Genomic DNA, 144,179 nt, shown 5'->3' on the forward strand with positions numbered 1-144,179 from the left:
ATGTGAGTCGATCGTTGAGTAGTTACCACCACGGTCTTGCGGTCGGCGCTGAAGCACCACTTGTCTTCGCGGCCATGATGAGTGTAGGGTTCGCTCACAATGAGGTCGTCGGTCTCGATCTTGATGGCGGTCTGCGCATCATTAGCTGCTCAATGGCCCAGCACACGTTCAACGTGCAGGAATTTGACCATTGGATTTATGCTATCGAAATAATTAAGACACTACGACACAGCTGATAACGTTCTTCATTTTGTTTGATATTTTATTGTAATTCAAAAAATAATAACCCGACTATATAACTACCCGAGTTACTAGACATATGAAATTTCACAAAATGTTAAAATTACCATTTTCCATACATGGTAAAATAGTCCACCAATTTTATCTTTTTTTGAGCTATTTATAGCCATGAGAAATTTTTTAAATTTTGTTAATTTTTTTCAGTTAGAGATTCATACAAGTTTTTCTTTTTATAGCTTATATTAAAAATATTAATTGAAGAATTCACATAAATTTTACTACCTAAAAAAATAAAATGTTTACTGTAACAGAACATTGACTTTTTATGATTGTTAGAACTTATAATTTGTATAATATTTGATGTTCAGCGGTAAATTATCAAAATTTCATTAACATAATTGTTATATTTCTAAAACGAATAACCGTGGACTCTTGAAATATTCACCAAATATTTATAATACAATTTATATATATTATAGTAAAATTGTCATACCATTTTAACTCTTATTGAGCTATTTAAGCTAAGACATAATGTTTCAAATTTTGTAAATTATTTTTCAGTTTGAAATTTATAAACGTTTTTATTTTCATAGCTAACATTATAAATTTTAATAGAAGGTTATTTATATCTATAGTCATTAGAATATTTTTTTCAATTTATGACAAATATATTATCTGTTATTAATTAATGCAAATACTAAAACGGGTACAAATTTATTTTTAATATTCCAAATCGTAGAACCAGACAGTTGAATACTTTTTATGTACCACTCCATTGTTCTAACTATGGACAAAATGCCCCTATAAAAATATTAAAGCAACTAGTTAATTATTTAAATGTCAATCAATTTTTCTGTACCTCAGTAAATAATTTTAATTTTTACCTAAATAGTAAATAGTCTTTTGGCCGCATAAATATTACATTGTATTTCATTATCTTATTATTAAGCTGAGTATTTCATTGTTAAATATAAATATATATAAATGTATTTTTTTTAATCCTTTTCTTTAGTGAATTCTTCCTGTTATAAATGTTTCACAACATCGCATATACTTAAACCAATACATTTACCAATTATTATACAACTAAATGTATTTTTTGTATTATATTTAAGATTAACAGTAACTGTAATAACTAATATTATTGTAAATTCTAGACGTATGTCTATAACTGTAATTGAAAATAACAGAAAAGATTATCAAAGTTAAAAACTTTATTTCGGATCCTTTCAAAATTACACCTGGCGTTCCGCGCGGTTCTTGTTTAGTTCCTTTGCTTTTCATATTATGTAGGTATTCATGTTTTACATTTTAAAGACTCTCAAAAGCTATTATTTGCTGATGATATGAAATTATATCGAGTAATTAAGTTGTTCTCAGATTCAGTGATCAAGTCATGAAATTACTTAAATCGCTTATCAATTTGGTGTAAAAAACCAAATCAATGCTAAATGTTAATAAATGTAAAGTAATGTAATTTTCTAGGTATCGTAAACGAATTATTCATAATTATTTACCTAATCGGGTGGTTGAAAATCTGGATTTAGGTATCACGTTTAGTTCTAATCTTACTTTCAATAAACATTAGGTATATGACTATGTCTATAAAATCGTCATCTATACTAGTACCTATTTATTAGTAGGACATGTAAGAATTTTACTAAAAACTTTACCATTAAAGGTCCCCAAATACTGCAGCAGTGGCGGTGGCGTTAAATTCTATTGTCTAGGTTTTACCGCCGTGGTGAGCGGAGAAATGTGTCCTGCATCGATTCACCGCTGCAGTGTGAGTGGACATTAAGACATTATATTTTTCACTGGTACGTTCTATTCTAGAATATAATTCAATTATCTGTTTGCCCTTTCTAAATACTCAATGACTTGAAGCTAAACAAAATCGCTTCCTTCGCTTTATATATCGTACAATTGCTGCAATATCTCGCGACAACGTCATACACCATAATATACGCCTATATTAAACATTTTAAATATGAATAGTTTCGCAATCAGGATAAATATAATTGATTTAAAGTTCCTAAATAAAGTGGTTAATGATTCCATTAATTCTAGTGAACTAATTAATTATTTACATTTCTATGTCCCAAAATGTCAAACTAGATCTAAAAATACTTTTTATACGCAATTACATAGAACTTATTATTTATTTAATGCTCCTATTATAGAATGATGAGGTTGTCTAATGCTACACAGGTAGATTTATTTAATTTTAACTCTATTGAGTCTTTTTATAATTATATTATTAATTATTATGTGTGAATTATGTATTAATATTACACCTTATATATGTTTAATAACTTTTATTATTATAATTAATTAATTATATGCTATTTTATATAATATCTATTAATCTCACTCTGTTTAAATGTTATGTTATCTGTATTTTTTCTTTTTATTTCTATCTGTTTAAATTAATTTGTAATTTTGTTTTTATGTTTCGATTTAAATCTGTCATTGGGCTTTGCCTGTTTGAAAAAATAAATTAATAAACAAACACTCAGGCGTCGATAGGCCTTTATTTATGTCTTACCTGAACTACTGCACCATAGACACACATATTATATTCCATTTCTGTATCCAGATAATTCTAATTACAGGCCAAATTCAGGTAAACTTAAAAGTAGGTAGGTACCTATTTTATTATTATAATTTTTGATACCTTTTTAAATACTTAGTAAATGATAATACCCACATCCGATTATAAACTATTTGAAAACTTGACTTGAAATAAGTTGTTAACACTTTCTTTGGTAATATTTATTTTTTTTTTAAGCCACACAAGGCTTTTTTATTATAAAGATTAATGAACTTTAACAATACATTTCAGAGGTGTACAAAAATATTTTAGTAAATATTATATACAAAACATGTTTGTAATAGTTTATAACCAATGCCGGGACCTCTCCACTGGGAGTGATAACCCAAACATGTTTTTGTATATTATATTTACTAAAATATTTATGTACACCTCTGAAATGTATTGTTAAAGATCATTGATCGTTATAATAAAAAAGTCTGCGTGTGGTTTAAAAAAAAAAATAAAAAATATTACCAATGAAAGTGAATACAGCTCGAGTATTTATTACTAATAATACAATTAAAATTAAACTAAAGTAAAAATATTTATTATTTTTTATAATAAATATTGGTGATGAATAGCTGGGGACAAAGCATTACTTGATCAATGTTTTAATAGTTAATTAAGTTAAATAGATGTTCATTGACATGAAAACGATATTGACAATATTATATGTCATTTTAAAGTTATATATATAGTTATTACTCATTAATAACTATTAACTACTTCCAAGGACCTAATTTATCTTCATTGCCAGTGCATATGTAGCAGAAAACCAGTGAGCTGTATTGGTTATCCGAGGAAGTAAATGGAACAGAAAATGTAAATGAGTATAGAGTAGGATACTCTAGAGCTTTGGAATGTTTGGGCGAAATATTAAAAACGTAGTCTTATCTATCAGTCAGATATAGGTATATATCAAGTAGAGAGGCTATTTAAATGGAATGAATAATTGTCGGCAACAATTGTGTATTCATAAATTATAATTCAAGCCCTCCAAAACATAAAAATGATCTAGAGGTTGACAGTATGACTATATTAAGTAGTAATGTTTACGTAATTTCCCAGTGATTAATTTTACCCTTAGTAGAAAGGTAGAACGGTAAAGAAGATAAACATTTAAAAATTGGTGAAAAGAAATATATTAAAAAAATCATTTTCCACAATTTACAAAGTCTCATCTTAATATTTAGTTAAAACTAGTTTTTAGTATAAGGAAACTCATTTTTAAAGTATAAATTATCATATAATAAATAGAATAAATGCAACTTATTATAGTTTAAATCAAAATGTTTTTGATAGAAAAAAATTAATCAAACGGATAAATTTAGTGAAAAAGATATGAATACTTTTTTCTAAATAATTTTTATGACATTGATTTACAATAAATCTTAATTAAAATTCAACTTCACTGTTATTTGTTTTTGAAATCTTTAATTTTTGTAGTCTTTGAATTGTCTCTTCAATACTAAATTTGCCATGAACATTGTTGTCTCTCGTACGAACATTAACAGTGATTGCAGTTTTTTCTTTATCTCCAACGACTGGAATATTAATAATTAATTAATTTAATTACTATGAAGTTAATTAATAAAGATACATACCAAGAATGAAGTTATATTGAGCCAATTGTGCATTGCGAATTTTTTTATTTAATGTATCACCGTGATAAACATCTACATCACACATAAATCCAGCCTCGTATATTTCTTTTTTGACCTATTTATAAGATTTAAATTACATTAATACAATAAATTATAAAGCCAGGAAACAATAAAACTTGCTTTTTCTGAATATTCGTCAAATTGAGGACCAACAGGTATTACAACAGCTTGTCTAGGTGACAACCAGAATGGCCATTTTCCAGCAAACGATTCAGTTAAAATAGCTATCATTCTTTCTACTGAACCAAATATAGCACGATGTATGATTACTGGGCGTTTCTTTTCTCCTGATTCACTACAGCAATATGTATGAATTGTAAAATAATCATTGGATAATTTATAAACTAATTGTTGGCATTTGCTAACATTGAGTTAAGATTTTAAATTAATTACCTGATAAAGTTTAAATCAAACTGAATTGGGAGCTGGAAATCAAGTTGTATGGTAGCACATTGATTTTGGCGTTTTTAAGCATCCGAAATAGTTATATCAATTTTTGGTCCGTAGAAAGCATCATCTCCTGGGTTTAATGTCCATGGTTCACCAAATGAATTTAAGCTATCAGCTAATTGCTATTAAATGTGTAAAGAAAAATTAGAAACACGTTAAAATAAAATAATTTATGCAAGTTAAATAAATTACTAAATACATTATATTATAAATTTTGAAATCTACTTTGTATAAATAAAATGTTAACATTTAACCTTTTCAGCATTTTTCCACATTTCCAACTCCCCTAAATACTTTTCAGGTCTTGTAGATCAACGAAGATGGAATGTAAATCCAAATACAGTATAAACATAACGTAAAAAGTCTAATGAACTCATCATTTCTTGACCAATCTAAATCAAATAATAATAAATTAATATATTTGAATATTCCATTTAATTTGATTTTGTCTGACTTGTTCAGTAGTACAAAATATGTGAGCATCGTCTTGCTGAAAACGTCGAACACGTGTTAATCCTGTTAAAGCCCCTGATAACTCATTATGATGAAGTACACCAGAGTCTGCCATTCTGAGTGGCATTTCTCTCCATGATCTATTGCGGTTATCAAACATTAAACTGTAAGCAATTTTGTATAATATTTTACATTTAAACAGCATATTTTTTGTTCTTCATAATCACAGCAAAATTGTACTTATAATTTAATTAATTAGATAAAAAAAATAATCTATTAATGTATTTACCAATGGCCAGGACAATTCATTTGTTTCTTTTTCAACATTAAATGAAAACATGTTTTCCTGGAAATAAAAGTAATTTTAATTAACATTTACAATTTACAATTATAAACTAAGCAAAATATGATATATGTTAAGTGTACCATTAAGTTCTCAATTCAAGTAAAAAGTTATTATTCAAATAAAACATTTTTTGAATATATAAAGACAAAGTTATAGTGAATATTTTATATAAGTTAATGACTTTTACTTATCTATGCACATAATATTATAAGAAATATGCCCAGATGCATAAAAAATCTTTAAACATTTTATGGACCGTTAGCCGTTTTAATGTCTTGCTAAACAAATTCGTTCTTTCAATATTTAAGAATCCTTTAAATCAGAGTCTGTCACCCGATATCAGATTGTTCAATTTTAAAGACTTTTAAAATATGTTCCCAGTAATTAGTTAGTTATTATTTATTGTTATTACTTATAACTGATTATAATTTTATCAAAAATAATAATTCACAAAAACAACCTTGTGAACTCAGCTGTATATTTTAAATAAATGTATATTGCAATGTAACATTGATTTAATAAGCCATTAGCTACTAATTTATTAGTTCTTTAATGAATGACTTTTATGCAACCGGGCATTATAAAAATAAAATTGAATGATTTATGGATTTATTAAATCCTTTTTTCTCCCTCAAAGAAAGACTGAAAAGAAACTAGGTCAACTTACTGCATAATGAGTCCAATGACCAGATGTTTGCTATAACTTAACATTGTAAATATTTGGCGATACTACTTCTTGGAATCCACGTTTTCTGTATTCACTTTTAATGAACTCAATTAAAGTATTATAAATATGCGCACCTTTTTTTGGTTGGAAAAAACAAGATCCTGGACTTAATTCATGGAAGAAAAATAGTTCTTGTTCCTAGTATATAATTATAAATACAATTAGTTTCTATTCACTTAATTTTATCACGACCATAATAATATTAGAGACTTTTCCAATTTTACGATGGTCTCTTCTTGAAATTTTTCCCATTCTTTCATTTGCATATTGTCCGAAAATGAAATACCATAGACTCGTTGCAATGTTTCAGCCGTGGAATTTCCTTCCCAATAAGTAGCCGAATTTGCAATAAAAATAAATCAGGCAAATGAAAAATATGTTATTTCTATAGTAATACAATAACCTAAAAATTAATAAAAAAAAATCATAATATTTACTTTGATAACTTTAAAAGCTTTGACTTTGCCTGTATGACGAATGTGTGGTCCCCTGCATAAATCAATTAATGGTCCACATCGGAAAACAGTAGTTGTTGGTGTTGTAACTTTTTCATTAAGGATTCTCAATTTATATTCATTGTACTAAATAACACCACAATAAAAATAAGTAAAACCGAAATTTTTTTTAATTACAGTGAATTATTTAATTTTCTTTGGTACGATTCAAGACAAACCATACCGATGGTAATTTTAAATATAATTGTTATAAGAATGTTATTTTATTTTATTATAGTATAAATATTATAATAATTATAAACTTTATAAATGCAAATTATAATATTTATGAAGGTTATAGCGCTTTATTTATTTTAATGAGTTTTCTGGGGTGAATTAAATAGCATATTTTTTTGGCTTCAATATTTAAATATAGATAAAATAAATTTTAATATCTAAATTAAGTTTGTACATTTTTACAACAATTAATATTAAACTGGAGTAAAAATATTAATTTTATTTGTAATTTTTTATAATGAACATTGGTGATGAATGGCTGGGGACAAAGCTCCATTAAGTTACTTTTTAGGAATATATATGGAGGGGCTTCAGCCCTCTCCTCAAGATTGTTGGGCTATAATTGAGCCACTAAGTAATATACATTATACATGCATACAAAGATATCCGCCGATAATGGTAGTATAGGTAAGTAAGCAATTTTTTTTAATTACTACTTACATTTGTGGTTTTTTAAAAATAATAAACTACTTTTAAATTGCAATTTGTATGGTTTATATTTTAATGGAATTACATACTAATTATAATAATTGATATGTGTAAAATGTTAAATATTACATCAGTCTTCACATTACTTGAAACTGATTACTTTACTATACTATAATGCAATTTTTTTTATATCCAATTAATATTTGATAAAACACATAATATTCCCTTCAATATTCCAATATATATAAAATACATTTTAATATCTAAATAAAGTTTGGTCATTTTTTTTAATTATATAAGTATACATTTATAAATGTATTGTTTACTATTTTATAAATTAATCTATAACATGACTTTTATCAAACAAATTTAAAAATGTTTGCGTAAGAACTTAAAAAATGTACTGAGATTTAATTATATATATATATTTTTAAGTTAATTTAATTCAACTATTTATTTTAAAAAAAAAATGTATAATTCTATAAATATAAGTATAATATATTCGTATTAAAAAACATATTTTGAATATTACCTTGAACATTTCCAGTAGATCTTCTTTACTAACTTCAAGCCGTTCAAACGGTTGTTTTTCTTTAACAATTTGTTTAACAAGATTTTCCAAAACAGGAAAATCGAAGTGTGATACCTAATAAACACGTGTAATTTATAAAATAAAAACATACTTATCATTCTTATGCTTAAAGGCCAGAGGCCTATATTATAAAATTAAATACATATTAATACATTGATTATTAATAATAAAAGATAATTACTCCTTTGTTCTCAATAAACATATCATAGTGAAATCCTCCTTCAATTGGTGGACCATAGCACAAACATCCACCATATATTCTTTCCATCGCCTCACCTAGCATGTGAGCAGATGAATGCCAAAATACTTTTTGAACCTCTTCGTTATCAATTTTAAGGAACTGCAATGTTGAATCTTTTTCCAATGGTCTATCCAAATCCCAAAGCTCTCCATTAACCTTAGAAATTACTGTATTATCGGCAAGTCCTTGACTGTATACATATTTTAAAATTAATTTATATATACAAAACACATATTCATATAAAAAATTATTGTTAATTCCAAACCTGATGCCTTTGGCTACATCATATGGCGTAGATTGCCAAGCCTTAGCGTTAATGGTTTTTCCATCAGGAAATGTTACAGTTATAGGTTCCAGTATCTTATTGGATAGTTCATTAATATATTGCTCCTTAAGTTTATCCCAATGCTTCAAACGATCCTAAAATAAATAAAAATATGATAAAATATGTATAATACATAATTGTATATAATTGTTTAAAAGTAACTATTTATATTTTTATTAAAAAAGATTTGGCCATTTGTAACTGAATTTTAGACCAGAATATTTATATAATTATGTAATTCTACACATTTTAATTTGAAAAAAAAATATTTTCCTACATATCTATTGAAAATAGAATTCAAATTTGTTATAAAAATGTGCATACCAGAAAGGTACTTGTTTGTTCTTGCCTCATCACCATGCCTTACACAATTTATTATCCCACCACTAGGACTTATGGTAATATTTCAGCAGTCTTTACTTAATTTAAAATCTAAAATCTCAATATTTGTTATGATATTTTACGTTTAAGTCCAGTATGTGATCTATTTATGGAAAAAAATCTAAATATCACTTATAAGTTATACTATATTAATCATGTTACTGTGTTAGTATGTTGTCGATATGTTGTTATATTGTATACTCCGGCCCACAAGAGTTCAACCGTAAAAACGTGTCTGTCGCTACTCATCGGTACCCTCCCATATAACAAACCATAACAATCAGAAGCCGGTCTGCAACGATCGACGACAGGCGTCGTTGACATTTGTGTATAGGAAGCGTCAACTATAACAACAATTATAAAATTTGCTACGTATTTTCTACGAGTTTTTTGAGGTAATTTTAATGTTATATATTGTTAAAACAGATAAAATGTGTGACATTTTAGGAACTTTATAAAACTTTCTTAATCTTTTAACTGTAATAATGAGATATCATTAAGATTATTAATTATGCTGCTACTTATTAATTGTAAACAATTTATTGTTATTATTTACTTTTATTTGAAAGTGTTGTAACGCTATATAGAATACATCAAACCACAACAGATGTTTAACCCAGTGCCCGGGCAATAACAAACCAGTACACTAGAAATAATTATCTGATTTGATTTTGGTACATTAATTGTACGAATTCATGTTCGTGTACAAAAATATTTTTATATGCTCTGCACGGACAGCTTACAATTCCTAACCTCGCCCTTTGTGCATTAGAAACAGTTCACTTTTTTAAATATTCAGTTACCAAAATTGTAATAAAACTTAATGTAAATAAATAAAAGAAGTCTTATAAGTCATAAACAGTAAAATATAGAAAATAGACATAAATTAAATTGACTATTCTAACCTCAATGTAGGATGGCCAAGTTTTCAATTCTGATACGTGCGACTGTTTTCCTTCCTTTTCCTTTTATGTCATTTTTTTCTTATTTGGTCTCTAAAAAAATAAAAACAATCTAGATATAGTTATTATTAGATACAATAATATTAGAATTATAGAATTAAAAGATAAATAATAGAATATACAAAATTGAAAAAAATAGTCTTAGACATTTCAATTTATTAATAAGTACTATAACTAAGCTAAGTTTACCTAATATAGTTACTTCTATATTAATAACTAATGAGCACATCAAAGTAAATTTAAATTTATTTGAATTTAAATACCTAATAAATTGTTTTTTTTTTTTAAAACACAAAAATAGTAAATTTTTTGCATTATGTCTGAGGGTATATTATTATAAATAGTTCTTGTTAGTTAAACTTATGATCAGTTTTTTATAAAACTTTATTTCATTACACATTACACTACAAGTTGCAGTAGATTACGGTTAGAATATGATTACAAACATATTTTAATATAATAATCCAAAAATTATTGTTTGATAAAAGTCAAAAAACAATTTTAATTGCATTAATTTACTGAAAAAAAATTTAAAAATAATAATACAATTTGCAAAATTGTAACAAATAAAAAAGCATTTTTTTTTAAATACATAGATTAAATTATGTATATAACTAATACAAAAATCTGATTATGTTGATATAAAAAGTACATTGTATAAATTAGTATTAAAACACAACCAATGTTACAACTAACATTTTTAAATTAGTGGTTAATTTTATCAAATTTAATAAGTCATGCATTCATTGAATAGTTATTTAACTATTAATACAAAGTACAGGGCCTGATTGATATGTATCTGCCCATCAATATTTTCACTTCTAAGCAGCTCATTTACATCTTCACTGGGCAAAAATTACATCTAAAATGGTTACGAGCTTATAGGTGGCCAAACTTATTTTAAATATGAATTTATTTTCACCTTCACTCACACCCGGCCCTGATAAAAGCATGTATATTATTTTGTTCTGTTAATGTCAACCATTAAATTCATTTTAGACTTTTTGCCAAGTAAATATCTTAAGTGACTTAAGAGAAATAAAGTTTTATGAAATGAACAATCATAAAACAAATACCTAACCTTTTTGTAAATTTCTCTATAGGTATTTATTCTCTACCTATTTCGTTATAAACATTGAAATACAATCTATTCACAATATCTCCGTTGTCGGAGTATTTTGAAATCAAATTTTTAAATGTGTAATTATAAACATACTTACATTTAAATTAAATTTAAAAAAACTTACCAGAACAAAATTAACCGAAAATGAGGTGTTTGATAACTAGAACGCTTTCGTGATCCGCTTACGTATTCTTATCATATTAAAACGTGATCGTCATGTTATCATTACTAGGTTCTAGTTCAGTCAATGATATAAGCAACGAAAAGTGCTTCTATGGATACGGTCGATTTCGTGTACGAAACGGTGAGAACATCATTCTGAAATCAAAAAACAAAATCACTAAATTTGAAAATATTTTGCCATCGATACGGTTACATAAATTGTTACCTATTAATAATTATTGTAGGTATTACAATTTACGATAATATGCCGGAAGTCTGTAACGTGTGTTCAATGTTAGTAATGACTAAGGAATAACGATACGAAAAACAAACCGACTCTTATGCCACCGTCTACCTCTGAACGTATTCCATTGTACTACCAAAGGGAAAAATATTGGAGTTGTACACCCGAAGATTAACATTAAACAATGCTTTTTTAAGTTTTTCTGGGATAAATTACAATAGGTATCTAAGGCATTATGTTTAGTATAAAAATGCTGGTCTCAATGTTCATTACAATAAACCTACTTAAAATTTACAAAAAATACATAGCTAAAAGGCTATAAAATTCATAAATTCTATGTTCTATATATTATATTAGAGTATTCTATATTTTTACAGCCACTTCAAGTCATTGATGAAAAATGATCTTGATTACTCGCAATCTAACAAGTTCTTTCCCGTTTAAGGCTACCCATATGTTTAAAAAATATCACAAAAAGAAACATGATAAATTATCAACCAAATTAACCGAGATAACCCGGGAGCACACAAAATTATAAAGGTTTTAAAGTACATTGTATAGGAACATATTTTATGACTGTAAATATTTTTTTAAATATATGAATTGATTTATAAATCATAAATAATTTTAATCACTTAACTTTTAATTTCTAAGAGGAGCGATAAATGTATTGATTATACAATGTGTGTATTTTTATTTTTTATTAATTTTTTTTAATTGTATGTCTGTCACCCCAGTTTGGGGCAGTAAAACTACATCGATTTTCTTCGATAGTATCTTGTTTGATGGGAAAGTGAATTTAGTTGGTGCATTTGGTCAAATTTTAAAATTCTCAATAGTTTTCATAAGTGCCGTGAACTTATGAAGTCTTTGATCTATGGAGTATATAATTCAGCAAATTGATCAGACTCATTATTCAAAGTTGTTAACACTTGATGATGTGTAGTGGAAACATGTTTTGGGGACCCATATTTTAGCTCATAGTAAATTTGTTTCATCCGTCAACCTATAGATATAGTTACAGATAAAATAATTAGATATAGTTACAATAATAAAACAAAAATAACTATAATCTGTTCAAGTTATGGATGTCGGTGGAGACTAGTTTTTGTCAGGCCACAGTCAGGCAACACCATAGAGTCAACTGTCTGTATACCGGCAATGTAGTATTGCCTCACGGAGAAGTATGGCGCCAGCTACGGTTTTTAACTTGTTCAAAGTATAGTGTGTATTAACTAACCGATATTGATTTTACCAAACTGCAAACATGCAAATATAAAATACTGTTTGAACTTTCTAGTATATATTATCAGTTGTATCGTTACTAGAGTACAAATACACATTACCAAGATTTTGCTGTAACTTTGTTAATATATACAGATTTATTTCCAAATAACATATTAAAAATATCACTCATCTGTGGTTTATTTGAAAAATATTCAACAATTGTAAGCTGAATACTGGGAGAACCATCATTATCATTATGTTAAAATAACTCCTAAGCAATTGTTTCCCCTGTATCAGCCAAATTATCTTTTATATTCATTTCTACGATATTTGTGTCATTTTGATATGCTTCGATAGCCGAAATCAAAATTTTGATGGTCGTTGATCTTTTTGACATGAATCTAAACAAAGGTGGAAATAATTGTAATAAAAATGGAAAGTATATTTTGAAAAAATGTAGTTTCAATCTCTTACCAATTGAATATAATGCTTAGGTATCAACTATTTTTTTTGTGAGCGTCAAGTATAAACTGTCGAAATAAATAGGTTTTATAAATTTCTATTATATGAGCATCAACTATTATTTTGATTGAAATCGTCAAATACTTGTCCAACATCTCATCTGTATCAAATATTCACAATGCAAATCATATCTATCAAGAAATTTTCTAAGAAATACAATACATATCAAATTAATTTATGAATTAATGAAAATTAATTAATACTTAATGACAGATTTGTCTTTGCCGTTATATTGATTCAAAAGATTGTTTATAGCTTAAGTATCACAATAATTTGGATCATGTCAAATATAGTAAACATGTTAGTTAAGTGGAAATTGTTCAAGCGACAAAAAGTGGAATATATTTATTGTCAATTTATCATAAGTACACTTGCTGATAAGAATGAATAGGAAGGAAATTATTATTTTGTTTCGTTTAATTTAATATTACATAACCATAATAAAGTTAAAAATGTATATAATTAATATTTGTTATAGGTAGTGTAAATAGTAATTATAATGAAATATATATTTACTCACAGATTTTATTCAGAATCGTATGTACTCTTTTTAGAAGGATACATCTTTGAAATATTTAAGACATTAAAGGTCCATGATTATTGTGCTGAATAATTAGTTCGAACATTTCAGTACTTTTTAAACCCATCTAATAAAGAAAATAACATAATAATATAAAACTGATAGTAAAATGTTAAAACTTTTGTTGTAGGTTATTACTTTTTTAACTTTCTTGATAATGAATATAAAAATGTAATGAAAAGAGTAAAATCTGACTTTTGTATGATTCAACGCATCAATCTATACTCAAATTGTTCCCGTTGATTCAATATTAGTCTGTGGACAAAGCAAGTTAATACATAAGCATACCTATAGATACATATATTTTACATTATTGTAATATACATAAATAATAGTTATTAAATAGTAGTAAACATTTAATGACAATATAAGTGTTATAAGATATAACTTTTTATTTAATATCTAATCTTAATGTGACAATTAAGTATTGGAACTTCAATAAACATTTTTTCTTTCCATTGTTGCACAAATACCACCAAACTAGTATTATAATTTAATAAAATGTACAGTTCTAGAATGAATGTAGTTGAATCAATCATAGGTAAAGTTAAATACTCTGAAAGATAAGTCTTATACTTAAAACACTTAGGGCCGTATTCATAGTCGATGCTTCAGAATAAGTATTGCTTAAGCTATTCTTAGAACTCAAATGAAATTCATAACAAAAATTTAGCTTTAGAAAAAAAAAGTATTACTTAAATTAAGTTTGGTCCAAACCTATCTTAGCATAACTTTTAGTTATTATCACAAAATTAGCTTAAGCAATACTTATGCTTAAGAATCGACAACTCTTATACTTTATGACTTTAATTTCACTTATAGTGTATAATTAAGTTTATAATTATTATCTATTCATATTTAAAAAAAAACTAATATAAGTAATATTATAACTAAAATAGGAACTTTATAACTTAACAAAAAATTACAAATTACTGAATATCAAGATAAAGGAAACGGGTATGTCAGCAACTTCTGTATTTTGTGTTAATAACTATAATGCAAGTAATAATACTAAATTGAGAAATTAACAAAAAAAAAACACTATTTTTAAATAGCAAATTTTTGTTATTTTTTGTTTTCTGCAGTAAAATTTATTGAAATTTGATTACCTATTTATTTTAATCATTATAATGAAAGTTAATACTTCTAATGCTACATTTTTTAATTTTATTTTCAATTTAGATAAGAGGCGTGTGTAATTATCTATAATTTTTTTATTTAATGAATACCTTGAAGTTTTTTGAACATTGGCCGAAACAAGACAAAAATTAACTAATGTCGATAGTGGCACTATAAGATTTTCATTTGAATGAAGTTTTATCCAGGAAATTGATTGATTTACAGAATCTTATTTTTCTGCATTTGGGTATTTATTTATATTTAAAAGAAAAAACATGCAATACTCTGTCCCACGAGAGAACATGCCGGTTCTGCACATCCCCTTGCGTCACCTTGCTGTCGAAACTGGTTCCCCTGTGACAGGTATGAAGCGTGAGGGGACTAGTTTTGGTCGGTGCGCGGCATGATCTCTCGTGGGACAGAGTATACATACCCAACAACATATTCTACACATTTAATTTCAATTTTCTTTATTTTCTATCTATAATAAATATTAAAATAAGTAGCAAATTACTTTGAAATTTTTGGGATATAGTATAAAACAAATCTTAGCCCTATTAATTATATTTACCTCCTTATCAAAGAAGTTCAATATGTTCATACCCACACTTTCAATAGTAGCTATGAGAAGAGCATGTTTTTCTTTCGTACTAAAATTTATGTCATTGTCACTGGAATCACTTTGTGCGTCAGACTATTCTAGTATTTAAACAGATTCTTCTTCTGTAAATAAGCTGTTCTCTAAACCTTAGACTTTATTTATATTAGCAGTGATAAAAGTCCTTTGATGTTAATGTTAATGTTTCTGCAACTACCAAAATTATAAATTAGCACAATAAAGGTTAGTACTTAATACGTATATATACTTTTATTTACAGTAGAATCCATATACAACGATTCCCAGCCATGTACTTGGGTGTTTTTAAATTTCACGTGTTGTATGTTTTTGTCATCCGAATATAACAATCTGATCTTGTAAGTCCCTTGAAAATTGTTATAAGCAGATTCTATTGTAGTTTAGTTATTGAGACGATTTTGATACTTATGCATATTTAAATTGTAATAGTTTTATATTTTTAAATGCACTCCACCAATTCTTTTAAGAAAAGTAAACATGTTTTCCACCTTGTCCTTGTTTGCATTTCCACTCATAATCTATTATACCTATGATCACTCTTATATTAAATGCAAAGTTTGCAAGTTTGTCTAATAACTAATTTTGTGACATATAATCCATATTTTGCTGAGTTCTTAACATATTGTTGTTGGGTGTTTTGCAATTCAAACCAGTCATTAAAAAGTTGGAATACTTCTGAAGCCTAAAAATGTCAAGAATGTAATAGTTAAATTAATTCATTAAAATATATTTATTGTACCTCAATCAGTAATATTATATTCCACAGACAGATATTGCCTTCGTCATACTATTTGAAAACATTTGGACAGCTCCTTCCACTACGATACGCCTTTTAGTCAGTTTAAATGATAATCTGAAGTTGTGGTTACCGTTTATCTTTAAATTGACGGTTGATATCAGTGTATTTTATTTTATTTGATCAGACGTCGGCTGTATTGATTATTATATATTATAACTTAACTAGTTGTTTTATTAATTTAATATATATTAAATGCTTACTTATCAAGAAAATTATGTGTAGCTAATTTGATAAGACGAGGAAAATCAACACATCCGCAAAAACACAATATTATAATATAATTTTTTGAAGTTTTTGGTTCTGGAAATCATGTGTGTTCCGTGGATTCGCTTACACCTTAACTCAATCACAGTATAAAGAGTAGTATCACTAGTAGTATTACTCTTTATATTGTGATCAAATGTTAGTTGGATTCATATCGTTGAAGACTGCTACTACATTACATCCAATTATCGTGTACATTTTCTTTGATAGGGGTACTTTTAAATAAATTTACAGAAATTGGAGAAAATATCCAAATTATAAAATACTGGCTGTTGCGTAAGTTCGAAGTCGCCGTGATTTCCATAGGGTTGCGAGCGCCACAGCCATGAGCCATTTTTGTATTGTCGTCGCGTATGAAATGTCGAATATCGTCCGACTTATCACTTATCAGCGATTACTTTCGATCTGCAGGCTGCGTTATTGCTGGCTGCGTAAGCTATTATGGAGACCGTCAAACTGCTCCTAGTTCCTTGTTTCCTACTCATACCGCCCGTCACGTATGGAACAATTGTCTCCGTCAGTTGGCCACGAGTTACGAATAATGGGATTACCTTTCTACCGACAGCACTTCCAGGTGTTGCAAATCTGTGCCCTATATTAAAACCCATGTTAAACTCAAAAAGTGACTATAAACCACTGTTATCATTATTATCATTTTCCGAATAACTGATACATTGCAATAATACACGAACATTGTTGTATTGATTGTACGTTTCATATAGGTATGTGATAATTTTGATTTTTAATATTTAATGTTCTTAACGATTCAATGATGTGTCGATTTTTTTGTAATATTGTTTTCTATATAAGTGAATATAATATTCAGTATACTGTAGTGATTGCCGTGAAGGACACGTTGAACACTAATACAATAATTATTTAAACGACGTAGCACGTTCGTTGTCGTCTTGAGTCGTGGTTGAGAAAGATAGGTAAATAATTAATAACACTTTTTAGACTTTTTTAAATATGACAATTACATAACACTTAATTATTACAAGTTTGAATTACAAAATAACTGTAAGCACTGTCGTAAGCTTGATAAACCTACGACGAGGGCTGACTATCTTCTAAGTAATAGTAGGTGCTCTACCCGTTTTTATGTGGGTTCTAACAATAACGTATTGGTGGCGTGATATCTATATTCTAATATTACTTCCCTAGTTATGTCAAATTGCATTATGATGGGACTAGGTAAAACAACTTGTTGTTTTCACCTCTGATCCACGCTTCCTGTTATTTAGGCCTATTTTACATTGCATATTACTACCTACATTACCCATTATAAATTATACTAAATATATAATTTATTCTACGTGATATTGTTTAATATCGTATTATAGCTGTGGGTATTAATACATCCCTAATATTGTTGAATTGCACTATTTTGTGACTCGGTAAAACAACTTGTTGTTTTCACCTTTGCTCTATGTTTCCTGTTATTTAGGATTATATTAATACCTACGCTTCTACTCATAAATTATACTTTGTATAATTTGTTATTTTACTTATTTTATTTAAAATAATATAATGGCTTTTGGGTTTACTACAATACTAAAATACTTAGTGAGTACCGAGTAACATATTTCTACTTTTGACTGTGTATTTTGTGAAACGATACTTAAATATTCCATTAGTGTAGACTGTAGGAGTATAATAGTTACATAGTGTTCATACGTTGAATACTAATTTACATGAATAGTAGGTACCAATATTTATAATTAAAAAAATGGCCACAAAGAAATATATAGTCAAATTGTTTGAGAAGGCAGGCGAAGTTGGTCCTGTGCCAAGTTTGCTGAAAATGCTTAAAGACAAGTTTCTTGATATGTATTGGGCAGCATTTTTTGCACCGTTTATGGATTCAACTATGTCTGTTATTGTTTCACAAACCACCATCCATTGTGTAACAGTCAACAATATGATTAAGTTTGCTGCTAATGGCTTATCTATATTATCTAAACACTCAATGAAGGATTTATATAAAAAAAAACAAACATATTCTACACATTTAATTTCAATTTTCTTTATTTTCTATCTATAATAAATATTACAGTAAGTAGCAAATTACTTTGAAATTTTGGGGATATAGTATAAAAAAAATCTTAGCCCTATTAATTATATTTATAATTTTAAATATATTTACCTCCTTATCAAAGAAGTTCAATATGTTCATACCCACACTTTCGATAGTAGCTATGAGAAGGGCATGTTTTTCATTTGTAGTAAAGTTTATATCATTGTCACTGGAATCACTTTGTGCGTCAGACTATTCTAGTATTCAAACAGATTCTTCTTCTGTAAATAAGCTGTTCTCTAAACCATAGACTTTATTTCTATTGGCAGTGATAAGTAAAGTCCTTTGATGTTAATGTTAATGTTTCTGCAACTACCAAAATTATAAATTAGCACAATATAGGTTAGTACTTAATACGTATATATACTTATATTTACAGTAGAATCCTCTTATTATGATGTAATATAACGATATTCCGTATACAACGATTCCCAACCATGTACTTGGGTGTTTTTAAATTTCACGTGTTGTATGTTTTTGTCATCCGGATATAACAATCTGATCTTATAATTCCCTTGAAAATTGTTATAAGCAGGCTCCACCAATTCTTTTAAGAAAACTAAGCAAGTTTTCAACCATGTCCTGGTTCGCATTTCCATTCATGACCTATGATACCTATGATCACTCTTATATTAAATGCAAAGTTTGCAAGTTTGTCTAATAAATAATTTTGTGACATTAAATATAATCCATATTTTGCTGAGTTCTTAAGATATTGTTGTTGGGTGTTTTGCAATTCAAACCAGTCATTGAAAAGTTGGAATACCTCTGAAGCCAAAAAATGTCAAGAATGTAATAGTTAAATTAATTCATTAAAATATTTTTATTGTACCTCAATCAGTAATATTATATTCCACAGACAGTTATTGCCTTCGTCATACTATTTGAAAACACTTGGACAGCTAATTGAACATTCATTCTGGACGCTCCTTCCACCACGATATGACTTTTAGTCAGTTTAAATGATAATCTAAAGTCGTGGTTACTGTTTATCTTTAAATTGACGGTTGACACCTGTGTATTTTATTTTATTTGATCGGATGTCGACTGTATTGATTATTATATATTATTACTTAACTAGTTGTTTTACAGTGTTTGGCAAGTTCCTTATTAAAAGGAATTTGTTCCATTCCTTGTTACTTAAAAAAAAAGAATTCTTTCTTTTGGAAAATGAACGAGTTCCTTTTTTAGTTCCAAATAAAATATTAATTCTTATTTAATCACTTATCTTTTTTTTTCATATGCATACTTCTTTAATTTTTAATTATAATATATATCTACAAGTATAGGCAGGTACATATTTTATGATTCTATTTTGAGATTTTCTTCAAAATTAAATTGTTGGCTAACGTATGCCGATTGTCTTAACGTTGATACTCGATAACGATCACTAATTAGCAATATACATTATACACATTAAAAAAAAAATCTTAATTTCAATTATTTACATAATTATCAGTGTAAATTATTGGAACTAGAAAGGAACAAACAATTTTGTTATTTTTCTTTGAAAAAAAAGAACTAGTTCATTTCCTCGTTCTTTTTTTATAAAAAGGAATTCGTTCATCGTGCCGTTCTTTAAAAAGGAATTTGTTCCAGGAATCCGTTCCTTCCAAACACTGTTGTTTTATTAATTAAATATATATTAAATGCTTACTTATCAAGAAAATGATCTAATTTGTTAAGACGAGGAAAATCAACACATCAGCAAAAACATAATATTATAATATATTTTTTTGAGTTTTTGGACGTGGAAATCATGGGTGTTTCGAGGTTTACACCATAACCCAATCACTAGTAGTATTACTCTTTATACTGTGACCCAATTTTAGTCGGATCCATATCGGTGATGACTGCTACTACATGATATACAATTATCGTGTATATTTTATTTGATGGGTGTACTTTTAAATAATTGTACAGAAATTGGAGAGCCTATCAAAATTATAAAATATTGGCCGTTGCGTAGGCTCGACGTCACTTCGATTTCCAAAGGCTCAAGGCGAGTGCTACAGCTATGATCCATTGTTGGATTGTCGTCGCGCACGAAATGTCGAATATCGTCCGACGTGTTGTCACTTATCAGCGACCATTTTTGATCTGCAGGTTGTGTTACGTCCATGATTTAAGATAGGAACACCACAGAACAACCTGAAAGAGCACTCAAAAATCTGTTCAATTTGTTGGAATATCAGTGTATTCATTTATATAACAAAAATGTAAAATTCTTTCTGTCTGGTCACACTGATTGCTAATGTTTTACTTGCATTTATAACTTACAAGTTTGTTAGGCGAAAGTTAATTGCCTTTGTTCGGAATAACGGTCTTACGAAAAACAAAGAATAATGGGATTACCTTTCTACCGTCAGCACTGATATTCCAACTGCTGTTGTAAATCTGTGCCCCACAAGAACCCATGTTAAACTCAACTTGCCCCCCATCTGGTTATTCTGTGGTAATACTAAGGCTCTACATATAATGGGAATGCTATGCCACCATTTTGAGACTCATTTATCAGTGACAAGATAAAGTGGGAAACATTCATATTCACACAACATTATTAGTCGCAAAATGGCGGCATAGCATACCTAGTATCAATAGTACCTTAGTAATACTAGTAAGTGATGATTGTAAATAATTTACATTGTTGTATCAATTGTACGTTTCAGTTATGTGATAATTTTTAATTTACTAATTCACTATTTAGTGTTGTTAACGATTCAATGATGTTTCAATTTTTATTGTAATTTTTTCTATATAAGTGAATATGCAGAATACTGAAATACTTAGTGAGTACCGAGTAACATATTTCTACTTTTGACTGTGTATTTTGTGAAACGATACTTAAATATTCCATTAGTGTAGACTGTAGGAGTATAATAGTTACATAGTGTTCATACGTTGAATACTAATTTACATGCATAGTAGGTACCAATATTTATAATTAAAAAAATGGCCACAAAGAAATATATTGTCAAATTGTTTGAGAAGGCAGGCGAAGTTGGTCCTGTGCCAAGTTTGCTGAAAATGCTTAAAGACAAGTTTCTTGATATGTATTGGGCAGAATTTTTTGCACCGTTCATGGATTCAACTATGTCTGTTATTGTTTCACAAACCACCATCCATTGTGTAACAGTCAACAATATGATTAAGTTTGCTGCTAATGGTTTATCTATATTATCTGAACACTCAACGAAGGACGGTCGTAGTGGTTTGTATTTGATATCTGAGTTTTTCCAATTGTGTCGTAAGTATGGAAATTCCAACGATAAAGCTATCAGATGGAGGTTTTGTCTACTTCTTAACCACTTGTTGAATCACATGGCTGAAGGAACAGTATTATCTGTAGAACTATGTGACGTTGCAACATTGTTATTGTTGGACCGCTTGCAAGACAAGAAACCAGACGTTCGAGTACAAGCTGTACATGCTCTAAATCTTTTGCAAACTCCAGACAATCCTAAAATATGTCCTATTGTTCAAAAATTTATGTTCCATATGACTTGTGATTCTAGCGCTGAAGTTAGAACAGTTATTGTTAAAAAAATTGCAATGTTGAACAATGTTATTGATGAAATGTTCAAGAACACATTATTTGATGTTAGTGATAATGTCAGAAGAGAAGCTTTCAATCGTTTCTTGGAATATCCATTTTTAAGGTTTTCATCCAAGCAAAGACAAACAATATTGGAAATAGGGTTTGAAGATAAAAATGAATCTATCAGATCATTAGTGAAAAAACGGTTTTTGGAGAGCTGGTTAGATGAGTGTAATAATGATTTTGTAGTGTTTTTGAACAATTTGGGAGTGGAAAATGAAATTGTTTGCGAAAAAGCTCTGAATATAATATTTGAGACCTATTATGATAGTCAGGTTTTGGATTTTATAAATGAATATTTAAATTCAGATTCACGAATGATTGCACTTGATAAGTTAAGTGTAGAAAAAATTTTTCTTTGGAAATGCGTTGCCAAATATTTAACTACCGAGAAAAAAATTGAATTAGCTCGCAATCAAGGACATGTTGAGGACTATTACATCGATGTCTTATTACCAGATTTGGTAAAGTTTTCTGATTATATACGCGATTATTATTTTAATTCTACAGATAGTAATGAATTTATACTGATACAGTTGTTGGATATGACTAATGTATTTGCAATAGACGATGTCGGGGCAAATAGTCTAAACAAACTTTGCATAGATTTATTATTGGACGATCAATTGTCTGTAAAGCCTATAAAATCTGTGGCAGTATTGTTTGGTTTGACTTTCAAAAATGGTAATGACCTTTTAAATTATGTTAAACAAATCTTAAATAAATTTCAAATGAGAACAATTGATATATACCATTTAGTTGATAAAGTTGGCACTCAAGAATTGTTGGAATATCAAGTTAAATCACTAACTGACAAAATGGAATATTTATTAAAAAATGAATCCTCAGATACAAAGAATACAGATACAATAGAAACACAAAAGTTAATATTTGAAAGGAAGAAATTAAAAAAACAGTATAAAAAAATAAATATATTGCCAGAAGAAAAGATATTAGTAGATATGGCTGTGAAAAATGTATTTAAGGTCTTTGAACTGGTTTTTCAAGTTCAACAATTACCAAAAGTTGGTATTGAACTTTCCCTATTAACAGATATTGTTCAGAATATTGTTGTTGGATACTTGGAATGTTCTAAGGTAAACATACGAATGGAAGCAATTCGCTCTCTTTCACCATTCTTATTGCTAAATAATGTTCCGGCAGCTCAAGTACACATGAATACTTTATGTAATGAAATAGGAAAACCTATGACTGATAAGCACTTGTTATTCAAAATAATGTTTGAATTGTTCCTACGTTATGATCTCAAAACTTTTAACATGAATGATGACTTGGACACAGATGAAGAATATGAAGAGGACTTTTGTGTTGAAAATATTTTACCATTACTAATTAACTGTATAAATTATGATGTCGATGATAGTAGTTTTATGTCAGTGGTTGTAAAAGGATTTTGCAACTTATTGATATTTAAAAAAGTTAAGTCCATCAGTTTACTATCTAAACTTTTGTTAATATGGTTTAAACGTTTATCACGAGCAACATTCAGTATATACAATCATTTGGTGAAATTCTTTACATCTTATGTGTTTTACATTGATTCAAGTAGTAGTGCATTGGCTATGTGCTATGTTCCAGTGTTAAAAGATATTGATGAAAACAATTTAACGGATAAGTTGGGTATTCAAATTGATGAAGTCAACTCAACTTTAATGAACCTCACTCGAGGACTCATGTACAAGAATGAAAATAAGGCTATTAACGCTCATGGTGAACTGGCATGTTACATACTTGATTATTTATTAGACGAAAACCAGCCCTATACAGCTATGTTAGTAGATACCCTGTACAAGTTAGAAATTGATTTTGACAACAATGACGAATTGTTAAACACAATTGGCCCAAAATTGTTGTGTGTTATCAAATATTTAAAACATTCGAATGACAAAAACTGTTCAAAATATTTAAAAAAAATTAAAAAAAAATTTGATCCAGCTCTACAGAAAAAGGAATCTTTTATGAAAATATTCAATGAAATGAAATTTGATGCCACTGAAAAGGAAGTTGTTGTCACTGAAAAGGAAATTGATTCCACGGAAATGGATAATGGGCAGACTCAAGGACCTGCGACCGTCAACGAAGAACCGGAAATGATGGAAGTTCATGAAGATTTGTTTACACAAGAGAATTTAATAATCTTGAGTAGTGATGATGAAGAAGACAGCAAAGAAGGATTTCAGAGTACAAAACTGGATGAAATGAAACGTTTGTCAGAAGTTTTCAAAAGAAGTTTCAACACAAAAACATATGAATTAACTTCAGATGATAGTGATTAATTTAATTAATTAATTATTTTATTTTTAAATATTAATTGTACAAATGTCTTAAAATTCTCGAGCCCATTTCGAAGGCATTACTAGCCATACAAAATAAAAATATATTAACAATTTAATGTCATTAATTTTGTTAGTTTCAATTTTAATTTTATAAAAATAGTTTGCTTATTAATTTATTAATTATTTTTAATTATTTATTAATTAATAATGTATTGATAATAGAAATAATACTTTTAAAATATAATCAGACTATTTGTTTAATTATCTATATGATGTATGAATTTCCTGTCCAACATTTTTTAACACAATATCTACCTTCATACATGTTTTGGCTCCTGGTAACCTTACAAGCCATTAATGTTTATAGATAATATTATTATACTTATAACTTTTAAGGATCTGCTTTGTCAGTTTTGTCAACTATCTTATTTGGCTGAGTTTGTACCATTCTGAATGAGCGTTTAATTGGTTATCAATAAGAACTAGAAGTAGCTGAATTTTAGTACCAAAGAGCAAACAATTGGCTAAAAAGTTTGAAAACCACTATTAGGAGCATTAGTAAGATATATAAAATCTGTAATGCCATGGTAATATATAGTAATTATAATATATAATATATATTATAAACTAACAAAAATAAAAATGGTATAACTAAGAAACAACATTTTCACCACATATAAAAGAGAACTTTGGCTGTGCAATATCGTTTTTATTTTGTTGATATCACTTATACGATATAAGTTCTTATTGTTTCAAAATCCATTGTTATTTGTGTTTTCAAACTTAAATAACTTTTTTTGAACTTAAAAAAGTAAAAACGATATTGCACATCCAGTTTTTCTTGTTTATTTGGTAACAATTTTGTTTCTTAGTTATGAGTTATGACTCTAGCGTTCTCGGTTCTTTCCAACGCAAAACAGTTTTTGCTAATTTGTACATTTGTAAGACGGAGAGACACATGCGGGTGCAACGTCCTCTTAATAATATTATATCCCAGACGCATATACCTACATCACAAAAAAACAATCTATCGGAATATTATTATTATTTTTTAATAAGTTGGAATAAAAATTATTACCGGGTGGCTATTTTTATCTTTTATTTGCTTATAATACAAATTATTATTATTAATGTTTTAATTTATAAGTCTATAACCTTAAAACGTTTAATATTCAGTATTGAATATTGATATTTGATCATTCCATTCTTTTATATTTCCTATGCGGCTGGCATCTGTAAAGTTTAACAATTTTTACTGTAAATAAGTTAATACTGTGCTTTCAATTAGTATATAACTTTTAATTAGTTTTTATACATGGTATTAAAGTATTTCTGCATTATTCAAACTACATCAAAAAATTAAATACTAACAAGACATCTCATTATGGGTTATATTGCTTGGCATCATGTCATTATAACTAGTGCTTGGTATCACATTATGGAGTATAGTGCTTGGCAAATATATGTGGCTCAATTCATATACTGAAGCTAATGCAGCTTAAAAACAATTAAACCTTAATTTTAATATCAACTGAAAAAAATTTAAATTAAATTAAATGTATCTAAATAAAATAACAAAAACAAAAAACTAATTTCATAAATAAGTAGTTCTTAATATTTTAGAAAAAAATATGTTGAACTAATACCTAATTTTAATTTCAAACTTAAAAATAACCTAAAATTAGTCTTTGGAAATTTAAAGTGTTTTGAATATGCATGAAGTAGTGTGTAGATCTAAGCGGTATATTCTACCGTTGACTAACATAACTCATCAATTAGTTAATATTCAAATAAGTAGTGTAGATGTAGGTATTATATTTGAATGCCATTTATATGCCAAATTTTGTGTTTATTTGTGGTTTGTCAACTTCTGAAAAATGCATAAATGGCATCAAAAAGTTGTAATTTTGTTTACATTTACCAGATATAATTTTAAAATAATTTTATGTCTTAGAGGTATAAATTATTATTTTATCAATAATAATACAATATATTAGATGATATAACAAATGGGAATAAAAAAATATTCCAAAATTTAATGTTGTATTAATTAACCGACTAAAAGTCCAACTCCCATTCTTAATTGATGTTTGGCAGGACAAAAGTTAGTACTCAATGTAAATGTAAATGGCATTAGGACATTAATAAAGGACTGAGCAATCATTTTTTCATTAGCCACAGTCTACTCATAGGAGCAACCAGTCAAACATCAAAATTCAGATTTGGATCTACATTTGTTGGTTCAAATCAAGTTGGGTCTGGAGATTTCAGTCCTCTTTTGTTAGACAGTGACATTGATCCCCGTGGAAATATTTCTACAAATGTTAATGTACAACCCTGGGATAATGTAAAAATCAAACTTCAAACTCAGGTAATAATTATAAAATTATAATCCATTGTTTAAAAAAAAAAATAGATGTATTTAAATAGCGTTGTTCATAATAGTTTCAAGAGTTCAAAACAAATGGAGTTCAAACAACTGTTGAATATAAAGCAGACAAATATACAGCTACTCTGTGCTTAGTCATTCCTGATTTCTTCAATTATACGGGAATTTATATATCTCAGTATTTATATGCTTTGAAAAACAAAACATCAGTGGGTGCTGAAGTCATTCACCAACGTAGTCCACAAATTCCAAATGAACATATAACAGTATTCAATGTCAGAGTTTAATGGGGTTGTAATTCTAGTATCATTTCAAAGCTAGTGAGCAACTTCAGTTTGGTGTAGATCTTGAAGATAGTCTTTTACAACGAGATATTAATGCAACTTTTGCATATCAAGCACAAATTCCTAAATCAGATATCAACATAAAAAGTATAAAAAAAATGCCTATTAAATTATATAATTTTTTTAATATAAATATTATGTTCTTTGGCTGGGTATAGATATTTTTATTTTCTAACCAAATTGGCGTAACACTTTGTTTATCACTATAGAAACGAAAAAAATTTAAATGTACCTACCTAATTTCCACTTTGTATATAATATTTATTGTAATTTACAATTAATGGCTACTTATTAATACATATTTATGATTCATACAATTTCTTCAATTTGGAGATTTTCAATTTAATAACATTATTAATCAACTGAATGGCAATAAAATATTTCAATTTTTTTGAGGTCGGTATCATAGTATATCTAAAAAAATATTCAATCATGTTAAACTAAATGCTAATAAATTGTAGGCAGGTTGACATTTTAACATCAGCTCAATATGGAGAAATTCTAACTGCAGTAATAGGTTTGAACTTTGCATAAATGTAAATATTGTTTAAAAATAATTAAAATTAATTCATATTAGTTTTCATCCATTGTATTACCATGTTTAAAATCATAAAAAAGTCATACCCCATTGTACCCCAGTGTGGGTGTAGAATGTAGCAAATTATTATTTTTGGTATAGTTATTTATTTGATTTAGAGAAAGTAAAGCTACAAGGTCCCATGTGGCAGTTTAATAATGAAAAAAATATTGAATAATTTTATCATCAAAGGGAATTGTTATTTATGTTTTCAAGCGTTGATTTTTAATAATTTTTTAACCTCTACATTAAATAGAATCTGTACTATTGGGTTTGAACATTTAGTTCCTCGTTCTACCTCCTGGGTTGTCCTACATAATATGTGAATATTTTAAAAGAGGTAAAACGTTAAAACATTATTTTATACATTAATTATAAATATCAAATGTATCCTATTAAATATTAATAATTGTAGAAAGATATCTATTTACCAATATATAACTTAACCTATGGTCAATGAGCTAAGATATTATCTATAAATAATTCAGCAAATGTCAAATTTAATACTATTTAGACAAAATATTTTAGTGATTTTTATTTACTTAACTTAAGAAGCTAAGCAACACTTAGTTTAATAATTACATTTTTACTTTTATTAGTGATTTGTTTTTTTATAATAAATAATCAGGCACATCCTAATTAAATAACACATTCCTATTTTTTTTAAAAAAATTGTTATATTTTAAATAGTATTAGTTTGGAATATATTTTGTAATAACAATTTGTGAAATATGTTATGAACATTGAACAGTGTATACTGTTTAATTTAAATATACCACTATATTCTTATTTTGAGTTTATTATTCTACACAAAACATAAAATTGACATTCATAATTCAAAAAAGGAAGAAAGACGAAAGTAGTAACTATTCTAGTGTATAGCGGATGTATGGTGTACCACATATTATGCGGTGTACCACATATTATGTTAAATTGTACATATTTGGAATCCATATAAAATATAACTTATTAAGAGGATGTCAGCGCACTATTTGTTTTCTCTCTCTCTGACCCACACGCAACATAGACAAAATTCATTTATGTAAAATCATTTTTTCTATTTTTTTAAGTAATTCAGCCATTACAAAAGAGATGGAGAATAACATTTTTGAGGAAATGTCTCATTGATTTCTCTAAATATTGACTCAAAACAATTTAAACATCATTTAAATGTCAATATTTTTTTGTTTATTTTGAAAGTCAAATATCAATAAAATATAATATTGATAAGTCATTCCATCAAAAATATTATTCTCTATCTTTTTTGTAATGTATAATTTTACCCTAAGATTACTTAAAACATAGAAAAAATTATTCCGTATTAATATGTTTTGTCTATGCTGCGCGTGGGTCTTGGAGAGAAAACAAATAGTGTGCTGACATCCTCTTAAGTTGGAAATAAGTATGAACTGCGCAGGTAGTTATTATTAAAATCAAAAAAAAATGTATTGTACTTTTACTAATTTTGAAAAATTTAACTATTACAGAATACAGATTATAATACTATATTGGTATTATATTGTTTACCAAAGAGTTAGGGAGGAACTAGAACTTTTATTTGATGTTGAAGCAATGAATCATCTAATTTATGAACAGATAATGAATATCATATTTTAGCGTCTGTTGTTAACACAAATGATAGTGTAGACTGTAGAGCATATTACTGAAGTACTGTAATTTGTGGGTGAATAGAAAAATTTTAGCTGTTATCTCTCTGGATCTAAAATATGCACAACACTTCCAAGTAGATTTAAATTTGGGTCTTACTAAGTACAATAGGATAACAATTTTTTATGATTATCTATGTACAAAAATTATTTATATAAAACATTTTAAGTGCAATTTTTATACCCACCTGCAGGTGTGGGTGAAAAGAAATCATTATTCCACTCCAGGGCCATAGCAAGAACCAGTAGCGCCCCTGGCAGGAAACCAAATTTGCGCCTCCCCCCTCATCCAATTTTTTTTTCAACTACCATGCTCATTATTTTTAATAAAACACTGTTGATTGTAGTACAAGTATATATTTATTTTATTATTTAAATATTTTTTTATTATTGTAAAAATTGCTTTATTATGTATTATTATTAAACAATAATAACAGACTAAAAAAAAATCTTTTTATTTAAAAAAAATAATTCAGGACCATCTATATCATTTTCATACTTAACCTTATGGCTTTTTGTGCATCGATCAAAAAAAGTTTTTTGTAGTTATCACACATCGTTTATGACAACCAATATAACAAAATTGTAATACATTTTTGGAGGTAAAATAATTTGTGTTCTTATCAATTTTTTTTTCAACAATTATTTTTGGATGTAAAATGTTATAAATTAATTTGATTCTTCAATACTTAACCTATTTATTACATCTACAACCAAGCCCGGATTAAGAGGGGCAGGGGTACCATGGCTCCCGGACCTCGATAGTTAGAATTTATTTAGGGACCTCTGATTTGTCCATTACTTTTTTCGTTATAGAATATAATATAATACTCCATAAATCACCTAAAAAAAATTGATGATTATTTAGATAGGAAAAAAGCTTGTAAATTATAATTTATAAATCAAGTGATACATTATTCATTATTTATTGCTATATACATAATATCTATATATTATATTTATTATAACAGGTACTTAATATTAAATAATATTCGCAACAAAATCAATTTAAAGAAAATTAGTTGGAATTATAATACCTATGATATAATGCTGAAAGCAATTACAACTATTGTTCTTGTGTGCCTACCTTTAAAATTATGATTGTATTGTTTTACCATAAAGATTTTTGCCTGCCGATTTTTTCCCAATTACCATCAAACATAAAACCAGAGAAGAATATATTTAAGTATATTATTAAAATAAATAGTGATAAAATTATTGTTAATTAAAGTACAAGTCTTGTAAATTATACCATAGAATATAGATCAATAGTTGAATAATATGTTAATAAAAATAGATTTATATTTAGTTAATTTATAATCATTTTTTTTTAGTGGTAGCTTATCCGTTGTACAAATTCAAACATATCTAAATTTCCATTTAAATACTTGGATATTATCTTCAACTATGGTTTTTTGTTTTTTATTCTTATAATTTTCTTTCTCGACGCTATTTATTTTTATGTATGATTGAAGTTGAATAATTTTTAAAACTTCATACAAAACAAAAATGTTTGGATGTGGTGAGTAAAAATATTTCCCAAATGCTGAGTGAAACGACTCACAGGCATTTGTCGTTCTTTTGCCTGATTTGTTACACGATGCCCAAAGATACGGTGGGAAAGTTGCATCTTTACCAATATATGTATCAACAAGGTAATCACAAAACGTATCAATTCGTTAGTCTATTGGTTTAATGCTCATAAAATCAACCGCGAAGCAACTGCCGACGTTTTCAGGTTTAAGTAGTGGTAGGCCGAATATCCACTTTAACCATTTTCCAATATCACTTGAATGATTTTTATATTCTGAAGATAAGCCTAAATTTTGGATTTTTCTCCACCATAATTGAGAGGGATGAAATCGGCAACCACGTAATATTATATTCGGCCAAACCGTAAGAACAGCCTTATGTATGCTTTGCTCAAAATTTACAATGCAAATTTTTGGTTGAAAATGTACAGACAATTTCGATTTATATACCTCAATTAAACTATTAAATGCTTATTCATAAATTTTAGTTTCTTTATTTGGCAAAAGAAAAAAAAACTAATGGAATATAATGACCGTTTTTAACTGTACGGATTGTGAATAATTGATAAAAATATTTGGGACGGTAAGAAAATGTCCCGTCCATAAATATTTTTTCTTGACTACAGAGAAATTTTAAATTAGCTATTGTTAAAAATGCCGTTATTTTGTTTTCAGAATCGTTTATTAATAAAAATTCTTCGTCTTTATTCGTAAGTGTTGGAATGCTAAGTAAAGCTTCTTGGGTTTCTCTCAAATTTGTGGGCAATGTTGGAGTATTTTTTCATCTAGCTCTATAGAAATTGTGTCTTATTTTTGAAATATCGTCGGAAGTAAGTTAAGTTAGTTTATTTTGTTTTTAATTTTATAATATTTCACTATTTCAGTCTATTTCATTTTCATGTCAAAAAATATGTATCGTACATTGTTTAAAGTTAAAAATGTATATCATTCGAATCCAACTTATATGGAAATACTGTATGAAGTATTAACACTATATCCTATAATTTAGTTTTGGGTTGGAAAAAAATTAAGTACGCCAGCGTTGTATAAACAAATTATTTTTTTTTTAACTTAATAAGAAGTTAACAAAAAGTGTGTATTAACTTTTAACTTAACTGAGTTAACCTATAGTTAAATTAACTTTTAACTTTCAACTTTTTGTTATTGGTGCATATTAACTTAACTTAACTACGTTAAAAAAATCATTAACTTGCTCAGTCTTGACTATTTCCATTATAAATTTAAGCACGAGCCACGACAACTAAACGAACGACTATACGAACGCGTGTACTGCACATTACTATGGATTTACCTATAACCTAACACGGTATTTGTCCACATTTTGTAATTTGTTTTATTTTCAAGTAATAAAATAATATAATTCAAACTTACCTATGATATAAATATACGATATAGATATATTAGATTAAAACACGTAAAAACTGATTTGTAGTTATAATAGAAAGAGTATTATAGACGTTTATATATATTTAAGAACTGATCAGCGTAATTGACGTACACCATTTATTACATTGGAATATCGATCGGCGCACTTGATGTATACCTTTTTCCTATCCTATAATGTTTCTTTCTTTACCTGCGATTTTCGGTGCAATTGATATATGCTCATGTTTGAACTGATTAAGTAGTGTTACCTACGGATGCCCACTAAAAAATCTGACCAAAACACACGTGTTTAAACTTATAGTACCTAACTTACAGTACAAACCACCCAATGGCCTAAGTTTCCGCGGGTTAATTAATAAAAAAAAAATTAAAAAAATATAGGTACTATTTTGTGTTGTGCCTTACATACATTTATATATGCGTACTATAGCAACGAGCGTATAATAACAAGGCGTTTTATCTTTTATTTATGTTTATAAAGATTAGTCGGCAGTCTCCGTTTAAGTGCCATACAAGTCTGAGGACCAATAATTGCATAATAAACAACAATTGTATCTGTTTTGAATACCTACCGAGATTATAACCATCCGACTATCCACCAGGAATAATGTTTCAGACGAAATTCCAAGAGCCGTTAATCAGCGTGTACTATAGCATCGGCAGCCGTCCGCTGGATAACTGGGCCGTTAATCAGGTGAGTATACTCAAACGGATCCGTCCGATAAAACCGATATACCTAACTCAAAATTGGAACGATTTAATATTTTAGTCCCATAATAATAGTTGTACAAAGATATAAAATATATGTCATGTTGGATCTATTATGTATAATAATAACTGTACCATGTTTACAAATTATAAATATTGATGGATTAATATCAGTTACTACGATTTTCTAATTGTTATAGCCGACATATTTTCCATTCCCTTAATAATCATTAATAAAATAAAATAAAATGTAACACGGCGCTATGCCTAGGCAAAATGGGTACTTAGATGCGTGTTCGGCCTATTTTATGTAGACAATTATAATTTGTATCTCCACGCTATACTCTTTCAGAAGTACAACATATCTCAAGAATTTGATAACATGATCATTATAAAATAAGTATATTTCAAAATTCCAAAATCAGAATTTGAATAACTGTGTTACATTGATGAAAAAAAGAGGTGAGCACTGCGTATGCTCTTTGAATCATCCTGTATAAATTATATAGATATATAATATGTTTAGGTACTCTTATCATATTGAAATTAATTCGATTCACATACAATTAACAGATTACCATCGTTATTATTAGGGTTTGGGACTAGTTTTACTAAAAATGATCAAAATATGCAGATAAAATATGCTTAACAATATGCAGGTACATTTTTATATAATTTTCGTAAAACTCATAAAACATATTAGAATTTAGGATATAAAAAACTAAAAAATAAGTAGATAGGTACATAAATGGTACCTAATAAAAATAATTTATAATTTATAATTTATTTAATCTGATAAAATATACTGATTAATATGGACACTATTGCATGTTTTCGGCATTTTGAAACTATCGTGAAATAAAACAAATATTTTTTTTAAACACTGGAAAATATATACTGACATCTTTTGGGTTAAAAAATAACGAATAACGTGATATGCCATTAACCTTGATAAACGGACACGTATCTACTGACTTTTATTAATTTGTACCTACAATCTAGTATCTAGATGCCAAATAGTTTTACCACAGTTTTGTCACAAAGGGATTCATAAAATCTTACCTACCTATACTTAATTATATAAATATATACTTAATAAATTATTATACAGGTAGTTATACAATTGTATATAGTTCATAATGCCAAGTAGGTACTGAGAAATACGATGTTCCCATGGTTAAAAAAGTTAAAAATCGTGTAAATCAAATAAACTAATACAATTTAACCTGGTTTAATAAAATATTAAGAACGCTTGTCGCACCTGTGTCTTTTCAGTTCAAAGAAGGAGAAATGCAACATGTCCAAGACGATCTGCTAAAGTCCAAGGTGCTCCAGTTACAGTCGCCAAACGTGAACGCATGTTGTATAACATGTCCGATGAACCCCAAAAGTTCGCTCAGTGTTCGGCTGCCGTTCGTCACGTTATTGGTGAAAAACCTCGAACGATTTTTTACGTTCGAAATTACGGTACATCAATATTTTGTGGGGAATAGCATCTCACACGAACATTTTACTAACAAAAATAAATAATATTCCACAACTAATATAAGATCTGTGTCCCTCATACAGATCAATAATTATTATAATATTATCTGAATACCCATAAAGTTTCCATTTATCAATCCTTTAAAAGGAAAAAATTATATTTAAAAAAAGCAAAATTAATTTAAAAACAATTCTAAACAACAAGCGCCAGTGTGAAAAAAATATTTAAAATTTAAAAATTGTTCAAAACGTATTGATTCTAAACTGTGAAATTGTATAATTAAAAAAAATACAACGTTTAACTGACAGAAATATACTTTTTCCTCTGTTTCATCCAACGGCCGTCCCCTCCACCATTGTTGTATGTGAATACAGATTTTGGACAGCGAAAACATTCGCCGGCGTGTGCGCGTGAGCAATTACCATACGATCAAAAAGCTGAGCACGTTCATAGTCACGATGCCGTTTTGCATGAATGAGGGTTGGAACCAACTGAACTTGAATTTGGCTGCGATCACAAGTGACTCTTTTAAGACGACTTACGTGGAGACGGTACGAGTCCAGGTTCACGCCAACTGTCGATTGAGGAGAATATACTTTAGTGACCAGCAGTACAAGGACGATCAGCTGCCGAACTCGTATAGGTTGCACGGGTCCAAGGATGTGCGAGAGAAACCGAAGAGCTTGCTGAGAAAAAATTCGGCGGTCGTCGACAAATATTCGGCGGGCGACAAATTGTAGAGAGCAGATCATAGAGTATAGATACGAATAAACGGCAGACTGATTGGAACACTTTTTTTCTGTGTAATATCTGCAATGATGGATGCATGCATTTCGTCGATATTATTGTAATGTTGCAAACCAACAAGCGTAATTTTATTAAAATATTATGATACTTTCATAATATCCTACAATGTAATATACGTAACGTGTAGGTACTGGTATACTTCACGAAAGACATATTTTAAATACAAAATATGTTGTTCTATAATCTTGAATGAGAAAGCGGGTACCTAGTTCTTAAGTTATAAGACTTTGTGTGCTGATGATAACAAGTTTATGTTAATAGGTTAGGTTACGTTGATATGGATGCTTAGACGACTTTGTCGTATACCTATTTCTCGATGGTGCACAAAATAATAGATAAAAATTCACACTGTTGAATAACTTTATTAAACATAAACAAACACACAAAATACGAGTCTCTATGGATCGCTTACAAACATACGGGCCTCGCTCGAAGACCCCCACACTGTTTTGCTACCACAGTGCTTACGTTCTTAAATATTATTTTACAAAATGCTGCCTCAGCTCATTTGCTTTTTTGGCCTATTATTACGAATATGAAAATGTCTACTATTATAAGATATTATTATTTAATTAGTTGGCACATACTACAATTTGAAAAAGTTATAAATTACTATTGATTTAACAATATAAATTATTTGTATAAATTATCCAAGTATAATAAATACTACCTACTACTAATATTACATAATATATTTTTTATGCTTATAAAACCATATTTAAGGATTATGAATAAATAAATAACTAGGTAATACTTAGTATAAACCAGTGGTATTCAAACTTTTTTATCCCACGGCTTCTTTGTGTGTTCACAATTTTTTTCTACAGCTCCAAAATTATTATGATAAAATTGAAACAATACCTACGGATTTTATATTAAAGCCAATATCGATGATAATTACAGTAGTAGATAGACTTAAGTATTAGAAATAAAACTTCAAATAGCCAAGTAATGTGTTTCATTATCGTTTCCATAAACGCTTTAATGATTATAAATAATATTTATATTAATATTTAAGTATACTTAACTTACATTAATTCTGGTTTCCGGTTCTTTGCGCGGCTCCCTTTACCAACTTTCGTGACGCCCATAGGAACCACGTCGCATAGAACCTACAGAATAGAATTTTAATTAAGATACATCAAAATGTTCAAGAAAATCATCCACTAAATAATTTGCAATAAATAAAAAGATTCTCAAGTGAAAAATAGAATATTATAACGTCACTGGACATTCCTAAAGTAGTAAAAAAAATATCAGATATTTAAAAACATTGTCTTTAAGTAGCTATATTTAAAAATTCTAAAAATCAGATATGATTAAATGTAATTACTATTAAAAGGGAAAATGGGGGTGGGCATACTTAAAAAAAACGGTAGCATAAGTGGTAGGTGTGCATGAATCGCTGCCATTTTATAAAATAGCACATAAATTCCACAACAACAATTTTTTTTTTGGAACGTCTGTATCTTGATTGGTTTTCCTGGTATTATGGCTCTCTTGTTAACCGTAGCAACTTCGACCCTTTGGGGATCCTCAGAAAAATGAGATTTAGAATCCTGTTTAAACCATCGCAAGAATAGTCACTGCTAATTGCTAGGCGAAACATCTTGCTGCCGATATCCTCATTCTCTAACAACTTCGGTATGCGAAAAAGAGAGTAAGAGAACAATTAATCAACCATATCATAATAGTATTATATAAAGAAGATCATATTAGAAGTAAGCACGCGTATTTGGATTCAAATAGACTAATTCTGTTGTCAGCTCAACATAGCATAAAATTGTCGTTTATACGTTATAAGTACACATATTATAATTAGTCATTTCTAAATTATGTCATTATATAAATTATCGTAGTTATTATGCGTCTAATAACATTATTAAAAAAAAAAAATTTAATATTCTTAAATGCAGTACCTAGTGTATAACTTTAGTGATTGGCAAATAAATTTACCATGGATGCAATTTATGAATTTTATTGTAAATTACAGCAATAATCAAAAATCCGGGTAAGTGGGTGTCGCTCTGCTGTACAGTGAGAGACTGTTTGTCAGCCTAGGATATTTTATATTATTTGTATATTTTTATTATTGATATGGTAGCCGGTGAGTTGGATTAATATTATTTCTATAATCATATTTAAATAATTTTGTATAATAATTTACATGAGAAATTTCTAGTACCTACGAAAAATATTTTTAAATTACAACAAAATAACTAAAATCTTTATTCTTGGTAACTTAATATGTACTTTCGTCCAAATTTTAACATTAAATAAATATAAAAATTTTGTGTTTTTATAATTGTATATTCTTTGATTACAGAATAACCTATTTATGTGGAAGCTTGTTTTAAATTTTCAATCCTTAGCCAAATTTAAATTTGATAAATGTTGTCGAAAACAAAACTTTAAAAAAAAACACACATCATTGTATGATCAATACATTCATCGCTCCACTTACAATCTAAAATTAAACTTCTTATGGGCCATGGCATACCTACATAGTATAATAAAAGGTAGAATCAAAGATAGCGTCAAAGATACCGTCCACTGTAACAATTATGTTTTTAAAATCTGTATATATCCTCACACAACTAATTGAAAAGCCTATATTGACATTTGAAAATACATATTCTGCAAGTGTTTTCTGTAGATCTGTAGACAATATAATATAATAGGTACCTGGTGGCTGGTGGCTGGTGGCTGGTACCTTCATCAACCCCATTCGTAACACCGAAATCCATTCGATTACGATACAGCCACCTATACTATTGAAAAATTTAATTTACCTACCTACTTTGTGTGTTTTATTGTTTGTAAAAACCCATTTAGGCAGTAGGCAGTAAAACCTATTAACTTAAGTTGAGCTCTGGTTGTTTAGATACATTTGAGATCCTTAATATGGTAATAAATGCAGTAATGGTTATGAGCGCTAATACATGTCCAATATACCACCACTTTGGGAGCGTTACCTACATTATTTGTCTAAAATATTAGTTAGGCAATACAATTGGCGAAAGATTGATAAACAAAATTTCAAAAAAAAATTCATATTGTGCGTTATTGACACATTATTTTGTGAGAGCACGTCACTATTTATTTTGCACTTTTGCACACTAATGACCTCTTACTGTCCATACAATTACCTACACGTCCCGAACGCAATTAAAAAATTACCAATATTAAGATGACGTTACACAGACATTAATTGTTGTCTCCGTCTTACAAGTGCGTCACATACCAAATTTTATGCTCAGCAAATCACGTTTAGCTACGTTAGTAAATGTTTAAAAATTAGAGTGAGACTGTTGGAACTTTCAGGCATATTTTTGGTATTGTACCATAATTTAGTATTGTATCAATATTAAATGTAAATAGGGCTCACGCCCGTAATGTATGTTAAAAATAAAATAAAAATAAAAATAAAATAAATAATCCCAGTATTGATATGTGGACACCAGTCGCAAAAATGTGTGTACATCGCAGTTGTGCTGGTGTAGGAATTTTAGACGGTATACTGTATGCTGTGGGTGCTAAAAATGGATCAAACATTCTGAGTAGTGTTGAAGCATACACACCAAGTACAGGAGTCTGAACTACTATTTCAGATATACATTTGCCTCGAAAAAATGCAGGTAACTTCTCGTAGATTAACTCTAAACTATTTTATGAAACATTTTTTTCTTTAATATATTGAATTCAATTTAAGTTTTCAATATAGGAGTCACATTAGATGGTTTATTGTATGCCGTCGGTGGAGCAAACTAAACTTCTATTTTGGATTCTGTAGAATGGTACAACCCATACACCAATACACCTAGACCATGGTCACAGGGACAATGACTAATAAACGGATTTTACCAGGAGTAGTAGCTATTAATAGGCCACAACATTATACAACTTATTAGCATTCATGAATTCTTTTTTTAGTACAATATATAAATTTGTTAATTTACTGTATTATTTTAACTTACACTATGATTAGCATATACGATACATGCATTTTTTTTTTTTTAATATTTATTGTATGTATTTTTTTTAAATTTTATAACTTTTGAATGTTTTGTTAAACGATTTTTGTATATATTTGTCAATATATTAACTATTTGCAGATAATTGTCTATCTAATAATGTATAATATGTTTAATTTTTATAGCTCAAGATAGGACATTTAAATTAAGATTTTTCATAAATAGTTAATAATGTAAGCCTAAACACAATTTTCTTTAAAAATATTCAAAGGTATTCAAATGGAGAATAACGATTTAAGTTATCTTGTGTTAATTTAAAGATAATATTGGTGGACACTTGGAATGATTAAAGTATATAATAAATTATACACACAATGCAATTTTCAAATGAAATGTCTTTGACAATATCGTCAATAATGATCAGAATCGTTTTTGTATACAATAATTTTATATTACTAAATTTAAATTAGATTAGTTAACACATTCACTGCAATGTCCCATTTATCAACTCACTACTGTACAGCAGAGTGGAACCCACTTGCCCACCTCTTTTCATTTAATTATGAATTTATAAATATACTATGAATAATATAGTACTATGTACTAGATAGTTCTAAAATAATTTTAAAATACATGTAGGTACTCAAAATTATTTAAATAGGTAGGTAGGTACAAACATTCCACTTATCATTAGATCATCTTTTATTGGATAAAAAATCCAATAACATAAAATATATTATAGGTGTACCTACTAACCCTATTTAATATTCATAATAGTTAAATGACTTGTATATACCAAATTAAGATAAATAATAAGTTTAATATATTATTGAGGTTCTAATAAGTATCTAAATAAAATAACAAAAACAAAAAACTAAATTCATAAATAAGTAGTTCTTAATATTTTAGAAAAAAATATGTTGAACTAATACCTAATTTTAATTTCAAACTTAAAAATAACCTAAAATTAGTCTTTGGAAATTTAAAGTGTTTTGAATATGCATGGAGTAGTGTGTAGATCTAAGCGGTATATTCTACCGTTGACTAACATAACTCATCAATTAGTTAATATTCAAATAAGTAGTGTAGATGTAGGTATTATATTTGAATGCCATTTATATGCCAAATTTTGTGTTTATTTGTGGTTTGTCAACTTCTGAAAAATGCATAAATGGCATCAAAAAGTTGTAATTTTGTTTACATTTACCAGATATAATTTTAAAATAATTTTATGTCTTAGAGGTATAAATTATTATTTTATCAATAATAATACAATATATTAGATGATATAACAAATGGGAATAAAAAAATATTCCAAAATTTAATGTTGTATTAATTAACCGACTAAAAGTCCAACTCCCATTCTTAATTGATGTTTGGCAGGACAAAAGTTAGTACTCAATGTAAATGTAAATGGCATTAGGTGTAACCGTTTTTCCAGTGTCGTGCTCACATTCCACTTTCTATCTATACTACCTAAAAACAAAAAAAAGGTAAACAATGAATACAAATTTCAATTTAGCATATTAAGTTGATTAACTATTATTATATTCACGTTATACCTAAAGTTTATAATAAAAATAAAGTTAATTATTAAGGTTACCAAAATAACAAATAACATTTGTCTAATTAATTCAGTAATAATAAAAAAGGTATTACATATTTCTTCACCTATATTTTCGTTTAATATATTATTTATTTTTGTCAAAGTATTAACTATAAATTTCACTTTTATAAAATTGGATTAGGTATATTTTAACATATAAAATATAATTTTTAGTTTTGATTTTTAATACTTTATAAAGTGAGTTATAAAAATGTCTAAAAAATTAATCTTTTAAAATATTCACATATTATGTAGGACAACCCAGGAGGTAGAATGAGGAACTAAATGTTCAAACCCAATAGTACAGATTCTATTTAATGTAGAGCTTAAAAAATTATTAAAAATCAATGCTTGAAAATATAAATAACAATTCCTTTTGATGATAAAATTATTCAATATTTTTTCATTATTAAACTGCCACATAAAGGGGGACCTTGTAGCTTTACTTTCTCTAAATCAAATAAATAACTATACCAATAATAATAATTTATGAAAACAACATAATTGAAACTCATGGTACGAGTCAAACGTATTTATTTACCAAGAAATATAATTGAAATTAAACAATTTTTTTATACATAAGAGATCACATATATTCAGAATTATACAAGAAAGACAATATGTCAAAAGTATGTTATCTGATAAATAGGATTATATCTAATTGTATGTGTAATTTCACTTAAATGCGAAAAAAAAAAATCAAAGACTGTTGTAAAAATGGACAAGAAACAGGAATCTAAAATACTATCCAATTCAAAAAAAATGTATGAATCATAAATATGTATTAATAAGTATCCATTAATTGCTTATTATAATATATATATAAAGTGAGAAATAGGTAAGTACATTTTACATTTTCTTCATTTCTGTAAATTCTGTTAGAAAATAAAAATATCTACATCCAGCCCAATAACATAATATTTATGTTAAAAATATTATATAATTTATTGTTTTTTTTTTATTTACCTTTAATTTTGATATCTGATTTAGGAATTTGTGTTTGATATGCAAAAGTTGCATTGATATCTCGTTGTAAAAAACTACCTTCAATATGTACACCAAACTGAAGTTGCTTACTAGCTTTGAAATGATAGCAACATTGCAACCATGTTACACTCATTGTAGTACTGATTGTGGTAGCATCGTTATCTAAAATAAAAATAAGTTTCAGTTGATGAATTTCTTGGTTTAGTTTACGAAAAGAAATTATTTTTATTATTTACATATATATCTTCCCAAGACATTAAATACTGTTATATGCCCGTTTGGAATTTGTGGACTACGTTGGTGAATGACTTCAGCACCTACTGATGTTTTGTTATTCAAAGCATATAAATACTGAGATATATAAATTCCCGTATAATTGAATAAATCTGGATTGACTAAGCGCAGGGTAGCTGTATACCTGTTTGTTTTATATTCAGCAGTTGTCTGAACTCCTTTTGTTTTGAAATCTTGAAACTATTGTGATCAACACAACATAAATATACATATATTTTTTAAAAAAATGGATTATAATTAGATAATTAATAACCTGAGTGTTAAGTTTGAGTTTTAGATTATCCCATGGTTGTACATTAACATTTGTAGAAATATTTCCACGGTGATCAAAGTCATCCCTCAAAAGATGACTGAAATTTCCAGACCCAACCTGATTGGTACCTCCAAATAAAGATCCAAATTTAACTGATATTTGACTGGTTGCTCCTATGAGTAGACTGTGGCTATCGAGAAAATGATTGCTCAGTCCTTTATTAATGACAAGTTGGATGCCCTCAAAGGTCATAGGAAATAGTTCTGCGACGAAAATAGATCAATTATTAAATAACAACTAAGAAAAATTCACAATAAATGACCCAAAACGAACCTTTACATTTATTGTGTATTTCACCTACCGATCCGGGGTTTTTGATGCGATTTTCGGAATTCAGCTTTTGCGGTGTTCTGGGTGTCGGAATTGGTGTCAAATTAGGTGGCATCGGTGGTAAATTGGATGAAGCTTGTACGTTACCCATAACGTTGTTGTTTTTACAAAGAATTCAATTTAAAATTGAGACCTAATTGTTTCCACGTCGTTTTAAAAAGTAATGAAATTTACCAACAGGCGACAGTTGTTGATAACTTGATAATCAAAATCGATCTACCAAGGTCACTGATACGGTTCGTGAAGGAGAAATTCTTAAGCAATAGTGGGAACGTGACACTTTTATTTTTTTTTTAGTTTTATATCTAGCGAGAGCACTGTAAATAAATTCAAGTTTCGTCTAAATTTATAATTTAACAAGATAACTATAATATAAATTATTTATTAATTTTTTTACTTTTCAACTGGTATAGCCATCCAGTCAATTTTCCAAAAACCCAATTATTATGGACATAAATGAATATACCCTTCCTGGTCACTATTATAATGAGACAATATCATACAGCATACGAAATATTTTACGAAAAATACAAACTATATACACATATTACACAAACAAATATATGAAATTTTTGTATGATATATAACATTAATCCGTGAATATAACATAATTATGAACAATTTGAAAAATGTGCAATTATAATTCCTAATAATTTAAATAACATGGAGGTACATAATATATTATATGAAGCCATATGATGTAATATTAACCAATACAATACACATAAACATGTATGCAATATTTATATAAAAAATGTATTAATTCTAAGCTAATCAATGGGCCGCCGTAATTCTATCGGAGTTTTAAACGCCGCCCGGTGTCGAACTGTCTACCGTAACCTTAATTATCTTAACGCCTAGATGGTTCTCAACCTTTTTTGGTTCACGGCACAATACTATACATCACAAGTTTTCGCAGCAGCCTCACGCAATTGACAACAACAACAGCTTTGGCAACAATGCGAGCAAGAAAAACAGCTTGCAGAAATTCAGGAGGATAGAACACTACGACTAAAAAATAATGAATTACCACTAATTGGATTTTGGATGCATGCAAACACAGAATATCCTATAATAGCAGAAGTAATCAACATTTTGTTACACTTTTCAACAACTTACTAATGCGAGTTAGGCTTTTCGGCACTAACAAATATAAAAAACATAAAACGGGAGAGGCTTCTTCAAGAAATGCGTGTGTGCTTGTCTTCAATTCGACCATGTATCGAACTTTTGTGTCTGAAACGACAAGCTCAAGTTTCTCACTAATAATTTAAAATATTTTCTCTTTATGATATAATATTCCTTTGCTTAAATAATTAAAATATAATTCTTGTGCTCGAGCTTTTACCGAGGTGAACGATACCAAGTCAACAACTAAGGCCACAGGGATTTACGCTCTCACAGGCGTGTGAAGGTAAGTTACGATTTTATTGTAGATGAAATATTGTATGTGTTTAAATATCGCATTAAATCTTAGATGGTATAAAGAGATTTTTTTTTATGAATTTCTAACAGAAAATAGTTTTTGTAAATGTTCGTGATTTTTACGAGTTCTGTCAAAATTCTAAATTCAGACGCTCATAAAAAATAATTGTGAATTTACGGTCAACTTTTTTTTTAATAACACTAACAAAACTGTATAAGAAACCTTGTGTTAAATTTTCAAGATTTTCTTCAAAGTAAAAATAATGCATCGACAATAATTTAAAAATATTGATTTTGCGTAAATGCATTTTGTCTAAATTGCGTGTGAGTAAGAGAGAGAAAACAAAAAGTGCGCTGACATCCTCTTAATTAAAAAGTCATATTTTATATGGATACCAAAAATGTATATTTCAGTTTAACATAATATGTGGTACACCATACATCTACTGTATACCAGAACAGTTACCACTTTCGTCTTTCTTCCTTTCTTGAATAACAAATGTCAATTTTATGTTTTGTGTAGGACAACGGCTTAAAACAAGAATATAGTGGTATATTTATATAAAAAAATATTTTAAGCTATGATACCAATATATATATAAATTTAAAAAATAATGCCTAAACAAACAACTTATTTAGATAAGTAAAAAAATTAATAATAATAAAAATAATTACAAAGGTACATTATATTATAAATTATATGTATTTTTCAGTGTGGCCTCATAATAAATTTAAATGAATTGAAGTTTTTTTACAGTTTGGACTACAGACAGAAAAGAAAAAAGAATTAAAAACATAATTTGGAAAAGATTTTGATACACTTATACAATTAAAAACAAATTAACTTATATTTTATTTATAATAAGTTAATTTACTTTATTGCTGGCAATTTGGAATTTATTTGAATTGCTTATTATTTTACTATTAGTATGGTCATAAAATAGAGTTGCATTACATTTTTGTCTCTTTTTTTCAAGCATTTAAAGTACTATATTTGAATTCTTTTTATATGCTATATTTTGTGTTTATTTGTTTGTTAACTTCCGTCAAATCCATAAATGGCATGAAAAAGTTGTAATTTTGATTACATCTATCAGATATTGTTTTAGAATAATTATATAATTTAGGTTTAATTTAATCAATAATAATACAATTAATTAAATCATTCATTGGAAATGAAAAAAGGTCCATAATTTAATGTTGTATAAATTAACCAAGTAAAAGTCCAAATCCCATTCTTAATTGATGTTTGACAGGAGAAAACATAGTACTCAATGTAAATGTAAATGGCATTGGGTGTAAACGTTTTTCCAGTGTCGTGCTTACATTCCACTTTCTATCTATACTACCTAAAAACAAAAAAAAGGTAAACAATGAATACAAATTTCAATTTAAATAATAGAAAGGAATTAACATATTTCTTCACCTATAAATATTTTCATTTAATATAATATTTATTTTTATCAAAGTATTAACTATAATTTTCCCTTTTATGAAATTGGATTAGGTATATTTTAACATATAAAATATAATTTTTAGTTTTGTTTTTTAATAAGTTATTAAGTGAGTTACAACATTTTATAAAAAAAATACATAATGCTTATTGCTTAGCTATTTTATAAACTATTATTTTTGCATTTAATATAATAAACAAGAGTAGACCATATATACTGTCCAGAGACAATATGCTATGGCCCAACAAAAGTTGGTTCTTCTGCATATCCCCACATGACTCCCTGCCACAGTGGAACCGCCCTCAACGGCTGGGAGTCAAGTTGGGGTGTACAGAGTCAGTATATTCTCTTGCTGAATAGAGTATAATGACTTTCTACCACTGCTTACAACCGCAAACACTAAGCTGGTTACAATAATAAAACAAAAACAGTTCAGTACCTATTGTCATTATGTGTAGAGTCCTGAATTATAAACATTTTCATATTTACACTGTGTGTATTCACGACTAGTATAGGTTTTGAATTCCGAGTGATTCAAATCAAACTGATTTCATTGACCAAATTGTATTTTGAATATTGTTTGAAGGGTTAAGGCAGAATTTTGTGAAAATAGTAAAAGTGGGAAGCTAGATAGTAACTACATTGTTCATATACCAACATAATATTATGATATAATACATTATTTACTAATAGAGGGTAATATTCTACCGGTGGCATCGAACTCAATTTTTCAATATTTTAATCTCATACTTTATAATTCTTCAAAAAAGTTATAATCAAGTCTTCAAAAAACAATTTTAAGTGTTTTTTTTATAAATTAAAGTATACCATTTTTGAAATAAAAAATCAAATTATTGACATTCATAGAAAAAAAAACTAAAAAAAATGAAACAGAAAATGTAATAAAAACAAATCAAGTTGTTTTAAAAATAATATCGTGTATTAAAAATACTAATATAAACAACCAGTGAAAATGTCATGTTTCTACAGTCATTTGTTTTAGAGTTACTACAAAAACAAAAATCGATTTTGTCGAACCATTCCCGTTCTTTCTTAGTTTCGATTTTGATTTTCCATGAGTTTTTAAAAACCATTAAGAATTTTAATCTCTCCAAGCACCAACTAGATTCAATTTCCCATCAAACAAAATACCTACTGTTGAAAAAAATCGAAGTAGTACTGCCCCAAACGGTGATGACAGACGCAACAATTTAAATTTAAAAACATCATTGAAAATCAATACATTCATCGCTCCACTTAGAATCTAAAAATTCGATATCAAACTACCTTTTAGATTCTGAGTGAATCGATAAATGTATTGATTTTACAATAATGTGTAATTTTTTTTTTATTTTTTGTATCCGTCATCATCTTTTAGGACAGTAAAAGTGCTTGGATTTTCTTCAACAGTAACTTTTCTGATACTAAAGTAAATTTAGTTGGTACTTTGGGGGGTCAAAAGTAAAAATTTCTCAGTAATTTTCAAACGCGACATGAAAAACAAAAGAAAAATTAAGGAAAAACGGGAATTTTTACGCAAAATCTGTTTTCGAGAAAATCGATTTTGGTTTTTGGTGCAACTCTAAAACTAATGACCGTAGGTACATAAAATCTTGACTGAATGTTTATATTAGCATTTTCTATAGACCATAACATTTTCCAAATATTTTGACTTATTTTGAGCTGTTTGCGGACATTTTCAGTTTTCATTTTTTTTAGTTTTTTTTCCTATTTAACACAAATTCTTGAAGTTTTAAAAACTCAGACTTTTTTCATTTCAATTACCATACTTACACGATTAAAAATCATCAAGATCAAGATCATCAAAATGTTGAATGCATTAAGCTTTCAAAGTATGTTAAATTTAAGTTAAATATTTAACTAACATAATATAAAAATATATATAATTAATCTATTTCACAATTATCAAGGATCAAATGATCATTGCTAAGAGACATACCCAATACATGCCTAAAGCAGCAACAACTTGTAAAGCTGAATTGATATACAATGATGAACAATCTGTGAACAAAATTATAGAATGTAAGTTGGAAGCAAACACAATTAGATATATGAACCATAACAATAAAATAATAATTTTGTTTTTAGAAATTCAAGGAATGGGAGATATTATTTCATCAACAATTGTTAGTTTATCAGAATTTAAAATCACAGTTGACTAAAATAAAGTTATCCAAACTCTTAAAAATGATGTAAGAATTTAAAATATTACAACAATAATTTTTTTTGAAAATCTCACATTCTATTACTAATTATTAATCTGATAGTTACCTTTATCATTTTACCTTTGAGCTTGTACTGATTCTTAACATTAAACAATATCAACTATGCTTTTTTTTTAACTTTTCTGGGATAAATTACTGTAGGTATCTAAGGCATTATGTTTGGTATAAAAATGCTGGTCTCGATGTTCATTACAATAAACCTACTTATAATTTACAAAAAATAGCTAAAAGACTATAAAATTCATAAATTCTATGTTCTATATATTATATTAGAGTATTCTATATTTGTGCAGCCACTTCAAGTCATTGATGAAAAATGATCTCGATAACTCGCAATCTAACGAGTTCTTTCCCGATTAAGGCTACCCATATTTTTAAAAATATCACAAAAATAAACATGATAAATTAATCAACCAAATTAACCGAGATAACCCGGGAGCACACAAAATTATAAAGGTTTTAAAGTACATTGTATAGGAACATATTTTATGACTGAAAATATTTTTTTAAATGTATAAATTGATGTATAAATCATAAATAATTTTACTCACGTAACTTTTAATTTCTAAGCGGAGCGATGAATGTATTGATTATACAATGTGTGTATTTTAATTTTTTATTAATTTTTTTAATTTTATGTCTGTCACCCCAGTTTGGGGCAGTATAACTGCTTCGATTTTCTTCAATAATATCTCGTTCGGTGGGAAAACGAATCTAGTTGGTGCATTTGGTCAAATTTTAAAATTCTCAATAGTTTTCGTAAGCGACGTGAAAAACAAAATAAAAATTAAGGAAAAACGGGAATTTTTACGAAAAATCTGTTTTTGAGAAAATCGATTTCGTTTTTGGTGTAACTTTAAAACAAATTAACGTATATTCATGAAATTTTCACTTGTTGTTTATATTAGCATTTTCTATACTCGATAAAATTTTCAAAATTTTGATTTGTTTTGAACTGTTTAGGGACATTATTAGTTTTTTTCCTATGAATATCAATTAAACTTTATTTGTTGAGTAAAAAAGCTTGAATATTTAAGAGTAGGCTCCAAATATATTGTTTCAAAGACAGATTAAAAATATATAATTTTGAATTTATAGTCACATTTTTTTTATAATCTTTTAACGTTCAAATATTGACAAAATACGTAAAAATCACGAAAATTAACAAATTATTTTGTGTTGAAAATGTATATAAATGTTTCTTTTTAAATCTAAGATTTGAAATTTAATACAAGATTTCTCATAAGTTTGTCTACCTTTATCACAAAAAAAATATCTACAAGCAAATCAAATTCAATTAGTATGAGCGTTTAAAGTTCATATTTTTACAGTATTGGATTTTCACTCGATTTCTCATGTAGCGATTTTGTAATTTTGTTGTAATTAAAAAACGATTTGGTTGATCCATTATTGTCTGGATAAACTATTGGCAGTGTGGTGTGGGAAGCAATGTCCAATAGTTTGTCGGTCTATAGGCTACAGTATTAAGAAAGAAACGACATTTTCATCGCATAAAAATAAGAAATTTAGCAGTAAAATATCGTATTGGAACTACAAAAAAAGTTATTGAAATTTGAAATGCACAAAAAATAATGGATTTTGAAACAATAATCAACTCTTAAGAGGATTCCATGTACCGACCGTTTTAAGGAGTTCAATATAGGCAATTATCTACGTGTGTGTGCATGCGAGTAGTATAAATGTGTGCCTAGTAAATGATTATTAGTATGAGTGACTGTGTTATTTACACAAGGAACCTATTCACATTGTTCACGGTAGGTATTGTTTGACATAAATTAGAAACAGATAGAAACATTATGTGAACTAAAGTATTATGATAACTATACGTCTATACCTAATATTATAAATTATAATATACGAATATTAGGCCGGCGCAAAGGCAGTGCGACCAATGCATCTGAACAGGGCCCCGCGGAAATAAAGCTCACTTCAGAAAAGCATTTTTGAATAAATATTATAATTTTGAAAAGATAACATTTTTTTAAACTACAGTTAAAATAATAGTTCTGTGACATCCGTACAGTAACAAGTACATGTACATAATAAGTTGTTTCGTTACTAGAGTACAAATACACATTACCAAGATTTTGCTGTAACTTTGTTAATATATACAGATTTATTTCCAAATAACATATTAAAAATATCACTCATCTGTGGTTTATTAGAAAAATATTCAACAATTGTAAGCTGAATACTTATAACTTAACTAGTTGTTTTACAGTGTTTGGCAAGTTCCTTATTAAAAGGAATTTGTTCCATTCCTTGTTACTTAAAAAAAAAGAATTCTTTCTTTTGGAAAATGAACGAGTTCCTTTTTTAGTTCCAAATAAAATATTAATTCTTATTTAATCACTTATCTTTTTTTTTCATATGCATACTTCTTTAATTTTTAATTATAATATATATCTACAAGTATAGGCAGGTACATATTTTATGATTCTATTTTGAGATTTTCTTCAAAATTAAATTGTTGGCTAACGTATGCCGATTGTCTTAACGTTGATACTCGATAACGATCACTAATTAGCAATATACATTATACACATTAAAAAAAAAATCTTAATTTCAATTATTTACATAATTATCAGTGTAAATTATTGGAACTAGAAAGGAACAAACAATTTTGTTATTTTTCTTTGAAAAAAAAGAACTAGTTCATTTCCTCGTTCTTTTTTTATAAAAAGGAATTCGTTCATCGTGCCGTTCTTTAAAAAGGAATTTGTTCCAGGAATCCGTTCCTTCCAAACACTGTTGTTTTATTAATTAAATATATATTAAATGTTTACTTATCAAGAAAATGATCTAATTTGTTAAGACGAGGAAAATCAACACATCAGCAAAAACATAATATTATAATATATTTTTTTGAGTTTTTGGACGTGGAAATCATGGGTGTTTCGAGGTTTACACCATAACCCAATCACTAGTAGTATTACTCTTTATACTGTGACCCAATTTTAGTCGGATCCATATCGGTGATGACTGCTACTACATGATATACAATTATCGTGTATATTTTATTTGATGGGTGTACTTTTAAATAATTGTACAGAAATTGGAGAGCCTATCAAAATTATAAAATATTGGCCGTTGCGTAGGCTCGACGTCACTTCGATTTCCAAAGGCTCAAGGCGAGTGCTACAGCTATGATCCATTGTTGGATTGTCGTCGCGCACGAAATGTCGAATATCGTCCGACGTGTTGTCACTTATCAGCGACCATTTTTGATCTGCAGGTTGTGTTACGTCCATGATTTAAGATAGGAACACCACAGAACAACCTGAAAGAGCACTCAAAAATCTGTTCAATTTGTTGGAATATCAGTGTATTCATTTATATAACAAAAATGTAAAATTCTTTCTGTCTGGTCACACTGATTGCTAATGTTTTACTTGCATTTATAACTTACAAGTTTGTTAGGCGAAAGTTAATTGCCTTTGTTCGGAATAACGGTCTTACGAAAAACAAAGAATAATGGGATTACCTTTCTACCGTCAGCACTGATATTCCAACTGCTGTTGTAAATCTGTGCCCCACAAGAACCCATGTTAAACTCAACTTGCCCCCCATCTGGTTATTCTGTGGTAATACTAAGGCTCTACATATAATGGGAATGCTATGCCACCATTTTGAGACTCATTTATCAGTGACAAGATAAAGTGGGAAACATTCATATTCACACAACATTATTAGTCGCAAAATGGCGGCATAGCATACCTAGTATCAATAGTACCTTAGTAATACTAGTAAGTGATGATTGTAAATAATTTACATTGTTGTATCAATTGTACGTTTCAGTTATGTGATAATTTTTAATTTACTAATTCACTATTTAGTGTTGTTAACGATTCAATGATGTTTCAATTTTTATTGTAATTTTTTCTATATAAGTGAATATGCAGAATACTGAAATACTTAGTGAGTACCGAGTAACATATTTCTACTTTTGACTGTGTATTTTGTGAAACGATACTTAAATATTCCATTAGTGTAGACTGTAGGAGTATAATAGTTACATAGTGTTCATACGTTGAATACTAATTTACATGCATAGTAGGTACCAATATTTATAATTAAAAAAATGGCCACAAAGAAATATATTGTCAAATTGTTTGAGAAGGCAGGCGAAGTTGGTCCTGTGCCAAGTTTGCTGAAAATGCTTAAAGACAAGTTTCTTGATATGTATTGGGCAGAATTTTTTGCACCGTTCATGGATTCAACTATGTCTGTTATTGTTTCACAAACCACCATCCATTGTGTAACAGTCAACAATATGATTAAGTTTGCTGCTAATGGTTTATCTATATTATCTGAACACTCAACGAAGGACGGTCGTAGTGGTTTGTATTTGATATCTGAGTTTTTCCAATTGTGTCGTAAGTATGGAAATTCCAACGATAAAGCTATCAGATGGAGGTTTTGTCTACTTCTTAACCACTTGTTGAATCACATGGCTGAAGGAACAGTATTATCTGTAGAACTATGTGACGTTGCAACATTGTTATTGTTGGACCGCTTGCAAGACAAGAAACCAGACGTTCGAGTACAAGCTGTACATGCTCTAAATCTTTTGCAAACTCCAGACAATCCTAAAATATGTCCTATTGTTCAAAAATTTATGTTCCATATGACTTGTGATTCTAGCGCTGAAGTTAGAACAGTTATTGTTAAAAAAATTGCAATGTTGAACAATGTTATTGATGAAATGTTCAAGAACACATTATTTGATGTTAGTGATAATGTCAGAAGAGAAGCTTTCAATCGTTTCTTGGAATATCCATTTTTAAGGTTTTCATCCAAGCAAAGACAAACAATATTGGAAATAGGGTTTGAAGATAAAAATGAATCTATCAGATCATTAGTGAAAAAACGGTTTTTGGAGAGCTGGTTAGATGAGTGTAATAATGATTTTGTAGTGTTTTTGAACAATTTGGGAGTGGAAAATGAAATTGTTTGCGAAAAAGCTCTGAATATAATATTTGAGACCTATTATGATAGTCAGGTTTTGGATTTTATAAATGAATATTTAAATTCAGATTCACGAATGATTGCACTTGATAAGTTAAGTGTAGAAAAAATTTTTCTTTGGAAATGCGTTGCCAAATATTTAACTACCGAGAAAAAAATTGAATTAGCTCGCAATCAAGGACATGTTGAGGACTATTACATCGATGTCTTATTACCAGATTTGGTAAAGTTTTCTGATTATATACGCGATTATTATTTTAATTCTACAGATAGTAATGAATTTATACTGATACAGTTGTTGGATATGACTAATGTATTTGCAATAGACGATGTCGGGGCAAATAGTCTAAACAAACTTTGCATAGATTTATTATTGGACGATCAATTGTCTGTAAAGCCTATAAAATCTGTGGCAGTATTGTTTGGTTTGACTTTCAAAAATGGTAATGACCTTTTAAATTATGTTAAACAAATCTTAAATAAATTTCAAATGAGAACAATTGATATATACCATTTAGTTGATAAAGTTGGCACTCAAGAATTGTTGGAATATCAAGTTAAATCACTAACTGACAAAATGGAATATTTATTAAAAAATGAATCCTCAGATACAAAGAATACAGATACAATAGAAACACAAAAGTTAATATTTGAAAGGAAGAAATTAAAAAAACAGTATAAAAAAATAAATATATTGCCAGAAGAAAAGATATTAGTAGATATGGCTGTGAAAAATGTATTTAAGGTCTTTGAACTGGTTTTTCAAGTTCAACAATTACCAAAAGTTGGTATTGAACTTTCCCTATTAACAGATATTGTTCAGAATATTGTTGTTGGATACTTGGAATGTTCTAAGGTAAACATACGAATGGAAGCAATTCGCTCTCTTTCACCATTCTTATTGCTAAATAATGTTCCGGCAGCTCAAGTACACATGAATACTTTATGTAATGAAATAGGAAAACCTATGACTGATAAGCACTTGTTATTCAAAATAATGTTTGAATTGTTCCTACGTTATGATCTCAAAACTTTTAACATGAATGATGACTTGGACACAGATGAAGAATATGAAGAGGACTTTTGTGTTGAAAATATTTTACCATTACTAATTAACTGTATAAATTATGATGTCGATGATAGTAGTTTTATGTCAGTGGTTGTAAAAGGATTTTGCAACTTATTGATATTTAAAAAAGTTAAGTCCATCAGTTTACTATCTAAACTTTTGTTAATATGGTTTAAACGTTTATCACGAGCAACATTCAGTATATACAATCATTTGGTGAAATTCTTTACATCTTATGTGTTTTACATTGATTCAAGTAGTAGTGCATTGGCTATGTGCTATGTTCCAGTGTTAAAAGATATTGATGAAAACAATTTAACGGATAAGTTGGGTATTCAAATTGATGAAGTCAACTCAACTTTAATGAACCTCACTCGAGGACTCATGTACAAGAATGAAAATAAGGCTATTAACGCTCATGGTGAACTGGCATGTTACATACTTGATTATTTATTAGACGAAAACCAGCCCTATACAGCTATGTTAGTAGATACCCTGTACAAGTTAGAAATTGATTTTGACAACAATGACGAATTGTTAAACACAATTGGCCCAAAATTGTTGTGTGTTATCAAATATTTAAAACATTCGAATGACAAAAACTGTTCAAAATATTTAAAAAAAATTAAAAAAAAATTTGATCCAGCTCTACAGAAAAAGGAATCTTTTATGAAAATATTCAATGAAATGAAATTTGATGCCACTGAAAAGGAAGTTGTTGTCACTGAAAAGGAAATTGATTCCACGGAAATGGATAATGGGCAGACTCAAGGACCTGCGACCGTCAACGAAGAACCGGAAATGATGGAAGTTCATGAAGATTTGTTTACACAAGAGAATTTAATAATCTTGAGTAGTGATGATGAAGAAGACAGCAAAGAAGGATTTCAGAGTACAAAACTGGATGAAATGAAACGTTTGTCAGAAGTTTTCAAAAGAAGTTTCAACACAAAAACATATGAATTAACTTCAGATGATAGTGATTAATTTAATTAATTAATTATTTTATTTTTAAATATTAATTGTACAAATGTCTTAAAATTCTCGAGCCCATTTCGAAGGCATTACTAGCCATACAAAATAAAAATATATTAACAATTTAATGTCATTAATTTTGTTAGTTTCAATTTTAATTTTATAAAAATAGTTTGCTTATTAATTTATTAATTATTTTTAATTATTTATTAATTAATAATGTATTGATAATAGAAATAATACTTTTAAAATATAATCAGACTATTTGTTTAATTATCTATATGATGTATGAATTTCCTGTCCAACATTTTTTAACACAATATCTACCTTCATACATGTTTTGGCTCCTGGTAACCTTACAAGCCATTAATGTTTATAGATAATATTATTATACTTATAACTTTTAAGGATCTGCTTTGTCAGTTTTGTCAACTATCTTATTTGGCTGAGTTTGTACCATGCTGAATGAGCGTTTAATTGGTTATCAATAAGAACTAGAAGTAGCTGAATTTTAGTACCAAAGAGCACACAATTGGCTAAAAAGTTTGAAAACCACTATTAGGAGCATTAGTAAGATATATAAAATCTGTAATGCCATGGTAATATATAGTAATTATAATATATAATATATATTATAAACTAACAAAAATAAAAATGGTATAACTAAGAAACAACATTTTCACCACATATAAAAGAGAACTTTGGCTGTGCAATATCGTTTTTATTTTGTTGATATCACTTATACGATATAAGTTCTTATTGTTTCAAAATCCATTGTTATTTGTGTTTTCAAACTTAAATAACTTTTTTTGAACTTAAAAAAGTAAAAACGATATTGCACAGCCAGTTTTTCTTGTTTATTTGGTAACAATTTTGTTTCTTAGTTATGAGTTATGACTCTAGCGTTCTCGGTTCTTTCCAATGCAAAACAGTTTTTGCTAATTTGTACATTTGTAAGACGGAGAGACACATGCGGGTGCAACGTCCTCTTAATAATATTATATCCCAGACGCATATACCTACATCACAAAAAAACAATCTATCGGAATATTATTATTATTTTTTAATAAGTTGGAATAAAAATTATTACCGGGTGGCTATTTTTATCTTTTATTTGCTTATAATACAAATTATTATTATTAATGTTTTAATTTATAAGTCTATAACCTTAAAACGTTTAATATTCAGTATTGAATATTGATATTTGATCATTCCATTCTTTTATATTTCCTATGCGGCTGGCATCTGTAAAGTTTAACAATTTTTACTGTAAATAAGTTAATACTGTGCTTTCAATTAGTATATAACTTTTAATTAGTTTTTATACATGGTATTAAAGTATTTCTGCATTATTCAAACTACATCAAAAAATTAAATACTAACAAGACATCTCATTATGGGTTATATTGCTTGGCATCATGTCATTATAACTAGTGCTTGGTATCACATTATGGAGTATAGTGCTTGGCAAATATATGTGGCTCAATTCATATACTGAAGCTAATGCAGCTTAAAAACAATTAAACCTTAATTTTAATATCAACTGAAAAAAATTTAAATTAAATTAAATGTATCTAAATAAAATAACAAAAACAAAAAACTAATTTCATAAATAAGTAGTTCTTAATATTTTAGAAAAAAATATGTTGAACTAATACCTAATTTTAATTTCAAACTTAAAAATAACCTAAAATTAGTCTTTGGAAATTTAAAGTGTTTTGAATATGCATGGAGTAGTGTGTAGATCTAAGCGGTATATTCTACCGTTGACTAACATAACTCATCAATTAGTTAATATTCAAATAAGTAGTGTAGATGTAGGTATTATATTTGAATGCCATTTATATGCCAAATTTTGTGTTTATTTGTGGTTTGTCAACTTCTGAAAAATGCATAAATGGCATCAAAAAGTTGTAATTTTGTTTACATTTACCAGATATAATTTTAAAATAATTTTATGTCTTAGAGGTATAAATTATTATTTTATCAATAATAATACAATATATTAGATGATATAACAAATGGGAATAAAAAAATATTCCAAAATTTAATGTTGTATTAATTAACCGACTAAAAGTCCAACTCCCATTCTTAATTGATGTTTGGCAGGACAAAAGTTAGTACTCAATGTAAATGTAAATGGCATTAGGTGTAACCGTTTTTCCAGTGTCGTGCTCACATTCCACTTTCTATCTATACTACCTAAAAACAAAAAAAAGGTAAACAATGAATACAAATTTCAATTTAGCATATTAAGTTGATTAACTATTATTATATTCACGTTATACCTAAAGTTTATAATAAAAATAAAGTTAATTATTAAGGTTACCAAAATAACAAATAACATTTGTCTAATTAATTCAGTAATAATAAAAAAGGTATTACATATTTCTTCACCTATATTTTCGTTTAATATATTATTTATTTTTGTCAAAGTATTAACTATAAATTTCACTTTTATAAAATTGGATTAGGTATATTTTAACATATAAAATATAATTTTTAGTTTTGATTTTTAATACTTTATAAAGTGAGTTATAAAAATGTCTAAAAAATTAATCTTTTAAAATATTCACATATTATGTAGGACAACCCAGGAGGTAGAATGAGGAACTAAATGTTCAAACCCAATAGTACAGATTCTATTTAATGTAGAGCTTAAAAAATTATTAAAAATCAATGCTTGAAAATATAAATAACAATTCCTTTTGATGATAAAATTATTCAATATTTTTTCATTATTAAACTGCCACATAAAGGGGGACCTTGTAGCTTTACTTTCTCTAAATCAAATAAATAACTATACCAATAATAATAATTTATGAAAACAACATAATTGAAACTCATGGTACGAGTCAAACGTATTTATTTACCAAGAAATATAATTGAAATTAAACAATTTTTTTATACATAAGAGATCACATATATTCAGAATTATACAAGAAAGACAATATGTCAAAAGTATGTTATCTGATAAATAGGATTATATCTAATTGTATGTGTAATTTCACTTAAATGCGAAAAAAAAAAATCAAAGACTGTTGTAAAAATGGACAAGAAACAGGAATCTAAAATACTATCCAATTCAAAAAAAATGTATGAATCATAAATATGTATTAATAAGTATCCATTAATTGCTTATTATAATATATATATAAAGTGAGAAATAGGTAAGTACATTTTACATTTTCTTCATTTCTGTAAATTCTGTTAGAAAATAAAAATATCTACATCCAGCCCAATAACATAATATTTATGTTAAAAATATTATATAATTTATTGTTTTTTTTTTATTTACCTTTAATTTTGATATCTGATTTAGGAATTTGTGTTTGATATGCAAAAGTTGCATTGATATCTCGTTGTAAAAAACTACCTTCAATATGTACACCAAACTGAAGTTGCTTACTAGCTTTGAAATGATAGCAACATTGCAACCATGTTACACTCATTGTAGTACTGATTGTGGTAGCATCGTTATCTAAAATAAAAATAAGTTTCAGTTGATGAATTTCTTGGTTTAGTTTACGAAAAGAAATTATTTTTATTATTTACATATATATCTTCCCAAGACATTAAATACTGTTATATGCCCGTTTGGAATTTGTGGACTACGTTGGTGAATGACTTCAGCACCTACTGATGTTTTGTTATTCAAAGCATATAAATACTGAGATATATAAATTCCCGTATAATTGAATAAATCTGGATTGACTAAGCGCAGGGTAGCTGTATACCTGTTTGTTTTATATTCAGCAGTTGTCTGAACTCCTTTTGTTTTGAAATCTTGAAACTATTGTGATCAACACAACATAAATATACATATATTTTTTAAAAAAATGGATTATAATTAGATAATTAATAACCTGAGTGTTAAGTTTGAGTTTTAGATTATCCCATGGTTGTACATTAACATTTGTAGAAATATTTCCACGGTGATCAAAGTCATCCCTCAAAAGATGACTGAAATTTCCAGACCCAACCTGATTGGTACCTCCAAATAAAGATCCAAATTTAACTGATATTTGACTGGTTGCTCCTATGAGTAGACTGTGGCTATCGAGAAAATGATTGCTCAGTCCTTTATTAATGACAAGTTGGATGCCCTCAAAGGTCATAGGAAATAGTTCTGCGACGAAAATAGATCAATTATTAAATAACAACTAAGAAAAATTCACAATAAATGACCCAAAACGAACCTTTACATTTATTGTGTATTTCACCTACCGATCCGGGGTTTTTGATGCGATTTTCGGAATTCAGCTTTTGCGGTGTTCTGGGTGTCGGAATTGGTGTCAAATTAGGTGGCATCGGTGGTAAATTGGATGAAGCTTGTACGTTACCCATAACGTTGTTGTTTTTACAAAGAATTCAATTTAAAATTGAGACCTAATTGTTTCCACGTCGTTTTAAAAAGTAATGAAATTTACCAACAGGCGACAGTTGTTGATAACTTGATAATCAAAATCGATCTACCAAGGTCACTGATACGGTTCGTGAAGGAGAAATTCTTAAGCAATAGTGGGAACGTGACACTTTTATTTTTTTTTTAGTTTTATATCTAGCGAGAGCACTGTAAATAAATTCAAGTTTCGTCTAAATTTATAATTTAACAAGATAACTATAATATAAATTATTTATTAATTTTTTTACTTTTCAACTGGTATAGCCATCCAGTCAATTTTCCAAAAACCCAATTATTATGGACATAAATGAATATACCCTTCCTGGTCACTATTATAATGAGACAATATCATACAGCATACGAAATATTTTACGAAAAATACAAACTATATACACATATTACACAAACAAATATATGAAATTTTTGTATGATATATAACATTAATCCGTGAATATAACATAATTATGAACAATTTGAAAAATGTGCAATTATAATTCCTAATAATTTAAATAACATGGAGGTACATAATATATTATATGAAGCCATATGATGTAATATTAACCAATACAATACACATAAACATGTATGCAATATTTATATAAAAAATGTATTAATTCTAAGCTAATCAATGGGCCGCCGTAATTCTATCGGAGTTTTAAACGCCGCCCGGTGTCGAACTGTCTACCGTAACCTTAATTATCTTAACGCCTAGATGGTTCTCAACCTTTTTTGGTTCACGGCACAATACTATACATCACAAGTTTTCGCAGCAGCCTCACGCAATTGACAACAACAACAGCTTTGGCAACAATGCGAGCAAGAAAAACAGCTTGCAGAAATTCAGGAGGATAGAACACTACGACTAAAAAATAATGAATTACCACTAATTGGATTTTGGATGCATGCAAACACAGAATATCCTATAATAGCAGAAGTAATCAACATTTTGTTACACTTTTCAACAACTTACTAATGCGAGTTAGGCTTTTCGGCACTAACAAATATAAAAAACATAAAACGGGAGAGGCTTCTTCAAGAAATGCGTGTGTGCTTGTCTTCAATTCGACCATGTATCGAACTTTTGTGTCTGAAACGACAAGCTCAAGTTTCTCACTAATAATTTAAAATATTTTCTCTTTATGATATAATATTCCTTTGCTTAAATAATTAAAATATAATTCTTGTGCTCGAGCTTTTACCGAGGTGAACGATACCAAGTCAACAACTAAGGCCACAGGGATTTACGCTCTCACAGGCGTGTGAAGGTAAGTTACGATTTTATTGTAGATGAAATATTGTATGTGTTTAAATATCGCATTAAATCTTAGATGGTATAAAGAGATTTTTTTTTATGAATTTCTAACAGAAAATAGTTTTTGTAAATGTTCGTGATTTTTACGAGTTCTGTCAAAATTCTAAATTCAGACGCTCATAAAAAATAATTGTGAATTTACGGTCAACTTTTTTTTTAATAACACTAACAAAACTGTATAAGAAACCTTGTGTTAAATTTTCAAGATTTTCTTCAAAGTAAAAATAATGCATCGACAATAATTTAAAAATATTGATTTTGCGTAAATGCATTTTGTCTAAATTGCGTGTGAGTAAGAGAGAGAAAACAAAAAGTGCGCTGACATCCTCTTAATTAAAAAGTCATATTTTATATGGATACCAAAAATGTATATTTCAGTTTAACATAATATGTGGTACACCATACATCTACTGTATACCAGAACAGTTACCACTTTCGTCTTTCTTCCTTTCTTGAATAACAAATGTCAATTTTATGTTTTGTGTAGGACAACGGCTTAAAACAAGAATATAGTGGTATATTTATATAAAAAAATATTTTAAGCTATGATACCAATATATATATAAATTTAAAAAATAATGCCTAAACAAACAACTTATTTAGATAAGTAAAAAAATTAATAATAATAAAAATAATTACAAAGGTACATTATATTATAAATTATATGTATTTTTCAGTGTGGCCTCATAATAAATTTAAATGAATTGAAGTTTTTTTACAGTTTGGACTACAGACAGAAAAGAAAAAAGAATTAAAAACATAATTTGGAAAAGATTTTGATACACTTATACAATTAAAAACAAATTAACTTATATTTTATTTATAATAAGTTAATTTACTTTATTGCTGGCAATTTGGAATTTATTTGAATTGCTTATTATTTTACTATTAGTATGGTCATAAAATAGAGTTGCATTACATTTTTGTCTCTTTTTTTCAAGCATTTAAAGTACTATATTTGAATTCTTTTTATATGCTATATTTTGTGTTTATTTGTTTGTTAACTTCCGTCAAATCCATAAATGGCATGAAAAAGTTGTAATTTTGATTACATCTATCAGATATTGTTTTAGAATAATTATATAATTTAGGTTTAATTTAATCAATAATAATACAATTAATTAAATCATTCATTGGAAATGAAAAAAGGTCCATAATTTAATGTTGTATAAATTAACCAAGTAAAAGTCCAAATCCCATTCTTAATTGATGTTTGACAGGAGAAAACATAGTACTCAATGTAAATGTAAATGGCATTGGGTGTAAACGTTTTTCCAGTGTCGTGCTTACATTCCACTTTCTATCTATACTACCTAAAAACAAAAAAAAGGTAAACAATGAATACAAATTTCAATTTAAATAATAGAAAGGAATTAACATATTTCTTCACCTATAAATATTTTCATTTAATATAATATTTATTTTTATCAAAGTATTAACTATAATTTTCCCTTTTATGAAATTGGATTAGGTATATTTTAACATATAAAATATAATTTTTAGTTTTGTTTTTTAATAAGTTATTAAGTGAGTTACAACAATTTATAAAAAAAATACATAATGCTTATTGCTTAGCTATTTTATAAACTATTATTTTTGCATTTAATATAATAAACAAGAGTAGACCATATATACTGTCCAGAGACAATATGCTATGGCCCAACAAAAGTTGGTTCTTCTGCATATCCCCACATGACTCCCTGCCACAGTGGAACCGCCCTCAACGGCTGGGAGTCAAGTTGGGGTGTACAGAGTCAGTATATTCTCTTGCTGAATAGAGTATAATGACTTTCTACCACTGCTTACAACCGCAAACACTAAGCTGGTTACAATATTTAAAGCATAATACATTTTATAACCTGCATCCAAGAATAAAAGAAGGCTAGTTCCAATCACAATAATGAACATGACTTTATAACAATTTTGAATAAAGAATGAGTGTCCTATATTTGAGTGTTATTTAATTAGAATATGGCTAATTATTTGTTATATAAAAAAAAATACTTATAAAATAAAAATTTTATTATTAAACTAAGTGTTACTTAGCCTTTTTAAGTTATGTAAATAAAAATCACTAAAATATATTGTTCAAATAGTATTAAATTTGACATTTGCTAAATCATTTATAGATAATAATATCTTAGCTCATAGGCCAAGGGTCATATAGGTTTGATATGTTAGGTCAATACATTTCTCTCTTCAATAATTAATATTTAATAGGATGAATTTGAAATTTATAATTAATAAGGTTTTTATCTCATGTAAAATATTTTAAAATATTTATATATTATGTAGGACAACCCAAGATGAAGAATGGGAAACTAAATGTTCAAACCTAATTGTACAGATTCCATTTAATATAGAGCTTCAAATTTACAAAAAATCAATGCTTGAAAACATAAATAACAATTCCTTTCAATGAAAAAATTAATCAGTTTTTTCTCCTTATTGAACTGCCACATGAAAAAGACTGTATAGCTTACATTCCCTAAATCAAATAAATAACTCAGCTTTTTCACTTAACTATAAAAAAAAAAACCAAAAATAATTATTTGCACCATTCTACACCAACACTGGGATACAATGGAGTATGAGTTTTTCATGATTTTAAACATGGTGATACAAATAAAACTAATATGAATTAATTTTAACTATTTTTAAACAATATTTTCAATAATGCAAGTTCAAACCTATTACTGCAGTTAGCATTTCTTCACATTGAGCTGATGTTAAAATGCCAACCTGCTTACCATTTACTAGTATTGAAATATAACATTTTTGACTATTCAATTGGATATGCTAAGATACCGATCTCATCAAAATTAAAATATTTTATTGACATTCAGCTTATGTTGGAATAAAGTTAAATGTTAATACATTGAAAATCTGAGTAAAAACAAGATAATTGAAACTCATGGTATGAGTATGATGTCTTTGTTTACCCCGAAATATAATTGAAAATAAAACAATGTTTTTTTATACAAAAACAAGCACAGTATTAAAAAAGAAGGACAATTAATCAAAAGTATATTTTCTGATAAATAGGATTGTACTTAATTGTATGTATAATTTAACTTAAATGCAAAAAAACAATCGAAGACTGTTGTAAAAATGGACAAAAAACAAGAATCTAAACATATTTTCATCATGGAAACGTTACCAATAGTAACATAGTCTTAAAAGAATAGCTTATCCGATACACATAAACAATACGCTAACTAATAATTTAAAACATGTCTGTATCCTGCTGTCTCCGTTCTAGCATAGGTTTTCTTATTGACTAGGTACAATAGAAAAACGGTGGGTAAGTGGATGTCGCTCTACTGTACAGTAGGTGACAAGTGGGTCACTGTAATGTATGGTGTTAAATTTGAATTCAATGATATAATATCATTTAATAAGAAAAACGATTCTGAGCGAATACAGTCGTTCAGCCTATGATATTACCAAGTATATTTGATGATATTATTGTGAATAAAGTAGTTTATATAAAACCTACTTACGTGGAGCCTTGTTTTAAATTTTCAATCATTAGCTATAAAAGTTGAACATTTTATAAATTTTTAACTACAAAATAATTATTAAATTTTGAATTTGATAAATTTTGTCAAAATTTGAACTTAAAATACTTATAAAAGAAATTTGTGCCTATGTATTTTAAATATTTTTCAACTGCCATTGTAACAATATATCAGGAGTCTTGCATTATATTTTCCCGCTTTTTTACCCAACAAATATTTTATTGATATTTATAGGATATAAAACTAAAAAAATTGAAAACTGACAACGTCCGTAAATAGTTCAAAAAGAGTCAAAATATTTTCAAAATTGTATGTTGTATAGAAAATGGAAATATAAACATTCAGTAAAATTCTCATGTAACTACAGTTATTCGTTTTTAAATAACAACAAAATATCAAATCGTTACATGAGAAATCGAGTGAATATCAAATGTTGTAAATATATGAATTTCAAACTCTCATAAAAATTAATTTTATTGATATTTATAGGAAAAAAAAAACTAAAAAAAATGAAAACTGAAAATGTCCGTAAACAGCTCAAAATATTTGGAAATTGTTATGGTGTATAGAAATTGCTAATATAAACATTCAGTAAAATTTCACGTACCCACGGTCATTTGTTTTAGAGTTGCACCAAAAACCAAAAACGATTTTTTCGAAAACATATTTTGCGTAAAAATTCCTGTTTTTACTTAAATTTTCTTTTGTTTTTCACTTTGTTTTTAAAAATTTACTGAGAAAATTTTACTTTTGACCCCAAAGTACCAACTAGATTTAGTTTCCTATCAGAAAAGTTACTTTTGAAGAAAATCCAAGCACTATTACTGTTCTAAACGGTGATGACAGACACAAAAAAAAAAAATTTAAAAATAAAACACACATCATTGTAAAATCAATACATTCATCGCTCTGCTCAGAATCTAAAAAACTACTCTAAAATACTATCTAATTTGAAGAAAATGTATGAACCTTAAATATGTATTAATAAGTAATATTAATTGTATATTATAATAAATATTATTTACAAAATGGAAATTAGGTAGGTACATTTTACATTTCATTTGTTTCTATAGTGATAAATAGGGTTCGGATTTGAAAGCAAATGCCTTTCTTTTAATAATCATAATAGAAAAATAATTTTTATACAAAAATGTTTTTCATTTAATTTACTAAGACGATGGATGTATTTTTTTTTTGCCTTTTTTACTTATAAATGCTTTATTTGTGTTTAATTTTCAGTTGATTTAATAATTTTATACACAGCTTATATATTATCAGTACAAATAGATAAGAGCTTGATATTTATCGATACCACTGAATACTCTATCTCTTACCGTCTTATAGAGTATTTGGTATGACCATAAAAGTACCCGTATTACCTATTTAAAGATTAAAATAAGTTCATAATGGGTAGATTCAAGATTGTTCATCAGTCCACATTCGTCGACCGCCATTGTCGATTAATAATTTTTAACTTCGGTGGATGTAAAAAGATCCTTTTCGATGTATAAAAATATTTTGAGCCCAAACCATCAGAGTTTTACTGAAAATAGCTTATCAAAGTACATGGTAGAGATTTTTTTTTTTAATACTAACTAGTTATTATATTTAATTTTGTAGTATATTTTTGAATTGATTATTTATATAAATTAAATGCCTTCTTTGCCTTTTTTTTACATTTTAAATGATTTTTTTATTGATTATATTGCCTTTGAATCCGAACCCAAGTGATAAACAAAGTGTTACGCAAATTCAGTATGAAAATAAAAATATCTGTGCCCAACCCAAGGACATAATATTTATATTAAAAAAATAATATAATATATCATTACTTTCTTGATTTTTAATCAAGTAAGTATGGTAATTGAAATGAAAAAAGTCTGAATTTTGAAAACTTTAAGAATTTGTGTTAAATAGGAAAATAATAAAATGTAACTCAGTAATTATGAGTAGGTGGGTAATTTAGCTAACTTCAATATAAAATATTAATGAGAGACACTTTATATCACACCCAAGCAGTATAACCACTTGAATTTATAAAAACTCGGCGTGGAATTTTTTAACTTTTATCCTAAACTATGATAACTAGAAAGATGGTTAATAACTCATTAAAAAAGTATTATCAAGTAGACACTAAATGTGGAATTATTTAATTTTTCACAGATAAAAAAAAGAGTTGTTTTTCGCTAGATTTTCATTTATTGTGGTTGATTTCCGAAACTGGAGAACGGATTATGTTGTTTGGGGTCTTGTTGGATTTACATTGGTTAGGAGAAGTGCAGTGAAGATTTTCAGAACTTTATCTCCAATCTTTAATTCACTACAAAACTGTAAAGCTGAAAAACATCAAACAACGCCCAATAAAATTTGTTTTAACTTTTTTTTTAATGTTCTGTAATGAGTTAACTATTAAAGATAAAGTTCTGAAAATCTTCATTGCAGTTCTCTTAACCAATGTGAATAAAACAAGACCCCAAACAATGAAATCCGCTCTCCAGTTTCGGAGATCTACCTCACTTAATGAAAATGAAAATGATTTTTTGTGAGGCTGTTCACACAGACATTTTTCTGGATTCAAATTGTTATACCGCTTGGGTGTGTTATCAGTTAATAAATTTCTAAAAATTAAAAATAAAGAAAGTTTACATGCCAATCCCTGACTTGGCAAGCGGTTTTTTTTTTATACCTTTTATGTTGATATCTGATTTAGGAATTTGTGCTTGATATGCAAAAGTTGCATTGATATCTCGTTGTAAAAGACTACCTTCAAGATCTACACCAAACTGAAGCTGCTCACTAGCTTTGAAATGATAGCAGCATTGCAACCCCATTAAACTCAATGTAGTACTGAATGTAGTAGCATCATCATCTAAAAAAAAAAAATAAGTTTAAGTTGATAAATTTCTTAATTTAAACTAATATTAATCTAGTTTGTGAAAATAAATTATTTTTATTATTTACATATATATCTTCCCAAGACATTGAATACTGTTATATGTTCATTTGGAATTTGTGGACTACGTTGGTGAATGACTTCAGCACCCACTGATGTTTTGTTATTCAAAGCATATAAATACTGAGATATATAAATCCCCGTATTATTGAATAAATCAGGATTGACTAAGCACAGGGTAGCTGTATATCTGTCTGCTTTATATTCAACAGTTGTTTGAACTCCATTTGTTTTGAACTCTTGAAACTATTGTGAACAACACTACCTAAATACATCTATTTTTTTTTTTAAACAATGGATTATAATTTTATAATTATTACCTGAGTTTGAAGTTTGATTTTTACATTATCCCAGGGTTGTACATTAAGATTTGTAGAAATATTTCCACGGGGATCAATGTCACCGTCTAACAAAAAAGGACTGAATCTCCAGACCCAACCTGATTGGAACCAACAAATGTAGATCCAAATTTGTAGTTTGATGTTTGACTGATTGCTCCTATGAGTAGACTGTGGCTAACAAAAAAATTATTGCTCAGTCCTTTAATAATGATAAGTCGGATGCCTTCAAAGGTCATAGGAAATAGCTCTGAAATGAAAATAAATTCATACAAAGAAAACTACACAATAAATGACACAAAACTAACCTTTGCATTTCTTGTGCAGTTCTTCAACTGATCCGGGGTTTTCTATGTGATTTTCGGGATGCAGCTTCTGCGGTGTCGTGGGTTTCGGAATTGGCGTCATATTAGGCGGCATCGGTGGTAAATTGGATGAAGCTTGTACGTTGCCCATAATGTTGTTGTTCAAAAGGAATTTAATTTAAAAATCAGATCTACTTGTAAATACTATAAATGATAATACGGGAAACTTATTGATAACATGGTTACAACCACGGTTATCTACTCAGGTTTGAACACTCCGTATATCGACCCATACAAAACAATTACCTCATTATTCGTGTACAGCGTTCGTGTATGTTCCCAGCGGTATTAACTGTGATAGTATGATTATACTGAATACCGATAACGTGCAACTTGCTGCCAAATTATAATCCAATACATCCTTAATCCCGAGTTCTTTAAACAATTTGTTATTTTTGTGTGTTCATTCGTTTCTGGGTACCGGGTTCTGGAGATTCATTAATCACAGTAATATTATTATAGTTGCTTAATAATACATCAACTGGGTATATTAAAATATATGTAAAGGTTTAAGGTACCTATTTACTATGGTTCTAAATATAATTTTACATTGTGATTTCTTAAATAGATAATAACTATTAACAATTACTTAGGCAGTGTTTAAAAAAAAGTATTTAAAATTCTATTCAGTTCATTTACCAAAAATGTGTTTGAATTACTACTTAATTATGTAGTATAGGTACTATATTATTTGTGTATTAAATGTAATAGTCTATTTAATTTAATTAATGTACCTATTAAGTACAATTGGTCATTGATCACCAATCAGAATAACCACAGTGATCAATATAAGTAGACAAAAACCTAAAATTTTAATTCTGTATTTAAGTACCTACTTATGTTGTTCTATATTATATTTAATATTTATATAACCAATATCAACAAACTCAAAATTATAATCTTAAATTATAAGATTTCTTATCTTTCTTAAGACTTGCTTCACTACTGTCAAATAATTAAATAATAATAATACAAATATAACATATCTTAAACTATGTACATATTATTTACTTTATTTACTTTACTATTTTTATAAAATATAGGTACAATTATTTGTTCTGCAGAATACATGTATTACAACATTTTAAAAATTAAACTTTTATTATTCCTATTATTTATTATAATTTTATAATTCAAAAACATAATACTTGTACATTTTATTAGTATAAATATTGTTTACATTGACTATAAAAAAAAATTAAAACAAATTTTATTGGGCGTTTTTTTATGTTTTTCAGCTTTACAGCTTTGTAATGAGTTAACTATTGAAGATTAAAGTTCTGAAAATCTTCACTGCAGTTCTCCTAACCAATATGAATCTAATAAGACCCCAAACAACAAAATCCGCTCTCCGGTTTCGGAGATCTATCTCACTAAATGAAAATGTAAATGATTCACACCGACATTTTTCTGGATTCAAATGGTTATACCGCTTGGGATATCAGTTTATAAATTTCCAAAAATTAAAAATCAAGAAAGTTTACATCACAATCCCTGACTTGGCAAGCGTTTTTATTTGAGTTCAGGGTTGTAATATAAATTATATTGAATCGATATTTTTTCAGATTATTTTATTTTATTGTCCTATAAATTATAATGGCGTTTGTCCCCAATGTGTTAATAATTATTTAATTTATTTGAATAAATAAGTACCTACTTAGGTACGTTATTCAGTAATCACCTGATACAGTAGTGGACGTTGGTACGTATAGCACGAAAAAAGACGAAAAAATGAATGACAAAATAACAAATAATACCATAATAGTATAATAGTATAATCATTGATTATAAAAACTAGTATTTAATTACTATTTATAATCAATGGTATCTATTATTAATAATGAAATGATTGAAATGTATAATTCTCTAAGCTGACAAACTGTAAACTAGATTAAAATATACTACATACGTTTACAATATTTTCGTTGTTGTATTTTCACTGCGGCCTGTGGGTATTTTTATTATTGTAATGACCAGATGAAATTTAAATAATTTCTGGATATCCCTGATAAATTTTAGATAAGTCTGGTCTGTGTGACGTCGAATCTAATTAAATGAATTTCAGTTTTGCCGTTTATATAAAAATACCATTTACTTTTATAATAATTAAAATAAATGATAACAACAATGTCCAATATATTAGAACTTTTTTTATAAAGTCGGGGAGTGTCTAGACATGGAGGACACCCCCTCCCCCCCAAAAAAAAATACGCCACTGATAATAATATAATAATAATATAATCTAAGAGTCATTATAAAAACTGTATTACAAGAATATAGCAGGAGGATCAGTAGTAGGCAACTACTGTCGTCTACACCGTTATTGTAGTAGTTGTTGATGTTGTCGTGGTAGGAGTATTATAAGGTAAGTACCTAAGACAAGTATGAAAGGTGATGGGTATATTGACAGAACATCGCGGGTATAAAGCGCACTATTGCATGGCGACAGTGGGTGTAACGATCTCAGGACCGGCACTTCCGGTCACGTCGGGCGTCGTCGAAGGCGTCCGCGGATGCTGTGGAGACGTGTTCTGTCTGGTAGTTGTGGGTGGCGGCGGAGGCTCGAAAGTCCTCATCCTGAGGAGCCGACGAAAAGGCACTGCCCGCAAACGAGCGCCGATCGGTTGGTGCTGTTGCCGACGTCGGTGCTGTAGTTGTTGTTGCCACTGGACGAGCCTCTGCAATAGGTCAGCTCGCTGCAGCATACGCGGTTAGGTTACTTAGTGGTGATAAAAGTAAATCATGGAATGCTGCGGAAAAAAAGGCAAGAGAAAATGTTTAACACTATTTAAAACTTCAAATTTATACAGACGCGATGGTCTGCAATTATTATACAACTAGCCAATATTGCATGGTATAAATAAACAATTATTATAGGTTAGGTATTCAAACGATCAGATAAGATGAAGAAGACCGTGAAAATGAGTTTTAATTTTCCGGTTGACCGTCAGTACGTGTACGATTGGAAAATAACGCGACGTCCACAGAGTTATAACAAAATATGCATGCACGGCGTGAACTACCATTTTAACCTCAGACCATCGTCCATCAGCGATGTACAATTTTTGAAATACATTTTTCAAGAAAGAATGCACGAGAAGATACGAACACGTATAAATCGAAGACACGGTATCACAATATTATACATATAACTGCAAAGTAGTCAATAAAATAAGTGTTTTAAAAATATCAAAAAAACCTTAAGAGGACGTTATACCCGTATGTGTTGTCTCCGTCTTACAAGTGCGTAACATAGCAAAATTTACGCTCAGCAGAACACGTGTAGCTCCATTAGTATAAAAATTAGAGCGAATTGACCTCTGATAAAATCTAAAGGTAAGATTATTATCTAGGCAACCTCGTGGTCTTTTTATTATATTTTAATTTAAACTCGAGTTATGAGTATTTTAAAATTGTAAATTTTTTATACATCTTAATATATAATATTAAAAAAACATACCGTTAAATTTTGAATGGAAAGCTTCACAGCTATTTGTTGTCTGTGTAATTGAACCTGAATACATTGCCCATTAAGAAGGAAGAAAGTCACAATCGAGGGTATATAGGTATGTGCTTAAAATATAATCTGTAAATGTTTCTACTTTTTTATTCTTTGGTAAAATTGATACTATATCATCGGTAAAACAGTTTTCTACATCTTCAGGTTTCAAAAAAGGGAGACCAAAAAATATTTTGCACAACTTTTAAAAGTTCCACCAACAAATATAGTGTCAACTTGACCTAAGAACTTCAAATTAGTTATTGTTGAAAAAACTAGTACTTATGTTATTTTCATAGTCAATTGAAACTTTTCATCTTGGTTACTTTTAATGTTTTCTTCTTTCCACGAATCATATAAATCTAATATATTATTTGACAGCATGGGAATTACAGGTGCTCGGGCGTGATGCATATTTTTGCGAATTAAAGTTAAAACATAACTGGTCAATGTCGACACGTCATTTGACAATTCCCTATGAATTAATTTATTGCTTAATTGTTGTCTGTTTAATATTTCTACAGAATCATTTTTATGGTTATGTTCACGTTCCAATATTTCATTTTTATCGTTAGCATATGACTTACATTTATTTGAAAACAATCAGATGAAATAAAGTTCATTAAAATGGTTTTTACCATAGCGTCTTTTTACGCTTTTAGGATAGGTGTGACCTTTTCCCCTAATGTATTAATTTTTGCAAAGATTCATAGAATACATTATTTTTTTTTTAAAGTACCTTTGGTCGACAATAATGAGCCACGCGTAGATTATATTCACATACGAACGATTATCGTTAAAAAATGTTAACATAAAAATTTTTGATATAGGTACTTTTAAAGTATACATTGTAGTCTTGTAAAGTATTTGAGTAAAAGTATTCAAATACTTTTTGAGTACTCGAATACGTATTTTAGGTAGGTATAGATACTTTTGAAAAAAGTACTAGGACAAAGCGTATTTCATTTAATACTTACCGAAAGTTTCTGTATATTTAATATCAAACATACTAATTTTTAAATATTTGTCCTTTTTAGTCTATGCTTTTAGGTACTGATTTAATAATTTTGATCGCGTAAAACAAAATAAAAAAAAAAATCAAGAATTCAGGATGATATATTTTTGATTTATTCTTAATTGAAAATCAAAATAGTTGTGTATAAAAACAGATTGGTATTTTATATTTACACCAAATTATACGATATAAAATGTTCTACACAGTTTTGAGTAAAAATAAGTTCAGTTGATTTTTAAGGTGAAAAAAATAATGAGTACCTTTTTTTATAAAGTATTTGTATTAATAATAATAATTACCTATATAATTTAATATCCATATAATTTAAAAATAAGTTACTTTTTAAAAGTAACTTTTACAAGACTGTACACAGTGGCCGATGTTGTAAGTTAAAAATCAAAACATTTTTATACAAAAACGGATCCTATCCGATGAAGAAAAAAATCAAAATCAAATTTATGCCGAAATATTGTGTAGTAATTAATATATTAATAATAATAATATTATAATGTTTGTAGGTGGGTTTACATATAACGATACAGATACCAAGGCGACTACACTTTCAAGCAGTGTTTAGAAAGACGTTCATGCGTTCACGTTCATATATTATAGTGAACGATACGTAAACAATACGTGAACGTCACTAGATTTTGCAAAAAGACGTTAAACATTAAACAGCTAGAGAAAATGTCATGTTACACAAAAAACCAAAATCAATTTTGTTAAGAACCGATTTTTCGTGAAAATTCCCGTTTTTCCTTAATATTTTTTTGTTTTTCACAGCGCTTTTGAAAACTATTTGGAAATTTTTATTTTTAACCCACCCAAAGTACCTACCAACTAGATTCACTTTCTTATTAGTTGAAGAAAGAATTTTTACTGTCCTAAAAAAAACATACATCGTAAAATTAATACATATTTGTTTTCAGAAAATTGCTGACTTGTACTTATAGTTGCCGACATTCGAGGGCTGTCAATCAATAAATAAATAACGTAATAAACTACGAATAACGCATTAAACTATGAGTGCAGTTTACAATTTTAAAATACTCATAACTCTTTAAAATTAAAATATAATAAAAAGCCCATAAGTACGTAATTGTATACGAAAAACGATTATGAGTGGAGACGTTGTGTCAGCCTAACATACTTGTAAGAATAATCAAAATTAATAGTTAAAAAAAAATTCACGACAATTAAAAATAGGTACAATTATGGCTATAATACCGTGACATTCCGTTGAACTTTTTTTATTGATTGAGGTACAAAAACTTGTGAACCTTCTATTAATATGTCTTATGTTAGCTATGAAAAGAAAACCTTTTATACATTTTTAACAGAAAAATAGTTAACACATTTTGAAAAAATTATCATTCCTATAAAGCAGGGTTGGCATGTATTAACATAAATGTATAATTTGTGTATTTTACTATGTATTATACGTATAATACATCTATATTTTATACGTCATCGATGTAAACTAATATAAAAATTTTTTTATTATAATTTTAAGTATGGGCAATTTTTTTAAGAAGCCAGAATAAATAGTTATTTTTTGTTTGTTAAAATGTTGATTTTTTGGTAATTTAATTTAACACCAAATCAGAATAAAAGCAATATCCAAAGATCAAATATTTTTTCTATTTTTTTATGTATAACATATACTTATGTCTAATATATATAATATTCTATATTCCATATGGCATATGCATCATTAATTACAAAGATTACAAGATTACAAAATAATCAAGGAAGATTAAATAATAGTAAATTATACTATTTAATTTGCTTAATTACCTACACAATTACTAATACAGTAATAACTATGGCTCGGATTTATTTGTAAATAGTAAATACAAACTTTCTATTACTAATAGTAAATAAAGTAAGAAACTAATAAGAAATAATTATTAATTAGTTATAACTAATTAGTGATTACAATATTACATAAACTGTCATAAGCAATACAAAATAAGTTATTGAATTCTAAAACGTTATCCAAATTACAGAAAAACAATTATTATTTATACTCTAGGTATGTATAAAAAATATTTAATAATAATTTAAATATTTTATGAAAGAAAAAATAGAAATACAATTTATATGTTTTATACTTTTATACATGTATAAAAATGTATTATACATATGTATAATAGATCATGGTGTATAAAACTTTTATACATAAATTCACCCAACCCTGCTATAAAGAGATCAAGAAGAGTCTAAATATTTTGAAAATGTTACCATGACATGGAATATGCTAAATATGTTATGAACATTTCAAGATTCTACGGTTAATCGTTTTACAAATACTACAATATATCAAAAATCGATAAATGGGCATTCAAGAAGTACTGCTAAACATCAAATATCATAAAAATTATAAGTTCAAACACTCAAAAAAATTAATGTTCTGTTTAAATGAACTTTTTTTTGTTCGTTATAGGTAGAAAAACTTTTATGAATTTTTAACTAAAAATAATTTACAAATTTTAAAAATGTCTTATGGCTATAAATAGGCCAACAAGTGTCAAAAATGTTTGAAAATATTACCATGTGTGGAAAAATGGAAAATGGTTATTTTAATGTATTTCGGAGACAATTTCAAGTGTGTACGGTTATTAATTTTTGAATTGCAAAAAAATTTTGACATCATCTATTAAAATTTGTCAATAGTATTTATTGTGTAGATAAAAACAACACTGCCACCTTAATTTCTATATCAGAATAATCAGAAATTTGTATTTATATATAATTTGTGACGTTATTGGCCCTGATTATTGAGAGTTAACTCAAATCAAAAACCTAACAAGAACCTGAACTCGAAGGTTAAAATCAATTTGACATAATTCAGAATTTTTTATTAGTTTAAGCTCATATAATAATAGTACAAATATTAAGTTAATAAATAATAAAATAATTAATTTGATACATATACATATATACAGAAATCTGGCAATAGCGAAGCATTTCTGTGTTGTAAAAGTCTATAAACATATTATTTATATCTTATTGTTGTTAACTTTTGAGTTAATACCGACTTCCCATAGAACAGGTTAGATTCATAGTATAAATAGACAATATCACTAATTTAACTTAAAATATGTTTAACGAAAATCATAGTTCCCTTGAATAATGTTTTTAAATTACAATAAAATAACTAAAATCGTTATTTTTTGCTCATATATTTAATTTTGTCCTAATATTAATTTCTGATGTCTAAAAAAATTGTGTTAATTTATTTTTAGACTCTAAATTGCTATAAGAACCAGATATTACAAACCATGTATTATATTTTCAAGCTTATGACTGTGAAATAATGTTTATTAATTGAAAATTTTAATGAATGTGCTTATACAAATATTTGGTAAAATAGTTTCTCAAACCACTATGGTTCTATTCACTTAAGAATTACAACAAATGTTTAGTAAAAACATGGTTGTTTTCCCATTTATTTAAAAAAATAAGTATGTATTGCAAGGGAATCTTGTACTACACAGCTAGATCAATTTTACTACCATAACTTTCCTTCTTTTTGCAATACCCACAATACTCCTCATTTTATAACGGTGTTGCTGACAATTGTACACATTCGTGGGTTAGGCTGACAACCTAACCTAACCTTCGTGTAAGGCACTGTTTAAAATAAGAGTTCTTTTATTATGCAATACATCATAAACAATAATTTTATACTTACAAATAAAACCATTATGAAGAATGATGTAATATACAACGTTCTTGCTGTCAAAATAATGTCAAAATTTATGCAACCCATTGAAAACATAAAAATATACTCAACAGAGTTTGGTAAAATATGAATTTTAAAAACAAATATTTAGTTCATAAATATTAAATACTTAAGAATCTATTCTAGAAACTTGAATAACCTATCAATATAATATTTTTTATTCCAAAAAGTAGGTATATTATCAGAAGATTAACTTTCAGTAGGTATTAAATTAATAAATTACATCTTAAAACAATAAAACAAATTAAAATTATAGTTATTAGTTACTGTGAACTTACTCGGGACTATAAATTTTATTGAAGCGGTTGAACAATGTTGAATTTTCTTCACTTGTATCCACACTGCGTTTAAAACTTTGAATAATCTCCACTCTGAGTACACCGTCTCTTGGCCAGTCCTAAACAACCGGCTGGCACTTGGGAGAAGTATGTATGTACATAAACCAAGATAAAAAAAGAAAAAAGAGCCTAAAATCAAAATATGCAAATTGTAAACATCGAACTTTAGTATAAAGCAAAAGTTTACCTGTAATAAAATACAATTTCTATAACCCTCCTCAGAAATCTTGGGATTATTCTTGCGTACTCCAAGGTGGCCCAGTTGAAGAGTATAGCGACCAGGCCTTCCCCTACAATTAACTCGTGGTTGTTGTTGTTATTATACATAGCATTTATTGCAGCAATATATTATCAGGTAGGCAATCTACCTACGGTAGATCGCGGACCACGTGCTGTTTGTACGTAAGTATATGATTTAACTCTAAAGTATCAAAGTTATAGCAAGTTTGTCGTATTCCACCTATAATGGATTAATAAAATATATTAATATAAAATCCTAACCTAACCTAACCGTGCTAAAATCAGATGAATAAAAAAAAATCAAATTTAACCATTTATAAATTATTCTATCTTCTTCCCAGAGGTATAATCTACACACACACATTCATTTATACATATATTGACAAAAAAATAATAATAAAAATCAACAAACATGCCCGATTAACCAATATTGCAACTAATATATTATACACTATTGTTATTTTAATCTACAACAATAAACTAAATTTTTATTTTATTATTTAATTTATTTTTTTCTGGAAAGATGGCGCCACTGTTGTATTTTCGACATCCAGATTTTCTACTTTTCCTAACATTTCCTTTCAAATAAATCTTCTTTGTGAAATACTCTTTCGTTAAAAAAAAAAATCAAGAAGATCTGATAAGTAGTTCCAGAGTTTAGCCTCTTGAGAGATTTCACATTTTTCATAATAGGTTTCTATGATTGATAAGATATTATGATTCCACACTTCTGTAATACACCGTGATTTAACAAATTTAAGAAGTTTAATTTAACTCAACTACTAACTATATATTAGTAACTATAGAAGCTGTTCGCTTTCGGTAACTATAAAATATTAAAATAAATGTAATTGTTCTACATAAAAAATAGTTGTCATCTATAAAACACAAAAATATCGTCAATAGTTTTTAAAAAATAAACGATAAGTTAAATCTCAGATCTAAACATAAAACATATAATTTATATTGTGTTAAAATATTTTAAAAATAAAGTAAGTACTGTTAAGTTTTTGCTGGCTTGTATAAATTCTACAAAGAATTTATTTTCTAGTATTCTGAGTTTCTCAATAAATAATAGTGTAATACTTCAAAGATTCTTACTTTCAAAGTCACGGATATTAGGGTAATTTCCAAAAAAACTTAAAAACTGGCTGTGAAATGGCTCCAAGTAATTATTAGTGTTTATTTCATGACCGAAGACACTAACTAAAGCTGGTCGGATTCAGACAAAATTGTTTTATGTATCTATTAATTAATTAGTAGCTTAAAATTTTTTTTAAATAATACTATAATTTTATATAGTAATTTTTCATTATTATGCTTTAAATTTAAAGTTAAGTAATTTATAAAAAAAAATAACTTGGTTAAAAGTTACTTAACTTTTTAATTTGTTAATGCCTATTTTTGTACACAACATGGAAAGCTATAATGATCCTCTTCTCAACAGTTTTAGTGTACTTTTGTGTAAAATTATGTAAATAGTGTACATTTATGGATGTGATAATAAATAAATAATATGAATTTTATGTGTTGAATAATGAATGAGTATCCCAAATTAAATTGCAAAAACTATTATTTTGTACAAAGTAATAAATAGTTATGTTGAAGAGGATGATACACCCACCAAAAATATAAACTAAACACACTCATTCTATACAAACATACAAATAATGATTTACTGTATTAACTGTAAAAAGATTTTTAGTAATTGGAAATAAAAAGTTATAATTATTTACTTGCAATACCTATAATAATTGTGATCAACTATGTGATTAATTACTAAAATTTGACCAATATCAACATAATATGTATAATTTGTCATTCGACATATCTTTATTTTAGCTCTTTTTTAATTTGTATGATATAATATTTAAATAGTGTTGAAAATATGAATTTGATGTAGAAGGTAAACTACACTATATAGTACGTGTTGTCATGTTGAACAGCGGAGATATTTTAAAGAATCATATATTACCTACCGTAAAAGTGAGTGAAAATTAATACGTTTACACCTTTCTGTTGTTATATCTCTAGATCTAAATTGTGCACTATGCTTTAAAGTACATAAAAATTTGAGTCTTACCAGGTACTACAAGATACCATTTTTAATGATTACCTTACTATAAAATTTTATTTTATACATTTTTTTAAGTGTGATGTTTCTATTCACCCGCACATGTGGGAGACAACCAATATCTGTGTAGCGTGCTCTCAATAAAACAAATGCATTCGACAAAACAAATTACCTAGAGATAAAAGTTGCTGGCGAGAAGAATTGTGTGCATTCCATGCGCACAAAGATGTTGTGGCTTCATCTGGAAACATGACATACTCCTCCGTATGATTAAACAATGCTTGTGTACGATGTACTTGTTCTCCTATTCAGAAAAATGGATTATTTATACAGTTTTAATAAAAACAAACACTAGTTTACCAGTTGTTCCACCTCCAGTATATGCAATCAGATATCTACTAGTGGATAACTCCCAAAGTTTCACTAAATACCTGGCACCTGGTTCATACCTAATACATCATAATAAGTAATACAAATAATTGAATAGACATTACACATAAGATAATTTTTATATACTTTATTGATGTAACAGGTCCAGTATGTTGATGACTAGGAACTGAACAAATGTAACATTGAACTGTATTTATATCATAAAACCTTATGATTGGGCTATTAGTGCCCATAACCATATAGTCTCCGTTGGGATGAAAACTTATATATACATGTTATAGGTTCGACATCCTGTAATGTTTATGTACGCGGTTAAAATAATTTGAGAAAAGTAAACTTGATTGTACATCTTACGTTAAGTGTCTTGAAGGCTTTCTTCACAGATGTTTTTGAATAATCAAAAAGTTTAACATGACAATCTCGAGAGCCCGGAGCTAAAATCGGCTTGTTAAGGTGGAACTCTAAGCATGTCACTTCTTCCAAATGTTCATACAAAGTCCAAATTACTGGATGACCCTGTCCTTCTAGATTATCAGTACTGCCAATATCATGTGCTTTAGCCAGCATTCTTTCAACATCCAAAATCTATAAATGTTATTTTAATAAGTTATTACATTTTATTTTATAAAATATAATTACTTTGATTGATGGATCACTGCTTCCTGTTGAGATTAACTGACCATCAGAACTAAATGCACTAGCCCTATAGGGTCCTTTGTGGGATGTTACATATACAGTTTCATACAGTGATGTTTCAGGAGCAGTACAAATAACATTAGTTTCAAATTCATGAATTAATGAAATCAAAAAAAGAATTTAATACACAAATATATGTGACAAATAAATCATTAAACATACCAATGCCTGGTCCAATTAACATTTGCTGAATTGAATTTAAGTTTAATGCTTGTTCAGATTCTTTTTGTCTATCGGTTTCATGTTGTAAACCTTTTGTCACTACACTCATGAGTCGATCCGATGGGGAACAAGGCGGATCAGCGTTTACTTGGTCAGCTAAGCTTGAAGCAATTGACCATCATAAAAAAGTTTACTAAACAAAATTGAAATGAGTTTAAATAACAATACTATGGCTTATATTTTCCGAAGATTTATACTTTACCTTATTATGTGCCTGTACAAATGATCTTTATTCTTAATACACATTTCAGGTTTGCAATTATTTATATCACTCATCTTAAATGTCTATTGAACTAAATCTCAAACAAAAATAATTAATAGATAGTAACACAATATACAATTATTATAAGAGTTATCTTTTATCATACTATTAAAAACACAACAATACCAAACGCACAATTCATCAACTCGAGTATACTGTACTTTAACTCTTTATTTAATTACTAATACAACATAATCTTTAACATAATATCACTAACTACAGGGTGGCGTGCTCATGACGACAACTGACTGTCTGCGCTTGTGTAACACTAGTTAATGCCTTACAAAGTAGGCCAGTCAACCTTGATACTTAATAATACTTTAGATCATTTATACAACACTGTAGACTGTTGTCTGTAGAAAATTATTGTTTTCTTTATAAATGTTTGGCGGAACGGATAACTTTGAAATTTGATAACACTATCAGTACCCACAGTACCACGTAGTAAGATTAACAGGACTGGAAACGAACCTTTATCATTTAATCAAGATCTGTTATGGAAAGTTAACGAGCGATCGTGGCGATAAAATTGAGTAACTAAAATTTAGTTACTGTATAATGTATATAGTAATAGAACAGTGTAAGAAGCTAGTGAAAAAGATTAAAACCTTCCCTAATAGCCAAAATATCCTCCCGGGAAGGTCTATATTATTACTCTATGGTCTATGGACGGTCTTTTGTGACCCACAGACCATCTACAGGAATCTCCTATTCCAGTCATAGACTGTACGGGAAGGTCTTAAGACGGTCCATAGACTTCCACATGTCCGAGTTCTGACCTTCCCAACGGGAATCAAACCGAACTCAACCCCCATACAGGTCATATTGGTACCTAAATGAGTTTTGTTTGGGTCGTGATAATACCTTAATTGCGCCTAAATAGGTTATACCGGTTCCAAAAATGGTCTTATTTGAGTACTATTTGGCTTCCTGAAACGGTCGACACACTTCCTAAATCCACTCAAAAAGCTACCTATTTGTGGTATTTTTAGTTCCTATGAGGGCAATGACACAAATAGGGGGGAGGCTTATACCACAATACTCCCAGAAACCCCTAAAAAATATTAATAGGTTAGCTATTTAAACTAAAAAAACACTTTGGGGAATTAAGGCCCCCTGAAAAAATTGCTGTTTTTGCCACTGCTTCAGTGTAAAAATATTTCCTATTTTAACCTGTAATTTAATATATATATTTTAATTTGAATCCATCATGTATTGTCAATTGTGTTTTGTTTTGATAGGTAATTAATATAGTTTCATAAAATACGAAAATTGGTACACAATATATTAGTTTTCAAATTTTCTTTTAAAAATCTTATAGGCATCTATTCTTACCACAAAAAGCTCACAACATTCCTCATCTCAATACATCATCTATCTATAACATGTATCATTAAGCATTGATATAAATAAATATTACATACATATAGATATTTATAAAATTAAATATATTTGTTAATGAATGTAATTGGACATAATTCCTTTTATGCAATTAAAAAAAAAAATAATGTAAAATATAAAATAAATAATACATCATACATAGATATTTATAAAATTGACCGTATTTATTTATGAATGTAATTGGACATAATTCTTTTTATGCAATTAAAAATAAAAATTAAATATTGTACTCATCATATTAATATTAAATAAAAAGTGTATAATATACAATGGCATATAAGATAAAACTGAAGGATTATATAATTATGTATTAACATGATTATTATTATGAACATCCCTTTGATAGCGCTCTTTAAAATATTTTAGGTATCCAGAAACCGCCTTGTTGATAGTTGAGACATTAGAATCCTTGACATTTTTTAGAATCACTCCTAAAACAAAAAAAAAAAAATTTATTTATTATGACACAATATATATAATATATTTTCAGATCGATATCACACTTTATTAATAATATAAAAATATTTTTTATTGAAATACGAATCTAACCTGTTATAACTTTGAAAACCATAGAGTTCTTAAGTGGTTCTTTCTCCTTTTTGTTCATTGGCCCTTTTCCAGTGAGAGAAATTTGCCTTCCAAGATTGTTTGTAAATATTGTGTCCATTATGGATTTTGTTACTTTACTAACACTATAACCACGAAACTCTTTTAATATTTTCATCTATGAAAAGTAGAAAAACTCAGTCATGGCAACAAAAAAATGGATATAAAATAAAAGTATTTTATACATACCAGCTGCTTACAAAACATTTTATCAATTGCTAATTTATTATTAATATCTTTTAAACAATCAAGATTGTCTATGGGAAAACCTTCCAAAATTGCATCATCACCATTAATAGTTTCATCATTTTCATTATAAAAATGGACTTTATGTAAGATATTTTTAAGCATTTCTTCTTGTCTACTTAAGTTCAACAAAATTTTATTCACTTTTATGCTTAACTCTGTAACAATATTTACTGTGTATTGTAAGCTTTGTTCTTTGTCTGAAAGAAAATTAACAAACTTCATAAATTGATAATTTTAAACTAGGTAATTAATATCAAAATTACAAACAATTAACAATGTATCTATACTCTATTCAAAATAAGACTGTGACCAGGCAGCCGAGTTGTGCGCACGGGCGTGGCTTTGTTCCGCGGCACCGCCCGACGCGTCACCATAGTGGGGGACAGCATATGGCCATATGTCTGACTGCCGCCCGACGAAAACTGATCGCTGCCTAGTCACAGTCTTATTTTGAGTAGAGTATAGACACGATACGACACAAAATTAATGTATGTATTATTGAATATTACCAATAGGTATAATGAATCATTTAGCAATTTACCTTTAGATTTCTGCTTAGCTGCTGATTGAGATGAAAATAGTTTCTTTTTAATAAAAATAGTTTTTGTTGGGTGTTTTGAAGTCAGTTGAAATTATGAATGGTGACAGTGGCATGCTCAGCATTTGATCTATTTGATAATAATGATTCTTAGAAAGTTTAAAATTATTTCAATATTTAAATTAAATCATAGTGTAAACATTATCCTTACTATGCAGAGGACTATTATCAAATTGTATGTTGTCAACATCTATCATTTTAGACTTTATAGGACTTTTGGTATCACCTGAAAATATAATTTAATCCATCAATTTATTAAACAATAAAAAGCTAATAATTGTATTATACTTTAAAGTATATTAAATTTCATAATTTTTCTAATTCAATAATAATGATCAATAGAAACTACAAAAATAATTTAATATAATATGAATTAAATTATAGAAACTATGAACACAATACTTACTATTCAGAGGACTATTATTAATACTTATTTTTTCAATATCCATTGTTTTAGACTTTATAGGAGATTTGTAAGCACCTAAAAATATATTTTAGTTCATCAATTAAACAATAAAAACAATATTTATACAAATTAGTTAACTGTATTATACTTTCAAGTATATCTAATTTCATAATTTTTCTAATTTAATAATAATAATGATCTTCAGAAACTTCAAAATTAATTTAATACTATATATACTATACTTACTATGCAGAGGACTATTATTAATACATATGTTGTCAGCATCTATCGTTTTAGACTAAATAAAAGATTTGGGAGAACCTAAAAATATATTTTAGTTCATCAATTATACAATAAAAACAATATTTATACAAATAAGTTAACTGAATGATACTTTCAAGTATTTCTAATTTCATAATTTTTCTAATTTAATAATAATATGTTATTTCATTTATACTTAATATTTATCTTTAAATATGATTGTTTTTGTACACTATATTTGTAATTTAGCCTGGCCCGTTTAAAATTATATAAATAAAAAATAAAAAATAAAAATAATGATCATCAGAAACTTCAAAATTAATTTAATACTATATATACTATACTCACTATGCAGAGGACTATTATTAATACATATTTTGTCCACATCTATCTTTTTAGTCTTTATAAGAGACATTTGGAAGCACCTAAAAAATTAAAAAATATATTTTGAATCATAATAAACTTAAATAATAGTTATAAAAACGAATCAATAATATTATACTTTTAGCCATATGATTATTTGTTTGATGATCACTGCCCATTGATTGTTTTAATGGTGACTTTTTTAATGCTGTAAAATATAATAATTATATAATTATTTTGTTAAAATGTTTAGGTAAATATTATTTACAAGATGGATCTGTGAAACGACCGATTTTAAAAACGTGTTTTCTCAATAATAGTTTAAAATAAGAATGCCCACTTAAATATCACTAGTTTAAAATCAATAGGCCATTTAGTAAACATGGAGCACTGGAGTGGTAAACGCTATGCTTTTTCAATAAAAAATTAACATGCTAAAATATAATAACTTAAATTTTCAAAATTAGAATATAAATTGCCAATAAGACAAAGCTACCTACCAAAGTTTAGTAGAAAACATGTGAGGAAAAATAAAAATAGATGGTCATTTTAAGGAAATACTCTCTAAAAAAAATGTCATGTACGTTATATGTAGGTACTTGATTCTAATATATTAATAATTGATTTTTATTCCGTTTTATATTTTAGGTACAACTACACTTTGAAAGTCGGCCGTTTCTGTGTCCCCACTTTGTACATATGTAATCAACTTAAGAAAATAATATTTTTATGAATTTCATTAAGAAAAGCACATATATTATGGATATCTATTTCATGAAGTTTAATCAATTATTGAGTATGAGTGCGGCATATGAATTACCTAAATATAGTAAATATTTATAATTACTAAAAATAAAAACATACTTTTTGATAATGTAAGATTTTTTATTTGAAGACGTCTTATAATTGGAGCTATCAAACATTGACCAAACTAGGACTGCATTATTTTTGTCGTGCTGAAAAAATTGATGATCATCATCTGAAGTATACATTAGTACATAACAATTTAGTTACAACCTATAATTTAGGTGTTTAGTTGGTGTCAGTATAGTCAGTACATATTAAGTTGTAAAGGCCAACATTCATTAGTCATTACATACATATTGAAATATATTACTTGCAAGTGATTTTGAAAATGGATGTTTCGGTAATGGGTAATTTGATAATGAATGGGAAATAGTTGTTTTTTTTTAAGTTGTTTGTTTAACATTTTTTACGGTAGAAATCCTTTTATGCTTAGCTCTTTTTGCAGCCAATATTCTTCTTTTGTTTTTAGATAACTTTTCATCATATTCTAAATTAAAATCTTCAGTTTCCGATAGTTCAATAGCAAGCTTTAATTTTTGTTTGGCTCAAATGAAATCATCTTGACAAGTAATAAGTTTAAAAATTATTAAATTTTCTTATAGTCTTAGATTATAGAACTATGAACTAAACTAGTGCCTGATGAAAACCAAATTTTAACAATTTTAAATGTATTACAAATTACAATTAGTTTTATACGGCACACTGTTGAAGATCATTTTATCATATGTTCTTGAGTTCATTTCTGTACAATTTGGAAAATAAGATAGGGACTTGTTGAATAGTATCCAATTCTTTAGGACAAGTTGTACTCCATCTTAAGCTCAGCATATTTTCTGTTAACATTAAAATATATGTTGATGATATCAATGTTTATTTAAAATATACAGGCACAAATATACAAATAATCTTAACAAATAAACTTTGAAAATATACAGTTATATACAGTAAATATTTTTTAAATTTAAAAATTTTTATTTTTATTTTATGTTTAATTGCTTAATAGCTAAAGATGAGGTCTTTCGTCTTGATCTATATGTAAAAGAGGGAAAACTGCAAAACGGTTATAATTTCCAAGCATTGGAATACAATAATATTTTAGATTAACACATTTTAATAACCACATATCCGTTTTATGTGATAATTTTGATACCTCTTAAATACCAATATGAGTTGATGAACATGGTAGAGTGTACAGAGCTCTTTTTTCTAAAAATTTTTTCCAATCACAACATGGTCTTTGTACTTTGTGTTGTAACAAATATTTTTCATAACAATAATTTCTCCACTGTCTAATCCACAACAATTATTAGCCTTATTTTAAATAACTATTTTCATACCATTAAGTTTAAATATTAAATATTGAGGGTCTACACATCATTCTAATAGTGGTCCAATTGTATGAACATTTAACACATATGACTGTTTCTCATTAAAATTATTATGTGAATCAGTTCCACAGTTAGTCTCTATTTCTTGAAGACGTCGTCTAATTTTCTGACGTGGTTTATCATATTTTTTTAACAGCAATTTTAATTTTTGCATATAATTTTCAAATGCAAATGTGCTAAATGTATCTAAGCAACCAAAATTTCTAACATAATCAATATGCAATAGGCCATGTATATTATGGGAAACATGATGTTCACCATAAATTACTTTTAAAATTGAAACAAAATGTTGTAATAACTCTTGTGAATAAACTAAATGGCATTCTTGAGAACATAATTTTTTAGAAACTAAAATTGATATACCAAAATGTAGCGAAAGAAAATTATTATTTACTTCGGGAGCTAAAATATTTTTAGATACAGCTGGTCCAATATACAATAATAATTGTCGAAATTCCGTCCCTTTCCATTGGTGATAATGCCATATACCTCTTGGTTTTCTTTGAAATTCAAATGGGAAATATGGCTTAGTTGTTTTTTCTATAAAATCAGACACTTTTTTTATTTCACTGAATGGAAGACAAGCTTTTAAATCATCAAAACACCATAAAATAATAAGTTTCTTCATATTTCCTAGTAACACTAAATGTAAATAATCTAATGAAATATTAGTAACTAGCCCAAGTTGTGGTATTTGTTCTAATATACTAGACCTCAAATGATATTCTTCATCAGATTTACAGATAAACTCTTCATCTGTTCACTTTCTACTTGGAATATCAGAAAAACAAATTCTTGTTTTAATATATTTGCCTACATCCCAACATTTGGTACAACTCGAGTAACCCGTATGTCCTTTAAATGTGAGTTAAATTGAAATGATATTATAGTATTTAAATCATTTCTATAAATAGTAAAATTATTTTCTTGATTTATGATTTCAAAATTATTTTCAGGGTTCAAAGATGCATTATCATCAATAGGCGGATTTATTATATTATGATTATCATTCGTTTCTATATTAGTATTAATAACATTAGGAAACAACATATTTCCTACATTTTTTATACACTTTTGAACTCTATGTCTCAACTGTCTCGTGGAAATATAATTTACTGGACGTAAATCCTTACATATAATAAAAACAAAAATATAAATAATGTTATTTAAAACGGTAACTTTTTATTATACAGTGAAACTTCCATTTAACGAAATTTTCTGTTTAACGAAATATTTTTAAGAACTATGACCTTCATTGTTAATTACACGTACTTTTATCTCCAAATAACGAATCTGATATTTCTATATAACGAAATAATTATTCGATGAAAACCAGTTTTTGTAAATGTTGTCACTATATATCAAATTGATAGTTTATGTCATAGTTCTAAAATTGTACATGAACAATGTACCCGATAAAGATAAGACACCGAAGGTAGGCAAACTGATTAATTTTACTGTAGTACACTTCAGTTCCAATATTGGTGCAAATGAGTATACATTCTTTCGTTTTCTCTTCGTCAAAAAATGTCAAAACGTAAATGTTTATCCATCGCCGATAAATTTGAAATTTTGATGTAAAACTTGACGATATAGAAACTTTTTACAAAAGAAGGACAATTTTCAAAAATAATAAGCAAACAAAACTTACTGATTATTTCTTTTAAATTATATTTAAGGTTAAAAATTAAATTAAACTGTAATATGATGTTTGATGTTGTTTTTACATACATACAATATACATAATAAAAAAATAATAAAAAAAAAGTTGAAAAAAATACGTAATTCTATTTAACGAATTCCTCTATACAACAAATTTTTTTTGCTGCTTTTTGGACTTTGTTATATGGAAGTTTCACTGTATATTTAGAGGAATTATTGAGTTAATTACCTATTTGTTTATTTTACAAATGAATTTTTCAATGAAAACCTAACCTATTAAATTTTAAACTATGAATAATAAATAGTAGCTAACAATTAAATGCTAGACTAATGTTATGATAATATGATCATCACAATATCTCTAGTGATATTGCATAGTGCATATACATATTAATGATTTGAGGTATACCGGTATGGTATCATATACCTACATGCCAGTTATACATGTTATTTTGTATGATTTTAATTTTGATTAATTTTGATTTAGGTACCTAGTTCAGACTTCCGTACTGTTAAAGAGGGCACTATATTCTGCATGTGTTCTCTCTATACATAACTTATGACAGAAAATGTTTTCAACAGAAATCAGAAACAATTTTGTGTTGTAAGTTTTAATAATACAATGGCTAATGGATTGACAATTTATTAAACTTAAAGTTAAGAATAATATCTGTGTTTTCATGTTTATTTGAATATTTTAATTTATGGGATATGACGTATATAAATATATAAATGTATAATAATATGAAAAATCACAAAATAAAAATTCTTATAGGAGGTATCTAGCTTCAAAATTAAAACATTGAAAAAAAATGAACATGCAAACACAGATCTTGTACTAACTTTTTGGCTTTTGATAATAATATATTTATTATATAGGTAGGTAGGTAAACAGTCACTATTTTTTTTTTATATAATAATACTAAAACAACAAAATTGCTTCTGCCATGCCTACCCAAATTTTTTACCTATATAGATAAGATAAGTATGTTGTACCAACGTATACATGGAGACAATTAGAAAACGTTATTGATAATAACTTAATTAATATATTCTACTAGCTTAATTATTGATATTTATTACTAGGTACCTATTGTATAAATAATAGGTAATAATGCATAGGTTACCTACCTACCTAATGATAAATCATATTATACATAAGTAGAAACATTTTAAATAAAAGCGATACCTAACATTATTATATTAAAACTAATATAATATTTACGGTAGGTCGTAAGTACTTGTACAAATTATTATAATTACCTGATATCATCAATATTTCGCTCCATTTCCCGCATATCTTCAGATTCCGAGCAAGACATGGTAGATGGCGGAACAGCAAACGCGTACTTTTTGTTGCCAGAACTTTTTGTCACATAACGGCACTATATAGAGCACAACGAGTGTACAAGAGACTTAAAGACAAATTGATATGAAATGACGACGAAGCCACGAAGGTATTGGATATATGGACGTCGGGCGTCTACGCGCACAGTGATATCTAAATCGAACGACAACGGACAAATACGAACATAATACAGTTGAACTTGGTGGAAGGTGACAAGGGCGCAGTGTTAAGCCCAGATAACAAAAATAATATCTAGATAAGATAAAGATAATTTCGTTAACAATTATCTAGATTTAGATTCAGATGATCATTTTTACTTTTATCTAGATAAAGATAAAGATACATATTTTTTTATCTAGATATCATAATAGATATTTTTATTTTTTGTTTAAAATGCTCAAAAAATAAATATATTGCTTAATTATTTTATACAAATTCTTTTAGTATTTTACTATTTTATGACCTTATTTTAATTGTTAAACAATGATTTATTTCTGTGTACCTACTTTTTTACTTCAACTCAAACTGAATATGGAAATACTGTAAGACTTATTAATTTTTTTCAATCATCACTAATTGGTTACTTATATTATATTTTTTAAGAAGTCAAAATTCCAAACGCTATACCTACAATTATTATCCTAATTTAATAAATAATTATTGCATGCAAGTATCATTATAGGACGACATCCACTTCAAAATAGAATTACATGTAATAAATTATAAGAAAACAATTGGCAAAAACATTCTTAAATGTATCCAAACATTGCAATATCAAAACAAACTTTTTAATTATCAATAAACTTCAATAACATTTTGGAATTGTAATATATAACTAGGTATATAAGTTTAGTATCTTAATTAAAACAAAATGCCATTAATATGATGTTTAAATATAATATTTATTATTAATCGATGATATAAAACTATAAATTATTACTATAATTTTATATAGGTAGTGTGGTAGTAATGATGAATAAGTAGGTAGGCATAATTGTAGGTCTATAGCTGGGTACCAGCTATAATTATTGTATTTATATACTCTTAAGTCGTAGGCGTATTATTTTTACAATTATAAAAAAGGTAGTATATTAAGTTTTGTTAATTTAATTTTTAATAGTGTTTAGTTAAAACTTTGAGGAATAAGTAACAATAAATAACAAAAATACATGGTAAAAAATTATTTTATACAGGTTGTACAGTAAAAATATTAGTCAATATTATTGGAAAATTAATTTGATATTAAAGAAATTATTCATTTTCCTGCGACCATCCATTTGTGTTTAAGAAGCCTCATCACTAATAGATTTTAAGGAACATTTTATAGGCAACATATTATTATGCATTCGGCCTTCGATCATGTCGTTACGTTACTTATAATTAATTATCGTTGGTGTGAGCATAGCCACATCTAGACCAACATTTTTGGACAAATCGTAAAGCATTTCCAGATATATTAAAAATAATTTCAATTATACTATATTTTAATATAGAGTCAAAGAGTAACAGATTAAGAAAATACTACTGGCACAACTATTTTATTGATTTTTCTGTCCAGTAGATTATATTTATTTAATATACTGCTAGTTCAGATTTAAGGGCGACACATCATGGTAGCCGTATCTATTCGGGTTTTCAAACACCAGAATGAAAATATTAAACAAACCTTTGCGTGTTAATAACCGTTTATTCAGGTTGATATTGGTTTGTATCAGATTTTAAGAAGTTCAGAAAAAATTTTATATTCTATACCTAGTTATTTTTAGTAGATATATATTTTTAAAACTTTAAATGCTTAGCCTCCACAAAAATAACCTATAAAAAATAGTAACTCGTTAAATTGTCACTGCAAATACTATAAATTATAATCATAGTGTTTGGTCACTATTAATAAAAAATAATGATTTTCTAATCCATTTGTGTTTAAGAAGCCTCATCACTAATAGATTTTAAGGAACATTTTATTGGCAACATATTATTATGCATTCAGCCTTCGATCATGTCGTTACGTTACTTACGTTTTAATTGTAAATAAAGATGAACGAAAAAATTGTGTAACGTTTTAATTGTAAATAACATAAAACAGAATTATTTTTAAATGCAAGCCTTGTATTATTCACAATAATATCATCAAATATATTTAGTAATATCATAGGCTGACTAACCGTCTTCAATCAAGATCGTTTTTCTTATACAACGATATTATATCATTAAATTCAAATTTAACATCATCCATTACATTGATACACTTGTAACCTAATTAACAGCACAGAGATAAACGCTTGCCCTCTTTTTTTGATATGTTTTTCAAATAAATATTTAATCGAAAACCTAAATCATTCAATATTGGTCGTATCGACTTGAAGCCTTTAAGATTCGACGCAGTGAAGCCGCGGGATCAAACTTATGATCTCAAAGAGTCGCTTATCAATCTTTTAAGCAATATATCTGGGGCCTTGTATTAAATTTTGGCACTCTTTGGCCCAACAAATTTTATTGATATTTAAAGAAAGAAAAACTTATTTAGAATTGTCCGTAAACAGCTCAAAACAAGTCAAAATAGTTTAAATATTTTGTGGAGTATAGCGAATGTTAATATAAATGTTCAATGAAAATTTCATGTATCTACGGTCATTTGTTTTAGAGTGACTCCATACACCAACATTTTGGTAATAACTCCCTTTTTACTTATTTAAGATTCTGAGTGAAACAATGAATGTATTGATTTTACAATGATGTGTGTTTTTTTTATTTTTGTGCCTGTCATCACGGTTTGGGCAGTAAAACTGCTTCAATAGTAGGTATCTTGTTTGATCGGAAAGTGAATAAAGTTGGTACATTAAGCTGGTCAAATTTTAAAATTCCCAATAGATTTCAAAAGCGCCGGGAAAAATAGCATAAAAATTAAGGAAAAACGGGTATTTTTACGCAAAATCGATTTTGGTTTTTGGTGTAACTCTAAAAAAAAAAGAACGTAAATACATGAAATATTCACTGAATTTTTATATTAGAATTTTCTAACACCATAACATTTTCCAAATATTTAGAGCTATTTACGGACATTTTCAGTTTCTATTTTTTTTAGTTTTAGATTCTGAGCGAAGCGATGAATGTATTGATTTTACAATGATGTGTGTTTTTTTTATTTTTGTGCCTGTCATCACGGTTTGGGCAGTAAAACTGCTTCAATAGTAGGTATCTTGTTTGATCGGAAAGTGAATAAAGTTGGTACATTAAGCTGGTCAAATTTTAAAATTCCCAATAGATTTCAAAAGCGCCGGGAAAAATAGCATAAAAATTAAGGAAAAACGGGTATTTTTACGCAAAATCGATTTTGGTTTTTGGTGTAACTCTAAAAAAAAAGAACGTAAATACATGAAATATTCACTGAATTTTTATATTAGAATTTTCTAACACCATAACATTTTCCAAATATTTAGAGCTATTTACGGACATTTTCAGTTTCTATTTTTTTTAGTTTTAGATTCTGAGCGAAGCGATGAATGTATTGATTTTACAATGATGTGTGTTTTTTTTTAATTTTTAATTTTTTTTTTTATTTTTGTGTCTGTCATCAGCTTTTAGGACAGTAAAAGTGCTTGGATTTTTCTTCAACAGTAACTTTTCTGATAGGAAAGTGAATCTAGTTGGTACTTTGGGGGTTTCCTTCAAAAGTAAAAATTTACAGTAGTTTTCAAAAGCGACGTGAAAAACAAAAGAAAAATTAAGGAAAAACGGGAATTCTTACGCAAAATCTGTTTTCGAGAAAATCGATTTTGGTTTTTGGTGTAACTCTAAAACAAACGACCGTAGGGACATGCAATTTTGACTGAATGTTTTTATTAGCATTTTCTATACACCATAAAATGTTGAAAATATTTTGACTCTTTTTGAGCTGTTTACGGACATTGTCAGTTTTCAATTTTTTTAGTTTTTTTTCTATAAATAGCCGTATCTATTCGGGTTTTCAAACACCAGAATAAAAATATTAAACAAACCTTTGCGTGTTAATAACCGTTTATTCAGGTTGATATTGGTTTGTATCAGATTTTAAGAAGTTCAGAAAAAATTTTATATTCTATACCTAGTCATTTTTAGTAGATATATTTTTTTAAAACTTTAAATGCTTAGCCTCCACAAAAATAACCTTTAAAAAACCCCATCTAAGGTTAAAAAAATTGATAACGTCTCATGCTTATAAATATCTTAAAAAGAGTCAAGATATTTTGAAAATCTTATGTAGGGAAAATGTTCATATAAACATTTGGTGGAACATATATACGGTTTTTCGTTTTTAAGTTACTACGAAGAAACAAAATTGATTTTGTCGCTAACTGGTTTTTGCGTAAAAATTTCCATTTTTCCTTAATTTTTTTTTTATTCACGATTTATTATTTAATATGATATTATTTATTTTGCCTACTGTCTAATATTTTCAAATATTTTCATAAACATAATAAATTATAGATGTTTATTTTTGATCAACTGAACTACTTGAATCAAATTCAAAAGCAATACAGTTAAAAAAAAAAATAGTAATAATATGTTTAGACTTTAGAAATAACAAAAGAATCAGTAATTAAATGTTTTTTTTACAAATGTATCTTTTTTATGTCGGAATGTTTAGCCATTATTATTAATTATTAATTATATTTTATTTTAAATTTTTATTGTTTTAAGTATTTCTGTGGATCGTGGATCAAACATAAACATTTATAATCTATTGTATTTACGAAAATAAAAAAATGTTTATATATTTTATATTATATTAAGAAAAAATAATTTCATATAAAATAATAAATAATATTGTATAATGAAATTCTATTTTATTAGTCAGTAATAAACTTTAAAAAAATGGGGGGGGGAATGTCCCACTAGACCGAAAACTGTCGGGGGAAAAAATGTCTGGAGGGGAAATGTCCAAATTACCAACTATATTAAATTCTCTACCTCGAAAAATTCTGAAGTAGAAAATCAAAGAATCTTTATTGCTCTAAAATGACTCACAACAAAAAAAAAAAACATTGAAAAATCAATATTATGTTCATTGGTCTAAAATATTTATTTAAAAATGAGCGCCAAAAATATGTTGACAACAAATGTTGTCTAATGTCCTTGTAGTTCGATATGATTGGTTGAGAATGTCAAATCAACGTTACCGTATGATGATTAGAAATCTCTATAAATTGAAATAATTACGTCGCATGTTTCCAACTTTTATTGTGTAAAAACAATAAAATACATCGTGCGTTGATGTAAGCCGCCAAGCCGGCGTAGGTATTTTCGCCCGACCTATTTATTTACGTATTATAAGGTGCAATAAAATAATGGCGAAAGACGATGAAAAGTTCTTTGACAAAGATGAAGTGGTCACGGTGTCTTCAAATACTGGTCTAGTATATTATGGTTTGGTTTCAACGACGAACAGATCGCGATCACTAACCGTGTTAAGAAAGACTTCATATAAGAATCATAATGAGATCAAAGTGATCTGGCATCCAAATGGTCCTGAAGAAAATATCTCCGATGATAAAGTATATTACCCATCTATCGACAGTTTAAATGTTTTGAAACTAGAGCTTTAATTGTTTTTTTTTTAATTTCCTAGGTTGTGTTAATGGATCGATCATTAATGCCTGGCGATGCAGTACGAAAATTTAGTGAAGGCAAGCCAAGTCAATTTGGATATTGTAAAAATATTGATATAAATGCCACAGTAAAAATACTTAACACCAACAAAATAATAGAAAATATCAATTTCCGAAACTTTACTCACACAAAAGTATGTACATAATTAATATTTTATATATTAGGCAGCTATATTTACAAATGATGGGCAACAATATCGATATTATATCGGGAATTATTGTAACAAGTTTTTTTCTTCAACTAGCCATGTAAAGCAAATTTTTGACTTTGCCCTTCACTAATATTTACACGTATAAATTAAAGTTCTTTTAATTTCAATATATTATTTTGCTTTAAGCGATAATGTTTTATTTTTATGCTAAAGCCGGGTTCTCATGGTTCATGTATTTGACAATTATATACGAATACGGAATACTTGAATTCATCAAATTACATTAATATTCAACTATACATTTCCACTATTTGTGTGGGAAATAATCGATGACTAAATAATGTGATACAGATATAAATCATAATAAAATCAGTTCTTGTGTTCCTTAAATTATCCAACTATCTCGTTTATCTGTTTTATTATTTTGTAGATCTTTCAGATATTTCCTATAGTAAGTTTATAATTTGTATTCTATCAGTGTAACGTCAAGTGTTATAAAGTGTGTATGATGCACATTTTATATACCTATTGTAGAAAATGGAAACGAAATTTTCTTTTTATTGATATTAAATGTTATTTTCATACATAATAACAGTTTTAGTTAATTTATAACTATACATTTTATAAGTATAATTTGTTGATTATTAAATTTTATTTATAGCCCTTTGCAATCAATTCCTTGGTTTTTTATGAATCATGGTTTGGTGAAGTTGATGATGTCAAAAGCAAAGTTACATTTGTTTCACAAGATGGATCTGTTTTTACATTAGAGGATCCATATAGAGGAGAATTTATAAATCTATCTACAAGTGATGTAAGTCAACTTTTATATTAATTTTTCTAGTATAGAAAAATACGAATACCTATTCTGAAAAAAAATATTTGTTTATACATTTCTTTTTTATTGTTTATCAATTATTAATCGTATTATTTATTACTAGGGCTCTGATTTTATAGCATACTATGCTTATTTTTTTATATATAAGATAGAAATCTAATCCTTAACCATACATTTGTTTCATGTCATTCTAATTCCAAATAAACCAATTTATTTTTGCTTTTTTCTATGTAAATACTGTTTTTGCTTTTCTATTGATTGTTATCAAATATTCCAGCTGTGGAATTTTACTATGATTATTATGCATTTATGCTATAGTAATAAAACAATTTTAATTAAATAAATAAGAAATGTTAACTCCCAGAATAAATGGTTATTGGATTATTATTGTTTTCATTGATAAAATCTAAAAAAATACATGGTAGTTAATTCTTATTTTAATTTAAAATAATATCTCGATTTTTTTTATTAAATTTTATACCTAGTTTAAGTTAATTGTTGGTCAAACTTTTATTGCCATTTTCCAAACAATTGTATGCTTTTTTTCTTATTAATTGTGCTTTAACTCCGAGCCCAATATATTACCATTTATAAAATAGCTCAAAAATTACTTTTAATTCTTATGTTTTAAAATTTTAGGGCTTTCCCATCGATGACGATGCATTTTATCATGGGCAAAAATTTAAAATGTATCTAAGTTACTTAAAAAATGCAAAATTTTTAACGATCAGTAACCTAATGAAATGTTTATTGCACGATTATAAGAAGAATTTCAGCTATAAATTTGGGTCCAAGGTAATTAAATAAAGTAATTATATAAATGAGTTTTGATGTTCTCATCATACTAAAATATATAACATACATATTTTTAGTTGGTCAAAGTTTATGTTCAAGATGTTATTGTATCATCAGTTGAAGTTGATTGGTACTTCCAAACATTAGGTAGAATAAAACCGCGTAAAGAATATTGGCCAGAGAGATTATTTACTGGTGATAATTTGAAAAAGTAAATACAAACAAAAAATTAATATTAATGTTATGGGTACTTGTTAAATACCAACATGATAAATACCAAGTTATTGTATATATACCCTTGTTATATGTCGGTTGACCTTAGCCTCATACTCGTAGAGTTAGAATATAGATTTGGTAATATTAAATTAACAAACACATTTTAATCAGTTATCAATAGGTTTTTAATTTTTATTAATTGAACATGTACTGTGGCGGCACATTCTCCATTCTCCACTATCCATCTTTCATTACTCACGTAACTTATATCTTAAAGGACCATAAAACACTCAATATTGACTTTTATATAAAAAATCACAAAAAATATGACTAGGTACTGTAATGGTACCAATAAAATTTTTTCCGTTAAATAGTTACGACGTCTTTAAAATCACGCATGACGCCATACGATCCTACTCATAGCGGCGATCCTTCCTATATAATAAGTGTTTATTTACAGTTTCGGGATTTTACTTTGTTTATTCTAATTTACGATAACTCTTTCATTTCGTAATACTATACTTGTTTTACAAATACTTTATTCCCAATTGTTTAATAACTATGACATCCGTACTTATGTTTATTAATACTTATTCTTAACACTCTATTCAAGTAAAGAAATACAGACGGCGACCGACTTGTGTTTGCAGGTGAGTGCCAATACTACAATACAGGGTAAATGATTGATTTGTTGGGTGTGATAAACTGGTGTTTCTTAACATGAACAGAGTGTAGTTTTCCGCAGTATGAGATATGCCTATCCATATCTAGGTACCGGCTGTTGTAGAAAATAATATTCTGTATGTACTTTATGAGGTTATGCTGGTTGATGATTATAAAATATAACTTATAATATTAATACGATTATTTATTATATTTGATGCATTGATTGAAAAAATATTAGCAATATCCTTGATGATTTTAGATGTTATTGTGATTACTATTGTTATCATTATCATACTTCATATTATTTTCATTTCTGACCATGTTATGTTTTGCATATTTTTTATTATTATTAAAATGTTAGCTTGAAAAAATGAATAGGTAATGATCAATATTTTGGATTTATTTTTTAGATCATTCATGCCCTTAACTTTTAGGCATTTATTTGGGAGCAGGCCAAGAGAATAACAACTAACCATCAAACACACACCCTAATTATATAATTACCACAAATATTGCGTTAAAAAATAAATAATCTAATATTTATTTACAATTGTGGATTTTAAAACATAAGTCACTGTTGTATAAATGCCATATTTTTTCCAAATAATGAGTCAACAAATTATTCCTATAATACATATAACACTTATTAACATATTTATCTATTACCCATGTCCAAAATGTTTGCACCTTAAATTAAGTTCTTAGAGTAATCAACCACTTAGCCTAACTACTCCATGTAAATACATTAAAAATATGTTTTACAACTTCTGAATTATTGTCTAGATAACCCATTAATACAATAGATAATATTTATTAAATTTGAAGTAGAATAATAAATTTCTATCATGACGAAAACTTCATCAACACTTGGCGCAGAGAGAAATGGTTTAATTCTAGTTAGTTTAGTTTTAAAAAGTTTGGTTCAGAATCATTTTGTTTTTGTAATAACTGTTAGTAATATCATTATTTTTTTGAATATTGTAATCAATAAAGTGAACTCAAAATTGTACAATGTATTTATATGTTACTTTCAAAAATTAATGTATATAACATGGTATTGCAATGTGGATATTATTATACATAAATGCAAATAAATAGTTTAATATTATTTATTTTATTATGGAATAGTTTTAACTGTTTTTGTATTTTTAGACTTAAAACTATTCATTTATTTGAGTCTTGTTCAACTCATGTGGGAGACATACATTGGTATACAATTAAAGATACAGATAATTTGATGACAATGAAACAGTGGCGATCTAAATGTACAGAAGCTTTTAATATTGAACCAGGTACAATACACGGTAAAACTAATAAAGATAAGAAACACAACAAACTTTTAGGTACCAAACAACCATCAAAGATTTTAGATCCTATTGAGTTGGATCCTATAAATATAGATAACTTATTATTAAGTATGTATATGTGGTATATTAAACGTATATACTGATAATGTTTATTTTTTATTTTAATGACAGTTTTTAGTTTACATTTAATAAGATATTCATAATATTTCTTAAGAGGCAAAAATTCAAGCAATTTCTGGTTATATGGAACCGTGGCCGTACAGAAAAATAATATCAAACCATTGGTGGTCTAACAAAGGGGAGAGGGGAGGATATATACCTCATGTTTTTTTTTTCAATTTTCAATAATAAAATGGTGCGTGTTATAACATCAGCTATCGTTAAAAATAATAATTAAATAAAGGGAAGTAGGTACAAACAATATTTTGATATTCTCATTACTTTGCCAAAATATTTTTTAAAGAAAAGTCAATTTAATTGAAGAAATCTCAATTGATGCAATTTTAAACTTTCATCTGTATTCTTTATCAATTTCTCTTCTTTCAAATAAAATTACTCTGTCAATTAAAATGTATAACTAAACAATGAATTATATTTTTTCTAAATCAACCTTATTATGTAATATAGAGTGAATTTCAGAAAAATTAATATGGTATTGAATATTGTTCTATAGGTACACAAAATGGATCTTGTAGAAACATTTCAGCTGTCCTAACACAAAAAAATGAAAGAATATTAAATAAAGAATGTAAATTTACATTACTATCCAAAAAACGTCGATTTAAACCATCTACAAGGACAACCGGTAAAATAATAAAAATATTGTAATTTTAAATTATATTTTTCTTAATAGTTATGTTTTTTATCAAGTATGCTTGTAAGGCTCCTAATATATTGTTTCAAAGACACATGAAAAATATTGAAAATCCGAATTCACAATTTTTTTTATAAGCATTTAAAGTTATATTGACAAAAATACATAAAATTCACGAAGATGTGCAAATTAATTTGAGTTAGAAATACATACAAAAATTTCTATTTAAATTTAAGATTTTAAAATGTAATACAAGATTTTTCATATTCTTATATACATATTACATATACTTATTAAGTTTACCAACCTTTATCAAAAATATCAAATGTCCTCAAGCAAATCAAATTAAATTTTTATGAGCGTTTGAAGTCATATTTTTACAAGATTGGATAAACACTCGATTTCTCATGTGTCGATTTTGTTTTCTTGTTCAAAAATGAATAACTGTAAATACATGAAAATTTCACTGCATTTTTATATCTTCATTTTATATACACTATCATATTTTGACTCTATTTGAGCTGTTTACGAACATTGTCAGTTATCCATTTTTTTAGTTTTTTTTTCTATATTTGTGAATACAATTTTATTTGTTGGGTAAAAAAGCGTGAAAATTTAATACAAGAATCTTGATATATTGTTACTACAGCAGTTGAAAAATATAAAAAAATACATAACATTTAAAGTTCGATTTTGACAAAATTTATCAAATTTAAAGATTTAATATTTATTTTGTAGTTAAAAATGTATAAAATGTTCAACTTTTATAGTTAATGATTGAAATTTTAAAACAAGGTTCCACGTAAATAGGTTATGGACAATTTACTTTATTCACAATAATTTCATCAATTATACTTGGTAATATCATAGGCTGACTGACAGTGTTCGCTGAGATTCGTTTTTCTTATACAACGATATTATACCATTGAATTCAAATTTAACACCATCCATTACAGAGACCCACTTGTAACCTACTGCACAGCAGTGCAACACTCACTTGTCCACTGTTTTTGTTTTTTAATTCTTGGGTTTTGGACAACTCTTAATATTGTCAAGTGGTTGAACAATTTTTTTTTCATGTTAACATTTCTATTTTTTCAGTTTAAAAATGTTAGAACGTTTATATGTTGGTGTGTTTAAAATTTAAACGGTGTTTAAAAAAAAATACTAGTTAGTTTCTGGGTTGTATTTTATGTAAGAAGAATAATAGTATACTGCCATACTGGATCTTTAAATATAATATGTATTATGTAATAGGTATGCAATTGGGTATGGAACCTAAAAGATACATCACTATTGAAAAATTCTTAAATATTATAAAATAGTCTTTGTATTTGAAGGTATGGTCTTTTAAGAACACATAAAATAAACAATCATTGTTTGAATAAATGGTAAAAATAAATTGACAATGTTAAAAAAAACTTTTCTGTGTAATCTATTATACAAATTTATTATATGTTATAATAATATACTAAACTATTTTGTAAAATTGAAATAAATTGCTAATATATTCTTTAGGCAATAGTTGTGTACATACATTAAAATCGAACAGACTAAAGAGGAACCGTTTGTGGATATCATTAATTAAAAAAAGTAAACAACTCAATATACCTAAAGTAAAAACCAAACCAAATTCCAAAGTTGTAGTTGAGATTTGCTACACAAAATCTATGGTAGATGTGATATGGCAGGTATGTATTTGAATACATTTGTATACTCTAAAATCTAAATAAGAATACACCATGGATTGACCAAATTCAGTTTTTGGTTTGCATGATCCTAACTTGGAGATTCCCAACTATAATTTATACCAAATCATTAGTGATTTATCACAAAAACACAGAATATAATGTAAAAGTGGGATTTTGCCTGGAGCACAATATAAGAAAAAAAAACTGCAGAACATTACTAAAGGTCATAAAGGAGAAATTGGGATCATTCAAAATGCTTGGTTTATTTAATATTTATATAATATAATATCCAGTATCTTTAAGTTTATATTAAAGCTATTTGTTTTATAGGATGGTACTAAAGAAATGGGAGTTTCTTCAACTAATCTCTACCCAGTACAAACTCTTGATGACCTTGAGTTTTTTCCTGGTGATTTTGTTACTGAAAAAAATCCTGCAACTGACGTTTATGGTGTTGTAGAATCTGTGAACCATGCAGAACGCACTGCTCTTATACAATGGTTTAAAGTTTATCCTTATAATCCATTATTGTATGAATTAACTATATTGTTAATATTTATTAAAACCATAACTGAATCTAATATAACTGATTTTTAGGCCAAATCCTATTGAAAAGACTTATTTTAGTGTATATGACTTACGTGCTCATCCGGATTTCCATTTTAAATCTGGTTGTCTCATTATGCATAAAAATTTTTATACAAACCCAGATTTAAATACCGTAACTGTTGGACAAGTATTAAGTACAGGGCCTGATGGCAGGGTAATTTTTTTATACAATTCATTAAATAATAAAATATTTATGTAAATATTGTTAACATTACTATTTGTGTACTGTTTTAATTGTTTAGATCTTAGTGATGTGGGTTAATGGTGAAAAAACCGAATGTTGGCCACATGAATTATTGTTTGTCAAACCAAACAGTGATGGCTTCGGTTTTTATGATGAAGAATATGACTTATCTGAAGATTCGATGTCTGAATGTTTTTTTATTACATCGGATACAGAACCAGTATACGAAGTAACCAAACCAAAATATAACCAAAGTATAACCAAACCTGAAGAAGCTGGAGGTTTGTACAGACTGTAAATCCCTACATTTTTATGTACTACATATAAATTAAAATTAAAAATTAAAATCTTAAAACATTTTTTTTTATTTTTCATGAAAAATTGCTAAGGTTGTGAATCAAAGAAGAAAATCACTTCTCAATGTACATTACATTTTTATTATATAACAGAATGTTCAAATCGTATATTTCCCACAGCCAATTATTTCCCATTAAAAATCTTAAATCAATTTTACTAAAATATAAAAATAATTTTATGAAAACAAATAGTTTAACTGCATTCAAATAAATTCAAGTTTTGAGTATACGGCATAATGGGTATGTTAAATTTCATAAAACCATTCACCGTTGTATACATAAAATATAAAATATAAGTTTAAGAGATCGAATATTTCTAAGGCTAATATTTGATTTTAATATTATTAATAATTTCTTAATCCGGTAATTTGAACTATTTTTTCTAAATATTTTCAACATTCCATTGTGTATAGAAAATTATAAAAATATAAACAATTGCAGTAAGTAGCCTTAAATTAGAATAAAATAGCCTTAAATGTAGGTATGTATTGCAGAGACAATATTCATGGGTGTTTGGTGTCCTATTAAGCATGTTTCACACGGTCATGTATTATACCTGCGCGTTTCAGTTTATATGCGCCACCCCAATGATGTTGCGTTCCCATTTAGTGGTGCTTATGAACTTAACCAATATTTACCGAATGTTGTGCATTTCGTACTGTTACATACGATGTCCGTCTATGTGAAAAGGGCCGTAGGCATTTTATGAAAGTTTATATATTAAAATCTGAAGTCAAAAAAATGAAATAATTTTTAATTTTATCTATTCTTTTTTACAGTTTTTGATGTGGTAGAAACACTTAAGGATAATTCACACAAATATATCAATTATAACGATAATTTAAATCCATCGTTACCAAAAGTTATTGCTAAAGACATCCATATACTTCAAAAAAGTTTACCCGCTGGAATTTGGGTGAAAACTTTTAAAAATCGTCTGGTAATTAATATTATATTACTTTTATGAATTTAAAATTAAATTAGTTTATTAATTTAGCAATATTAAAGTATTAATATTATTTGAATAATAGTTGGAAAAAGCTGACAAAATAATAATAATTTCTATATTTGTACCTTAATTATTTATTATTTTAGGATTTGTTTTCTATAATGATTAGAGGACCAGAAAAAACTCCATATGCTGGTGGTTTGTTTCTATTTGATGTCAAAATTCTACCCACATATCCAAGCCAACCTCCACTCTTTCATTATTATAGTTATTGTGACGACCGGTTGAATCCAAATCTACACGAAGATGGAAGAGTATGCCTTAGTCTTTTGGATTCTTGGTCTGGTCATGGTTTTGAATTATGGTCACCTGATAATTCAAATTTATTGCAGCTATTATTATCAATACAAGGTGGTGAAAATGCATTTTTATACTTACTCTAATATTAATATTTTATAATTGTTTCAGGAGTGATAATGGTGAGTGAACCATATTATAATGAACCTGGATTTGATTCCCAGCGAGGTCAAAAGCTTGCAAAAGAAAACTCTCGGGTTTACAACGAAATGGTTCTGATCAAAGTAGTGCAGTCAATGACAAATATGTTGAACATGAATAATTCGTAAGTTAAACCAAATAGAATTATTAACCATTTGACTACTGCATTTAAATATGGCTGTAACTGGCTAAGAAAAAATTGAATACCTACTCAATGATAGGAATTCAGTGATGTTTTGTGCAGTCGTGTAATTTAGTTAATGTAAAGATTATATTGAAGTTATGGAAAAAAAAAAAGGTTAATTTATAGGTAATTTTTCAGGGTTATTCAAGTTGTATAATATGAAACTAATTTTATTAGATATATGTATGCTATTAAAGTATATAACCGGGGTCACTAAATGGCGGCCTGAGCACAATTTTTATCCGGCCCGTAGATGAGAAAAAAAAAGTTAAAACTGTTAATACACGGTTCTAGTGTTGTAATTTATCATAACATCTGCAATTTTGATAGTCCGCAAACAATTTCCAGATTCCCAATGTGGCCCTTCAAAAATTTCACAGTAACTTTAGTTTGGCTACTTAATAAAAGTTAAATGATTAATTAGCTTAATAATCGATATCTGCAATTTTGATGGCCCACTAACAATTTCCAGATTTCTAAAGTGGTCCTTCTATACATTCAGAAATGTCAACTATAATTTTTCACCGAGGCAGCGTTCTCAGAACTTTTTAAAGAAGGCGATAATAAAATTTGATAACAAATATTCTTAATTTTAAGAAATGGTATTTTTACTGTCGCATATTTAAAAAACTGTCATTTATAAAAATCGGTTTATCAATTTCCTTGACTTGAAACAAAAATCCCAACAAAATGTTGACCCATTATATTCTTAGTGTATTAATTACAGTTTGAAAGTCTGAGATAATGTTGAATATAATGGTTGACACTCAGAAAAAAAATAACAAATTAAAAATGATTTACCAATTATCACCACTTATCATTTATCATTATGCAGTAAGTGCACGGAGTTAAAACACTCCAATATTATATTTACTTGTTATTTAAGATTTTAAAAAAAACCCTCCCCCATTGAGAATACCCATTATTTCTACATCATCATAATAAATATTATTAATTTTAATATTTTTTATTTTTTCATTTAGAGACGTTAAAAATGTAGGGTATTTTGAAGAAGAAATACTGGAACACTTAAAAACATATGGTCCAAAGTATGTTTTTTGTATATTTTAACTATGTAATAGAATTATATTATAGTAGTATGACATATTTGTCAATATTTTTAGGTTAATCAGTGCAATTGAAAATTGGATTCAAATGTCTGAAAAAGAATTAACTGAAGGTAATAACTACTAATTCAACAATTATTAGTTCATTATATGACGTTATGATTGATACAGTTTACACCAAAAAATAGTATTTAATATTTAATACATATAAATTATAATACTATTATTTTTTTTGTCATATTTAATGTTTAGATGAAAAGCTTGTTCCGGGATATCCATTATTACCACTTTCCGAGGGTTTTTGCCTGTCAATCATCAAAGCACTAAAAGATTTCAAAGAAGTATTGATTACCATGAATATTGTAAATAATGTGTAAATTACAAAAGAATTTTAATTGAAAATGTAACTCAAATTATAGCAAAAACACAATAAATATTAAACACAATTTCTGCATCTTTTCTGTTTTTTCTGGTAGTTTACCTTCACTCTCACTATCAACATTTGCATGAACTATTATTTTGTTTGTATTTAGTTACTAATTAAATGAAAACAAATTAAATAAGAGCCTCATCTAAAAAAATACTGTTCAGTGCATCTACTGTTCAAATGTGATTTTGTATTTTACTATATACAGAGGTATAAAATTATATTATACACATGGTAAAAAATTATTTTATACAGGTTGTACCGTAAAAATATTAGTCAATATTATTGGAAAATTAATTTGATATTAAAGAAATTATTCATTTTCCTGCGACCATCCATTTGTGTTTAAGAAGCCTCATCACTAATAGATTTTAAGGAACATTTTATAGGCAACATATTATTATGCATTCGGCCTTCGATCATGTCGTTACGTTACTTATAATTAATTATCGTTGGTGTGAGCATAGCCACATCTAGACCAACATTTTTGGACAAATCGTAAAGCATTTCCAGATATATTAAAAATAATTTCAATTATACTATATTTTAATATAGAGTCAAAGAGTAACAGATTAAGAAAATACTACTGGCACAACTATTTTATTGATTTTTCTGTCCAGTAGATTATATTTATTTAATATACTGCTAGTTCAGATTTAAGGGCGACACATCATGGTAGCCGTATCTATTCGGGTTTTCAAACACCAGAATGAAAATATTAAACAAACCTTTGCGTGTTAATAACCGTTTATTCAGGTTGATATTGGTTTGTATCAGATTTTAAGAAGTTCAGAAAAAATTTTATATTCTATACCTAGTTATTTTTAGTAGATATATATTTTTAAAACTTTAAATGCTTAGCCTCCACAAAAATAACCTATAAAAAATAGTAACTCGTTAAATTGTCACTGCAAATACTATAAATTATAATCATAGTGTTTGGTCACTATTAATAAAAAATAATGATTTTCTAATCCATTTGTGTTTAAGAAGCCTCATCACTAATAGATTTTAAGGAACATTTTATTGGCAACATATTATTATGCATTCAGCCTTCGATCATGTCGTTACGTTACTTACGTTTTAATTGTAAATAAAGATGAACGAAAAAATTGTGTAACGTTTTAATTGTAAATGACATAAAACAGAATTATTTTTAAATGCAAGCCTTGTATTATTCACAATAATATCATCAAATATATTTAGTAATATCATAGGCTGACTAACCGTCTTCAATCAAGATCGTTTTTCTTATACAACGATATTATATCATTAAATTCAAATTTAACATCATCCATTACATTGATACACTTGTAACCTAATTAACAGCACAGAGATAAACGCTTGCCCTCTTTTTTTGATATGTTTTTCAAATAAATATTTAATCGAAAACCTAAATCATTCAATATTGGTCGTATCGACTTGAAGCCTTTAAGATTCGACGCAGTGAAGCCGCGGGATCAAACTTATGATCTCAAAGAGTCGCTTATCAATCTTTTAAGCAATATATCTGGGGCCTTGTATTAAATTTTGGCACTCTTTGGCCCAACAAATTTTATTGATATTTAAAGAAAGAAAAACTTATTTAGAATTGTCCGTAAACAGCTCAAAACAAGTCAAAATAATTTAAATATTTTGTGGAGTATAGCGAATGTTAATATAAATGTTCAATGAAAATTTCATGTATCTACGGTCATTTGTTTTAGAGTGACTCCATACACCAACATTTTGGTAATAACTCCCTTTTTACTTATTTAAGATTCTGAGTGAAACAATGAATGTATTGATTTTACAATGATGTGTGTTTTTTTTTATTTTTGTGCCTGTCATCACGGTTTGGGCAGTAAAACTGCTTCAATAGTAGGTATCTTGTTTGATCGGAAAGTGAATAAAGTTGGTACATTAAGCTGGTCAAATTTTAAAATTCCCAATAGATTTCAAAAGCGCCGGGAAAAATAGCATAAAAATTAAGGAAAAACGGGTATTTTTACGCAAAATCGATTTTGGTTTTTGGTGTAACTCTAAAAAAAAAGAACGTAAATACATGAAATATTCACTGAATTTTTATATTAGAATTTTCTAACACCATAACATTTTCCAAATATTTAGAGCTATTTACGGACATTTTCAGTTTCTATTTTTTTTAGTTTTAGATTCTGAGCGAAGCGATGAATGTATTGATTTTACAATGATGTGTGTTTTTTTTTAATTTTTAATTTTTTTTTTATTTTTGTGTCTGTCATCAGCTTTTAGGACAGTAAAAGTGCTTGGATTTTTCTTCACAGGTAACTTTTCTGATAGGAAAGTGAATCTAGTTGGTACTTTGGGGGTTTCCTTCAAAAGTAAAAATTTACAGTAGTTTTCAAAAGCGACGTGAAAAACAAAAGAAAAATTAAGGAAAAACGGGAATTTTTACGCAAAATCTGTTTTCGAGAAAATCGATTTTGGTTTTTGGTGTAACTCTAAAACAAACGACCGTAGGGACATGCAATTTTGACTGAATGTTTATATTTGCATTTTCTATACACCATAACATTTTGAAAATATTTTGACTCTTTTTGAGCTGTTTATGGACATTGTCATTTTTCAATTTTTTTTAGTTTTTTTTCTATAATTATCAAAAAAATTTTATTTGTTGGGTAAAAAGCGTGAAAATGAAATGCAAGGCTCCTGACATATTGTTGCAATAGCAGTTAAAAAATATTAAAAATACATAGGCGACATTTTTTTTTTTATAAGTATTTAATGTTCAAATGTTGACAACATTTATCAAATTTAAAATTTAATAATTATTTTGTAGTTCAAAATTTATAAAATATTCAACTTTTATAGCTAAGTATTGAAAATTTAGAACAAGGCTGCAACTAGTAATTTGGTTATGGTGTACAAAAATCCTTGGAACACCCATGATTTCCACGTCCAATAACTTCAAAAACTTTTTGCTACATGATTTTAAGTCTACTTAAAATTACTGACAAAACCTTAATAATTAATACTACATTTTGTAACATTAACTTCGTAAAGTAAAACCTAACAAGTTCTGGGTAATATTTGTTAAATATATACGATTTAAAAATTTAAATATTTAAAAATACATATACATTAATTTAATAATAATACAAATGGTAATAATAATATAAATAATAGTATTAAGTAATAACTAATATTAATTACCTACCTAAATACTCATTGCTCCCATTGACTACACTTTTTTTTCTTAATTTCTCAAATTTTTGATTGTGGGTTATGAATGTTGACTTTACAATACTCAAATAAGAGTTTTTTTGGGGGGGTTTTGGTGTAACAAATAATATACATAAAGGGTGATTCATTAAGCGTAAAACACTCATTATCTCAAAAAGTATTAATGTTTTTGAAAATATTTTTTTACATACTTTCAAGTTGTTAAAAAACAACGTTTTTATTAGAAAATTAAATTTTAAATATTTTTTATCCTTATCATTTTTTTACCCTTTATTTTTTTGAATGATAGCATAGAGTTTTTATTTCATATTCCAAAGTAGAATATTTTTCTAAACATTTTGATCCATAAAAATCGAATTTAGGATGAGTAGTTTATGAGTTATAAGTAGGGCACGGATGTTGTAGTATTAAAAAAATAGTAAAATTGATTGCAGTATTGCACTAAAAAATACCAAAAATTGCACTTAAAATATTAAAAATTGCACTAAAAAATAACAACGTTTCGTTATAAATGTTTTAAGTTTACTGTTATAAATTATAATCACAGTTTGGAGTGTTCCGATCACAACGTTAGCCACATATCCGCATTACCATCTGTGGTCTCATCTATTGAGACCCAAATTTTATTTCCCTTTATATTGTCTCTTATTTTATTTAACGTATCTGAGTACACTTCGTTCACGTAATTTTTACGCAATGTAGATTCATTCGGAATGTCTCTTTTCATATATGTTTCCAAAAATAAACGAAAATCTTCGTTATTGATTTTATGTAATGGAATATTGGCGGATAACATTGCCTTACACAAATCTTTATTAAATGTTGATTTTTTGGAAAATGACGTTACTTGAAGTTGCGATGTAGAGGTTTTGGTGTTATTTTTTCGATTAACTGCCCGTTTATGCTTTACAGTTTCAATATGGTGTGTAACTGTATACCACCGTTCAGCACTTACTTTTGTTTCACACAATTTACAAAAAGGTACGGGTTCATCACACGAAAACACATCTTCTCCAAATTCTAACACGTAATTTTTAACAACGGTAGAAATAGTTGGTTTAATTTTCGGCATATTTAACACTATAACAACACAATCGTTCAAAATTCACGGAGTGACTGAAGAACAGATTATACAATCAGTCACATTTCACAAATTATTTTTGTACTGTATTGAATACCTATCGACTTGATTTTATCTTTATTTCGATAATATACCACTATTACTGTGTAGTGTATACTATACTACTAATTGGGTTTTATGGCTGCAGATATTATGGCATAATCTTATCCATACGACCGTTATGTGTAAAAGTGTAAAATATTGCTAAAATAGTTGTATAAATTAGTAAATTCGACAAAATTGCAATAAAATTGAAAAAATCCCAAAAATTGCAAAAAATTGCACTTAAAACTTTTAGATTTGAATTCGTACTTACATGAAACGTATTTAAAACTTACTTAGCAATTAATTTAAAAAGTAGAAAAAAAGTTGCAAATGCAACAGCATCCGTGCCCTAGTTATAAGTATTTAAAGTATAGATTGGCGGAGTGGAGTGGTATGGGGTTACCCTGCAAATTGTTTGTCCACTACTCCGTTTGTCTAAACTTTCAATACCTATAACTAAAGGGCGGATGTCCATGCTCGATAAAACTATAATATATGCTGTAAAAATTTTGAAATATGCTTTAAAATATGCTTGATAAAACGTCATTAAATGCCTAAAAAAATATACAAAGTATGTGTAAAAATATAAATATATTCCTAAAAATTGTAAAAATATGCTCAAAAACATCTCGTCTGCTATGAAATAGTGAATAATATTTGTTAAAACAGTTCAAAACTTAAAATCAAAAAAAAAATAGATGAATAATTGAAATACAAATTTATGTAGGTAGCTGTATTGTGTTTTTCTTGTATGGTTGATTTAATCTGAAAAATTAAATTATTATTAATTTTTTTTATAAATGTAAAATGTAATTTGTTTTAATTACTTAAATGTGCATTACACTGAATGATCATTGTTTTCGAGTGCATAGAACGTCGTCTATCTGTTAAAAAATGTTTACATTTAGAAAAACTTTGCTCAACGTCTACATACTTTCAAGTTATTTTTAAATATGATTTTTTAATAAAAACATTGTTTTTTTAACAACTTGACAGTATGTGAAAAAATAATTTCAAAAACATTGATACATTTTGAGATAATGAGTGTTTAACGCTTAATGCATCACTCTGTATATATAATATAATAATAACAATTTATTTTATAAGTAAACAAAGTACGATTTTTGACAACAATTATCAAATTGAAAATGTACAGATGATTTTATAGCTCTTTTATAGTTATTTTATGTTCAAATTTGGACGAAACTAGATATTAAATAACCAATAATAACGATTTAAGTTATTTTATTGCAATCTTATAGTTAATTCAACTTAGTAACTATTGTATTACTAATAAGAAGGTAATAACAATATAAGTAAAATATAAAATATGCACACTGAACAACCTTCTCCGCTGAGAATTGTCTTTTGTATACAATGATATTATATCATTGGATTCAAATTTAATACCATCCATTGTACAGTGCCCACTTGTAACCTACTGTGCAGCAGAGTGACATCCACTGACAATTTTTTTTTCTGAATAAGATACAGTATTTAATTTTATATCGTTTAAAATGTATATAATATTTAATAATATAATTAAATATTAATACATTGTTTAATAAAATAAATGAATTTTTATACTATATATGAACACACACAGTATAATACAAAGCTTAATACACTTAAAATACAAGATATAAAATGGTATAGGTACCTACACTAAAAAGTATAACTAATAAAATTCAAAAAAAAAATTTTAACTTACTTTGTACATGTACTTGTTACTGTACGGATGTCACAGAACTATTATTTCAACTGTAGTTTAAAAAAATGTTATCTTTTCAAAATTATAATATTTATTCAGTAGGTAATGCTTTTTTGAAGTGAGCTACGTTTCCGCGGGACCCTGTTCAGATGCACTGGTTGCATTGCCTTTGCGCCGGCCTAATTAATAATATTAGGTATAGACGTATAGTTATCATAATACTTTATTTCACATAATGTTTCTATCTGTTTTTAATTTATATCAATCAATACCTACCGTGAACAACGTGAATAGCTTCCTTGAGTAAATAACACAGTCACTCATACTAATAATCATTTACTAGGCACACATTTACACGACCCGCATGCACACACACATAGGTAATTGCCTATATTGAACTCCTTTAAAACGGTCGGGACATGGAATCCCCTTAAGAGTTGATTATTGTTTCAAAAACCAATTTTTTTTTGTGTATTTCAAATTTCAATAACTTTTTTTGTAGTTCCAATATCGAAAAACATAAAAACGATATTTTACTGCTAAATTTCTTATTTTTATGCGATGAAAATGTCGTTTCTTTGTTAATACTGTAGCCTATAGACCGACAAACTATTGGACATTGCTTCCCACACCACCCTGCCGTTAGTTTATCCAGACAATAACGGATCAACCGAATCGTTTTTTTAATTACAACAAAACAACAAAATCGCTACATGAGAAATCGAGTGAAAATCCAATAATGTAAAAATATGAACTTTAAACGCTCATTCAAATTGAATTGAATTTGCTTGTAGATATTTTTTTTGTGATAAAGGTAGACAAATTTATGAGAAATCTTGTATTAAATTTCAAATCTTGGATTTAAAAAGAAACATTTATATACATTTTCAACACAAAATAATTTGTTAATTTTCGTGATTTTTACGTATTTTGTCAATATTTGAACGTTAAAAGATTATAAAAAAAATGTGACTATAAATTCAAAATTATATATTTTTAATCTGTCTTTGAAACAATATATTTGGAGCCTACTCTTAAATATTCAAGCTTTTTTACTCAACAAATAAAGTTTAATTGACATTCATAGAAAAAAAACTAGGTAATAAAATTGGAAACTAATAATGTCCCTAAACAGTTCAAAACAAATCAAAATTTTGAATATTTTATCGAGTATAGAAAATGCTAATATAAACAACCAGTGAAAATTTCATGAATATATGTTAATTTGTTTTAAAGTAACAACAAAAACGAAATCGATTTTCTCAAAAACAGATTTTTCGTAAAAATTCCCGTTTTTCCGTAATTTTTATTTTGTTTTTCACGGCGCTTATGAAAACTATTGAGAATTTTAAATTTTGACATTCCCCAATGCACAAACAATATTCACTTTCCCATCAAACAAGATACTGAAGTTGAAAATCCAATCATTATTTCGACTACTTATCTTTTACAAACCCAAAAATAAAAAAAAACACACATCATTGTAAAATCAATACATTCATCGTTCTTTTTATTGTAAACTAATTAGTGAATAATTGTTTTGAAAATGTTTAAGTATACCTAGTTCAAAATAAAATTCGAGTGAGAGTTTCTCAATTATTAAAATATTTACGGAAATTAATTTAAATTTACAATATAATAGGTAGGTATATAAAATCACAGAACCTAAATAACAGAACCCTTCCTTAATAATGCAAAATAATTCACATAAGTACGGTACGAGTCGGCTCGAATATCGTCGTTGGAGGGGGGGGGGGAGCTATTATAATTTTCCGAAAATTGTCGATATTATAATATATTTGTTTTTGTAATTTTGTTTGTAACACTATACAAGGTTTTAGAAATACAGGCTTGGGAGGGGCTACGGTCCCTAAGGTGCCCTTGGAACCGCCCCTGTGTAAAATTGATGTGTCAATATTAGTACTTGAATTTAAATTCAAAAACTACTTAACTGATTTTGTGAAAATTTAAAATGTATATATCTTTTTTCAAATACAAATCTTTGGCCAACTTCGGGCGGGACAGCTAGACCAGAGCTATATAGTATATTAAGCATTTGGAAATATTAAGATCTTTAACTGCTCTTTACATGTGAATATTAATTATAAATTTATTTCAGAATTTGGTGCGAACTTACCAAAAACACAACTATACTCTGAAACCTTTTTGATGGACTTGCCATTTCTTAACATTGACTCGAACGCATGCTTATACACAATAGTTGTCCCGTGGAAAAGGACACCGAACAGAATTGGCTGTTCAATTTATACGTACTCAAAGAATATGGTAAGACTTATTACATAGTCAAGTTCATGTTCTGGGACACCATTAACTACCAAGAGTGCTGCTTTACATTCGATATCAAGATCGTTTAACGGAAATGGAAAATACTCGCAACTACCTACCAAAATATATTCATTGGCACCCATACTAACATATTATTATGTAATATTTTAATACAGCATTATTAACGTTACTTAGCTCAACTTTGTGCCTCTCTACTGTTATAGGAAAAACCATATTTTAAAATGTACATCATAGTTAAATTTTTATTGTAAAATTACTTAAAATATAATCATTTGTATATTATTTCGCGTGAAGTATACAAAAATTAGAAATTGTTATCTATAGCAGGTATTAGAGGACATGCAACAGATTCATACAAAATACAATTCCGTTTGTTTACTCAACATAATTCTACTCATTAATCGATAGTACTTACTCTTGATCGTATAAACTGTCGTATTGCACTATAACAAAAATAATCAATTAAAATTTTGATTTTGAAATCTAAACACCTTTTTTTTATGCAAATATTTATTTTTGAGCCAACGGTTCTAGCGTATAATGATCCCTTTTATTAAAATTATTAGGCATATAATTATATTTTAATTTGCTCATGCAATACACTAGAGATGTAAGTGTTGTAAATTTACCAGGACAATTTGTAAAACGAATTTACCGTAAATTTTACCAATTTTTAATGTTAAGTCCTTCCAATTAAATTCAATCAAAAACGCCTATTTTGAATTGCAAAGGGATTTCTTTTTATCAACTAACAATAAATATCAATGCAATAATTATTATACTTATCATATTTTCCATATTTTTCGCGACACTGTATATAAGTACTTAATAGTAAAAAGTAAATAAATATAAATGTTTTGACTTTTGAACATAAAAAATAAAATAAATTCCGTGGTCATTTTTGTAAATTAATTGTATTATGAATAATTAAATATTCATAATATGTACTGATACAGAACTATAGATCCATTTTTTATAATTTGATAATTTTTGTGATTTTTCCATATCTTGTCAATTTTTGAACTTTAAATGCTTATAAAAAAAAACTGCGATTAAGAATTTTAAATATTTTTCCATAAAACAAGATACTGAAGTTGAAAATCCAATCATTATTTCGACTACTTATCTTTTACACACAAAAATAAAAAAAAACACACATCATTGTAAAATCAATACATTCATCGTTCCAAAAAAAACAAAAAAAGACATTGTTTTAACAGTGGACAAAAAAAAAATTTATAAAAATATATATTGATGTTAATTGATTATTTTTGCATTTTTTTTAAATTTTTCAGAGATTATAATGAGAATATTTGAAGGTTTTTTAGAGAATATAATAGCATCATATATTAGGTGTTTTAAGAGAAAATAAATCCGGCCTTTAGTTATAATTGTTATATTATTCAATACTGTAAAAAAATAGATAGGTATGATGAAATCTAAAACAAAAATATGACGTATACCTATAACAAAAATGCGACCATGTCTGCGTAGGTAGGTATTCTGTATAATTGGTGATATTTTTAAACTTGGATTTATATTAAAATCATTGTTTATGGTACCATAGTCATATTAGTTTAGAATAATAAAATATTTACTTTAAATTGTTTCATTGTATTATATTTTCTAAATGTAATAACTATTTTTGAAATCAAGTACAATTATATTATCTATACAATTCGCAAAATAGATCCTTATTGTTTTAATAGTCGTATTAATATAATTAATATTTTATAGTATAATCTCAATAATAATTATTGTTATTCATCTCATCCATCCATCTTGAATGTTGAATTTGAACTGAAAAAAATAATATTTTTATTGGAACCTCTTGTAAGATTTGCACAGGCAATATAATAATTATGCGATAAAGCGGTTACCTGCCTTATCAGAATTGATAAGAGGTAAATGTACGATAGCTGTTATCTTCACAGACATTATTCCGTGAAGGCGTGAACGCCGCTGTGTATCAAAATTGTTTTTCGTGTTTTTACAATATTGTACTTAAACTTTGAAGAAGTTCATAGTGTATAAGTCGGTGCCATCGAACGTCTGTATTGTTAACCATTCGTATGTGGTATGTAGTAGGCGGTTCTAAATGCCTTTTCGTTATTCGTCTGATTTTTGTCGGCCGTTCCTGTTTGATGGATCGTAGTCCGATCGAACCCAAAAACCGATTTTTTTTTATTACTAACTACTTTCTTTTCTGTTTTTAGCTCAACTTGTAACGTGTTCGCAGCTGCGGTCGAAGCATACGGCGCACACCCATGTGGCATGTGTATTTTCATTTGTGCTGTATGAATTGAATTCATGTTCTAGTGAATTTTTACGCTGTCAGGTAATTATTGTTCGAGGCAATAGCCAATTATACTATATATAATATTATCTGTCTTTCTTTCCCATTTTAGGGTGTTTGTTGTTCTAACCGTCAGTGTTGAGAATTAGTATTGTGCATTTTGTTCGTCTGTTGTTTGTGGCTATGTGGTTACTTTGATTAAATCCGTCACTCAATGCATTCACATGTGAGTATTGGTCGACCATTTGTGGTATTATTTTATTAAAGTACGGCCGATGCATTTATCACATTTGTGTCAATTTTATTTTGATTAGTAATATTTATTAATATTGGATTACGGTTAGGCTGCAGGCATATTTTGCTGTTATAATGTATTATTCTTCGCTGTAACTAGAAGCTTAAAGTTAACATAAATATGTTTTTTTTTTCTATTATTATTATTATTGATCATTTAAAATATCAACAACAAAAATTATTAGTTAAAATTTTACAAAAAGATTATATATTTTAACAATTTTTGATGATTACATTGTTACAGTTAATTTTTTTTTTATTAAGTTAAATTTGATTATAAAGTTCTGGTTTTTTTAAGTAGTTAATTATACTGTTGATATTTTCTGTGTTTGGGACTAAAGTTGCGTCTTCATTGGACGGGATATTGTATTTTCTGAGGTCACTTATATATTAAATAATTTTGTTCCATTCTGTTATTATTAAGTGTTTAACGCCACTGGTTGTACACCGCGAGGGTTCCTCTTTAGTTATTAGGTACTTGTGTGTTAACCTTGTACAGCCTATACAAGGACGATTAATTATAATTTTTCTTTTCTGTTTAGACTCTAATTTTGCCAATCATGAATTATGTTTTTAATTTTTCTGTTGCCTTCTAGAATAAGATGACACCAGGGGGCCATGTCAAAAACAGACTATAGTAGAACGAAAGACTTGTGAACTGTTGTATGGTCATCGATAGGTATTGTAACTGCTATACTTGTTTTCCGGAACCACGGTTTAAGATAGAATGATTGCGCATCGAACAATAAATAGCAAGAGGAAGTCCTTAGGTCAAGTTACTAGCTCTTGAGCGGTTGTATAGTCATAGTTAAAGACCGGATTTTTGTGCAGCTAAAATCTAAAAAATGTGCAATTAAAATGTTAAAATGTGCAAAAACGTGCAATAACAAAATTTTCATTATAGGTACTTCAAATTTTAATTTTAATAAGTAATAACTAACAACTAATAACTGACTTTACAATATTTGATTAAAATAATAATAAACTGACAATATGTATATAACTGACTTTACAATATTTGATTAAAATAATAATAAACTGACAATATGTATATAACTGACTTTACAATATTTGATTAAAATTTATAATCATGTACATTTCCAAGTTTTTTTCTTTAAAATTATGTCTTCTGTCACTTAATATATGTTTTAACTGCGAAAACACACGTTCTACGTCAACACTTGTTATCGGGCATTGTTTGTAGCAGCTTATAATAGCAGGATCTTTTTTTAAATCTACATCATTTCCATTTATTGAATTGTTGTACAGTTTTAAAATATTGTATCCGGGATTTTTATCAAATACTGATTTGAATTTTTCATATAGTATTTGTCCCTTTTCATTTTCAATTATCTTAAGTCCATCTCTTACTGTTTCAACTACATTTATTTGATAATTTAAAGTTGAATTTTGTTTTTCCAATTTTGTAATTGCATTTGGCAACTCGGACAAATGTGATCGAATAAATGTTAAATCAGATATAATTGATGTAGTACTCAAAATGGATTTTACTTTTTGGACAGATTGGGCGTCATCTTCTATATTAGATACCAATTTAATTTATTATATAATTTAATTTTTTCGTAACGTACTTTCATCTGGAATATTCTGATTAACATATTTTTGTAAAAAATTCTTAAATGGTGTCGACTGAAGTTTATTGAAAGGAATATTTGTGGCTACCAAGGCATAACACATGTCTATTAAAAATTCATTTCGACTAGCCATGGCTGAGGTGGTTTCAGGTATTAACATTTGTACCGGATTACGCTTATTTTTTTTAGCAGCAGTCATTTGTTGATGCACAGCTAATCACAACAAAAACAATAAAAAAAAATGTTAATAATTATTAATTACTGCATAAAATTAGTGTTACCGTAGGTACGTACTTGAATTACAGTGTGCATCAACTTGTGATTTACGTTCACAACCAATAGCCTTATTGCACGACGTGCAAAATATAATTTTGCCTTCTGTTTTTAATTCTGGATATTTTTCGATCCAACACTTTATTTTGGAACAATGACTACTACTAATTTTCGGCATTTTAAATTAAATAATATCAAGTAAAGTTAAATTATTTAACTATAAAATTGTATATAACACGAGTTGACTACGACGGCTGCGGATAGACTGTAGTACTGTATGTGTACCTATACTGTATATGTAATCGATAATCTATCGACTATCGTAGTACCTTAGTCATTATCTTAATTACTTTGTATTATATCGTTATATATATATAATTATATTGTTAGATATAAAACACCGATAGCAGCATTTATCGATTAGCACCGATAAAATTAATACAAAAATACAAAAATATTTGTATAAAAGTACATTTTTATAAAAAAAACCCGAAACGTGCAATTTTGTGCAAAACCCCAAAAACGTGCAATTTTGTGCAACATAAAACTTTTTTAAAATTAATCTACATCTCTTGATTTGGATTTGTAGCTTGTTTCTATTGAATTTAGAACACGCCATAAAAAGATGCAATTGCACGGAAATCCGGTCTTTAGTCATAGTCATGCATAATTGAGATACCTATGAGAGATTAGAAATAGTATATAAACATTATATTAAAATACAATTACTGTTTATAGCACAGTTTAGTAAAACATATAGAAGTTGACTCTAAAAGGCACCAACTGTCAGTTAATTAATATGAATGCATACTTTGCCATTAAGCTTAACATACGTCGACGCTCAACCAGTCTATCTTAAACCGTGCCCGGAACTAACAAACTTAATATGGTGTGTGTTATATATACCAACAATTGTATGTGTAGTGTACCAGCATGTCTATAAGCCTATTCCTCATTAATAATAATCAATAATTATGTTTATAGTTTATGCAACGGTGCACACATTATTAAGAGGACGTTACACAGATATGTGCTGTCTCCATCTCACAAGTGCAAATTTACACTCAGAAGATCACGTTTAACTCAATTAGTTTCAAAATTAGAGTGAATTGACCTATTATAAAACTTGATGGTAAGAAGATTATCTGTGTTTGTATGTGTGTTTTTTGTACGATAATTCAGTTTTTAAGTGAGTTATGAGCATTTTTTATTTACGTTATATTATAAACGCATAACTTACTAAAATATTGAACTATTGAAAAAAACTCACATACAAACACATATGATATACTTACCATCAAATTGCATCATAGGTCAATTCACTCTAATTTTAAACTAACGGAGCCAAACTCGTTCTCCTGAGTGTAAATTTGCTTTGCTACGCACTTGTAAGACGAAGAAAACAAATAGCCGTGTAGCGTCCTCTTAAACAAAATATGATAATTTTCCACCAAACGACCAAATTAATTGGTTGAAGATAAAGATAAAAATATTTTATTTGTAAGTATCTGAATAATATTTTATTTTACTTTTCTTTGATTAATTTTGAAGGTATACATACGTATCTCAAGTAATTGTATAGGGCAGAGGTATTCAAACTGTGCGCCTTGGCTCCCAGGAGCGTCGGGAAAGTTGAAAAAGGTTACTCTAAAACTGAAGTTTTTAGGACAATTCTGTTACAATAACAAACTTTAGGAGATAGAAATAATATTTGTAATTAAATGTATTTTATTGAATATATTATATTTTTTTTTTAGCTTCTCTTAGTACTGACTACTTCTAGTTCTACTATTCTTCAAACCAAGGATAAGTCTGACAAATTTCACAACATGATGGTAAGAATTGTATTCTTTAATTTTTTATTTCATTTTTATAAATAATGTATCATATTTTACTTGTGATGTATTATTTTATTTTGTTTAGTAACATAAGCTATGATAACATGTAGTACTAAACACCAAACAGCCAGTTAAAACTTGTAAGTATTAATCTATTTTAATAATGTATTATTTAGTTATTAACATACTTGCAATTAGATCAATAATACAATTTATTTTCATTAACAGCAAAGATAAGTAATGATAAGCAGTGATGAGCTTGCATGGGGTATATAAATGTGAAGTCAGTAAACTTTCTGAAACGCAGCAAGAAATTATACAAAAAACCAATGATTACTGTTATACTGAAAGCGATTATTTTATTGCTAGTTGTTCAATTAATGATGATAATGCGGTCTTTTAGATCTAGAAAATAAAATGAAAGCAGACAGAATATTTTTTAAACTTTATTTAAAATTTAAAATATTTTAATATGAAGTCTTTATATCTAATTTTTGTATAATATGTATTTTACAGGTTAATGAGCTGACCCAGCTTGGAGGTGGAACTCTCTCAAAATCATCAACAAGTTTTTGGTGATAATATCTTGATTAAGTTTACCTATTATGCTTTGAGAAATAAGAACAATTTTCATACGCTACCCATTAATCATGGCGCTATCCATCAAAGCTATGTTTGGTAATTAGTCTATTAACAATTTTGAATATTCTATGTTAGGAGGACATTACACCAGCATTTGTTGTTTCTGCCATACAAGTGCTTAACATAGCAAATTGTACGCTCAGCAGAAAACGTTTAGCTCCTTTAGTTTAAAAGTTAGAGTGAATTGACCTATCATAAAATTTAAAAGTAAGATAATTATTAGGCAATTATCGGCTTTTTATTATATTTTAATTTTAAAGCGAGTTAGGAGTATTTTAAAATTGTAAATTCTTGTACATCTTAAAATACTCATAACTCACTTTAAAATTAAAATATAATAAAAAGCCAATGAGATTTTCTAGATAACAATCCTACCTTTAAATTTTATGAGAGATTAATTCCACTCATTTTTAAACTAACTGAGCTACACGTGTTCTGCTGTGTGTACAATTTGCTATGTAACGCACTTGTACGACGGAGACAACAAATGTCTTAATAGTTTTTGAAAATGTCATTCATAACTTGTTAATTACTTGTTTGTTTATTATTTAGAATTTATTTATATCCATCATATAATTATATTTCTTTTATTATTTATAATTAAATATAGGAAACATCATTAAGAAATTGTTTGCATCTTTTTACAGATGCTGTAAAAATATCAAAACAGAAATCTGCATCAGATGAATGAATCATTATATCTATAGGCAACTGGTGCTAAAGGCAGAATCAGTGTTCTAAATGGACTGGAATTCACCATACCAGCAGTGCATCCGTCCTCAATGGTAGGAATAAAATCTTAAGAGGACATCACTCACCTTCTTAAACACGAAAAACATTGCAAATTTCCATTCATCGGCTACAATAGTATGCTCTTAGTTTTGATATTAGAGTGTACTATCAAACTTTAAAGTAACAACATTATCTGTGGTATTGCATTGCTTTTTTACGATATTTTAATTTTTAAGTGAATTATAATCATTTTGAAATATTAATATTTTACATACTCATAAGTAGAGCACGAATTTATATTCTCTTAAAATATCCAAAATATGATGTTTATATTCTCTTAAAAATTGAATATATTATGCTTGTAATATTCTTTAAAAATATTAGTAAAATATGCAAATATATGCTTTTTTATTAATACATTTTTTTTTGACATCGAAGTATGTACTTATACCAGATACCTATGCAAAACAAATTTAATAAATAATAATCAAAATTGGAATTTGACAGAATTCAACCGTTACAAATATGGCAATATATCACACTTCTGCATCGCTTGTAAAAACTACTTCATCTGTATTAAAAAGTTCAATCTCCACTGTTTAAACAAACTGATTTTTTTTAGATCATTGTTTCGGCATTTTAATGAATTAAACTTGTGAATAAAAACACAACAGTAACAAAATATTACCAATTATTTAGGTTGCATCTTATCGCAGCAGTTGAAATCATAGATAGGTAGATTATCTATTATCAGGTCTATCTTCTATGGTTGAAAATATGTACATATTTTTTTAATTCCTTAAAATATTTAGATACATATAATTTAAATTAGTGAAATATGCAAAAATATGATTTTATATGAATATATTCCCTTAACATCAAAATATGCACTTATATGCAAAAATGTTGTATTCAGATTCTTTATTCTTTGAATCGTTGACATATCTTACTCTCGTAGTTATACATCCATTAGAAACATATTTTTACATAGAAATCCACGCTCTACTCAGAAGTCATTTCAAAATTAAAATAGTGTAAAAAAAACCAGTGAGAGAACACATATAATGTTCTTACATTAACGTTTAATAATAGGTCAATTCACTGTAATATCAAAATGATTATTATTATGTTATTAAAATGATCAGGGTTTGAAACCGAAAATAATTTCTGTGATTTCCATTTCAGATTCAGATAATAGTATTTATTTTAACCAATTTCCTATATTGGTATTTATTTTACATACAGCTTAGGATTCATATAGGAGAAAAACCTTCAAAATGTGATGTTTTTAAACATCAAATTTAAGTTAATACTGTATATTATAGTAGTAATCCTAAAGACCATAATCTGTTATAAACCTAAAGAAATTAAACGCTACTCAAATTAATCCACTTCAAGTCAACAAACAAAACAATTGTAAGTTGTTTATCTGGTATGAATCCTTGTATGAGTTGTGCTACATTATCAAAACTTATACAAGGATTCATATCGAATAACAACTTTACTAATGCGATCTTAGTAATAAATATTTCTAGCAGGAGGAAATATAAGAAATACATTTTTCTTTTTTTTTAATTTGATATTATATTTTTTAATTTGTATAATGAATAATTATATTTTAAAGTTATAAAATAAGCTTAGTTCATAAACCTAAAGATTAATTTTATAAATTAAATTCTATTTAAATATAAGTAATCAACTATCAATGTATTGTAACTATACCTTTATACCTTACCTACTATAAAACAATTTTAGCTTAGTTTATAAACTTAAATATATACTTGTTATGAATTATATCTCAATTGTGTATGAATTCATCAAATACCAATATAATATTGTAACTATAGTTCACTTATCATTAAACCATTTTAAATTATCTAAAGTATTTTATTTTTTTGTTAAATATATTTTTGTGTTAAAAAAACGGCTTGTTATTCGTTTAAGTCATCTTCCTAATTCCTTACCTTGTAAACGTGGTATAATTATAGAATATATTCATGAATAACTTAGATAAATATTGTTTTTAATAAATGTTAGTAGCAAGTGCTTCTTTATATTGTTGTGACATCAATGAGTATAGTACCTTGGTTAGGATAGTACAATAATGGGCTTCAAAATTGGCTAAACGCTGTGTATAATATAACAGAACTACAGCGATTGAGGGGGGAATGCCCCCACTGCCCCTCCCCCTGGATCTGCCACTGCTTAAAGGTGTGTTATTTTTATTTTATTTTACTACGAGAAAGTACCTATATGGCTTGAGTTATCAAAATAAACAACATATAATATTATAACAGTCGCCGGTCATATCAAATAATAGTCAAATAGTAATTATACTTTTAAATATCTGGTAAATTACCGGTAATGTGTTTGTAATGAATTGTAGAAAAAAATGTAGCACACGTATTTCCACTGTTGAATGTGAATTATAAATTGTGTTACTAAAATAATAATTAATAAAATAAATATGCATGAGAAAAATAAGTAAGTAATTTTTAATTTTCAATCTCAATTATATTATATCAGCCAATCACTAACGTATTTCAATAAATAAATAGTTTTAAACTATAATTTTGTGTCTAGGTATCTTATAAAAATTAAAATGCATAATTTTGCATATTTTGGTAAATAATAAAATGCATATTTTACTATTTTTTATTGCATACAAATCCTAGTCCTGCATTCATCAGCAATACATTAAGTACATTTTAGTTCGATAAATTGTTACCCATATTATATAAGTATGTAAAAATGGTAAACACCCGTATAGTTTTTTTGGTAGGTAAGTAGCTTTTTACGGTAGGTAGCACTCGAGAACATATTACCTACCATCAAATTTAATATTGTTTTGGTGTGATCGTTTATGTAGGGGGGTATGGGGGCAAAGCCCCCACTGTTACATGACGGTTAATTTTATGCAATTAAGACTGCGATACGAGTCGGCATGACAAAATATTTTGGCATGCGAGTCGGTACGTAACTATTCCTATCGGATTTTCGGGTCTTGAGTAATGATTAGTAATAATCAACTGTTAATTTTAGATTCTGAGCGAAGCGATGAATGTATTGATTTTACAATGATGTGTGTTTTTTTTTTGTGTCCGTCTTCACCTTTTAGGACAGTAAAAGTGCTTGGATTTTCTTCAACAGTAACTTTTCTGATAGGAAAGTGACTCTAGTTGGTACTTTGGGGGGTCAAAATGCAATTTTGACTGAATGTTTATATTAGCATTTTCTATACACCATAAAATTTTGAAAATATTTTGACTCTTTTTGAGCTGTTTACGGACATTGTCAGTTTTCAATTTTTTTAGTTTTTTTTTCTATTAATATCAATAAAATTTTATCTGTTGAGTAAAAAAGCTTGAAAATTTAATAGAAGGCTCATAGGTTATTGTTTCAAAGGTAAATGAAAAAAAAATTAAAAATCCTTAGTCACAGTTTTTATTTATAAGCATTTAAAGTTCAAATTTTGACAAAATACTGAAAAATCACGAAAATTAGCAAATTATTTTGAGTTGAGAATTCATAAAAATTTTTCTCTTTAAATCTAAGATTTGAAAATGTAATATAAGATTACTCATAAGTTTGTCTACCTTTATAAAAAAAAAAATATCTACAAGAAACTTAAATTAAATTTTTATGAGCGTCTGAAATTTATATTTTTACAACATTTTATATTCACTTGATTTCTCATGTAACAATTTTCTTATTTTATTGTAATTAAAAAACGAATGACTGTAGATACTTGAAAATTTCACTGAATGTTTATATTAGCATTTTCTATACACCATAACATTTTGAAAATATTTTGACTCTTTTTGAGCCTTTTACGGACATTGTCAGTTTTCAATTTTTTTAGTTTTTTTTTCTATAAATATCAATAAAGTTTTATTTGTTGTGTAAAAAAGAGTTAAAATTTAATATAAGGCTCCTGATGTATCGTTCTAATAGCAGTTGAAAAATATTAAAAATACATAGGCACATTTTTTTTTTATATGCATTTAAAGTTCAAATTTTGACAAAATTTATCAGATTTATAATTTAATAATTATTTTGTAATTAAAAATTTATAAAATGTTCAACTTTTATAGCTAAGGATTGAAAATTATAAATAAGACTCCACGTAAATAGGTTATATATAAATTACTTTATTCACAATAATATCATCAAATATACTTGGTAATATCATAGGCTGACTGACTGTTTTCGCTCAGTATCGTTTTTTTTATACAATGATATTATATCATTGAATTCAAATTTAACACCATCCATTACAGTGACCTTTTGTAACCTACTGTACAGCAGAGTGACATCCACTTATCCACCTTTTTATTATTGATAACTCAGATCATAATATAATATTATGGATGGATACATGTCCCAATATTTGAAGCACATAATATTGAATCGCGGACATTTCCCCCGACTGTTTTTGGTGTAATAGGACATTCCCCCCCGGATATATTTTTGATGCGGACATTTTCCCCCCATTTTTTTAAAAAATTTTTATTTAATAATATTGTTTTATTATTTAATATGAAATTAATATAATATGTGTTTAAAAATAACAAATGAATCAGTATTTAAATATTTTTTTTATAAAATTTATCATTTTTATGTCGAAATTTTTAGCCATTATTATTAATTATTAAATATATTTTATAATTATTTTTTTTTAATTTTTATTGTTTTAAGAACTTAGTTTAGTGGATCAATTATATACAATTATAGTCTATTATATTTTTATGAACATTTTTATATATTTTATATTTTATATTTTATTATAAAAAAATAAAATAATATTGTGTTATTAAATTAAATATTATTTTTAGTCAATAATAAATTTTAAAAAAATTGTAGGTGGGGGGAAATGTCCACATCAAAAATGGTATACCTACTACTAAAAAGTCGGTTGTAAAAAAATCTGAGTAAAATATTCCGATACATATAATTAGGTAAAAGAAAAAAATATCATGTGATTCACAATCAAACTTCCAATTAGTACCTATTAATATAAATTTTATTCTAACTAAATTATTTACCTATCCAACAAAATTAATTTTTTTTTTAAATATTATTTTTTTGGCGACGGTTAGTTAATTCAACTGATAAGTCATAATCCTAGATAAATATTATAATTATTGAATTTTTTTGTTAAATATAATATAATATTTTGTATGGTGATAGTTAATACTCAATTTAATAATATATTATTTCGATTTTTTTTTAAAAATATATTACATTTTATATGAAGATAGGTAATGCTCAATTTAATTAAGAAATCATTATAATATACCTATATGGCTATATATTATGTTTATTTTATTTGTATGTAATAATTATTTCGATTTTTTATATAGGTTATGATACTATAAGTACATAATTATAATAATTGAATTTTTTTTTTAATAAATTATTTTAAATATTGTTCTGTTATAATATACCCGACTTTTTTACCGCTATTCGTCAAAAATATATCGTGGGGTGGGGGGAAATGTCTATTATAAATGTCTTACTATACCGAAAACAGTCGGGGGGAAGTGTCCATTTACCTATAAATCATAATATTATACAAGCAACGAGTCGCTGGTTGAGATGTGCTTTCTATGTGTTTATATTTGACAGCCGACGCATATTTTATATTAATAAGTAGTAAGTAATGACTGCATCATCAACCCTGGGAATTCATGAGCGACAACCATCGAGATAGATAAACAGTATTGTTAATCTATCTCGATGGCGACAACTAATGATACAAGTGATAACGCATGATAAATATGTAACGAGTATACATGTGCATCCGCAGATAACGCATCTCAACCAGTGACTCGTCGCTAATATTATGTTCTTCAAATAATATTGTTCACACGGGCCGCCTGTGATAGGTGAGATCAGAGATAGGCTCCATCCATTGTTTAATATTATGATCTAAGGACTAAGATTAATAATTTAAGACCGTGGTTATTACTCATTAAATCGCCTATAATTACTCTATAATGGTCGGCGTTCTTAATAAATACAAAACTATGATAATAGCTAATAATTATAGAATTATAAAAAAAAAATATTATGTCATTGAATCGTAGTGAATAATATTTTGTTTTGCCCTACATGACTTTTTTTCCGTTTTCCGCGACTCCGTCATCAACGGATTCGCTTCTTGTCGGTCAATGCTGCGACGGTTGGCATTACCGACCGCGTCCGTCGTCGTTTCACCCAGCGTCTACATCGATCGGCGTCCGGCTGCAGCAGCTGTAGCTTGCAGCTGTCTACATAAGCATCACGACAAGTTATATCGTGCATTCATCCATGGCATATTATCAAGCAGCGGCAGCTGCCGCCGGCAGCCGGCTAGACGGTGTCTGGCAGCTGCTGCGTAGAAAACGCATTATTCACATCGCAGGCACCCCTCGAGCAGATGCGCGATTGGCTATAATATTATTTTCTCTGTGCAGTCTGCTCCCAGCCAGCCGTCCTCTTGTTTGTTGTCGTTTACATTAAACATTTTGTCGTTCGGCTCGGACCAGGGTGGTTGTCGTGCAATTAATATGATTGTACTGCGACCACCTTGGTCTGGATTTTGGACATGTTTGTTCGCGTGCGGAATCGAATGCCGTTCAAAGTCAACATCAAGTAAGTTCCGTCTTGTTCTCTCGTATATCCGTAACGCTCCTGACGATACGGTTAGATTTTAGTATTTCGGCGTTTTTTCTTGTTAACGTTACCTACCTACTTGTAATTACGATTTTTGGGTGCTCGCCAAAACTATTCGACGATTGTGTCACTAAAAATGTATTTATTATATTTTTTTGTTTACAGTGTTTCCTTACGTCAATCGATACGGGCGGAAGAGCATTCAAGAAGGCAGTCAACCTTGGTCTGGACTTAGGACTGCCAAACATTTTTGTTCGCGTGCGGAATCGAACGTCCGGTGAAAGTCAACATCAAGTAAGTCCTGTCTTGTACTCTTTAAATCCGTAACGCTCTCGATATTACTGTTAGATTTTAGTATTTCGATGTTATGTTTTGTTAAGGCTCAGTCAAACAGAGAGAAGTCTGGTACGTTGACACCATGGCAGCCTCTGTTTGACTGAGCCTTTAACGTTACCTACCTACTTGTAATTATGACTTATTGGTGCTCACCAGTGTTGGGAATTATCTAGATAAGATTTTTTGAAATAAATTATCTTTTAAAGTATTTAGATAATTATGTTACAATTTATCTAATGTTTAGCTTAGATAAAAAATAGGCTTATCTAGATAAATATTATAGTACCCCTACAAAATTATAAAACCAATGTTACTAAAATTCTAATATAATAGGTATAAATTATTTAAAAAATTAGAAGAATATATTTCTTGTTATTATTGCCAACGACAATATTACGATAATACGAGAACCTGCATGCGGGCTTGCACTATACATTGTTCTCTACTAGCCATAGGTAATAAGCATATTAAAATTAATTAGGTATAGGTTTATTTCCCCATCCATTTTAAAATATAAATTAAAATGAACCGATTTCAAAAATTCTTTCACCAATACAAAGCCACATTCTTTGTGAGTGTCATAGGCTAATTTAAAAAGGGAAGTGATCACCCCCGGTAGGTGCTCAAACAGGAATTTTGAGATTTACGATAGACATTTTTGTTTTTTAACGGTTGCTATGGGTTATATATTTAGATAAAAATAATTGTATAGACGTTATTGTTGTTTTCGGCCATGTCGCCAGGTGTGCACTTAAGAGGCCATAACTCCGGAACCACTTATCGCACAGCGTACAAACTTCACAGAAACCATCTTCATATCAATATTTATACGTCCTGAAATTTTTATCAAAATCAGTTTGGTGGATCTTGAGTTATAAAATTTATTCAAAATGTACACTTATTTTTATATAATAGATATATAGATTATAATATCAATAGTATTATACTATTATTTAGTATAATTATAACTATTAATTAATTAATAAATAAATATATTCAATGATAATCTATTTATACAAAAATGGAGCATGAAAAATGTACGTTACCTCATCAATCGAGAACGGCTGGTCCGATTTGGCTCAAATTTTTTTTAAAATTATTCTTCTATAAACCAATAGCGACCTTTATATGAACAAACACTTCCATCGTAAATCTCAAAATTCCTGTTTGAGCACTTCCCCAGGATTCTATAAATTTGTAGTAGCGTGGTGTTATGATATAGCCTATAGCCTTCCTCGATGAATGGACAACAAGAAAATAATTTTTCATTTCAAACCAGTAGTTCCTGAGATTAGCACGTTCAAACAAACTCTACAGCTTTATATATTAAAGTATAGATATATAAATTAATGTTTTTGTGTAGATTAGACCTCTGGGAAGAAGACAGGCTAATTTAAAAATGGTTAAATTTGGTTTTCTTTTATTCATCTGATATTAGTACAGTTAGGTTAGTTTAGGATTTTGTATTAACTGATTATATTAATCCACCATAGGTGGAATACGACAAACTTGGTATAACTTTGATACTTTAGAGTTGAATCATACACTTACGTACAAACAGCACGGGGTCCACGATCTACCGCAGATAGATTGCCTACCTGATAATATACTGCTGCGAATCAGAATTTTTATTCCGGGTAACGGAGAAGTTACGATAAATTTTGAACACCATACACCGAATATTAAATAACGAATTGAACAAAGTTTGAGTCATATTACTTTAGTTATTTTAACGGGCAACAAAGTGCACGGGATCAGCTAGTTATAAATATTATGTCACATCTAATATTACAAAAATACTTAAAAACAATAAAAATAAGTGTAAAAAAATGATATTTATCTAGATATTTATATAGGTAAATGTATTGTTGTATTTATCTTTATCTAGATAAATTACATTTATGTTATCTTTATTTTTATCTAGATAATTTTTTAGTTGTCTATTCCCAACACTGGTGCTCACCAAAACTATTCGACGATTGTGTCACTAAAAATGTATTTATTTTATTATTTTGTTTACAGTTCTTTCATACGTCAATTGATATGGGCGTAAGAGCATTCAAGATGGCAGCCAAGATGACCCACTCAATCTCAAACCTGATCCATTGTTTTCACATTCTGCTGTGGTTATGGTAATTTAATCCAAAACAAATCCATTTTCGTATGCGTACCTACTTCAGAAATATAATTACCCCGATTCTGTAGCAACCCTACTCCAAGACTAACCGTTTTTATATACGTATTCCATGCAGTCTAGATGTCTATTGCTTCAGCCTTGGCACGTGTGTTTTTACCCGATGGACATACTGGCTATGGGGTAGAAGTATGTGTGCCAAGGCTGTGGCATTTAGATTGCTTGGCATATGTATATAAAAACGTCTAACCTTGTCGTTATATTACATCAGAAGGCCACTAACTCGGAACAATTAGATTATCTGAAATATGTGCATGGAAACAGGATTATATACTGACCTAATCATTCAATTAATAATAATGTTCTATTCTCTACCTTTATAAAAATAAATTGCCATAGTTTAAATAATACAATAATTACAGTTTATAATATAAATATGATAATATTTTTTTTTTAAGTAAAACACAACTTGCTGTTATATTTTTAGATATTTGTAACATTTTAACAAAGTTCATAATTAAACAAATTTTGTGTTCATAATAATTTTGTCTTGTGTTTTTATTTATTAATTTATACTTACACTACAACAAAACCTTGGTGGCCGTCAACTGAATAACCATGTATTACTTAAACATTTTTGACAAATGTTAATATTTTATTAATGGTAAGAATATCTGTGTTTGTGCGTTATTTTTTTTTTACAATATATACATTTTAACGTGAGTAAGGTATGTGCATTTTAACTATGTAAATATAGAAAATATTCATGAAATTTATATTTCATAAAATTGGATGTACATTTTTGACTAGACGTCAATATTGTGGGTTGTAAGAAAATACAGTAGAAAATAAGTAGAATCTTGCTGATTGACAAACCTACCATAATTATATACAGTGAAACCTCCACTATCGGACACCTCCCAATAGCGGACGTTTTTTTGGGGAACGGGGACATTTTCACTACTTTTCAATAGGAAAACCTCCGAATAGCGGACTCTCCGAATAACGGACATTATTTTATTAGGGCATTTTTAAAACAATGGTAAATCCCTAATCATTATTTGAAAATACAATCTGTAATATGCCTATCTGTAATACGTATTCATATTCGTATGCAATCTTGTAATAATGTAACATAATTACGATAAAAAACTCGTTATGGGACGATACGATTATGACAAATTCGGTTATCGGTGAAGCGATTATGTGTTATGACAAAAGTATGTCAGTTAGTGACGGTTTTCGACGCGATGACTACGTTAAAACGAGAGCGGTTGTTGCTTAGCGAAAAAATTGACATTTTAGATTACCGTAAAAACAACGGAAACGTAAGAATTCGTGCACTCGCAGAAAAGTTAGAATATTGTAAAAATATAAAAATGTAATAATAAATAATAAATAATAATTTTTGATTTTGATTGTAAAAATATACTTTAAATAATAATATGTAATTTGTAAAAATATAAAAATGTAATAACTTACAATAAATAATAAGTAAAAACATTACATATATGTACATACATAGTACATTATTATACAAATAAATTTCAAAAATTTATCCCCTCTGAATAACAGACACCTCCGAATAACGGACAAAATGTTGGTGACCAAAAGTGTCCGCTATTCAGAGGTTTCACTGTACTACGTTATACATTTTAATGAACAGTACTATTAGGGAATAATAATGATATTTTAAATGCGTAATCTACCACATATTTTTGTATAAAACAATATTATTAAATTCAAATAAAATAGAAAAATTTAAACTAACAATTTTTAAACAAACCAACAATGAAAATAATTTTGAAAATTTTTAATAATATTTTTATTGTATATTTTACATAATAATATGATGTATGTATTATAATGTGTAATATGTTGTATCTGTATTTACATGATACATTGATACTTGTATCATTTGGTGAGCAATTGTGTTGAGATTTTATCAGGAAAAAAGGATCAGTGCACACTGTGCAATCATGTTGTACGGATCTAACCCATTGTGGGTGAGTCTACATTTATATTAACGGGATTGTGGTTGATACATTTACAATTGTGCTGTTGTACAGTTTTGTTAAAAGAACGATTATGACATTTATTTCAATTATAACAATTACACATTTTCTTTATTTTCATTTATGTTGTTCTACTGTAGTTGCTTGAAAATAATACATTTTAGTATCTTACCTAAAATTTGCTTTATTTTTATAAGAGAGGAAGAATATTACAAGATAGTGTAAAAGAATCGTCACTCGTGACAAACAGGGCATATAATTATTAATAATACATAGTCATTGATTGATACATTCAACCTTGAGTTGTATTTTAAGAAAAAATGAAATACAATAATTATTGTATACATTTGTTTTTATAAATTTGTACAAACAAAAGACCAGTCTATAAAATAATTCCATGCATGGATAAAATTAAAAGTACCTATGTAATATAGAATTTAAGAAATTAATCGATTTATATTTATTAAAATAATTATATGGTAAATTTTAATATTAATTAAATAGAAATAAATAATATTAAGGAGAATAACACATTTATTGTAGTTTTTTTAAAACAAAAAACAACCATAATGTTGTCAGCACTAAATGCAATTGATAGTTATATTAAATGATTATACATTTGCTGTGTAATTAATAAACTGTGTATTGACTAATAATAATTCCTTATTCATAAAAAGTTTTCCAGAAGTATTCTAGAAAAGAGCAAACATATTTCAAGAAATACACATTAACCTATAAATCTATTAAAAATAATACATTTAAGTGACATTAATGTTAAGTTAAATAATATAATTATATTAAATAAAAACATTTTGAAAGAAAAAATTAATCAAGATCTTCGGGAACGATATGCAGATAACTTTGTGGGAGAAGGATTTCCGTGGCAGGCGACAGTGGTATATTAGAATAATACATGATACAAAATAATCATGTAACATTAACAATTATTTATTTTTGCTACCGATGTTAGGTATATTTTATACTTTATACTAACTTTAAAAATAAAATAATTTAAAACGCCACAATGCAATTTAAACATGTATTAAAATTCTGAATAAAAATGTTCCATTTATATTTATAAGTTATCTGTTATGTAATGTGTTAACACAAATCTATTAAAGTACAAACATAATAATGGAAATTTAACAAGTTTGATGATGTTAGTGTAGTTAGGGCTGCACGGTTGAGTTTATTTCGTTATTATTTTATTACAATACATAACAGTTATTAATAATGATAATTTTTATTTGATTCCCTAATGTTACATCATTATATTTTATTATTTGTCGAGAACTAAAAATGCATAGTGCTGCAGAGTGTTTATCATAGGTTTACTTTGAATTACTTTGACTTTCCATCAACACAGAATCATACATTTTTTTGAACCATTTAACAAAAGAAATGTAAATAGTATCGGCGCTGGTATCAGCAATTTTTTTCAACTCTTGTAAACCGAATCTAGTTATATTCATACTTTTTTATATTTCGTTACAAGCAGATTGCTTGGCCTTTTTATTTTTATACTCCAGTTATTTTTATATTCCATAAAGGCTCATGTTGTATGTATTCAGATACAAATTTAAACATTGTGTCTTTACTTCAACGCAACGTCATCTTGACACTGACATGGACAACTAATACACTAAACTTTATTAGCTTTCAGACTGCCTATTTAGTTATTGGTCAGAAAAATGGGAACCTGCTATTCAACTAGAAAAATAGAAGAAATGGAAAATTAAATTAAATAAAAAAAATTAAATTACATTTTTAACTAAATTACTAAATAACTAAATTACATTACTAAACTACTCAACTAAATTGGTCTTTTCACACTCTTTTAGTTGTTAAATTATTTTCTACTTGACTAAACTACTAACATAGTGTAAACTTGTCTTAAAGGTATTTAAGTTATAATAGTTATACTAAAACTCAAAAGCATTAGTGAGCTAACTTTCTAAAAAATACATTTTTCTTTCCACAATATTCTAAATACTATTGTTGTTAAGAGGACATCAAATCTGCATAAAGTGTAGTTAATTTTAGTATTAGAATTAATTGACATATTATCAAACTTAAAGTTAAGAATTTAGGATTTAATTGATATTTTAATTTTAAGTGGTTAAAACTATGTAAAGTTTTACAGTTTCAAATTACTTACTCATATCTATTTACAATTTAAATATCAATAAAAGCCTATGATATGCTCTAGATACTTACTTTTAAGTTTGATGCAGTTCAATATTGATTCTAGTCTGAATTAAGAAACGTATAGGTATTTAAAGCTAAAAAGGTGGGTAAGTGGATGTCGCTTTGCTGTACTGTAGGTGATAACCGGGTCCCTGTAATGGATGGTATTAAATTTGAATTCAATAATATAATATCATTGTATAAGAAAAACGATTCTGAGCGAAAACGGACAGTCAGCCTATAATAGTAACCTATTTACGTGGAGCCTTGTTTTTAATTTTCAATCCTTAGGTATAAAAGTTGAATATTTTATAAATTTTTAACTACAAAATAATTATTAAATTTTTAATTTGATAAATTTTGTCAAAATTTGAACTTTAAATGCTTTTAAAAAAAAATGTGCCTATTTATTTTTAATATTTTTAAACTTCTATTGTAACAATATGTCAGGAGCCTTGCATTAAATTTTCACGCTTTTTTACCTAACAAATAAAATTTTATTGATATTTATAGAAAAATAAACTAAAAAAATTGAAAACTGACTATGTCCGTAAACAGCTCAAAAAGAGTCAAATTATTTTATAAATTTTATCGTGTATAGAAAATGCTAATATAAACATTCGGTGTAATTTTTAAGTATCTACAGTCATTCGTTTTTAAATACAACAAAATAAGAAAATCGTTACATGAGAAATCAAACGCTCATAAACATTTAATTTGACTTTCTTGTAGACATTATTTTTTTGATAAAAAGAGGCAAATCATTGAAGAATCTTGTATTAAATTTTCAAATCTTAGATTTAAAAACAAAAATTTTTATGAAAACCCAAAATAATTTACAAATTTTCGTGATTTTTCCGTATTTTGTCAAGATTTGAAATTTAAATGCTTATAAAAAAAAAACTGTGATTAAGGACTTTTAATATTTTTCAAATGTCAATGTAAAAATATAGTCGGAGCCTTGTATTAAATTTTCAAGTATTTTTACTCTACAAATAAAGTTTTATTGACATTCATAGAAAAAAATACTAATAAAATTGGAAATTAATAATGTCCCTAAACAGTTAAAAACAATTCAAAATATTTTTAAAAATTTATCGTGTATAGAAAATGCAAATACAAACAACCAGTGAAAATGTTATGAATATACGTTCATTTGTTTTAAAGTTACACCAAAAACCAAAATCGATTTTCTCGAAAACAGATTTTTCGTAAAAATTCCCGTTTTTCCTTAATTATTCTTTCGTTTTTCACGGCGTGAAACTAGAAGACAAAACACAACTGTTATATATGTCCGTTTTTAAAGCCATGTATTGTAAACATATGGTTAAAATGTTTAGCACTGTATGTAAATGTACCATCGCAATAAATATTTTCAGATTCACATAAAAATTTCAAGTTTTGGTAACAAGAAAATATTAACACATTTTTAGTATCATCATTAACGAGTAAAAATTGTTCTTCGGAAGAAGTTTTAATGTCCATATTGTTGATTGCTAAATGTACCTCTTCAATATTTTTCGGCAGGTTCGGCAGCAAAGATTGACGGGCTGCATAAATATTTTTCCTGATTTTATGAATATCGGTATCATCAAAACTTGAACAGTCGGCAGAACTTTGTCCTAATTCCTTAAGTATCAACTTTTTCGGTCGTGAGAATAAATCGCCAATTGCTTTTCGCTTACATGCATTATTTACTATTTGTCGATTTACTTTTTTTGGTGATGGCAAATGATTATGTACATTTTTGTGTAATTCATTGGCTACTATTTCTACATTTTCATTAGTGTATATAACTGCTTGACAAGTCGTTAAACAACATCGCCAACGTGATAATAAATTCAGATTTTGACTTATATGCTAAGAAATACATGTAACTATCACGAATTATTAAAGGTTTTCCTCGAGAACTTTCAATAAACGTCGCTTTTTCAGACATTTTAAAAATTAAAATTTGCTAAACTATAAAACACACTATGGGCACTATTCGGCGTACGGTAAGCTACTAAAAATATAGTCTTATTGATACGAGTATTTAGTATATTATTCGTGTGTCTGTCTATCTCAATGTGTATAATCATAATAATCAGTGACAATTTTATTGATGATACACAATATAACAATATAAGTATATGCGTATATACCCGTATGTTGTATGTACTTATCTTTATTAGGCTTAATCAAAGTTATAAGCCGCGTGTGCTGTCGGACACTTTGACTAGCGTATTTCCCTAGCCGATAAGAACGCGACTAGAATTTAATCAACAGATACGCGCAAAATGTGATCCTATCCATACTCTATTTTTATAATAAAAACACTGACTAAAATATTGGAGGAAAATAGACATAATTTTAGTCGAAAATAATGTGGAGGAAAATGGAAACCAACCTTTTTTTGTTTTTGGCGGAAAATGGACAGTGGAGGAAAACGGTATCTCGTTTTTGGAGGAAAATGGTCCCGCACTCCCGCCCATATTTTTCACTTCGGTAGTACAATGGAATACGTTCAGATGTAGACGGTGGCATAAGAGTCGGTTTATTTTTCGTATCGTTATTCCTTAGCCATTAGTCATTACTTACATGAAACACACGTTACAGACTTGTGGCATATTATCGTAAATTGTAATACCTACAATAATTATTAATAGGTAACAATTTATATAACCGTATCGATTGCAAATTATTTTTTAATAGTTGTATTTATTTTCAATTTTAGTGTTTTTGTTTTTTGATTGCAGAATTAAGTTCTCACCGTTTCGTACACGAAATCGACCGTATCCATAGAAGCACTTTTCGTTGCTTATATCAGTGACTGAACTAGAACCTGGTAATGATAACATAACGATTACGTTATAATATGATAAGAATACGTAAACGGGTCACGAAAGCGTTGTTGTAGTCATCAAACACCTCGTTTTCGGTTAATTTTGTTCTGGTAAGTTTTTTTAAATTTAATTTAAAATATGTAAGTATGCTTATAATTACACATTTAAAAATTTGATTTCAAAATACTCCGACAACGGAGATATTGTGAGTAGATTGTATTTCAGCTTTTATAACCAAATAGGTACCTATAGAGACATTCACAAATACGTTAGGTATTTGTTTCATGATTGTTCATTTCATAAAACTTTAACTCTCTTAAGTCACTTAAGATATTTACTTGGCAAAAAGTTTTAAATGAATTTAATAGTTGACATTAACAGAACAAAATAATATTATACATGCTTTTATCTATACTTGTTGCATAATATAATTGGTTTGTGAATGTTACATTAAATGTTGATTCCTTTTGTTAGTTAATTTCTTATACATTGCTTAAATGAATTGAGTTTATACATCCATGTTATTCAATTGGGTACTATTCAAGATAGTGAAAATTTCAAAAGGAGTAGATAATCAATATACTACATTACATTGCATTATGGCAATGCCGCAATATAGAATGTTTAACATTCATTTACTGAAAATCAACAATAGCTGAACCATTTACCATAATATATTATGATTGTGTTAATCTTAAATTTTTTTTAAAATTCTTAATGATTTACTTTTCAGTAGTTTTTAAAAACAATATAAACTTAACAGATTGCCTTCCATATGACCGCAGTCACATGATATGTCTATTATCGACCAGCAAGGATATTTTTCCATGTCATTAAAAACTGATTAACCATCAAAGTATAAAAATACTAAAATAAGGATGGTGGTAATCAAAGTTTTGCTGTGTATTATATATATATAATTAATTTTTTTTTTGTATATCTACGATAATGAAACAATATCTTATAGTAAGTCTGTATTAATAACTTAAGAGAATATCTTAGCCACATGTGTTGTCTCCCGTCTTTGTCTTACTCTTTTGCCATTTAAAGTACAAAACATTATAGATAAATGAAACTTTGAATTTTTAAATGTATTCAGATAATATTAATTTATTATATTTTCCAGTTTAATATCTTAATTGAAGATATTTTTATAGAATACGATATTCACAATATAAAAAAAAATGTAATACATAGATTGGAAGTTATCTTCATTCTCACAAAGTATTGACTTTAGTAGATAGGTAGGTAGGGCCGGTTTGGTTAGGTAAGCTACTGAGATGTTCTCGGTAGGCCGGGTGTTAATGAGGGTGAAAATAAATTCATGTTTAAAACAAAATAATATACATGCTTTTATCAGGGCCGGGTGTGAGTGAAGGTGAAAATAAATTCATGTTTAAAATAAGTTTGGCCACCTATAAGCTCGTAACAATTTTATACGTAATTTTTGCCCAGCGAAGATGTAAATGAGCCGCTTAGAAGTGAAAATATTGATGGGCAGATACATACCAATCCGGCCCTGTAGGTAGGTACTTTGTATTAATACTATTCAATGAATGCATGACTTATTAAATTTGATAAAATTCACCACTAATTTCAAAATTTTAATTGTTACATTGGTTGTGTTTTAATACTAATTTATACAATGTACGTTTATATCAACATAATCAGATTTTAGTATTAGTTACATACATATTTTAATCTATGTATTTTAAAAAAAATGCTTTTTTATTTGTTACAATTTTTTTAATTTGCATTATTATTTTTCAGTAAATTAATGCATTTAAAATTGTTATTTGACTTTCATCAAACAATAATTTTTGGAACGCTATCTGTTCGTGGACTAAGATTACCCAAATACCAAGTAAGAAATATTAAAGTAAAAACTACAAATAACTAAAATGTAGTCATTAAAAACATTATAATTTGTAACAATTAGTATTTAATTTACTGACTGTAAGTAGTATAAGAGATCATATAGATATTTGTGATAATCAGTTATTCTATGATATAAATTATTATATTAAAATGTGTTTGTAATCATATTCTAACCGTAATATACAATAACTTGTAGTGTAATGTGTAATTAAGTAAAGTTTTATAAAAAGCTATTCATAAATTTAACTAACAAGAACCATTTATAAATAATATACCGTCAGACATATTATAAAAATTGTATTATTTTTGTATGTTTAAAAAAAAAAAACAATTTATTAGGTATTTAAATTAAAATAAATTTCAATTTACTTTGACATGCTCATTAGTTATTAATACAGAAGTGACTATATTAGGTAAACTTAGCTTCATTATAGTACTTATTAATAAATTGAAATGTCTAAGACTATTTTTTTCAAAATTTGTATATTCTATTATTTATCATTTAATTGGACTTAAAAAAAACTTCTTTTAATTCTATAATTCTAATATAATTGTATCTAATAATAACTATATCTAGTTTGTTTTTATTTTATTAGAGACCAAATAAGAAAAAAATGGCATTAAAGGAAAAGGAAGGAAAACAGTCGCAAGTATCAGAATTGAAAACTTGGCCATCCTACATTGAGGTTAGAATAGTCAATTTAATTTATGTCTATTTTCTATATTTTACTGTTTATGACTTATAAGACTTCTTTAATTTATTTACATTAAGTTTTATTATAATTTTGGTTACTGAATATTTAAAAAAGTGAACTGTTTCTAATGCACAAAGGTCGAGTGTAGGAATTGTAAGTTACAGAGCATACAAAAATATTTTTGTACACGCACATTAATTCGTATAATTAATGTACTAAAATCAAATCAGATAATTATTTCTAGTGTACTGATTTGTTATTGCCCGGCCACCATGTTAAACATCTGTTGTGCTTTGATGTATTCTATATAGAGTTACAACACTTTCAAATAAAAGTAAATTACAACAATAAATTGTTTACAATTAATAAGTAGCAGCATAGTTAATAATTTTAATGATATCTCATTATTACAGTTAAAAAATTAATTGTAATTGTTGTTACAGCTGATTCTTCTTATACACTAATGTCAACGATGCCTGTCGGCGATCGTTGTAGACCAACTTCTGATTTTTATATTTTTGGTGTATGGGAGGGGGACTGATGAGTAGCGATAGACACGTTTTTATGATTGAACTCTTGTGGGCCGGAGTTATACAATATAACAACATATCGACAACATACTAACACAGTAACATGATTAAAATAGTATAACTTATAAGTGATATTTACCTTTTTTTTCCATAAATAGATCACATACTGGACTTAAACGTAAAATATCATAAAAAATATTGAGATTTTAGATATTAGATTAAGTAAAGACTGCTGAAGTATTACCATAAGGCTTAGTGGCAGGATAATAAATTGTGTAAGGCTTGGTGGTGGAGCAAGAACAAACAAATACCTTTCTATATAGTATGCAAATTTTTATAACAAATTTTAATTCTATTTTCAATAGATAATATGTAGGAAAACTTTTTTTTTCAATCTACAATGTGTAGAATTACATAATTATATAAATATTCTGGTCTAAAATTCAGTTACAAACGGCCAAATCTATTTTAATAAATATAAATAGGTACTTTTAAACTATTATATACAATTATATATTTTACATATTTTATAATATTTTTTATTTATTTTAGGATCGTTTGAAGCTTTGGGATAAACTTAAGGAGCAATATATTAATGAACTATCCAATAAGATACTGGAACCTATAACTGTAACATTTCCTGATGGAAAAACCATTAACGCTAAGGCTTGGCAATCTACGCCATATGATGTAGCCAAAGGCATCAGGTTTGGAATTAACAATAATTTTTTATATGAATATGTGTTTTGTACATATAAATTAATTTAAAAATATGTATACAGTCAAGGACTTGCCGATAATACAGTAATTGCTAAGGTTAATGGAGAGCTTTGGGATTTGGATAGACCATTGGAAAAAGATTCAACATTGCAGTTCCTTAAAATTGATAACGAAGAGGCTCAAAAAGTATTTTGGCATTCATCTGCTCACATGCTAGGTGAGGCGATGGAAAGAATATATGGTGGATGTTTGTGCTATGGTCCACCAATTGAAGGAGGATTTTACTATGATATGTTTATTGAGAACAAAGGAGTAATTATCTTTTATTATAAATAATCAATGTATTAATATGTATTTAATTTTATAATATAGGCCTCTGGCCTCTAAGCATAAGAATGATAAGTATGTTTTTATTTTATAAATTACACGTGTTTATTAGATATCAAACTTCGATTTTCCTGTTATGGAAAATCTTGTTAAACAAATTGTTAAAGAAAAACAACCGTTTGAACGGCTTGAAGTTAGTAAAGAAGATCTACTGGAAATGTTCAAGGTAATAGTCAAAATATGTTTTTTAATACGAATATATTATACTTATATTTATAGAATTAAACGTTTTTTTTTTTAAAATAAATAGTTGATTTAAATTAATTTAAAAAAATATATATATATAATTAAATCTCAGTAAATTCTTTAAGTTCTTACGCAAACATTTTTATATTTGTTTGATAAAACTCATGTAATAGATTAATTTATAAAATAGTAAATAATATATTTATAAATGTATACTTATATAATTAAAAAAATTACCAAACTTAATTTAGATATTAAATTTATTTTATATATTTTGGAATATTGAAGCGAATATTATGGGTTTTATCAAATATTAATTGGATATAAAAAAAAATGCATTATAGTATAGTAAAGTGATCGGTTTCAAGTAATGTGAAGACTTATGTAATATTTAACATTACAAATATCAATTATTATAATAAGTATGTAATTCCATTAAAATATAAACCATAAAAATTGCAATTTACAAGTAGTTTATTTTTTTTTAAAAAACCACATAGTTATTATTTTATTTACATATGACATATTCGACTTTAGATAACGTGGGAAATACCACATAGTTAAGTAGTAATTAGAAAGAAATTGTTTACTCACCTATTTTGCCATTATCGACGTATATTATTGTATGCATGTATAATGTATGTTACTCAATGGCTCAATTATACCCAAAATATTTTGAGGAGAAGGGCTGAAGCCCCTCCATATATATTCCTAAAACGTAACTTAATGGAGCTTTGTCCCCAGCCATTCATCACCAATGTTCATTATAAAAAATTACAAATAAAATAAATATTTTTACTACAGTTTAATATTAATTGTTTTAAAAATGTACATCTTCATTTAGATATTAAAATTTATTGTATCTATATTTGAATATTGAAGCCAAAAAAATATGCTATTTAATTCACCCCAGAAAACTCATTAAAATAAATAAAGCGCTATAACCTTCATAAATATTATAATTTGCATTTATTAATAAGTCGATAATTATTATATTATTTAATAAAATAAAATAACATTCTTATAACAATTATATTTAAAATTACCATCAGTATGGTTCGTCTTGAATTGTACCAAAGAAAATTAAATAATTCACTGTAATAAAAGAAATTTCGGTTTTACTTATTTTTATTGTGGCGTTATCTAGTACAATGAATTTAAAGTGAGAATCCTTAATGAAAAAGTTACAACACCAACAACTACTGTTTACCGATGTGGCCCATTAATTGATTTATGCAGGGGACCACACATTCGTCATACAGGCAAAGTCAAAGCTTTTAAAGTTATCAAAGTAAATATGATTTTTTTTTATTAATTATTAGTTTATTGTATTACTATA

At 27.4% G+C, this 144,179-nt stretch overlaps 9 protein-coding genes, 2 long non-coding RNA genes and 3 pseudogenes across 12 annotated transcripts in view; 7 read left to right on the forward strand and 7 right to left on the reverse strand.

Moving 5' to 3' along the window:
• Positions 1 to 3,978: 3,978 nt before the first annotated feature.
• LOC132936676 (threonine--tRNA ligase 1, cytoplasmic-like) lies at positions 3,979 to 8,889 on the reverse strand (annotated as a pseudogene).
• A 237-nt stretch (positions 8,890 to 9,126) lies between these two features.
• LOC132936677 (uncharacterized) lies at positions 9,127 to 17,172 on the reverse strand. Its single transcript, XR_009663509.1, has 11 exons — positions 16,751 to 17,172; positions 16,491 to 16,681; positions 15,981 to 16,433; positions 15,686 to 15,925; positions 14,134 to 14,250; positions 13,936 to 14,062; positions 13,368 to 13,515; positions 11,385 to 13,294; positions 10,081 to 10,170; positions 9,338 to 9,519; positions 9,127 to 9,278 (listed from the first exon to the last, which is right to left on the reverse strand). It is a non-coding gene; the product is annotated as an uncharacterized LOC132936677 (long non-coding RNA).
• A 4,363-nt stretch (positions 17,173 to 21,535) lies between these two features.
• LOC132937174 (uncharacterized) lies at positions 21,536 to 24,839 on the forward strand. Its single transcript, XM_061003999.1, has one exon. It carries the CDS (start codon positions 21,844 to 21,846, stop codon positions 24,784 to 24,786), a length of 2,943 nt encoding a protein of 980 aa, XP_060859982.1. The 5' UTR covers positions 21,536 to 21,843; the 3' UTR covers positions 24,787 to 24,839.
• A 1,824-nt stretch (positions 24,840 to 26,663) lies between these two features.
• On the forward strand, positions 26,664 to 32,092 carry LOC132933763 (mitochondrial import receptor subunit TOM40 homolog 2-like). The gene is given in 5 exon segments (XM_061000043.1): positions 26,664 to 26,687; positions 26,924 to 27,157; positions 27,232 to 27,451; positions 27,454 to 27,606; positions 31,971 to 32,092. Coding segments are annotated over 5 exon segments (753 nt in total).
• Positions 32,093 to 33,309: 1,217 nt separating this feature from the next.
• LOC132933802 (cilia- and flagella-associated protein 20-like) lies at positions 33,310 to 35,636 on the forward strand. Its single transcript, XM_061000080.1, has 3 exons — positions 33,310 to 33,396; positions 34,686 to 34,877; positions 35,271 to 35,636. Exons 1-3 carry the CDS (start codon positions 33,310 to 33,312, stop codon positions 35,634 to 35,636), a joined length of 645 nt encoding a protein of 214 aa, XP_060856063.1.
• Positions 35,637 to 41,013: 5,377 nt separating this feature from the next.
• Positions 41,014 to 43,343, reverse strand: LOC132937192 (mitochondrial import receptor subunit TOM40 homolog 2-like). The gene is made up of 5 exons (XM_061004015.1): positions 43,151 to 43,343; positions 42,818 to 43,080; positions 42,507 to 42,744; positions 42,250 to 42,432; positions 41,014 to 41,153 (listed from the first exon to the last, which is right to left on the reverse strand). The coding sequence occupies exons 1-5, from the start codon at positions 43,296 to 43,298 to the stop codon at positions 41,014 to 41,016; spliced, it is 972 nt and encodes a 323-aa protein (XP_060859998.1). The 5' UTR covers positions 43,299 to 43,343.
• An 8,783-nt stretch (positions 43,344 to 52,126) lies between these two features.
• LOC132937253 (uncharacterized) lies at positions 52,127 to 55,430 on the forward strand. Its single transcript, XM_061004088.1, has one exon. The coding sequence runs from the start codon at positions 52,435 to 52,437 to the stop codon at positions 55,375 to 55,377; it is 2,943 nt and encodes a 980-aa protein (XP_060860071.1). The 5' UTR covers positions 52,127 to 52,434; the 3' UTR covers positions 55,378 to 55,430.
• Positions 55,431 to 57,427: 1,997 nt separating this feature from the next.
• On the reverse strand, positions 57,428 to 59,757 carry LOC132937447 (mitochondrial import receptor subunit TOM40 homolog 2-like). The gene is made up of 5 exons (XM_061004275.1): positions 59,565 to 59,757; positions 59,232 to 59,494; positions 58,921 to 59,158; positions 58,664 to 58,846; positions 57,428 to 57,567 (listed from the first exon to the last, which is right to left on the reverse strand). Exons 1-5 carry the CDS (start codon positions 59,710 to 59,712, stop codon positions 57,428 to 57,430), a joined length of 972 nt encoding a protein of 323 aa, XP_060860258.1. The 5' UTR covers positions 59,713 to 59,757.
• A 2,420-nt stretch (positions 59,758 to 62,177) lies between these two features.
• On the reverse strand, positions 62,178 to 68,350 carry LOC132937187 (mitochondrial import receptor subunit TOM40 homolog 1-like). The gene is given in 6 exon segments (XM_061004012.1): positions 62,178 to 62,395; positions 67,290 to 67,472; positions 67,565 to 67,802; positions 67,877 to 67,983; positions 67,986 to 68,144; positions 68,203 to 68,350. Coding segments are annotated over 6 exon segments (975 nt in total). The 3' UTR covers positions 62,178 to 62,255.
• A 2,162-nt stretch (positions 68,351 to 70,512) lies between these two features.
• Positions 70,513 to 80,757, reverse strand: LOC132936194 (cleavage stimulation factor subunit 1-like; annotated as a pseudogene).
• A 1,545-nt stretch (positions 80,758 to 82,302) lies between these two features.
• LOC132935608 (uncharacterized) lies at positions 82,303 to 89,990 on the reverse strand (annotated as a pseudogene).
• Positions 89,991 to 95,064: 5,074 nt separating this feature from the next.
• Positions 95,065 to 106,242, forward strand: LOC132935863 ((E3-independent) E2 ubiquitin-conjugating enzyme-like). Its single transcript, XM_061002501.1, has 17 exons — positions 95,065 to 95,366; positions 95,441 to 95,614; positions 96,294 to 96,446; positions 97,110 to 97,265; positions 97,343 to 97,476; positions 99,300 to 99,439; positions 100,128 to 100,259; positions 101,787 to 101,959; positions 102,290 to 102,489; positions 102,557 to 102,722; positions 102,811 to 103,033; positions 103,888 to 104,048; positions 104,204 to 104,468; positions 104,526 to 104,679; positions 105,723 to 105,788; positions 105,864 to 105,919; positions 106,059 to 106,242. The coding sequence occupies exons 1-17, from the start codon at positions 95,160 to 95,162 to the stop codon at positions 106,181 to 106,183; spliced, it is 2,685 nt and encodes an 894-aa protein (XP_060858484.1). The 5' UTR covers positions 95,065 to 95,159; the 3' UTR covers positions 106,184 to 106,242.
• A 22,230-nt stretch (positions 106,243 to 128,472) lies between these two features.
• On the forward strand, positions 128,473 to 131,941 carry LOC132935328 (uncharacterized). Its single transcript, XR_009663214.1, has 3 exons — positions 128,473 to 128,926; positions 129,113 to 129,241; positions 131,306 to 131,941. It is a non-coding gene; the product is annotated as an uncharacterized LOC132935328 (long non-coding RNA).
• A 6,208-nt stretch (positions 131,942 to 138,149) lies between these two features.
• The window catches only part of LOC132934440 (threonine--tRNA ligase 1, cytoplasmic-like), a 9,513-nt gene continuing 3,483 nt past the window's right edge, over positions 138,150 to 144,179 (forward strand). The window contains exons 1-8 of one of the 2 annotated variants that reach the window (XM_061000739.1): positions 138,150 to 138,267; positions 138,358 to 138,554; positions 140,215 to 140,308; positions 140,919 to 141,008; positions 142,100 to 142,254; positions 142,330 to 142,579; positions 142,707 to 142,820; positions 143,988 to 144,131. In XM_061000739.1, coding sequence (XP_060856722.1) covers positions 140,222 to 140,308; positions 140,919 to 141,008; positions 142,100 to 142,254; positions 142,330 to 142,579; positions 142,707 to 142,820; positions 143,988 to 144,131 — 840 coding nt within the window. In that variant the 5' untranslated portion in view covers positions 138,150 to 138,267; positions 138,358 to 138,554; positions 140,215 to 140,221. Of the gene's footprint in view, positions 138,268 to 138,357; positions 138,555 to 139,889; positions 139,970 to 140,214; positions 140,309 to 140,918; positions 141,009 to 142,099; positions 142,255 to 142,329; positions 142,580 to 142,706; positions 142,821 to 143,987; positions 144,132 to 144,179 lie in introns of those variants that run through there. The other variant, XM_061000738.1, reaches the window with a different exon arrangement.

Source organism: Metopolophium dirhodum, chromosome 1 (genome assembly GCF_019925205.1).
Source record: "Metopolophium dirhodum isolate CAU chromosome 1, ASM1992520v1, whole genome shotgun sequence".
Classification (NCBI taxonomy): Eukaryota; Metazoa; Arthropoda; class Insecta; order Hemiptera; family Aphididae; genus Metopolophium; species Metopolophium dirhodum.

What these genes read in the sequence shown, in the direction of transcription:
- LOC132937174 (XM_061003999.1), top strand. Translation starts at nt 21,844, where the DNA reads ATGGCCACAAAGAAATATATTGTCAAATTGTTTGAGAAGGCAGGCGAA.
- LOC132933802 (XM_061000080.1), top strand. Translation starts at nt 33,310, where the DNA reads ATGTTTCAGACGAAATTCCAAGAGCCGTTAATCAGCGTGTACTATAGC. An exon ending in ATAACTGGGCCGTTAATCAG is followed by an intron (nt 33,397 to 34,685) that starts GTGAGTATACTC and finishes GTGTCTTTTCAG; the next exon opens with TTCAAAGAAGGAGAAATGCA. An exon ending in TTTTTACGTTCGAAATTACG is followed by an intron (nt 34,878 to 35,270) that starts GTACATCAATAT and finishes ATGTGAATACAG; the next exon opens with ATTTTGGACAGCGAAAACAT.
- LOC132937192 (XM_061004015.1), bottom strand. Translation starts at nt 43,298, where the DNA reads ATGGGTAACGTACAAGCTTCATCCAATTTACCACCGATGCCACCTAAT. An exon ending in AACTCAAACTTAACACTCAG is followed by an intron (nt 42,745 to 42,817) that starts GTTATTAATTAT and finishes TGATCACAATAG; the next exon opens with TTTCAAGATTTCAAAACAAA. An exon ending in TGTCTTGGGAAGATATATAT is followed by an intron (nt 42,433 to 42,506) that starts GTAAATAATAAA and finishes TTTTTATTTTAG; the next exon opens with ATAACGATGCTACCACAATC.
- LOC132937253 (XM_061004088.1), top strand. Translation starts at nt 52,435, where the DNA reads ATGGCCACAAAGAAATATATTGTCAAATTGTTTGAGAAGGCAGGCGAA.
- LOC132937447 (XM_061004275.1), bottom strand. Translation starts at nt 59,712, where the DNA reads ATGGGTAACGTACAAGCTTCATCCAATTTACCACCGATGCCACCTAAT. An exon ending in AACTCAAACTTAACACTCAG is followed by an intron (nt 59,159 to 59,231) that starts GTTATTAATTAT and finishes TGATCACAATAG; the next exon opens with TTTCAAGATTTCAAAACAAA. An exon ending in ATCAGATATCAAAATTAAAG is followed by an intron (nt 57,568 to 58,663) that starts GTAAATAAAAAA and finishes TTTTGTTTTTAG; the next exon opens with GTAGTATAGATAGAAAGTGG.
- LOC132935863 (XM_061002501.1), top strand. Translation starts at nt 95,160, where the DNA reads ATGGCGAAAGACGATGAAAAGTTCTTTGACAAAGATGAAGTGGTCACG. An exon ending in TGGTAGATGTGATATGGCAG is followed by an intron (nt 101,960 to 102,289) that starts GTATGTATTTGA and finishes TTTGTTTTATAG; the next exon opens with GATGGTACTAAAGAAATGGG. An exon ending in ATGTTGAACATGAATAATTC is followed by an intron (nt 104,680 to 105,722) that starts GTAAGTTAAACC and finishes TTTTTCATTTAG; the next exon opens with AGACGTTAAAAATGTAGGGT.